This window comes from Nelusetta ayraudi, unplaced genomic scaffold, assembly GCF_046127955.1.
Source record: "Nelusetta ayraudi isolate G7.1 ecotype Tasmania unplaced genomic scaffold, CSIRO-AGI_Nayr_v1 ptg000109l, whole genome shotgun sequence".
Lineage (NCBI taxonomy): Eukaryota > Metazoa > Chordata > Actinopteri > Tetraodontiformes > Monacanthidae > Nelusetta > Nelusetta ayraudi.
Genome location: NW_027466159.1, coordinates 1110367 through 1247203, shown reverse-complemented (window position 1 = coordinate 1247203; position 136837 = coordinate 1110367). Strand labels below are relative to the sequence as shown.

The 136837-nt window shown below is 47.9% G+C and overlaps 12 protein-coding genes and 2 long non-coding RNA genes across 18 annotated transcripts in view; 7 read left to right on the top strand and 7 right to left on the bottom strand.

Annotated features, from left to right (window-relative positions):
• Window positions 1–12823, bottom strand: part of LOC142903251 (protein jagged-1a-like) — a 13948-nt gene extending 1125 nt beyond the window's left edge. The window contains exons 1-24 of one of the 2 annotated variants that reach the window (XM_076048791.1): window positions 12600–12823; window positions 10382–10675; window positions 8899–8953; window positions 7828–8091; window positions 7638–7698; window positions 6975–7105; window positions 6754–6873; window positions 5794–5907; window positions 5595–5708; window positions 5448–5494; window positions 4542–4601; window positions 4063–4213; window positions 3761–3934; window positions 3159–3272; window positions 2912–3025; window positions 2711–2824; window positions 2421–2537; window positions 2301–2328; window positions 2108–2193; window positions 1603–1716; window positions 1411–1523; window positions 1103–1333; window positions 338–466; window positions 73–205 (exon numbers count right to left, since the gene is read on the bottom strand). In XM_076048791.1, coding sequence (XP_075904906.1) covers window positions 73–205; window positions 338–466; window positions 1103–1333; window positions 1411–1523; window positions 1603–1716; window positions 2108–2193; window positions 2301–2328; window positions 2421–2537; window positions 2711–2824; window positions 2912–3025; window positions 3159–3272; window positions 3761–3934; window positions 4063–4213; window positions 4542–4601; window positions 5448–5494; window positions 5595–5708; window positions 5794–5907; window positions 6754–6873; window positions 6975–7105; window positions 7638–7698; window positions 7828–8091; window positions 8899–8953; window positions 10382–10675; window positions 12600–12671 — 2950 coding nt within the window. In that variant the 5' untranslated portion in view covers window positions 12672–12823. The remainder of the gene's footprint in view (window positions 1–72; window positions 206–337; window positions 467–1102; window positions 1334–1410; window positions 1524–1602; window positions 1717–2107; window positions 2194–2300; window positions 2329–2420; window positions 2538–2710; window positions 2825–2911; window positions 3026–3158; window positions 3273–3760; window positions 3935–4062; window positions 4214–4541; window positions 4602–5447; window positions 5495–5594; window positions 5709–5793; window positions 5908–6753; window positions 6874–6974; window positions 7106–7637; window positions 7699–7827; window positions 8092–8898; window positions 8954–10381; window positions 10676–12599) is intronic. The other variant, XM_076048792.1, reaches the window with a different exon arrangement.
• Window positions 12824–18446: 5623 nt separating this feature from the next.
• rrp36 (ribosomal RNA processing 36) lies at window positions 18447–20955 on the bottom strand. 2 transcript variants are annotated; one of them, XM_076048818.1, is made up of 8 exons: window positions 20866–20955; window positions 20050–20436; window positions 19825–19969; window positions 19654–19720; window positions 19448–19552; window positions 19286–19363; window positions 19022–19139; window positions 18447–18879 (listed from the first exon to the last, which is right to left on the bottom strand). In XM_076048818.1, exons 2-8 carry the CDS (start codon window positions 20402–20404, stop codon window positions 18734–18736), a joined length of 1014 nt encoding a protein of 337 aa, XP_075904933.1. In that variant the 5' UTR covers window positions 20405–20436; window positions 20866–20955; the 3' UTR covers window positions 18447–18733. The 2 variants fall into 2 exon arrangements, with proteins under 2 accessions (XP_075904933.1, XP_075904932.1); XM_076048817.1 differs by having other exon boundaries at window positions 20650–20948.
• Window positions 20956–22129: 1174 nt separating this feature from the next.
• On the bottom strand, window positions 22130–23725 carry LOC142903264 (transcription factor IIIA-like). Its single transcript, XM_076048815.1, has one exon. The coding sequence runs from the start codon at window positions 23557–23559 to the stop codon at window positions 22459–22461; it is 1101 nt and encodes a 366-aa protein (XP_075904930.1). The 5' UTR covers window positions 23560–23725; the 3' UTR covers window positions 22130–22458.
• Window positions 23726–25085: 1360 nt separating this feature from the next.
• LOC142903252 (apoptosis-stimulating of p53 protein 2-like) lies at window positions 25086–37407 on the top strand. 2 transcript variants are annotated; one of them, XM_076048794.1, is made up of 18 exons: window positions 25086–25464; window positions 29688–29835; window positions 29930–30046; window positions 30556–30632; window positions 30805–30906; window positions 31023–31215; window positions 32118–32317; window positions 32391–32555; window positions 32863–33067; window positions 33158–33259; window positions 33351–33427; window positions 33516–33912; window positions 33994–34736; window positions 34831–34968; window positions 35307–35440; window positions 35582–35748; window positions 35842–36061; window positions 36463–37407. In XM_076048794.1, the coding sequence occupies exons 1-18, from the start codon at window positions 25456–25458 to the stop codon at window positions 36470–36472; spliced, it is 3204 nt and encodes a 1067-aa protein (XP_075904909.1). In that variant the 5' UTR covers window positions 25086–25455; the 3' UTR covers window positions 36473–37407. The 2 variants fall into 2 exon arrangements, with proteins under 2 accessions (XP_075904909.1, XP_075904908.1); XM_076048793.1 differs by having other exon boundaries at window positions 25088–25464; window positions 35842–36041.
• Window positions 37408–37412: 5 nt separating this feature from the next.
• Window positions 37413–44199, bottom strand: gtpbp2b (GTP binding protein 2b). The gene is made up of 12 exons (XM_076048798.1): window positions 43508–44199; window positions 42728–42754; window positions 42333–42517; window positions 42132–42243; window positions 41714–41911; window positions 41434–41608; window positions 40887–41106; window positions 40627–40762; window positions 40427–40485; window positions 40036–40207; window positions 39375–39539; window positions 37413–39295 (listed from the first exon to the last, which is right to left on the bottom strand). Exons 1-12 carry the CDS (start codon window positions 43703–43705, stop codon window positions 39083–39085), a joined length of 1860 nt encoding a protein of 619 aa, XP_075904913.1. The 5' UTR covers window positions 43706–44199; the 3' UTR covers window positions 37413–39082.
• A 157-nt stretch (window positions 44200–44356) lies between these two features.
• On the top strand, window positions 44357–55295 carry ero1b (endoplasmic reticulum oxidoreductase 1 beta). The gene is made up of 17 exons (XM_076048839.1): window positions 44357–44883; window positions 47536–47655; window positions 48487–48570; window positions 48662–48703; window positions 49227–49300; window positions 50162–50235; window positions 50337–50457; window positions 50743–50810; window positions 50915–50941; window positions 51083–51109; window positions 51536–51628; window positions 52316–52562; window positions 52642–52711; window positions 52838–52924; window positions 53538–53671; window positions 53766–54520; window positions 54565–55295. The coding sequence occupies exons 1-16, from the start codon at window positions 44716–44718 to the stop codon at window positions 53827–53829; spliced, it is 1500 nt and encodes a 499-aa protein (XP_075904954.1). The 5' UTR covers window positions 44357–44715; the 3' UTR covers window positions 53830–54520; window positions 54565–55295.
• Window positions 55296–56483: 1188 nt separating this feature from the next.
• gpr137bb (G protein-coupled receptor 137Bb) lies at window positions 56484–59776 on the bottom strand. 2 transcript variants are annotated; one of them, XM_076048936.1, is made up of 7 exons: window positions 59138–59774; window positions 58264–58313; window positions 57957–58179; window positions 57723–57872; window positions 57501–57629; window positions 57170–57291; window positions 56484–56621 (listed from the first exon to the last, which is right to left on the bottom strand). In XM_076048936.1, exons 1-7 carry the CDS (start codon window positions 59552–59554, stop codon window positions 56516–56518), a joined length of 1197 nt encoding a protein of 398 aa, XP_075905051.1. In that variant the 5' UTR covers window positions 59555–59774; the 3' UTR covers window positions 56484–56515. The 2 variants fall into 2 exon arrangements, with proteins under 2 accessions (XP_075905051.1, XP_075905050.1); XM_076048935.1 differs by having other exon boundaries at window positions 57723–58179; window positions 59138–59776.
• Window positions 56500–59220, top strand: LOC142903364 (uncharacterized). The gene is made up of 3 exons (XR_012929229.1): window positions 56500–56632; window positions 57177–57300; window positions 57388–59220. It is a non-coding gene; the product is annotated as an uncharacterized LOC142903364 (long non-coding RNA).
• A 2002-nt stretch (window positions 59777–61778) lies between the features above and the next one.
• Window positions 61779–83240, top strand: LOC142903228 (nidogen-1-like). Its single transcript, XM_076048750.1, has 20 exons — window positions 61779–62091; window positions 68439–68744; window positions 70321–70547; window positions 70761–71452; window positions 71553–71693; window positions 71769–72020; window positions 72111–72311; window positions 72411–72644; window positions 74395–74532; window positions 75056–75178; window positions 76127–76270; window positions 76387–76509; window positions 78573–78818; window positions 78910–79082; window positions 79769–79895; window positions 79984–80155; window positions 80467–80624; window positions 80714–80837; window positions 81511–81623; window positions 83101–83240. Exons 1-20 carry the CDS (start codon window positions 61855–61857, stop codon window positions 83220–83222), a joined length of 4053 nt encoding a protein of 1350 aa, XP_075904865.1. The 5' UTR covers window positions 61779–61854; the 3' UTR covers window positions 83223–83240.
• A 749-nt stretch (window positions 83241–83989) lies between these two features.
• tbce (tubulin folding cofactor E) lies at window positions 83990–90034 on the bottom strand. The gene is made up of 18 exons (XM_076048747.1): window positions 89894–90034; window positions 89634–89759; window positions 89055–89220; window positions 88547–88631; window positions 88309–88461; window positions 88080–88165; window positions 87856–87955; window positions 87641–87743; window positions 87434–87510; window positions 87215–87307; window positions 87049–87113; window positions 86869–86933; window positions 86558–86710; window positions 86317–86455; window positions 86176–86244; window positions 86000–86059; window positions 85823–85914; window positions 83990–85398 (listed from the first exon to the last, which is right to left on the bottom strand). Exons 3-18 carry the CDS (start codon window positions 89164–89166, stop codon window positions 85303–85305), a joined length of 1548 nt encoding a protein of 515 aa, XP_075904862.1. The 5' UTR covers window positions 89167–89220; window positions 89634–89759; window positions 89894–90034; the 3' UTR covers window positions 83990–85302.
• Window positions 90031–93684, top strand: rbm34 (RNA binding motif protein 34). Its single transcript, XM_076048748.1, has 11 exons — window positions 90031–90171; window positions 90470–90626; window positions 90716–90825; window positions 90907–91144; window positions 91958–92017; window positions 92195–92238; window positions 92341–92424; window positions 92498–92561; window positions 92641–92683; window positions 92850–92968; window positions 93067–93684. The coding sequence occupies exons 1-11, from the start codon at window positions 90149–90151 to the stop codon at window positions 93436–93438; spliced, it is 1314 nt and encodes a 437-aa protein (XP_075904863.1). The 5' UTR covers window positions 90031–90148; the 3' UTR covers window positions 93439–93684.
• Window positions 93685–93940: 256 nt separating this feature from the next.
• tomm20b (translocase of outer mitochondrial membrane 20b) lies at window positions 93941–97777 on the bottom strand. The gene is made up of 5 exons (XM_076048889.1): window positions 97524–97777; window positions 96308–96354; window positions 95369–95450; window positions 95025–95167; window positions 93941–94519 (listed from the first exon to the last, which is right to left on the bottom strand). The coding sequence occupies exons 1-5, from the start codon at window positions 97645–97647 to the stop codon at window positions 94475–94477; spliced, it is 441 nt and encodes a 146-aa protein (XP_075905004.1). The 5' UTR covers window positions 97648–97777; the 3' UTR covers window positions 93941–94474.
• LOC142903323 (uncharacterized) lies at window positions 95173–95475 on the top strand. The gene is made up of 2 exons (XR_012929223.1): window positions 95173–95258; window positions 95307–95475. It is a non-coding gene; the product is annotated as an uncharacterized LOC142903323 (long non-coding RNA).
• Window positions 97778–110746: 12969 nt separating the features above from the next.
• Window positions 110747–113816, top strand: irf2bp2b (interferon regulatory factor 2 binding protein 2b). Its single transcript, XM_076048840.1, has 2 exons — window positions 110747–112078; window positions 112580–113816. Exons 1-2 carry the CDS (start codon window positions 111244–111246, stop codon window positions 113416–113418), a joined length of 1674 nt encoding a protein of 557 aa, XP_075904955.1. The 5' UTR covers window positions 110747–111243; the 3' UTR covers window positions 113419–113816.
• Window positions 113817–136837: the final 23021 nt, after the last annotated feature.

The following is a 136837-nucleotide window of genomic DNA, read 5'->3' as shown; positions in this document are numbered from 1 at the left end:
TTGTTTGGTCTTTTTTTTCACCTAGCGGCCGTTAGCAAATGATGGCTACTTTGTGAGAAAAAGGCTGCTAACCTTTAGCCCTGCGGCTCAGCAGTCTCTGCACTCGGACACCTGTGATTGCCCTGACGATGGCGCTCTCGGCATGCTGCCTGCTGACCACATCCGTCAGATTATCCGTGACTTCCTGCGTGGAGGCCACACCTCTCTGCAAAACAAACAAACAAGAACAAAAAAGAAAAGTCCTGTCATATTTCTTACGAACCTCCTGCTGCTGTTCCAGACATCCATTTTTTTTCTGTTCTACTTTGGACATAAACAGCCTTTTGTCTCAACTTACAATCGTCACGTGGATCTCGTTGGTGCCAAGGGACGGGTCGCAGGTCAGAGAGATGGACGAGTCGGAGGAGAGGTTCCTGACCACCTGGAGGCTGCGCAGCTCGCGGCACACCTGCTCCACAGTCACGCCCTAAAACACAAATTAAAATAATTAGCTAACAGCTCCTGCTGAGTTACCCCATGATGTTATATCTTATATATTAGAAACAATCGCTAAGTGCTAACAGACGGAGCTTTAAGCTACATGTTCCAGGTATCAGGTTAGCAGATTAGTCATGTTTTCAGTACATGGTATTATGCTAGCAGGCCTAAGATGGAGATTGCGGTACCAGACTGACCTGGTTGTCATGGCAGGGGTTATAAGCAGCTAATGCTAAAGGTAAAAGTCCTAAATCATGACGCTGTTACGCTGACATTAGAATCCCTGTGGAAATAACCATTATGCTGTGAGACTAGCTTGGTGAAGATAGTGTTGGTATTAATGGTTACGTACAGCTATGTAAAGCTGTTTATACTGTTTTACTGTCTAATATCACGCTTAAGGCTTGAAGCTAACAAGTCTCAGGTAATGATATCATGCTAGCAAGCTGGCCAACAGGTCTTTAACAAGCTAAGTGTACTGTTGGGTCCATGGTCTTTACATTACGCTGAATGGTGGCTACACTAAGCTAGCTCTTTCACAGCAGATCATCACGTGCTTTAACTTTAGCTTAATTCATTTGTGTTTGCTTTCGCCTTAGCTTCGGACAACAGCAGCCAAACTCACCTGTGCCATCGCGTCTTTGTTGAAGGTGAAGGTGACGTTAACACAGCTGCCATCCGCGAGACACCTGGCTGTGGGCGGGGCCTGATGGGCGGAGCTCCGGCACTCCCCCTGGCCAGAGCAGGGCTTGGTGAAGCAGCGTGCGTCTGGGACGGTGACGCACAAGTGACCTGCCGGACATGGAGCGGCGAGAGCATTTCCATGGAGGCTGCAGGCCGCAGGTCCGCAGTCGAGCTGAAGGGGGCAGAGCCACTTTGATTAAATGTGACTCTGAAGAAGAACAGGAGGCAGCTTGGTCTGGCTTGTCGTACCAGGCTGCAGGTGATCCTCCCGTCATGACACCGGCAGGTGTTGCAATCGTCGTCCCACCTGCTTCCGTCCTCCGCCACCAGGCCTCCAACCAGGCACCGCCCCCCTGACACTGCTGACCAACCAGAGCTCGTCAACTTTCCGCTAAAGCTTGATATTTTGCGCTCGCCGCTGTGTTTGTGTTTTTGTTTTACCTTCCTGGCAGAGGCGGCCGCTCCTTCCTGCTGGGCAGACGCAGCGATAGCCGTTGATTTGGTCGAGGCAGGTGGCGCCGTAGGAGCAGGGCGACGACTGGCACTCGTCCACGTCTGAGGAACGAAGAGTCGTGGTTTTAAAAATTCTCAGGCGCGTCATCAAACTACGTGGCGACACGTTCAGACTTTGCTAAGATGCTAGTTAGTTAGTTAGTGCTGAAAAAATTTACTAAATTGGGCTCAGTCCCATTTTAACTTCTTGCCCCACCCACATTCCCCTGATATATATATATATACATATACATACATATATATGTATGTATATGTATATATATATCGCTAGCTAGCCAATGGTAGCTAATATCAACGCCAGCTGACTTCAGCGGTGCATTTTTTAAAATCTATTTCCATTCGGACCAAACAGTCAAGCACTTATTTTTTGCCTCATGTTGATTTTGTTCTCTAGCCTCGTATGATGTCATGTGACCAAAAGAAAAGCCCTCACTGATCCTGCAGTCCGGCCCGGCGAACCCTGGAGCGCACTCACACCGATACCAGTTCTCTCCATCCACACAGGTGGCGCTGTTGTAACTGCAAAAGGATAGCAAGGTTAGAAGTACAGGGAGACCAGACATAAATATCCAGGATTGTGTGTGTGTGTGTGTGTGTGTGTGTGTGTGTGTGTGTGTGTTACGTACCAGGGCTGAGAACTGCAGTCGTTGGTGTCTAATGGGGGGGCGGAGGGAAAAAAGGTGTTTCATTAAAATTTGCGTCATTATTTTTGCAACGTTTTCCTCCCAGTGGCTGCAGTGACTCACTGTGGCTGCAGGTGGCGCCCTCCCACCCCTCCTTGCAGACGCAGCGGAAGGAGTCGCCATGCACCGTGCATGTGCCGCCGTTCTCACAGGGGCTTGGCAGGCAGCTGCTGTTCCGGGCTGCAATACACAAACACCACAGAAGAAGAAGAAGAAGAAGAAGAAGAAGAAGAAGAAGAAGAAGAAGAAGAAGAAGAATTACCACTATATTCAACGGGGCTAGGTGTTAGCAGTCGTTGCTAACAGCATCACGTCAATGCTCGGCGAAACAGAAAAGAGGGAGAGAAACTGACCCACTGCGCAGGTGTTTCCCCCCCAGCCGGCGCCGCACTCGCACAGGAAGCCGTCGCCACGGTCATGGCAGGTGCCTCCATTCTGACAGGTGGCGCCATCACACTGGCTCTCTTCTGACAATCAACAACAACAACAATCACTTCATCAAAACACGTCGAGAGGAAGGCCGAACTCTTTCTTACACACACACGCACACTTACTGGAGTGGCAGGTTTTGCCCTTCCAGTCGTCCAAACACTGGCAGTGAAAGTCGTTGATCAGGTCTCGACACGCTCCTCCGTTCCGACAGGGAGACGAGCCGCACTCGTCCACGTCTACAGGAAGTCCAAAAAAAACAACCAACAACAACATCCTAGTGTGATGAGGATGGACGAGCAGGAAGAGGAAGAAGAACGGGGGGGGGGGGGGGGGGGAGGGAAGAGGAAGAGGAAGAGGAAGGGGGCTCACTGTTCTGGCAGGTGGCGCCGTCCCAGCCAGCGGCGCAGATGCACTGGAACTGACGGACTTCATCGATGCAGGTTCCTCCATTCAGGCAGGGGGCGCTCTGACAGTCGTTTACATCTGAGATGGAGAAAACAAAGGCAGCCAATCAGCAAGCTGACGTCTGGTCCATCCATCATCCTCATCATCATCATCCATCCATCATCCTCATCATCATCCATCCATCCATCCACCATCATCATCCATAATCACATCATCTATCCATTACCATCATCATCATCATCATCATCATCATCATCATCATCATCATCATTATCATCATCATCATTATCATCATCATCCATAATCACATCATCCATCCATTACCATCATCATCATCATCATCATCATCATCCTCATCATCATCATCATCATCATCATCCATAATCACATCATCCATCCATTACCATCATCATCATCATCATCATCATCATCATCATCATCATTATCATCATCATCCATAATCACATCATCCATCCATTACCATCATCATCATCATCATCATCATCATCATCATCATCATCATCATCATCTATCCATCCAGGACCTCCTCAGGCTGGGACACTCACTCTGGTGACAGTACGTTCCAGTGAATCCCTCCTGGCACTCGCAGCTGAAGCGTCCTGCAGCCAGGGGGGCGTGGCTCCGGCAGCGGCCGTGTGGACCACACACGCTAGACGAAATCAAGCGCACCCCTGCCGGCGTGCTGTTGGAGGCCACTGCCACCGTGCAGCTGTCAATCACTGCAGGAGGAGAAGAAGAAGGAGAAGAGGAAGAAGAAGGAGAAGAAGAAGAAGAAGAAGAAGCGGTTTGAGGACAGGAAGTTGGAGACGCTGCGTGACTCCGGTGTGACGGACAGGTGAGTGGGAACCTTTGCAGGGCGCTGTGCGGCAGTGGTCCCTGAGTCGCGAGCAGTTCCGGCCCTCAAAGTCGTCGGGGCAGCGGCAGACGTAGTCGGACGCCACGTTGAAGCAGTGGCCGTCATTCTGGCACGGAGCGCCCAGACAGTAGTCCACGGCCAGCTGAGTGGGCGGAGACACGGCCGTGATGTCACTCATTGGTTTCATTTAATTTTGTTTTTTTTGTTATGGAGGAGGTAACCAGCTAGTTAGGAACCTCCAATTAGCCACATTAGCATCGTGTGGCTACAGCCCGTTGCAATCATACCATTATTGCTGGCAGGTGAGAGGTGTGGCTCTGCAATTAGCCTACGCTAACTGCCAAGAATTCTGGGAGTAAGAGGAGAATTATGCCAATTTGAAACTCAAAATGATGCTAGCAAGGGTTGATGCAAGTGGGCACGGTCTGAGGGGTGGAGTCTGAGGGGCGGAGTCTGAGGGGCGGGCTCACCTGACAGTGCTCGCCACTGAAGCCTGGAGGACACACACACCTGTGGCCGTCCGCCAGGTCCTGGGAGAGGGAGAGACAGAGAGTGAGAGAGAGAGGGAGAGAGAGGTTAACCTCAATAGAGGTGGAGCCGGCAGGGATGGTAACAGGCTAAAAACACTTCTACGACAGTTAGTTATCAAAACCTCTTTGATAATTAACATTCACAAGTGTTTGTTATTAGACTGTACTTATATACATTTATTAAACATTAAAAACAATATTATGTATTATACGTAATTATATGAACATCAAAATATTACATTAAAATAAACATGCTTTATTTATTTTGAGGTAAAAAGATATTAGATATATAATATTAGGAATATAAAATTATGAGGTAAAAATAATACTATATTAAAGTATTTATAAAATAATAATTTTGAGGTGGTTTTTGTGTCTGGGAAAGAAACTGGCTGAAATGAGCATTAGCTCAATTTAGGCTAAGCTGCATCTTTAGGCCAAGAAGTTAAAAAAAAAGCTTCACCCTTGGCACGAGAAGGGAAAAAGAAAAGGTCAACTCAGCGTGAAGCTGTCATGTGACTTTTTAGAAGAAGTAAAAAAGAGTAGGGGCTGAGGGTTCCTTGGCTTCTTTATCCAACCTCTTCTCTCATCAACACTGGCGTTCAAAATGAAAACAGCAGGATAGACTTTTAAAAAACCATTCAAATATTAAAAAATCAAGAACTTTGTTCCTCAGAATTTATTTCCAATTTAGCTTCAAAAGCACGAGATCAAGCAAAGGTCAAGGAATTTGTTGTGACCGCTAGCCTCAGTTAGCCTCCGTTTGCTAGCGGCTAGCCGGCAGCTCACCTTCTGGGATTTTTAAAAAAGAGGGGGAAAAAGATGTGAAACAGGAAGTGGACTCACCAGACACTTGGCTCCGTTCAGACATTGGCCTCCACAGTCGTTCACATCTGCAGGAGGTAAAGACGAACAAATCTGTAGTATTGTGCTTTTCTTTGCATGTGTGTATGTGTGTGTATGCTCAATTCAGTCGAAGCAACCCTCACTCACTGTGGTCGCAGTTTTGGCCCGTCCAGCCCGGCAGGCACTCGCAGAAGTATCCACCAATCAGGTTGCGGCAGGCCCTGGCGTTGACGCAGGGGCTGTCGGCGCACTCGTCGGCATCTGAGAAAGGAGACGGACAGAGGTCCAGAGGAGAGTAAATGGCTGACCGTCGGCCGATGAAGAAAGGGGGCGTCGGCCCACTGACCTATGAGGCAGGTCTTCCCCTTCCACTGGGGGGGGCAGGAGCACCTGAAGTCGCTGACCAGGTCCTGGCAGGTTCCTCCGTTCTCACAGGGACTGGACAGACACGCCCGCTCCACTGGGGAGACAAAACACCGGGTTTTTTCCTCTTCTTCCTTGAAATGCACCTTTGTACGATGTACAACGCCCCCTACAGGCCGAGCCTCCATCCTGTCTCAGTTAGCCATATTAGCATCGCATTGCCACAGCCTGACTGGCGCGAAAGGCCACGCCATTACCATGTTAGTCCTAGTATATTAGCATGTTCTCTGTACGCTAATGTGCTATTAGCACATAGAGGGGGGTTCACCAACAAGCTGCCCGCGGACACCAGCTAGCCCCTCAATGCCCCCCCAAGAGCCACATGAGTCGCCCGCAGGCCTGTTCTAAAATCAGCACAACTCGTTGAGCTGCGTCTAATTTTCAGTTTTATCCAACGGTGTAAAGTCATTATCGGTAATTATTGAGAACTCATTAAGGTGAATATTGCCTTCGCTTGGGTCAGTATCACTGATAATAATCGATAGCTAAAGGCTAACTGAGAAAATGTGTTATTTCAGGTGTGTAGCAAACTAGTTGCCCTTCATATGACTCAGGACCCGTGAAGTAACTCTCAGTTTCCAAAAGTTCGATGACCCCTGATATAGAGCACAACTGCAAAGAATTCTGGGACTAAGAGGAGATTCAAGGCAAAGGCGATGTGATGCTAAACTGTGATGCAAAATGATTTTCCGCCCTTCGAAAATATTAACAGCATATTCATATGAACACTTCATATGAATCAATGTAACAATGTAGCAATTTTTGTTTTTTTTTCCTATTTACGTTGCACGAAGGCAGCACTACTGCTGCTAAGCTAAACGAGCTCAGTGTGTTAGCTTCAGGCTCCGAGGCCCCGCCCCACCACCTCCTCTCTTCTCCTCACCCCTCCCACAGTCGACTCCGGAGAAGCCGTCGGGACACGAGCACTGGAACTTGTCGGGTCCCGTGTTGCTGCAGGTGGCGCCGTTGAGACACGGCTGCAGCGTCGCACACGTGTTTAGATCTGCACACAAACACACACAGTCACACAGTCAGGCCCCGGTGTGTGTGTGTGTGTGTGTGTGTGTGTGTGTGTGTGTGGTGTGTGTGTGCGCGCGTGCCCACCCTTGTCACACAGCTGTCCTCCGTAGTTGGTGTCACACAGACACTGCCAGGGCTCCACACAACTGCCGTGCACACACCCGGGGTGAGGGATACACTGGTCACAGTAGTCGCCCTGCCAGCCGTACAGACATCTGGCACGCACACACAAAAACACACACACACACACACACACACACACACACACACATTATTACAACACAATCAACCACAGCGTTGTTAAAAAATAAACCACACAATCAGTAAAAGCGCAGTGATGATGATTGATTCCATCACTAATACTGCTTCTACAATCCTACCACTACCACTACCACTACTACTACTACTACTACTACTACCACTACTACTACTACTACTACTACTACTACTACTACTACCACTACCACTACCACTACTACTACTACTACTACAACTACTACTACTACTACTACTACTACTACTACCACTACCACTACCACTACTACTACTACTACTACTACTACTACTACCACTACTACTACTACTACTACTACTACTACTACTACTACTACTACTACTACCACTACCACTACTACCACTACCACTACCACTACCACTACCACTACTAGTGTAGTGTGTACTGTGTGTGTGTGTGTGTGTGTGTGTGTGTGTGTGTGTGTGTGTGTGTGTGTGTGTGTGTGTTCTTACTTGCACTCTCCAGGGAGTTTGCAGGTGCCGTGCTCTTGGCTGCAGGCCTGCCTGCAGATGGCTGCAGAGGTGTAGGACAAACAAAGTCGGTCATGTTTCATGACAGTGAACGCACCACTGACCACTGAGTCAGTTGAAGAAGAAGAAGAAGAAGAAGAAGAAGAAGAAGAAGAAGAAGAAGAAGACTGACCGGTGTTGCAGTCTGGCCCCGCCCAGCCCTCCAGACACGTCTTGTTGCCGTCGTAGTCGCACTCGTAGTGGCCGAAGAAGTCGTCGCGCGGGCGACAGAACTTGTTGCAGCCGGCGCCGAAGTAGCGCTCATGGCAGAGCAGCCGCACGCGCACGCGGAAGCGGACACCAGCGGCGCCCTCGTGCTCCAGCATCTGCCAATCACGACCCGGGTCGATCATCCCGGAGTGGACCGCGCGCTCGATCAGCGACGAGCCGCCGACACCTGCAGCACGCGTACACACACACACACACACACACACACACACACAGGTGGAAAAGTTCAGCAGGTGAAAAACTGGAGGCAAACTGTGAAACGCTGAGGAGGAAAAAAAAAGGTGATAAAAGTTGCACGTGACTTCAAGTCCAACCCTTGCCGGTGGTCGGGTTCAACGTTTGGTTCAAGACATTTGAGCAAATATTCAAAGTTGGCACCTGACGGAGAGGAAACATTTCACATCTTCACCGACTGTCCACCTTCAACTTCTTCCCCACCACTTCAGTGGCTTCACACACCCTTTGTGATGTCACGGAGGGATACAGATTCCATCCCACCATTTTCAATACCCGCTTCATCCTGCATTTAGGGTTGAATGGATCTGCTGGGGCCCCTCCCAGCTGTAATAGGGCAAAGGACCTCTGGACAAGTCACCAGTTCATTGACTTGCATGGCCACCATTGAAAGTCACATTGAAACAACCATTCACACTCACACCTACGGACAATTTAGAGTTTCCAGTTCACCTCACATGCATGTTTTCAGATTGTGGGAGGAATCTGGAGAACCAGAAGAGAACCCACGCAGGCACAGGGAGAACATGCAAACTCCACAGAGAAATCAGACCCACGACCGTCTTGCTGTGAGGCGACAGTGGTTAGCACTGTCGCCTCACAGCAAGACGGCCCAGGTACAGACTCCTCCCTCTTTTAATTAAATACAATAGCCTACTACCTATTGTCGAAGAGCATTAAAGCAAAAAGAGGAGAAAGTTGCAATCGTGTTGACCCTGATGATGATGATGATGGTACTCACTGCCAGAGGAGCGGTTGTTGAAGTCCAAAGCCTCCACGATCAGCGTGTACGAGCGCTGGAAGAGCAAAAAAAACAATAAATGTATAAATAAATAAAAAATTAAAACAATTTGAAAAATAAAAATTACTGTAATTTATGGAAACAATTATATTTGAGTATTTGGAGAGAATTTTTTTTTTTTGGTAGTCTAGGGAAAAAACAAAACGTCTCAAAGTGGGTGGAGTCAGAGGGCTACAACCTTTAGTAGCTGTAGCTAGCATACAGAGGCTAACTAACGCGTCACATCGACTGGATCGTTGGGACTAAACAACGATGAGAGGAGTGACAGCAGGGCGCAGGTGTTAACACGCAGTTTAGCATGTAGCTGCTGGAAGCTAACACCCAGCAGGAGGCTGTAAACACAGGGCTAAAACCCCACTGTTCTCTGGAGATTTTAGACCAGGCAGGGGCAAACTACAGCCCAGGGCCGTATGCGCCCCGTTAAGCTTTTTAATCCGGCCCACCAAACTAGAGGAAATGATCTTAAAAATAAATAAGTAATAAAATAACTGCACGTCATCCATTTTTTCCCCTGTAAATTCAATAAAGAGCTAAATAGGGTGCGGTTTCAAAGGCATATTTTGTTGTAACGCTTTTGTTTATTTTCATTAGACATTTTTTTTTTTTTCTCCTGTGAAGTGGGTCACCAAAACACTCCATCTATCTGCGCCTGCTTCGGCCCCTCTGTCAAAATTTACAACCCATTGTGGACCACAAGTCAAATGTTTTAGAACTTTAGAGCCACCTGATCTTTCTGCTGCTGCTCCGGAATGCAACGAAAAAAAAAAAAAAAAACTGCAGCCAAGAGTGCCGACTAGTGGTTGTCTTTGGCAAAGGCGAGATTAATTTATCTGTTTAATGTCTGTGCGCCCCGAGGCTCCGCCCCCTTCCTCATGGGTTCTGCATCATAAACCCGCTGCAGCCGACGCTCTTTGTTCCCAAAGGTCACCTCAGCAAAGGGGTGGGGTCACATTCAAAAACCAGCACACACAAACACACAAACACCACGCGACAGAGACAACAACTGACACCCTATCCTGCCTGACGACCGGAACACGTCCGTTTGACACGGTGCTTAGCACGGCTAGCAGCAGGAATGTCCTGCACCTTATGTTGCACCACGCTGAAAGTTCAGCAGGACAGAAACAACAGAAGTGAAAGAGGAGGAGGAGGAGGAGAAGGAGGAGGAAGAGGAGAGGGGGAGGTGTGGGAGGATGAGGAAGTGGTGAGGAGGAGTAGAAGGAGGAGGAGCCGTGTGTAGGAGGATAGGGGCAGGTGGGGGAAGAGGAGGCAGAGGAGCGGGACTAGGATGAGGTGGAGCAGGAGCAGGAGGAGGAGTATGAGGAGGGGGAGGAAGAGGAGGACGAAGAGGTGGGGGAGCAGGAGGAGGCGGGAGTGTGGAAGTAGGAGGTGGGGGAGGAGGTTGGTGTTCTGCAGGACTCACTGGCCAGGCGAAGCTGAACGGCAGGACCACTCGGGCCTCGGCACCGGTCAGGGAGAAGCTGTTGCCGCCCAGCACCGGCGTGGAGGCGGCGCCGAAACTGCAGGCGCCGGCGGCCGAGGCCTTGAGCTGGAACTCCTTCAGACAGACCCGGAAGTGGGTGTCACACTGGTCTGCCGTGCAGTGGCCGTCGTCCGGGTCCCGCCGCCCGTCGCAGCAGGCGCCGCTCCTCAGCTGACCCCTGGAGTTCTGCATGGACATCACCTGCAACTCAAAGTGACCCGAGGCCGAAGACACCTGGGGGTTGGGGGTGGGGGGGCAGGTGAGCTCAGCTGGCAACCTTTGCTTTTTTCTTGAAATGTGATTAAAATGTTGTTGTTTTTTTAAATAAAAACTGTTCTTGACACATCAGCGTTTATTTGCGTTTCTCATCAACTTCACACAAAATAAAATGGGGTAAATGGGGCGGAAATGCTTCCATTCATGTTTTTTTCCCCCCGCCTAAGAAAAAAAAAGTAATAATAATAAAAAAGAAGGTGCCAAGTTTACCAAAGCTGCATTAGCGGTGGTTCGACTGAACAGCCGGATTTTTAGCGAACATGCACCTGAGTCCAGCAGGAAGAATGATGAGTCCGACTCTGACAGACACGGCTGAGCAAGGAACTGAGACCAGTGGATCCAGTGACAGAATGATGGTAAGTTATGATTGGAACTTGATGATGCTTCAGGCGAAAATGCTCATTTGGCTAAACGTTAGTTAATGCCGCAAAGTGTATGGGTTGGAGTTAGGATTAAAGTTTAAGGTTAGGCCTTGCAGAGAGAACTAGGTAACTAAAGGTAAATTTATTCTTGTTGTTGTTGTTGTGCTCAGGCTGATGACAATAATGCTTGTTTGCCTTGTTTGCTTTTTAGCCATACACACTAAAATCGTGCACTAACACCATACACTGCTATCCTTATATTTTGTTGATAGCGCAATTTTAATGGTTTACTAGCATAATTATCAATGTTAATATTCTTGTAGTCTGAAGATGATCCTGCTGCTGACTGAGAAAGCCAAGGCCTATACTAGAAGTCAGTGCCCCCATGCAGCAGCATGATTTCACCCAAACAAAGCCAGAGACATTAGACCACGTTTTACCCAAGGCTTCAGGATGTTTTAACTTGTATTTTGGCGTGTACTCTCACCTCATGACTTATATTGTAACTGTAACTGTATTGTATATTGTAACTTCAGCAATATTTTTTGTCTCTCACCCACATAAATATACAGCGTGTTCCAGGGGGGACCCCAGGGAGCACTGTGTACAAAAAGGCAAAGACAGGAAAGATTCTTCTTCACATTTCAAATGTCAGTTTACTATTTCCAGTTTAGTTCTCATGTTCATACATGTTCTGGGTTAAGTTTTTAGATACTATATTAGTGTATATATAATATATAGATTACTTTATAGCTTTGTTTTTAAATGACATTTTTTATTGAAACGGGCTCATTGTTGTAATTATGTTGCACTCTAGTGGTTTACTCATGTTATAGTTATTTAGTTCTAACAGCCTGGCAAATTGGTCTGCCAAATGTTATTGTATCAATGACTTGCTTGCATTAAAATAACTACACTGCTGTAATTGTTTTACTCTAGGCTACTTAAGGGTTCAGGTTAATGTTTACTATATGATTGTTGTCCAAAACACCATTAACTGCTGTTTTTTTCATCACACACCGCACATGAAGTGGGCCAGTCTATCGATAATTCCCGGGCCACTCCCCCCCAGTCCGCCCCTGCCTATGTGGCATATTTAATTCACATATTTTGTATGGTAAGGGGGTTAAAATGTGTGTGTGTGGGGGGGGGGGGGGGGGGGGGGGGGGGAAGCAGCGGGAATTTGTGAATAATAACAATAAGAATAAGAAGAAACGGAGCAAAAACAATCTTCGCTGAGGCTCAGTCCCGAATGAATCGTTGATTTTTAAAAAAAAAAAAAAAAAAAAAAATTTAAACCCCCCCGCCCCGGTCATGGCTTGTCTTAAAGAACTCCAGAAGTTCCAAAAAGTGGGGCTGTCACCACGAAAGTTCGTTTTTTGCGTACACTCTCAAAAATCGAGGGACTTTCCCTCCGTTTCGGCAGTTCAGGACAGACAGACGGACTGACAGGCAGGCAGACAGACAGACAGACAGACGGAGCCGAGGCAGGGAGACAGGGGGAGGAACGGTGTTTTTACCTGCAGGCCGAAGCAGAGCATCAGCAGCAGCGGCGGCAGAAGCTGGCTGAGGGTGGCGGGCTGGAGGCTCATGCCGGCGGAGGGCAGCTCTCAGGCGGCTGCAGGTGCTCAGTCGGTGCGACCCTCCAGGCCGCTCCTGTATCCCGAATAAAAATAAATAAATAAAAACTTCTTCCACCGGTGTCTAGTTCTTTTCTCTCTTCTATTTTGTCCTTCTCTCCTGATTTTCGTCTTTCTTCTCTCTCTCTCTCTCTCTCCTCATCCACAGCCGAACCGCTGCTCTTCAGACGGAGGCTGCCTGCCCGGGTGATATCCATCGGCCAGGGGGCGTGGTCTGAGGCCTGCGCCCCGCCCCCCGCTGGGTACTAATGAGCAGCGGTTTGTTTGCGGGCGGTTTTCACACGCAGGTGCCGTCGTGCCTTCGCACATGGCGGCTAAAGAAGGTCCGAGTTGACTGAAGACCCCGTGACGTCCATCAGAATTCACCTTATGGCCGAAAGAAAGAAGAAAAGTCCACTGTTTCTTTGTTGTTGTTGCCATTTCTGTTCATTAATGATTTTATTCAGTGTGTTTGTGCTTGTTGTAGTGCATCTCTGTGTGTGTTGAGGTGTGTTTTCTCCTCTTACATGAAGGATTAATTATATTTTTTATTATTTTTTATTTAATTTGTACCATGTGGCCTATTTGCGAATGGCTATTTAAAAAAAAAAAAAGTAGATCAATGCATAGTCTTTCTTTCTTAATAAAAAAAAAAAAACTAATTCATGTCACTGAAGAGGAAAACAAATATTCTATTTAAGTGTTTAATGTTAATATAATGTGGAAATTGTGTAAAACTTAAGAACTGAAGAAACAATGTGACAAGTTGTGTCAAAAAGTGTTGTGAAAATATGCTACTCTAAAGTAAATTGAATTTATACAGCATGTATTTTAAAAATGGGCCTTTTCATGTGTGGCTCAACGTTGTTGATTCTCTGCGGTCGGAAGTATTTGTCAGGTGGAACTGAAATTGTGCGGGTCTCTGTGTAAACACAACGTCTTTCATAATAAAATCCTTGGCTGTAGCACAACGTCCCCACATTCCAGCAGCGGCTGTCAAAGCCCGCATTCTGATTTCAAGAGTAAAAAAATACACAAAATAAATTAAATTAAATATTGTTAATGTTCACAAGTCAAGAAGGCTGAATCAGGAAAATTCAAATGAAGATGACTGTGTGTGTGTGTGTGTGTGTGTGTGTGTGTGTGTGTGTGTGTGTGTGTGTGTGTGTGTGTGGAAATGCAGGAGAGTAGAGGAATGAAGGGGTGCAGCGAAGTGGCTGATGGGGGTGGGGACGGGGCGGGGCATGATGTTCATGAAAACAGTGCGGAGCGGCGGAACAAAGGTAGCCGCCTCTTTATTCTCAAATTAGAGCAGCTGGGCTCTTTTTTTCCCCTTGAGGAGCCCCATGAATAGATTATTGGACCTGGATTGCTGAAAGAGAAACAAAACAGCCCCGCCCCCACCCATCCCTGTCCACTGCCCCGCCCCCTGCCGCCACCGCTGCTGCTATTGCTATTGCGACTGCATTGTAACCAGACCTTAGATTCGGATGGTCCTTGGTAGTATTGGTTTCTGTTCAGTTCATTAAAGAATTGATCCAGTATTGAAGTGATTCGGTTAGTAAAGCACTGATTCAGTCAATGTCAGTAAATGACTCATCCACAACTGATTCAGTGCAAAAATGATTTAGCAAAGGCAAACCCAAGCGGTTTAAAAGAGAGCTGATCCAGTACAAATGGTACTGACTTAAAGACTTGATACGGCTGGGAACTGATTCGGCGAAATGTGTGCAGAACTGATTGGACAAAATATTGGACCAAAATGAAAATCCCTCTTCTGTCTTTGCTGGTTATTAAAACCTAAAACCACATTGTGACCTTTGACCCCAAACCTTTTTTTTTTATCACCAGTTGTCACACCCAGTTAGAGAAACCTTAGTCTCTGGATGGTACAGTTGTTTTAGAGTCAGTGGAGTATCGCGGCTCTGAGTCAGATCCTGAAACAACTTGTCTTTTCATATATTGCAATATATTTTATCTACTTTTCTTCAGATGCCTGGACTGGATCTCAGTTTTCACTGGTGGGTCACAACGTGATGCATTTGAACGATTGACCCAAGAATTGTCAACTTTAAGAAAATTAAAAGGAAAACAACGGCAGCAGAGAGTTTGTTGGTTTTTTATTCCTCCTCAGTGTCTCTGTTTGCCAACAGATGCCAGACTGACCTGAGTGTGTTTGGAGGGGCGAAGCTGCTCTTTGCTTTGTGAAATGAAGCAGCTTCAGCAAATAGCTGCGACTCTAATGTCAGTGAGGGAGGGGGGAGTTAAAAAAAAAAAAACAAACAAAATACAAAAATATTAAAACAACACTGCGAAGAGCAAAGGAAGTGCTCCAGTGCAGTTTGAAGAGTCTTTGAGCTGAACCTGCTGGAACAGACTCTTGATTCTGAAGGTCCAGTTTCCTGTCATGTGACTCCTGGATCTCCATTCAGGAGAGACGCCATCACTCGTCATCCTCAGGGGGGATCGGTAACCTTTTCACAATGCAGCTTAATTCTGACGTGTGAATTAGACCAAAATGTAAATCAGAGTCCTGCCGGTAGAACCCAGAGAATGACCCAATACCTTCCTTCAAAAACCGGGTCTTCTTGATCTCTTGGGGTTCCTGGAAGGAGACGACCAGGCTGAGGACCAGGTTTCACAGCGTAGCCACTCACACGTGGAAAGATTCACTTCCACAGACAATGGCTGATTTTGGTTAAGATATTCCCATAAAAAAATAACCCTTGTATGGACTCGAGGGCCAAGACGTGATTTGAGTGGCTTTCTGCTGTAAACCTGTCTGGCGGCTGTGGTCAAAACATCAGTCCTGGCCCTCACACATCGCTAGCACACCACCGTGCTAGCTTCATTGTTGTACAGAGTGACACTTACAGACGGTGTACAAAGGTTTTAGCCTCGGCGTCAGGCCAGGAGGAAACAACAACCGGCCCATGGCACTCGGAGGTCCCGGACCGAAGAGCAGGAACTTCTGGAGCCGTAATGTGTTTCTGTGTTCGGCTGTCATTTAGAAATCTTGTTATTATTACTCCTTTTTCCTTAGCTTCAAACAAGAAGTTTGAGAAGCTCACTTAAGATTCACTAGACGGCGGTGCTGCTGGGCTGCTCTTACTGAGGCTCTCCAGATGGAAGAGGGGAGGAAAGTTTCCCAACGCCCGGAGGGAGACCAGGGGTTTCCCAGCACTCTATCAGAGGCCAGTAACATTTTTACGAATCCCCGACGCTGCCAAAACATTGAATTAGTCGGTCAGACGTTTCAGACTTAGCCTGGGCTGTGGTGGGACGAGTCTGGTCAGTTCGGAGGCTTCAGACCAGACCAGGTTTGAGTACACAGATCCTGCTGTCCAACTCCAGTCCAGGACCCCTGATAGCTCTCCTGGGCAAGAACCATTCCGGACCTGAGACCATCTGGTTTGTTTGGACCCCTTTCCAAACATTGCTGATGGTCCCATAGGGGGTCAGTTTTAGGAGAAAGCTATAACCAGAGGGCCAAACATGGCGTCCACTGGAGATCGATGGAGTTTTGTGCACCATGAGGCACTATGAGGAGAGATGTGGGACTTTCGCGGCGTGTCATGTTGAATGCTCGTCTTTTTTAATTCTTCATTTTTTGTGTTTCCTTTGTCATCCTAACCGCTCAAAGCAGATGGCCCCGCCCTCTGGAGTCTTGGTCCGTTCTAGGTTTCTACCTACAGGGTAGTTTTTCTCTGGTTTACTTTTGATTGTGCAAAGGAGCTTAGAGACACCTCTGGGTGTGATTCTGTAATTTACAAATCAAAGTTGATTGATTGATTGATTGATTGATTGATTGATTGATTGATTGATTGATTGATTCCCCTCCGTTCACACTTTGAGGGCTCCATCTTGTCCAACGTGGTCGTTGGATAAAACTGCTTAAAAATTCATACCAGTCTCTGCTGTGTACGAGGCACCAACGGGGATTAACTTCATCCCGCAGACCCCTCCCCAATCAATGTCACTCCTTGGCCTTCGAGGTTGTTGAGGAGAAAAGAGCCACTAAAGTCTCATTTGTTGCCACTTCTCGGTTGGCGTGTGGATAAAGGGTTTAGGAGGAGCTTAATTGAGTGTGCTAAGTGACGGACAGTGAATGCAGCTGAATGGAGCTGAGGGGCAGATGTGCTGTGAAACCCCTGGGCCGTTCTAAAGAATACAAATCAGCGGCAGAGATCCATTCTCTGCTCTCTGTATGACACTCAATTATCCCCCTTTCACACAGCGGGGGCGGGGCTAAACAGATGGTGTCCACGCCACTGCCGTCACCTCTTCAGGAACTCGATAGGCTTTTCATGGGCCATTCATGACGCTCGGGTGCAATGGCGTCTGTGAAGTCACAACACAAACCGTGGCACCCATGGCGGCGCCCATTATGCCCCCAAGCTGAGGAGAAAGGGAGAGTGGGACGACAGTGGGTTCACCTCAACATGTTTGTGGGATCCTGTGGACCAGTTCAATGGTAGGAGAAGAACCTGTGGAGATGGTGAGCACCAATATAGTGGCAGCAACAGGTTTCCAAAAGGCCACACACACACACAGAGACATAGGAGGTCAGGACTTCCGTAAAGCCAATCCTTCCTCTCCAATGGCATATTTTGGAAGTTGTCTCTGTTAAACCTGAAAGTCGGAAGGATAGTGAAGTTAGGAAAAGATGGAGTTGGGTCGGGTGAGGACGGAGCAGGGATGGGGTTGTGGTAATGAGGGTTGGACGAGAGATAAAGGTAAGGTTTGCAGTGAGGGTGAGTGTTGGGACTACCTGAGTGTGGTCACCTTGGAGGATGGACTACAGTCCCACACTGCTTGGAGTAAACTATTTTATTACTGGTTGCAGAATCATCTCCACACCTTCTCTACGTTCAACCAGGCGCCTGATTGGGAGCACCAGATTTACTGCCATAATGAACTCACCGCTCACAAAAAAGGTGAGGGACCTTTTCTGTCAAGAGTCTGACAAGGAACATAGAGAGATTCAATTTGAATTACGAAGAAACACACGATGGCAATCGCTTCTGTTCACCTTGGAGAGAAGAAAGCTGTTGAGATGTTGAATTAGATTGTTGTATTAAATCTTTAGTGTTTCATAACAATCTAATCAAGAAGTTCAGTTCACCACTTTTGCCCCTAATTGAAATTCCCAGTGGTGAGCTAACTCTTCACAACTCCAGGACACTTTCAGAGAATTCAGACTAAGATCACTGATCACTCTTATCATCTTCTGGGTTTCTTCTGCGGTGCCACACGCTGCCCAACCCGGCATGCATGAAACCAACTTTGACAGGAAGCTCTTCCCACTGCTGCTGCAGCACCATAAAAACCACATCACGCACGGTTGAAGTCCTTTCAAACCACAGCCAACAGCACAGCCACAATGGAGATGATTGACAGGTTCGGGGGGATGGGGGGGGGGGGGGCTTTAAAGGGTGGCTGAATGGGCCAGACTGGCACATGAATATAAGACCCTGAATTAAAATCACAACCCCAACCTCCTCCTGCTTCTCCTCCTCCTCTCCTTCTATTGTGACTGTGGATTGTTGTTGTGTGACATGAACGAATGACACTGGCAAGAGAAACCAGGACCATGGATGGACCAGGTCGACATGGATGCAGTGCCCCCTGCGGTGGGAGGAGGTACTTCCATAAAACAAAACACAGAGGGACACTGTGGTACTTCCTGTTGTCACAACAGGTTGTGGGTGAAAATTGTAAAGCGCAAAGTATAAAAACAGCGTTGACTGCTAGCAAATATGATTTTATTTAAAGACACAAAGGAACTTTTAAAGCAACAGCATGACATTTATGGGAACTAGGTCAACAAAAAACAAAGCACCACTTTTCTAAAACTCTTCATTAAGGGCCGACGTTATGTTCGAACCTGCCCCCGTTTCCAGTCCAGATGGGTGAAGGAGGCTCTGCCCCTCCAACAAGTCTCTTAAAAGTCACTGAACCCACCAACGATTGCAATCTGAGAGACTAAAGTGCCCCCCGCAGGACGAGGGCACATATTACAGCAGTCCCAGGCCTCAAGCAGCCATCTTGTCGGGACGAGGCATCTTCCTGCGGTCTTTGCCAGCATTCCTCTTCCTCTTCTTGCTCAGGAAGTTGTCCAGCTTGCCGCTTTTCTTCAGCTCCTCGTACTTCTGGGCCAGCTGCAGCTTCCGCTTGTCCGCTGCAGAAGAAGACAAAAAAGAAGAAGAAAAAGAGCTAGGTTACACTGCGATCTAATTAGTCGGGATGTTTGATGGACGGGGAAGGGAGCGAGTCTTAGGGTTCTGAACATCTCACATTCTGCATTATTCTGACAAACTCACATTTCTTCAGGAAGAACGGCGCCGCCCCCTGATTGGCTCGCTCTCTCTGCTGCCTCTTGAACTGCAGCTCCCTCTCACGCTGCTCCTCACGGTTCTTCTTGGCTCGCTCCTGGTTCTCCTGCACACGCACACATAAACACACACGCACTATCAGCATCTGAAGAGCTTCTGCTGTGAAGGCTGAACAGGAAGTGGGTCTCCTGCAGCCAGCCAATCGCAGGGCAGGGGGACGAGAGCTTCTGACCACGATGTGCTCGAACTCACCATCCTCTTCAGCAGGAAGCTGAGCTCCTCCCTCCTCTGGCCGTTGGTCTTTAGCTTCTTCAACTTCTTCTGGACCAGCTGGTGGAGCAGACAGACAGCAGACATCAGAGTCTCTCTCTCACCCTCTTTACCCCCCTGGTCCCTTCTCTCTCTGTTCCTCACATGCTTCTCTCGGCTCCTGATGTCGTCGATGAACTTGTAGGTCTTCTCGAAGATCTCCGGCTTGTATTCCCCGGATAGGTCGTCAAAGCGCGGATCACGGAACATCTGGGGGCGAGAAGGGGCGGAGAAAGAGAGAGAGAGAGAGGTTTGTTTTTAATGGTGAATTTGGAGCAGGCAGAGAGCCACCTGCTGGTTCCTCCACTCACCGGCTTCCTGGCGGTGACCACCTGCCTCAGAACAGGCACCGGCCTCTTGGCAGATATCTCCATCGGCCTGGAAGACACAAGGCGCTGTAAGGGGGGAGTGGCGGTTTCTGGGAGGGGGCGTGGCCATAGAAAAAGGTAGAGCATCCCATCCTATCCCGTCCCGTCTGTTACCTGTTCTTGTTCTGACGCGGCTTCCTGCGCTTGCCGTGGCTGATGCTACCACCGCCACTCCCGCCGTAAGCCACCTGGTTGTAGACTTTGGTTCCGACTCTGTTCTGCAGCTTCAGGACGTCCTCAAAGGACATGTTGGAGAGTTCTGATGGAGCAGGAGGAGAAGCTGACACCTCCTCCAACCTGCTAGACTCAGGTTTTCACAGCTGAGAGCCTCCAACTCACCTTTCTTCACGTCCTCCCTGGTCTGGATCTCACTGCTGCCCCCTGCTGCCTCCTCCTCCTCATCATCATCATCATCACCTTCATCTTCATCAGAGTCCTCATCCTCTTCAGAAGCAGCGGCCTCAGCGTCTCCTTCTCCCTCAGCCTCCTGCTCCTCCTCCTCCTCCTCCTCACCTCCAGTTTCCGATCCGTCCACATCTTCACAGTCCTCCCCATTAGCTCCTTCCCTTTTAGCCAGAAGAGCAAAGTTCCTCTCGGCGTCAGAGTCCTCATCTTCATCGCTGCTGCTTTCAGCAGCCCGTCTCTTCTTGGACGTGTCCAGCTTCTGTCGCTGCTTCTCTTTGGCCTTCATCATGTCAGCTTTATTTTTTTTGACCAGTGAACCTGCTGAAAACCACAAATAGATAATTCAGCCGAGAACTAAGCACAATAAATATATACTCGCTTAATGACGCAACCAGTGATTCTCCTGCTCCTGCAGAGGCAACGACAAGCACATCGGAAGTGACAAAACTGCTGAGAAACTATAAACGCACTGATTTAAGCGTTGTAGCTTCACGTGTAACGTTTAGGGGTCAGTTTATTCCCAGCCGAATGAACGACTGTACCTAAATCCACCACGCAAGGCGCTGATCTGGGTCCAGTAAACAACGATCTCGCCCTGGCGGCGAACACGATATCAAACGCGTTGTTTTGACAACACAATCTGTTGCTTTCTGATCGGAATAGACTCGCAAGAAACGACTCGGGAGCTGCATCGCCAGGGGCGGGACTTCTGTCACCGATCAGACCTTCACAGAGTGTCGGAGCCTGTACCTGCTATGTGAAGAAATCCTCTTTATTTCGCTCCGAATCGTCCACGTGTGTTCGTCAGCACAACATAAGGTACTAACAAGACTTGCGACAGGCACGCCTACTTCCGGATACGTCATTGCTTCTATCTAAGGATACCGACTTTGGACAAATGTCATTATGCGTGTCGCTGAGGTTCTATTTCTCTGCGAGAAGTCGTATACTAATGTAGTAAAAGACTATTCATAACATTTGTCAGTACAAATATCAGTACAGGGATTTTCAATTTGAATAAAATTTTTAAATATAACGCTAGAACAAAAATATATTGTTGCTTTAAAGTGCTCTCAGTAGTTAAAACTAGATAATGAAAAACATTTAACTTTTTTTTTTTTTTTTTTTTTTACATCATATCTTTGCATGAAAACACATCAAAATTTCCACATTACTTTAAAGTACATTAATTCTACCCAGTTGACGTTAAAAATTTCTATCTTTCACATTGTCGTGCATGGGGTGACCGGGCTGTCCAGAGAATAAAGCAGTTGTCACGAGTTCCACCCATAGCATCTCAGAAATTGAGCATTCCACAGAAGTAAATGGCCAATCTCTTCTTCTTCTTCTTCAGGCTCCTGCGAGGAGTGCGGTATCCTTTGCCTGTGCGCAAAGCTGACCAGGTGAAGCGGTTTCCTTCAATACTGGATACTGTACTGAATACAATACTGTCTCGTGCCAGCAGCTCTGCATCCTTCAGGGAGGATCCAGACAAAACCACAGCGTGTTGGAACGCTGCAAGGTGGCAGCCCCAACATTCGACTGTTCAACTCACTCAGGAGAAACACTTCTGTTACAAATTGAAAATGGCCAATAGAGATATAAAAACAATAAAGACTTTAGAAAAAACAATTAAAAAAAAAACTTGATGGTTGCTGGTCCTGTACATAGATTTGCAAGTCATTGCATTCAATCGTGACTAGTGGATACTGTTGGACACTGTCATTACAGACAAAAGCAATTTTAACTGATCAATCAATGATTTTTTTTTTCAGAAAAAAAAAAAAACAGTGTACATGATCATTTTGTATAATTGTGATCATAGAAAAATCCTATTTTCCCTAAACTTATGTATACAGTTTTTTCTACTTTGCAAAAAATGTTTAAATTATTGAAATAGAAAAAGTTACTTATTCTTAAACACAAATCAAGCAGGAAGAATCTGCAGTTAGAAGGAAGTGATGTACTCAAGAAGAAGGCAGGAGATGTTTTTTGTTGTTCCTTCATGTTTAATACATGTATGATAATAAGATAATTCCACAATTTTCTTTGACACAACTCAAAAAAATCTGAACATTGTACTTGATACAAAGAACACGTGTACAAGACTTCTGAGTGGAATTGAGCCATAGCTTAAAATCCTTCTGTCCCAAAATCACAACAACCAGAGGCTGAAGTTTAGGTGGTTGGTCGGACCTCCACATCGTTCATGCTGCTCCAGTCTCTTCATACAGTAACCGGGTCACTGTTCTGTACTGGAGCAGAGTTCAGTCTTCGAGCCTACAGTGGTCAGAGGGACTCTGGGACACCTCGTCTCTTGGTGTGGATCTCCTCCACAGCTGCTCAGCAGGCACAGTCCTGCAGCAGCGGCACCAGGACCACCGGGTCACCCAACTCAATAGTCTGGTCAAACCCTCTGGACGGTTCGTCCTCAAAAACAGCACCACTTTTGTCTTTATAACCACTCAACTTGGACATCAGAGATCTTTTGAGTCTTTGCGTCCTGGACTTCTTCTGGACTGGGTTGTGGACCACCGAGTGGCGCTGCAGGCTCTGCTTCATGGCGAAGGTCTTCCCGCAGGCTGGCTGGTCGCAGCGGAACGGCCGCAACTCCTGGTGGAAGGCCCGGATGTGGCTCTCCAGGTTGAAGTCCTTGGTGAAGGACCTGCTGCAGCCCTCCCACGGACACAGCAGGCACATGCGGGTCTCGGAGTGCACGCGCTGGTGCTGCTTCAGGAACCACGAGTCTCGGAAGACTTTGTCGCAACGGTCGCAGCGCACCTCGAGCCGGTGTCGCTCCTTCCGGTGCTCCAGGTGCTCCGTCCAGGTCTTGGCGACGAAGTCGCAGTCCGGCTCATTGCACGGGTAGCCTCGGTGCACCTTCTCGTGGCGCTTCAGGCCGCTGGGGAAGGCGAAGCGCCGGGAGCAGCCTGGCTGCGGGCACTGGTAGGGTGGCAGGGAGTCGTGTTGCTCGCACATGTGCGATCGCAGCTGCTTGTGTTTGCGAAATTCCAGCCGACAGCCTTCCACTTGGCACGCGTAGCTACTCCGCTTGTCCGCGCAGTGCACGCGGCCCTCGTGCCTGACGCGGTTGGCGTTGGTGGTGAACGCCTCGCCGCAGCCGTCCACGGCGCACCGGAAGGGCCTGTGGCCACTGTGACTGAGCTCGTGCCGCGCCAGGTGATAGGCGGAGGCAAACGACCTGCCGCAGTCCGCGCGCTCGCACGCGAACGGCCGAGGGCCGCCGGTGTGCGTGGCCAGGTGCGCGTCCAGCTTCCGCTGTTTGACGAAAGCCGCCGAACAGCCCGGAAGTGCGCAGAAGTAGCGTTTGTATGTTTCTGGTTTGGTTTCCATCTCTCGAAGGACCGGGTAGGGTTTCGTGAGGGCTTCACAACAACATGCTGCCGGCGCGACCATGTGACGAGTCGGCGGCGGCGTCTCCATATGCTACTACTTTTTCTGCTTCCTGGGTCGTGACAAGCTACTTCCAGTTTCACAATAAACCTTCACATTTTCTTCCTCGGTGGTCCATATTCGATTCAAAATTAACAAACATAAACATCAAAAAAGGAGCTTCTTCAGTGTTTTTAAATCATCATTATTCATCTTTATTCCCACTTCTGGTTAAAAGGCTGACATTACTTCACTAGGGTTTATAAACGCTCAACGTTGGTAAGTATTTAGCTCGACTTCCTGTTTTTACCGGAACTATTCTGGTTACTTTCTTGTGCCTGCCTCCTTGTCCCGAGTGGTGCTGCCCTCTTCTGGTTAAATAAATTGCTGCCGCTGCATGTCATCTAAATAGATATTCATTATTATTAGCCGGAATGTTTGAATGTACTGCGGTGTCTTTCCATGAATGAGGAGGAAAAGATGACTCAGTTATCAAGATTAATCAAATGATTACCTTGAATATCTCGTGAGACGTGATTCAATGACTTTATTGATAACGACTCTCTAAAAATAAGCAAGTAATATAACCAGGCAACTTCATGAATAATAATGAAACAGATGGTAGCTTAAAAAAATAGAGATATGTGGCGATGCAAACGAACACACACACACACACACACACACACACACACACACACACACACACACACATTACAGCAGCGGGAGGAGGGGTACGTTCGCCGTTGCCAGGAGAGCCAGGTAATGATTTGAGTCAAGTTATGGATGTATAGCCGGAAGTGGGTAGGTTTGCCTTCAGAATAAATAAATACCACCCTTTATAGGATATGACCGTCCATAGTTCTACTGTTGCACCAGACCACTGTCTGTTTGAAGAAATTTTGCGAAATTACTGTAAACGAATTACTGTATAAATTGACAAGATATATATGTGTGTGTGTGTGTGTGTGTGTGTGTGTGTGTGTGTGTGTGTGTGTACATATGACAACTGATGCAACATGCTTTGGCATTCTGTGTTGCTGGATGTCAGAGGGGAAGAAATAAAATCACGCTACTTGATTAACTTACAAACATCACAACAAGACATCTGCTGCATTCAGTTTTTTATGTAATGCGTATTTTCATAATTTGTTTCGCTACAAATGATGATTGTTAATCTTTCCCTGCACTGAAATAATGATCCTAATTCTGTCCAATGCGTACACTGGCAAACATTCTGTTGTGTTCCATTCCCCACATGCTAACATGGCCTCCACATACCGCAGACACCCAGCAGGGCGTCCTCACAGATATACCATGGAAGTAAATTTTACCTTTACACTTAGTTATATAACAAGTTATATATAAGGCGATACATTTTTCTTAAATAGCGGACAGTAATGTTAATTATGACATAGTATAGTTATGACAGTTGATGGTCGGTGGCTGTCAAACCAGTCAGCTTTTGTTTTTTTTTTTTTTGTTTTTTTTTGCCACATTATATATAGAGGAAATGGAGAAAGGTGTGTCGCGAGTTCCCGTTAAGTTAGCCATCTTGTCCAGTGTGCAGATATGACGATCCTCGAGTGCCGCTCTTATTACGAAAAGTCTCGCCGGAAGTGCCGTTGCCCTGGGTGACGGCTGCTAGGGGCGGTGCTCTCGCTTCTCAACCGCCGCTCCATACGGATCGCCGCTCGGCAGGTGGAAGGAGCCTCGGTCGCCGCTGCGCCACTCGGCCCCTCCGCTGCCGCAGATCGGATGCGGGAGAATCTCCTGCTCTTCCATCCTCCGCAACAGGTCAAGGAAGAGCCGAACCAACCCCACGGTCCAGAGATTTCCTACCCCCAGCACCCCCAAAGAGCTGCTGGATGAGTGAGGGTCGGCTGAAGGAAGGAGGAGAGCCGGAGGATCTGATTGGCTGACGCTGAAACGAGCGAGAAAAGTAGCAACATGATGCCGGTGAGTGCAATAATAAGCAACGCCCCCATCACCTGTTAGCACGTCCGGATTTTTAAGAACCATTTAGGAATAATATATTCAGATTTTTTAAAATTCATTTATTTTTGTTTGAGTATAATTTAAGATTCAGTTGTGAAATTCAATTTAAAAACCAAACGTGACGAAAAGTCAAACCTTCAGGCAGCAGCAGAAGAAGATGAAGAACATGAAGTTTCAGTTTCAGCCTCCAGTCAGTCAGTCAGTCAGTCTGAGATCAGCGGTTGGATAGAGGTTCTCCAGAAGACTGGAGGTCTGAGGTCTGACTGGAGGCCTGACTGGAGCTTCTTCTTCTTCTTTATTTGGGTGCCAGAAAAGACACAATGCAGAGTCAACAAACACCATCATTATGATGTATGACGTATGATGGATGGGTGTAGGTTCTGCTGGACTGTGAGAAGCTCCTACGTGGCTGAAGGTCCCTGGTCCTCTCAAAAATCTTGGAGAACTGCAGTTCTCTTTTGGTTCCAGGATCTTGGTCACATGGTTTGAAGCCCTGGATGAAGAAGTATAGACGATTTTTAAGGCAGAAAGCTCACTGTGTGTGTGTGTGTGTGTGCGTGTACGTGTGCGTGTGCGTGTGTGAACTGCAGTGATTATTTATTTCAAACATCCATCTGGGTTAGAAAATAGTGCAGGAAAAAATTAGAGATGTGGAGGAGCGACTTTCACCACCTTGGATGACAACCAATCAGAATTATCTATCTATCTAACTATCTATCTAATCTCTTACACACTACTACTATACTTTTTCTGTGAATGAATCCGTTTTTTTCAGGAAGTCCATGTAAACACATCATAAATCCCACATGCGAACCCAGTTTTCCGTTCCTTCATCTCTCGATCCAATTCAGACAGTCAGTCATGACGTGTCACTTCCTCCTCCAGCATATTAAACAGGAAGCTGACGGTAGGAAGAGGAGGAAGAGGAGGCCCAACGGGACCCAAACTTGTGCCTTTTGCACCTCGTTGTTATTCAGTGTGTAGCGTCCACACACCCTGACTCACTCACTCACACGCTCACTGACGGACATCCTGCTGCTGCTGTTGCTGCAGGAAGCAGCAGAAACACAATCCGGTGAATTAGCGGCTTCTGAGACAGTGAAATGTTGCCTCAGTTGTACCTTTGAACACACACACACACACACGCACACAAGCTCAGCATCATGTCTTCAGTATTTGCAGGCAGAGCGCCGGTCGCTCGCTCGCTCGCTCGCTGGTTCGCGCTCGGCGCTGCTTGGCAACCGTTGCCACGGCGGCAGCAGCAGCAGTAGCGGTGACACGCGCTCGCGCAGCCGCTCAAGGTCACGTGTGCGCCGCCGCGGCTGCTGTTCCGCCGCCTGAACTTCTCTGTGTTGTTGCCGCGTGAGGAACTTCCGGTCGGCACGAGGGAAGCTAGAACTTCTGCGTTTCCACCGCGGCTCCGTGCCTCCGTTATAGTCTTTGTTTTGTTTTTGTTTTTTGGGTTTTTCCATTTTGATTGGTCTGATTACAGTTGCAGCGTGACTGGCTCTGAGGGGGGAGGCGGGTTGTCACAGAAGGCATGTTTTAAAAGTCACGTTTGTGTTTCTGTGCCATAATTTCTTCCTCATGTCAGACAAGTGGCGACGCGGTGAACTAATAATAATCATCATCATTCATTATCATTATCATCATCATAGTAAGGTAGATGTTGTTACGTGAAGGCTAGAGCTGGCATGGATGGTGAGATCAGCAAATGTTTGTTAAGTTTAATTAATTATTCCAGGCTTTTTGTAACTCAAGAGCCAATCACAGTGTGTGTATACAAAGAGGCAGCGAGGCCTCAGTGTGTTGTTGATGTTTTTGACCAGGACAGTTTCCTTAACAGCAGGCGGGGGTCGGAGGTGTGTGTGTGTGTGTGTGTGTGTGTGTGTGTGTGTGTGTGTGTGTGTGTGTGTGTGTGTGTGTGTGTGTGTGTGTGGTAATCCAGCACCGGTCGGTGGTCACGTGATCGGTGGGCCATATGGCTCCGGCCGCCCGCTGTAACATTTGGGATGTGACCTGCAGAGCGACAGCTGCCACCGTGATTCCTCTGAACAACAGTTCTGAGCAGGAAGTGAAGAGTGTTCACTTCCTGTCGACCCACTTCCAACTTTGAGCTATTAAAAAAAAAAATAATAATAATTATCAGTAGATACTTAGTGAGACATGAATGATTTACAGCAGCTTTTAATCATTGATTATTTTATTTGTTTTATTATTTTTTTTGCTTTTTCATTTTCACTTTGAATTGAAGACATTGTTTTAAATTCATCATTTTATTTCATTTTTGTTTATTTGTTTACTTGTTTGGTTATTTACGTTTTTCGCATTTACTTAAGTTTCTTTTCTTCTGTTATTTTTTTCTTCTGTTTATTTTGCACTTTGCTCTATGCCGCTCCTGTGCGTCTCTTTTATTTCTAAAACTTTTTATTTTAAGTTTTATTTTAAACCTACTGTTGTGGATCCTCGTCAGTCCCTCAGAGATGCTTCATTTCTAATTTAATTTTCCTCCTTTTGTTGTTTTTTTCTTCTTCTTCTAACCACCTAAGGATCCTAATTGGTCCCAGCAGTGGGCGGGGATTAGATCACACTTTGTTTGGACGCCTGTCAGACGGTGGACGGCCGGCTGGCTGTTGGGGGCGGGGCTACTGGAATTAACGAGCGTGACGCTTCGCTAATTCCTGTCTGGATTAAAGGGACTCGCTAGTCTGATGAAGCCTCGACAGACAGTCAGACAGGAAGGTCCAGAAATTTTTATAGGACCCCTAGTGTGCCTCTGTTCACATATTTGTTTTCCACCCTGAATCTGTGGTCCAGCAACCTCTCATTATTAATTATTTCCCCCAATAAAACAGCATGTTTAGCCCCGTGTTTGCAGCCTCCTTCTAAAAGCAGACATCTGTGACACCGCAAAGGGTCATATGACACATTGACTGTTTTTTTGTTTTTTTTACTTTCTAATGTTCTCCTCTGTATTTCATCTTCTGGAAGTCTAAACAGCAAGTCACCACAAGATTGGCACACCTGTCATGCTAACTGCAGTATTCTCCCTCTGTACAGCAGCAGTAAGCAGTAAACGGTGTGGACAGTCGTGTAGTAGTACAGGGTACCAGTGGCCAGTTGGTTGTTGTTCAGCAGGTTTCTGGTCTTCTGATCCAGCCTGAAGCCAACAGGAGGAGTGCAGAAACTAATTGGCTAACTAGCGGCTAGCGAGCCCAACGACTAGCATTAGCTGGCATGATGAGAAGCATCCATATACAGTAAATGTCGAGTTGTTTGAGGGAAAGCAAAGAGTGGAAGTTATTCCCCCTGCACGAAGGAGGAAGGACAAAGAGAGGGGGAGAGACGGTCTATCTGTCTCTCTCTCCCTCTCTCTCTGCACTTCCTGTTGGGCGGGGCCTTGTTGACAGACGGCCGTGACCCACTTCAGGTGAACCTTCAGGACGGCGGCACCGCTCCAGTTTCCACCTCGGAGCTGAAAGTAGGACAGCTGGCCGGCGGCTGAGACTCTTTAATCTCCGTCGTTAGCATCAATGTTAATTAGCCGTTCTGGCCACAGACACATCGGCGGCTGAACCAATCACAGCACTAGTCCGCCCATTAGGGGGTGGAGTTCCAGCTTCAAGGTCATTAAAATTCTGAACAAATTAACCAAATTTTGGTAGAAAGTCCGTCCTTGACTTTTTCTTCTTCTGCTGCTGCTGCTCCTGCTGCTGCTCAGCCCAGGGTCAGGGCTTGAGGTTGTCCCTCTGTGATGTCACAAAGGGGCCCAGATGCCCCCACTGACACACGCACACACACCCATGTTAGTGACTATAAACACAGACTCAGTCCTCCTCAGTTCTGGTCCCGGAACAGCTCCTGGCTCAGTGACTCAGAGTTCTGAGATTGCGAGATTGTGCCAACTGGCACTGGGCCTGATGGCACACGCCCCCTGCTGGAGCAGTAGCAGATGGCCTGATATCCGTGGGATTCTGTACACCACGTCGGCAAAAAATAAACATTCCCTTCCTAAAATAGTGCAGGGAGGTCGAAGGGGAGGGGCCGCAGACATTCACACAGAAGACAAAAAAACACACAAAACAGTTTCAGTCAGAGGGGCGGACCTAGAGCCAACTGATTTGGGGTGGGCGGGGCCTCCATTGGATCATTTTCACTGTTCCTCATGTCCTCCGCACCTGCAGATGTTCCTCACCGTCTACCTCGGCGGCAGCGAGCAGCACGTCAGCGAGGTTCCTGTCACGCCGGAGACGCTGTGCAGGGACGTGGTGGAGCTCTGCAAGGAGCCCGGCGAGGCTGACTGCTACCTGGCCGAGTTGTGGAGGGGCTCAGGTCGGTTCCCCAGAGATGCCATCAGCGCCTGCAGCACCACCTCTTGTCGGTCTCTGTACCTTCTGACTCATCTTCACCGTCTTTCCTTGTACAGAGCGAGTGGTTGGAGACGGCGAGCGCATGTTTGAGGTGCTGCAGCGGTGGGGCCACCAGGGGGCGGAGGTGCGCTACCTCCTGCACCACCAGAGGGCGCCGGGGAGAGGAGACTCAGGTAGGTCACGCTTCCAATCCAGTTTCCAGTCAGCTCTAATGTGCTGCGTTTTTTTTGGACTGTGGGCAGAGCCAGAGGCTTTGGCAGAACCCAGAACGCAGAAACACTCCTCCCGCCCCCAGGGCCTTGGGAATTGAACCCACAACCAACGAGTTGATCCGTGTGCCACTGCAGAGAGACAACAGTTTGTTGGCAGCGTGCTAATCCAGGGTGTCGAATTTACCAAAGGATTTTGTTTGTTTTTTTAGCCACACCCTGCAAACCATTAGATCTCAGAGAGGTCGAGAACCATGTGTTGATCCACATCATTAGCTCAAACACTTTAGTATCTTGCTACTTTTCTACTTTTGCAGTGAGTTTGACTGACTGAGTGAACCACTGCTAGCTAGCTGTGCAAGTAGCACGAGCCAGCTGGCCAGCCTGTTCTGTGCTGTAATACCACCACTTACCTATAGAGGCACTGCCACTGTAAATTCTTTAACATGTCTGTTTGTCTCTTCTGGGCTCAGGACCTCGAGCTGCAGACCAGTCACTGAGGAGGAACCAGGGGAAGTCCTCAGTGGAGTCCTGGTGCCTGGAGAACGGGGTGAGGAACCTCAGTGCAGAGTCGAAACTTGTTTATGCTATTGTGGAGAACACGGATATTGGTTGGCGTGATGGTAGCTAGCTAGCTGGCGGACTGTTGGCTGTAGTCCCAGCTGTCCTCATCGCAGCTAGCCTGCCTCCCATCAGGCTTTGACATAATAACGTGGTCACAGGTCACGGCCCCACGCCTGGACATGACGCTGAGCGACCTGCAGGATCTGGCAACCCGGCAGCAGCAGCAGATTGACTCACAGCAGCAGCTACTGGCCTCAAAGGTAACCACGCACACTGCCAAGCAGGCAGTCAGTCGTGCAGGTTCTGGAAGACGGGTATGTCATCGTGACCCCGCGGTGACCCCATGGCTAAGCTAACAGACCCCACCTGTCTGCAGGAGCAGCGTCTGCGCTACCTGAAGATGCAGGAGCAGCGGCAGCAGCAGCAACAGCAGCAGCCGCAGGAAGTGTCCGACCAGGAGCGACTGCTGCAGCTCCGGGAGAACGCTCACAACCAGGAGGCCAAACTGCGGCGGGTACGGGCACTCCGGGGCCAAGTGGAACAGAAACGGCTCAGCAACAGCAAACTGGGTTAGTGTGCTAGTGGCAACTAGGCCTCTCTTTTAGCACCCCCAGGTCTCCTGGGGGAAGTTGTGTGCACTACTTGTACGGTTTGAGTTTCCTCAGCATGAGCTTCTTCACTGTTTAAATCTGTGACAGGGTCGACAGAAACAGTTGGATGTCAGTGTGGTGGTACAACAGAAACTAAAAAAGAACCACCTTCAGGGAAACTCCCACTTGATTTTACCGACTGGGATCGAAGTACCACATCCAGCCAGTAGCCCCCTCTCCCTCCCCCCCGCCTCTCCCCTCCGGTGCTATATAGCTTCTTGTTTGTTGTTTGGTGTGCAGTCCAGTTCGCACGCTAAGCTGTCGTGACAACAAATCAAAAGAGATCACAACAGATCTGAGGCTCGCACGGCGTCTTTCGTGTGGAAATGACGGGATTTACTTTAAGATGCTTGTCGTGTCAAATGTGACTGGCAGCTTTAATCCCCCCACACCCTCCCCAGACGGACATCTGGACGTCTTCAGCAGCAACTAACCAGCACTGCTGTAGCTTTGAGTGGTTTCTCGTCCTGGATTGTGAGGTTTTCGTTACTTTCACTCCACTGAGTTTGGAACTAGCCGACTTTAACGTTACACTTTTATTGCCGATTTTGAGAAATTTTGGAAACAGGAACCAAGAGTTCATGCGTCGCATGAGAGTTTTTGGCGTTCTCTGAAAAAGCAAGTTGAACTCTAACGAGCATTGTCAGCGGCTCCCTAACGATAACAGTAACAACATGCTATGAGACAATTTGCTCAAGCAGTTAGAGCACAACTAGAATTTAACAAACATCTGCATTTCATGGAAGGTCACATTTGATGACCCCATCCGACTCGGGAACTCTATTAATCTCCGTCCTGTTCCTGTTCCTACTCTTCTTCAGTGGAGGAGATTGAGCAGATGACCAGCCTGTTCCAGCAGAAGCAGCGCGAGCTGCTTCTGGCTGCATCCAGGGTGGAGGAGCTGAGCGACCAGCTGGAGGCGCTGAGGAGCGGAAGGGTGGAACCTCCTCACCTCCCGCCGTCCCACCACCACCAGCACACTGCCACCGTGGAGCTGGAGTGCCTCTACAAGGAGCTGCAGGTGAGACAGAAATCAGCTGAGCTAGCTCGGCTAACTGGACTCTGCCGCTAATACCTACCTGATGATTCTGCAGCTGAGGAACAAGCTGAACCAGGACCAGAGTGGCAGACTGCAGCTGCAGAGGGATAGCCTGAACAAGAGGAATCTGGAGGTGGCAGCGATGGACAGGCGGCTCGCCGAGCTGCGGCAGCGGCTCTGGAAGAAGAAGGCAGCCCTTCAGCAGAAGGAGAACCTGCCTGTGAGTGTGTGTTGGATATCTGGTTGAGCCCCTGAGAGACAGCTGTGCGATTTAGGAACTCTGGGAGGTGATGCAGAAATGGCTAAAGGGTTAGCATGCTGACCAGTAATCAATATCTTTAAACTGAGTCAAACCGTCCTCTAGACAAGTGCGGTGTTCCACTCCATCTGGTTTCAATGGGATCCTCCCGGAACTCTTAGCCTATCATGGTAAACCGAGCTTTAGCTGCAGCTTAACTACAGCTAACAGACGTCATACTTCTTGAAGCAAACCCCAAAGTGACACACCTCACTTTGCTTCCCCTCAGGTGGCCTCAGATGTAGGCTCCTCTCAGCACAGCGGCGTCTCCAGAGTGGCCGCAGTGGGTCCGTACATCCAGAGTAACCAGGTGCCACCCATTCCGGCCCGCCTGGAGGTCCTGGTGAAACCCGCCTACCCGGATGGTACAACCACCATGCCAGCGCCCGAGTCAACTCTGAAACCACCTCCCAGGCCAGTCAAACCAGCTTCAGGTAAGGATGGTCCAATAGATGTTAGCCGGCGGGACTTTGGGCCAGAGCGTCCACCTTGTCCTTAAACCAACATCTTGTTGCTCCTCAAAGGTTTTGCCTCATCGAAAACAACTGTAGGCTCTGACTGGAGCAGCTCTGGTTATGGCCACTCCTCCACGTTGCCACGCATGTCCAGCAGCAGTTTCAGCTCAGGTCAGTCCCACTTTTGAAAGCTTTAGCCTCACAAACGTACCGCAGACACAAGCACTGTAGCTTGAAGGATTGTCTTGGTATCGTGACATAGGTGGAAAGACCACAACTGACCAGAAGAGCCTCTCTGGGTCTGATGTTCCGCCCCCAGTCCCTGCAAGGGACAAACAGGTAACAGTGGAGTTGAATGTAGTGTTTGGCATCCATCCACACACACAAAAAAAAAAAACGCTCCTAAGTTCCACGTTCCTTTCAATAGTTCCTGGGTAAAGGTTCGTCACAGATGGTGGTGCCACCTCCACTCCCCAGCAAGCCCAAACCGTTCTCCTCGTCCAGCACTTCGACCTTCTCCAAGTCAGCCTACAGCACTGGGACCTTCCCGGGAAAGGTGCGTCCAGTTGGTGGCCACCTGAGGGCGCCAGGAGTCCTGTCCAGCCACTGCAGCACCCTCCCGTTGCCCAACAAGCAGGAGAGCCCGCCGGCTGCCGCCATACGACCATACACCCCCGACCTCTCTGAGGCTCCGCCCGCGACACTGCAGAAGCCTCAGACTCTGGCAGCTTCGTCCATCTACTCCATGTACACGCAACAGGCCACGCCAGGGAAGACCTACCAGGTCGGCGGCCACGGCACACTGCCTCGCACTCAACCCCGAGGTGACACTACACAACCGTTAGTGCCATCTACAACAGACATTGCTGCTTTGTACTGTCTAACTCATGTCTCTTTCCGTGCAGTGTATGGGAAACCGGTCCTCCCAAACACGGGGGGGCAGCAGTCTGCCGGCCCTGAAAGCACCACCCTTCACTTGGGCTCGTCCGCCTCTGACATCAGCGAGACCAACCACCCGGGCGTTGTCGAAGTGGGCGGGGGAGAGACCATGGAACGTGCCACCCCACGGCCGCTCAGCCCCACCAAGCTCCTCCCCTTCCTGTCCAACACTCACAGAAATCCAAGTGACGCCGACTTGGAGGCCCTGCGCCGTCGCCTGCATCACGCACCGCGGCCCCTGAAGAAACGCAGTTCCATCACGGAGCCCGAGGGCCCAGCTGGACCCAACATCCAGAAGCTGTTGTACCAGAAAACCACGCTGGCTGCTATGGAGACCATCCCCATGGAGACGGTCCTGGTGGGTTCATATGACCGGGCTCTGGAGGGCGGGCCGGTTGGTGGGGACGACAACCAGCAACTGGCCGAGACCCCCCCTGAGGAGAGCCTGACACCGCCCCCTCTGCCACCACGGTCACCCATCCCTGACCCCACCTCCTACCGTCCACTCCCACCCCCTCTGGAGGACAAGGAGGAGGAGGAGGACGAGGAGCCGTGCTCTTCGTCCTCGGCACCTCTGCAGTACTTTACCGATGAATTCCCCCCGTACCCACCGCCGCCGTATCCCATTGGTGGCGACGGCGGTGAACAAGGAGAGGACGCCATCAATCTGCAGCCGCCAGAAGTCACAGGACAGGTTGCGCTGCCCCCTGTGAGTGTAACTTTGCAGTGGCGCTACCATACGTCTTCGTTTTGAAAGCTTGGAAAACCCCTAAATTTTTTTTTCCATCTGCCATGTTTCTCAGGGCAAAAAGTCAATCCTCCGCAAACCCAGCTCACAGAGAGCTGACCCCAGCGTGCGGGTCAAGTTCAACCCTCTGGCTCTGCTGCTGGATGCGTCTTTGGAGGGCGAGTACGACCTCGTCCAGAGGGTCATCTACGAAGTGAGTCCTGCCGCGTTGTGTCAATCCGTCGCGCCTGTCGCTGTTCTGTGCTTCTTGTCCCACTGGTTTTGGTTGGTACTACAACATTTTGTTCTCACCATCATGCAATGTGTACGCAAGGAATAAAAGCAGAGGCGCAAAGAGAGGGCGGCCGTATGTCCTTCGCTTCTGTGAAACGTAGAAGAACTGTTCATCTTCAGGGTTTAAATTCATCTGAGGGTACTGGACTAAGCTTCGCTGTGAGCTAGCGGACGATGAGCAAGTAGAATTTTGCTGGACCTACCGACCACTGATATCAACCCTGGCTGACTTAAGAAATAACGTTGGTTTGTTCGCAGGTGGACGACCCCAGCATGCCGAACGACGAGGGCATCACTGCACTACACAACTCCGTCTGTGCCGGTCACATGGAGATCGTCAAGTTCCTGGTTCAGTTCGGGGTCAACGCTAACGCGGCGGACAGTGACGGCTGGTGAGCATCAACCAGGAAGTTGCCAAACACACACAAAATGTCACTTCCTCCTCACTCTGGGGTGGTCTTTTTCCACCGTGGCCATCAAACCTTGCCGATTGGTTGCTTTCTGTTTCTCTCCTGCTTCACCTGTGCCCTTAGGACTCCGCTGCACTGTGCCGCGTCCTGCAACAACGTTTCAATCTGTAAGTTCCTGGTGGAGTCAGGGGCGGCGGTCTTCGCATCCACATACAGCGACATGCAGACGGCTGCCGACAAATGCGAGGAGATGGAGGAAGGTTACGCCCAGTGCTCCCAGTTCCTCTATGGTACAGCCAAAAACCCTAAACTCCCTCCAGGAAACCAGTGCTGCTTGATGCCGGCGTGACTCTAAAGGGCTCTTCTTAATTGCTTCCCGTCAGGCGTCCAGGAGAAGATGGGCGTGATGAACCGCGGCGTGGTTTACGCCCTGTGGGACTATGAGCCCCGGAATGAGGATGAGCTCGGCTTCAGCGAGGGCGACTGCATGACGGTGTTGGGGCGGGAGAACGACATAGAGACGGAGTGGTGGTGGGCCCGGTGTGGCGACCGCGAGGGCTACATCCCTCGCAACCTGCTTGGGGTGAGTCAACGCGCCATGGGGTTAGTGCATCAGCACAACTAGCATAGACTGTCGGCAAATGTTTAAGCATCCTTGATTAGGAAGCTTGAATTTCTCTGGAAAGTTGCCATTACTGAGCCAGCAAATTGAGTCTGAGTTAATTGTTTTCCTTCTTCTTTTTTTTTAAAATGTAACCCTGAATGACTTTGATTGGTACTCAGTCTTCTGACCTTAAGTCCTTTTTTTTAGTAAAAAGTCGAAACTCTTGGTTCCGAATGAAGCAAACGTCAGGATTTCCCTCCCCCTTGAATCTTGCGCCTACTAATGCGAGTCGACTTACATAAACTGGTTCAGCGCCTCGACCTTAATGATGTTTTTAATGAGAAACCCTCCCTCCTTTCTCCTTCCCTGCACTCTCCACCCTCTATCTCGCCGCCACCAGCTCTATCTGAGGATCAAGCGCCGCCAGCGGAGCCTAGCCTAGCTCGCTGCTAATGCCATTGCTGTCGATCCTGGAATTTTGGGAACTGGTTGAAGGATCGCAGTGGTTGCCAGGTTTGACCTGAATCCCACCACCAGATGCCACAAAGACCTGAATCTCTCGGCTGGAGACACCTGAGATGCCTCATCCACGTCTTTCTTTTCCCTTTCTTCTCCTTTTTTATTTATGTTTTGCTTTTTTTGTGCAACGTCGACACCAACAACAATGGAAATGTGCAGGAGAAGAAGCAGCACAAGAGCCTCAACTCAACCGTTGAGGGAAATCTCCCCTAGATTTTTTTTGTGTGTGTTATTAAGAAAATGAATTTTGTTCAGTAATGATTTTTATTTTTAATTAATTTATTCCGCTGCACATTGTCTCATTTTCTTTGTTGTTGTACGAAAGCATTTTCTGGAAGCTAGTTTTGGATGAGGCAACCACAGAATTGTATGTCGCTGTTGTGTCACTCACAGAGCGCGTGTCGCATTTTGTCATTTCTTTCTCTCAAAGATGAAAATAATTTTGCATAAAGCAATAAACATACAAAGCGTTTGACATGTAACGTGACGCAGGTTTTCTTTTCTTTCTTTTTTTTTTTTACCATCGCTGGTGCACACACGTTTCCGTCACATTCTACAGGTCGTTTCCATCCATTACAAGTTTTTGTAACGTTGAAGATTATGAAGACGAAGCAACGGTGATGATGTGCGACGTTTTTTTTTTCCCCAATGTTTTGATTTTTTTTTGAGTCAACGTAAAAGATTTAACTAGTAAGCTTTTTTTGTAATAGGAATACTTTTGTAATAACATCAACAGTATCAAAAGCAACATTGTTTCCCAATGAAGGAATCCAAACATCGAGACATGACAGCTAAATTGCTACTCCAGTGGCTGGCTGCCGACACATGAAATTTTCAATAGGAGCAGTTTATTGTTGAGCTGCAAGGACAGTCAGCAAAAAGAAAAATAAACGAAACAAAACCAGCTTATATATTCACTCTGTCAAAGTTGAGCTGTATTCAGTCTTCATCTCTCCCCCCCCCCCATCCTCTCCCTCACTGGCATGCAAAGGCAGAACACAAAGTGCAAAGTCAACGGGAGGAAAATTCCAAAGCTACACCAGAGAATACATTCAATATATATATTTATATATATATTTTTATAAGGTTTACAACTGCACAGATTTTACTGTTTCTGTCATGCAGGTTCACCACGTTCCGCAACGACAAGCTGCCTCATGAGTCCAACTGCAAAAATGTAGAATTATTTCACCACGTCACAGGAACAAAGAGACGAGCCGAGAGTGAGTGTAGAAGAGTCTCGGCAGACAGAGAGAAAGGTTCAGGGTTCTAATCCACCTGAAGTTTCCGTGGACGTTTACATGGATTGAATTTATACAGCAAATAAAGGGGGAGCCCAGTTAAAAACATGGCAAAAGAAAGAAACTTTCAAAACCCTGTTAGAAGAAACTGGCCTGAGCTCGGCCTGAGGCTCAGACAGGTGAGTGTCAAAGTTCCTGTTGGAACCTTTCGGTTCCAAACAGCAGAACCGAAACATCCTGAAAACCATTTAAGTTTTTAAAACTTAATATTCTACTGAGAATTTATTTTTTTTACTTGCAAAATTAGCTCACGTATGGAAACCGACTTAAAAGCAAACCAGCGTGCTAGCTAGCCCGCTTCAATAACCTGTTAGCAGAAGAGCCAGCCTTATATTTTCTGCTTTTTACCCACATCTTTCTGGTTAATAGTGCAGTTTATTCTTATTGAGCAGGGCTGTGCAGTCACACCTGGACACTCTGAACAGTGCTAACAGGATAGCATTGGCTAGCCTGCTACGTTACAGACCAACCAGGCAGCACATTGAAATTAAAACACTTGTGTCGCTGTTGTGCTGGAACTCGTCTCAAAATCATTAAAACCTCAATCATCTGAACCCAAATCTCAGATTAGAGCCTGTCAATCACTCTGTGGTCGATTTAGGCTGTGTCGATTTATTTCCACACTTCCTGTTTGTCCACCACCTAAAACCTCCATGATTTTTCTCCATTCCTCTCCTTCTTCCCGTTCCTCTTTGTCTTGGAGCGACTTGAAGTCCCAACCCCCTGCTTCCTCCCAACCTCCTCCAGAAATAATCCCCGCTGCCTTCTCACAATTGAGAAGGAGGAGCTTCATAAATCCAACAGTGTCATCACATCAGATTAGTGAGCCGGTAAATTAGTCTGCTGAAGACACCGAGGTCTGCTGGGAGGGCGAAGACCAAGAACGATGAAGATGATGATGATGGTGGTGATGGTGGTGGTGGTGGTGATGGTGGATGATGATGATGATGATGATGATGATGATGATGATGATGATGATGATGGTGGTGGTGGTGGTGATGGTGATGGTGGAGATGATGATGTTGATGATGGTGATGTGATGATGATGATGATGATGATGATGATGATGATGATGATGTCACCACTGTGGATCCAGGATAGAGGATTAGAAAGTCTACACCGAGGAGGAGGTGGGAGGGGCTGTGGGCGGGGCTAGTCTCAGGTTCAGGTTCATGGAGCTCAGAGAGTCAGACCTCCTCCCTAGTGGCCCTGCAAGTTCTGGTTCTGGTCGGCGTTCTGGTCTTGGTGGCAGGGGGAGGGGCAGGGCGAGGGGTGGGGCAGGAGGCGGGCCACGTGGCCGATGCCCTTGGTCACGCCCTCCCTGAAGAGCAACTTGGCACCCAGCCGCAGGTACTCGGGGTGTTTGATGAAGCGGAAGCGGACCACGGCACGCTCACCGGTCCGGAGCTCCTCCTGCAAAACACAAAGGCAGCAGTTACCACAGGTGGACACAAGGCGGCGAAGCTGCCGGTCAGGGGCGGGGGTGACCCACCTTCCCGTGGAGACCCTCCACGGTGGCCGTCTGCCGCACGTTGCCCACGTGCACGGTGACCTGGGAGCCGCGGCGGAAGGTCTTGGCGTGGAAGAGCAGTACAATGGCGGCTTCAAACTGGCAGCAGATGGTCGGGTTCATCCTGGGACTGACCAGCACCATCCCCTGCAGCAGCCAATCAGACGCCAGGACATGGCCACGTCACTCCAGAGTCCCCACGGAAACACACGGTGGTCTGAGAGGGCGGAGCCAAGACCGGCCCCGGGGGGAGTGGTCACTAACCCGAGAGAGAGGCATCACCGCCCTTTGTGACATCACAAAAGGGGCGATTTTACAGATGTGTGTGTCTAGCACACACACTGTGTAGAATAATAAATAATAATAATAATAATAATAATAATAAATATATATACATATATATATATATATATATATATATATATATATGTATATATATATATATATATATATATATATATATATATATATATATATATATATACATATATATATATGTATACATATAATAATGATAATAATGGGACCTTTAAATTTCTTTTAGATAACCTGCTGAGGACTCGGCTCTGTGTGAGCAAGAAAGAAAAAGAAAAAGGAAAGTTCTCCTCCTCTCCCTCTGCTTCCAAGCTGTGTGACCTCTGACCTTCCGTAGCAGCGAGCGGTCGAAGTTGCCCAGCGCCAGCGTGGCGGCCTGTCCGGCCCTCAGTACCCTGCAGGCCGAGCGGTTCCTCTGGATGCTGCCTACTTTCAGCCGCAGGAAGTGGCCGTCATCGGTGGGGCCGACCACCAGCCGCTCGCCCTCCCGACACACTCCGCTAAAACACACACACACACACACACACACACACACACACACACACACACGAGACCAATTAACAGCTGTGCAACGCTGTGTTAGCTTTCCTTAATGCATTTCTTAGAAGGTCAGCTGAAACCTGGGGAAGCTAACGGACACTGTAACACACACACATGCACCAATGTGTGTAGTGTTAGTGCGCATATTAAGCCGTGGGCAGGTACATCTTGTCACTCACCTGTACAAAGTCCCGCCCACCACTGTGCCAACGTCAGGAACGGAGTAGATTTCATCCACCTGCACGCACACACACACACACACACACACACACACACACACACACACGCGCACACACACAGAAAACTATTACATTTTAGGCTTTCTGTGTGTGTGTGTGTGTGTGTGTGTGTGTGTGTGTGTGTGTGTGTGTGTGCCTGCCTGGAACTCGGTCAGCTGCTGCATTAGCTCCTCCTGCTCCTTGCTGTTGCTCAGTGGTGGCAGGATGTTCAGGAAGACCTTCAGGAGGTCCAGACTCTTTCCAGAGACGCTGGACAGGGTGAAGATGGGCGTGATGCTGTGGACAACACACACACACGCAGGAAAAAACAAAACAGAACAGACATTAATCTTCAAGGCGCCATCACAATGGCTCGCTGGGTGCCCATTGGGGGGTGCTGTGACTGGTGTGTCGCCCCCACCAGGCAGACTGGGCGAACTGCTGCGCGGCCGTCACGGCATCGTCCGGACTGGCCACCAGCAGGGGGACCTTGTTGCAGCCCGGCTGCGTCAGGAGCCGCTCCAGCTGCCGCACGGTGCGGTCCACGGTGCCTCCGGAGCACAGGTCCACTTTACTGACCGCGATGAAGATGGGAACTTTGAGCGCCATAGCCAGGCCCAGGTGCTCACGGGTGGTGCCGGCTGAAGAGAGGAGACAAGGTGGGAGCGGAGTGGGGGATGCACGCAGAGGATGGTAATTTAATCATCAGCCAAAACTGGGGTGAAGTCATGCTTGGTGTTTTATGCCCTCTAGCGGTGGCTTCATTAATTACACCTGACTTCATGACTGATTAATAAGTGTGAAAAAAATGTGATTTATTTTAAGGAAAGTTGGACAAATAATTACATCAATAAATATCAGCAAATATTATAATAATATACTAATTTGTTCATTATTGTTAATAATAAACAACTTATTACAAATTATTATTATATACATATACATTGTTAGAAGAAGTTCCAGCTTACCGATGCCAGTGTTGGCGCTCACCACTAGCATGGCAAAGTCGGGGCAGTAGCTGGTGAGGCCAAAGATGGTTGTCTTCAGGTACTTGTGGTGGCCGGCCAGGTCGATGAAGGTGATCATCTTGGAGGAGCTCTCGCAGATCTCCTCCGCCGTGCGGGACTCGCTGTAGTTCACCACCTACAGGCCAGAAAAAACAGAACTGGACTGTTTAGATCCTGAACAGGGACTATTTTTTCTCTAATTCCACCTGATGGACCAACTGAAGAGACTTCAGCGGCTCACCTCTCCCTTGCTGTTGAAGCCCAGGATTTCGAAGCTGATGCTGGACGTTCGCCCCGTCTGAATCTCATGAAGATGCCTGAAGAGGTTGAGCCTCGCCCGGCCTCGCCCGTTGTCCAGCTCGCCCTGCGTCAGGACCCCTAGCAGGGTGGACTTGCCCGAGTCCACGTTCCCCAGGACGGCCACCCGTAGGTCTAGGAACTGTAAGCGGAGGAGGAACAGAAAGAGGTGGAGGAGGAAGAGGAGTAGGTGGAGGATGGGGAGGATGTGAAGGAGGAGGAGGAAGAGTGGTCACAGGGTGGGCAATCAACAACCTCCTGGTTACTGCTAGAAGACAAATGGAAGGTTCAATCACAGAAAACCGAATCAGAAGGAAACTGGCTGACAGGAAGTGGAACGAAGGCTCCAGTCTGACTCTGACCTGCTGATCATCGGGAACCTTTCGGACCAGGACCTCGGCGATCTTGCGGGTGTTTCTGTCTGAGTCGTAGTCCACCTCCCGCTCCCTGAGGAGGGTGATGTCCGCTCCGACTCTGAGCACACAAACAGGAAGTGGCAAGAGGCTACAGGAAGCTGCGGCCTGTGATCACACGTTTCTCTACCTAGAATGACCTCTCCTCACCTCTCTGCCATCCTCCTCAGGGTCTTGAGCGAGGCCTTCATGTCAGCCTCGGCGAGGCCCACCAGTAGGCCGTTGTCTTCCACGCCGATCTGGTAGACTGCCTCGCCGCGGCCCTCCTGCAACCGCCACTTGAGCTGTGTGGCCAGGTGCTCGAAGCGATACTGGGTGGGATTTACTAGCTTCAACTGCCACGGCATGAACGGCGCAAAACAGACAGCAAAATAATGACAAAATGAATTTACTAATGCAAATGGCAGATATTTCACAAAAAGCAATAATGGGGGCTTAAATTCCGGTAGTTCAGCTAAAAGATAAAGCTAATTAAGATGAACGATCTTGTGTTTCTGAAGTGGTGTTATTGTGCATTAAACCTGCAAGGAGAAGGAGGAGGTTACCTTGTATTCAATGTTTCCTTCTTCAGCCTGAAGAATAAAATGCAGAAACACACATTGTTGTTGTTAATAGAACAGGGCAAAAGAAAACACACCACGACCTTTAGCCACCACTCTGTCATGCTATGTGCTTGTTTCAGATGTTAGCCAAAAATCAACAGATGGACCTTGTTGAGCAAGCAATATTGAAAATTAAAGTTTCTATAATAATAAAACATAAGACAGAGGTCAAGTACGTAACCAGATTGAAACGATCTGGATTGAATTAAGAATTAAAAAATAAAAAAATAAAAAAATCAAGTAATAATCTATTTGTTTGCGCCACTTTCGTTAATTTCCTCAACTCATTTCAACGATTTTCAATTTGCTGATTAAAACTGTTGTTTATGGGGCAAAACAAAATAAAGAAAAAAAGAAAAAAAATAGTTGTACCGAATTGTCAGATCAGCCCTTTTATACAAAGAAAAAACAGGATTCTCTCATGAAAAGGTTACGATCTTGTTTTTAGACAGAATTGTGTTTATTTGATGGATATTTGAGGGAAGGTTGGTGCCGCGGTTTTCGGCGGAACAGAGGAGAGCAGGAACCGGAAGGAGGGGGGGCTTCAAAGTATTTTCACACCATGTTATGAATATTTTATTAATGTGCTGTTCACTAAATGTTTTTTGTGGTAAACCTGGAAGTAGATATCTGTTGGTTTGTTTTTCCCCGGCAAAGCTATTAGCTAGCTTGCTAGTTTAGCGGGTCTGGCGTCCCAAATAATCCAGGGACAGGAGCTGCTACCTCCGGTGGAAAATACGGCGGCGGCGTTCTGTTGTTCCGGTTGTGCTTTTTGTTCCGTTTCCTTCGTCCCCGTTTGCCTCTCCTGTTCCGGGGCTTTTTGGACGCCTTCTTGCCGCCGCCGCCGCTGCTGCTGCCGGAGCCCTGGCCGTGTCGAGCCAATCCGGACGACACCGCATCATTCCCGGACAGATCCACCATCGCAGGGTCGTCACCGGCGGACTGGAGTTTAAGATCACCGGAAGTCACCTAAATCTGTGACCGTGTAACAGAGTCACATATTAATAAACTATCTGTTTACATCTTATCACGGGGCCTAACAGGCTCGCGGACGCACAGCAGAGGATGCTCTCTCTCCCTCTCCTCAGCATCATCACCACCGACGCAGGCAAGTGCGTGAGCTAATACAACTTCCGGTTGCAACTTTCAAAATAATTTTGCCGACCAGGTTTTCTGTGTGGGAATCATGTTTCCAATTCAAAGTAAAAGTCCAAGTGACATAATAATAATAATAATAATAATAATAATAATAATAATAATAATAATAATAATAATAATACATTAATTAATTCATCTTCTATACCCGCTTATTCCTATTCAGGGTCACGGGGGTCTGCTGGAGCCTATTCCAGCTGTCTTAGGGCGAAGGCAGGGTACACCCTGGACAAGTCGCCAGTTCATCGCAGGGACGTAATAATAATAATAATAATAATAATAATAATAATAATAATAATAATAATAATAAAAAAGAAACACGTTGTAATGACGCCAACATTGAATCCGATTTCCATCACAGCTGGCGAATTAATTCTTATTGTGAAAACAATTCATTCAGGAGGTTATAGCCGGAAATGAGATATATTTCCGACACGCTACCTTGACAGAGCAGTGTGTAGAAAGTGTTTTGGCTATGAGATGTGTGTGTACCGTGTGTCAACGACGAGCCCTGTGTTTTTCTGTGTGGGGACTCGGATGTCTACGGGCCCGTCTCAGGCACTTTGAACAGGCGACCCGTCAGGTCACAGACCTGGTCCGCCCTCCTCATCGCCACCATTAGCCTGCGGATGCTAACTTGGGCTAGCCTGAAGCTGCCTTAGCTACCGCACAGCAACCGTGTGAGGGTCTAGCCTACACAAGTTTCCTGTTTTGTTTTGTTTTTTTCGTATTATTATTCTTCCAACCTCCGGAGGGCCCCGGCAACACTTCGAGGGATGTGGAAAACAACTTTGCAAGGGTTCTGCGTTTTGCTGTTGGCCCTGATCCTCGGCAACTTTGTCCTGGGCTGGTTTCAGCACGACGACGCCAAAAAACCCCAAACACAGCACAGCGAAAGTCCGAACCGAGCCTCGGACAACCAGGACCAGAGCTGCTTCTGCCAGGTGAGACACGTCAGTGTCCCGCCAACCGTGCAACCACACTCGCGAAGGCTGTGTGGCTGTTTATTTTTTATTTTTTATTGAATGGATAAAAAACGCTACGCTACTGTCCAGGAAGTCTTCTAGCATTTTCTACTTTGATCCTAAGTTGACGTCACCGGCTATGCGTGTGTGCTGCTAGCTCGCTGTACTGCCAGCCCCAATTTAGCAGCAGTTAGCGGCTTGTTGTTTGTTCGTTTGTCTTGCATTCGTTCTGGATCGTAGGTGTTTAAAAATAAAGACACCAGCTGAGCTCAGACGAACAAAGAAAAATACTTCGGTTGTCAACCTCCAACATTTTGTGTAACCACCCCAGGAAAAATGATGTGTGTTTCTGGTCGTTGTCAAGGTGTCTGCGGAGGATGTTTTCTGCACTGGCCGATCGCTCTGCGACATCACATGACCGCCAGCTTCCTGCGGTGTGTTTCCTGTTCCCCTATTTTCAGTTCATTTCTGGTCCCCGGGTGACTTCTTGTTGACACACCGGGGAGGTTTCACAACAATAACAACAGACAGCGGTGACGACGCAGAGTAAACATGACTGTTGATGAAACTTTTTTTTCAGCTGTGCTGTAGAAGAGCGTGGTGTGCTATGATTGGCTGTTTGAGTCCGACGTTTGGTGGGACTTGTAGTCTTTTAGGCGCTGTTGCTAACAAGCGCCTTATGTGACCGCCTCAGCGGCGAGGACTACAAACCGGAAGGAGACCAAACCGCCCCGGGGGCGTGGCTTGTTTTGTCAGCCGCTTGTGTTTTGAGGGGTCCGGAATGGAGGGGCGGGGCTTTGGCCCTGGCCCTGGCTCTGGTCTAGTGACGGCTCAGCCCACGCGTACAACCACCGCCACTGCTGCTACTGCTGTGACATATGGGCTCTAAGTTCACCGGCAGGAATTTTTTAGTTTTTTTGCTATTATAATTTTTTTCATCTAACTTAAAGTGAAGAGGAGCAGAGCGACAGCGGCGGCATGCAGAGACAAGTGGGTCTCCTCCTGGCCGTCCTCGCTCTGGGGGCACCGCTGCTGTCAGAGATCAACCACAGTTTGCGCCAGGTGATATTTATCGGCGTCGTCGTCGTCGTCGTTGTTGGCGTTGTTGCTGTGCGATGTCGTTGGGAGAAGAGGGAAGTAGGATTACCGCGGGGAAAAAACAAAAAAAAACAATGAGGAAAGAGTTGTGAACTCTGAGACGATCCAGCAGTCGCAGCGGTTCAGACAGTCAGGAGTTATTGCAGCACCTTCACACTTCTGTGACTGGATCATTTCAGCAAAAGATAAAGAAAAGGAGGTTGAACGCAGCATCAGTGTTCAAAAGATGTATGATTGTTCATCATTATGGTGCTTAACATTGACTTTTACTTGATTTTTTTAATGGTTTGTGGTTGAGCTGTTGTCTTTTGGAACCATATGGTGTTTGTTTGAATTTATTTTATTTTTGGAAGAAACTATAAAATTGCATGTCGACGGGCTGAAGACTTTGCTGGTCAGCTTTCGGTAAAATAGGGTTTTATGTTGATGAGAAAGAACTCCATGTTGAGCCAAACTTCCCCTAAAACTGCCGTTCAGGTGTCACTGAAGGTGTCGTTCCCGCTGGCCAGTTGACTGAACCTTTTTTACAGTCGGCTTCTAATTTTATTTTTAAATTTCAAATATTGAATTAATTTCTTTGACGTTGACACATTTTCTTTTGACGATATTTATTATTTTATTTATTGATATTTTTATTTCTTTGTTACTTTTATTTCATTCACTTCATTATTTTATATTTCTAATATTATTTATAACTCTGAACTGTCATGGCTGAAGATTAACCAGGAATCTCAGTGTCTCGGTGCTTCACTCTGAGCTCATTTTCTCTTTGCTACCTGCATGTGATGCAAATTTAACCAAATGAGTTGCTGCCACTAAACTCTGTAATAGAGGAAGAGCTGCTGCTGCTGCTGCTGCTGCTGCAGCTCCACTTTTGGATTTTTCACAGTGCAAATTAAGAACTCGGTTTGTTTCACACAAAGACCCCTGACTTTTTTTCACTTTGGACAGTTGTTATTTTTTTTGTGGAAGACTCGTCTACAGTGTCTCTCCCCCTGTTTGTGGACCTCCTGCGTCCTCTCAGGTTTCTCTCTCTCTCTCTCTCTCTCTCCCTCTCTCTCTCTATCTATCTCTCTCTCTATCTATCTCTCTCTCTCTCTCTCTCTCTCTCTCTCTCTCTCTCTCTCTCTCGTCCCGCTGACTAAACGCTTTAATCTCGGCCGAGCAGGTGCAGCTTTGTTTTCTACGTGCACAGGTAACCGACCCGTGCAGGTGGAGGCTGCCGGTAAGAGCGAGAAAAACTCATCAAGGTTTCCGACCACTGTCACAGTTTGCTGATGGGACCTCTGCCTTTTTATAATTATCTATTAGTTTGTTCGCTGGCTGTCAAGCAGCAGGTAATAATCTATTTGATGAGTGAACACTGTGTGGGCTCCGCCTCTTTTTTTCTTCATTCATGTAAAATGTTTAAAAAAATATATTAATAATACAGGTTTAAAACAAATACAGGTCTGCACATGTGATAATTTTACACAAAGCAATTTTTTTTTAATTTTTTGTAATGAATTCAATTTCTGTCTCCACCCCACACAGCTGACTGGAGTCCTGGACGACTGCTTCTGCGACGTGGAGAGCATTGACGTCTTCAACAACTTCCAGATCTTCCCGCTGCTCCAGAAGCTGGCGGAGAAGGACTACTTCCGATACTACCGGGTGAGAGCCGCGCTCTGCGCCGCACTTCCTCCTCAGCGGCTCCGCTTCGATACGTCTGTAGCTGTAGAGAACAGGGTTGCTTCTAGCAGACTCTCGACGGCGGCCTGTGAAGAGGCACCTCAGGAAGCCCAGTGCAGGAAAACACCACAGCCGTCTCTGTGCAACTGACGGTTGCACAACATGGGTTGTCATGTAGGTTTCCTGTGTTGTAAGCCGACAGCGCGCACACACACACACACACACACACACACACACACACTGACTGAACACCAGAACATTCAGTCATGACCACGTTAAACTGTAGTGGAAGTGTTTTTTGTGTTATCAGGATTTGATCGTATCAGATCGGGTACCTGATATCATGATTATCAGCTAAACAGCCCCTCCCCGTTCCACCCCCCTAAAAAGAACCTCCAGAAAACAGCCTGTTTAGCCCTCTGTTTACAGCCTGCTGCAAAAACTGACCCTCTGTCAGACCTCCCGCGTGTTTGGAAGGAGACAAAAACGAGGCAGTGTCCGAGGGCGGAGCCAACACCGAGCCAATCACCTTTCAAATGTGTCGCCTCCCTCTGCCACGCCCCGCCCTGCCCCTTTGTGACATCACCAGGAGTGGATTTCCTAGATCCAAGTGTTTTCAGAGCGGCTTCCTGTGGTGCCAGCGATTGGAAGGACGGCAGGGAATTTTCTCATTGCTGAGGGGAAATTTCTGGGCAAACTGAGTTGTAGTGAAATATTTCACCCTCACCCACAAACACCCAGTGGAGAAAAAAGTTCAGCCTGTCCTGGATGTGGACGGAACTCCTTCTTCAGTCTCCGTCTTCCCTCCTGCAGGTCAACCTCAAGCGGCCGTGTCCTTTCTGGCCCGACGACGGTCACTGTGCCATCAAAGACTGCCATGTGGAGCCCTGTCCAGAGGTCAGAGGTCACCCGGAGGTCACCCCACCTGATGTCGCTCAGCTGTATTTCAGCAGTTGAACAGGTTTTTTTTCTTTCTTTCTTACTGCAGAGTAAAATCCCGGTGGGCATCAAGTCTGGCAACTACAACAAGGTGAGTATCAGCTGCTCCTATTCTGGCACTTCCTGCCTCGTCAGCTGACGCGCGCGCACACACACACACACACACACACACACACACACACACACACACACACACACACACACACACACACACACACACACACACACACGTTCTGTTTGCTGTCCACTTCCCTGGCAGCCAGCTGTTTGTCTTTCTGATCAGTCTGGACCTCTGGCCCTCCGTCAGGGGGGTCAAGTTACGGAATCACACTAAACATGAATTTATGCCAAACAGCCTTGTGGGAGCATTTTTATGACCTCACAGACTCTAAGCTAACCAGCTGACTGATATTTTGTTATGACTTTCCAGTGGTGCGTGTGTGTTTGTTCCTGTTAAGGTCTGATGTCATTGTGGATTTTGTTTAAAAGTTTCTAAACTTGCATTCTGATTTGAGGACAATAAAAAAAACACCATGAGAGTGCAAATGTTCAGTTTGAGGGATTTATTGGGTGAAAACTGGCCCTTTAAAAGCTCTCTGTCCCCCCCCCTGCAGTATTCCCAGGCAGCCAACGTCGTGTCAGAGTGTGAGCAGGCTGAAGATCTGGGAGCCATCAACAGCACCCTGAGGTGACGCCACCCCATCCTCTACCCACAGTGCAACGCTGTGCCAATAGACAGATAGCAGACTGCTCAAACATTTACCACCCGGCTGCAGCTGCTGGTTTCCCAGCAGTCATGGGAAGCATGGGAGGGGGCGGAGCCAGTCGGACGGCGTGACGCAGCGAAAATAGATAACCGAATGTATATTAGTGGCACTGATATCCTGAGTTTTAATGAAATAATATCCTGGCTTTGATTCATCAATATCCTGTGTTTGATCAGCTCTGGTTGAATGCATCAGGAGGAGGGGTCGGGGCAAAGGTCAACAGTTGGCAAATATTTCCACTTCCTGTTGGGGCTCGTCAGCCCTGATTCCTCATGGAAAAGTTTGACCGTCGTCAGAACGATGGCAACTGATGAAAGAGTTCAAGACTGAACCAGCAGCCACTTGGTCTGGTCATCCGTCCGGCCCGCCCGCCCTCTGGTGGCGGGCTGCAGTTACTGCAAGCCGAACTTGAAGTCTCGATACGTCCGATAAAAATAAAAAAAAATTGTCCCAGGTTGAACTGCTGGACATCTGCTACTGTTTGTTCAGCTTCTCACAACTTGATTCCTTTAAAACAGTCCATTTGTTTTGGATCCTGCAGAGGGTTTGTTTGAAAAAATAATTTGCTTAGCAAATGCCGCCGCAAGCTAGCTAGTTGAGTTTGCATCGCTGCCGAACAGACTTCTTCTTTTTATTCTATTTATCTTCTGTGACACTTATTGCTTTAGATACATCGTACGTGCAAAACCTGTCTTTTGTGTTTTGTGTTATTGACCCTTTTTTTTTTTGCCAAACTTCCATAAAATAATCTTATTGAATCTTTGCACTGCTTCCTGTTTCAGTAATCAGAGTAAAGAGGCGTTCGCTGACTGGGCGAGGCACGACGACGCCCAGGACCACTTCTGCGAGCTGGACGGTGAGACTCTGGGTTCGGGACCTGCGGTTGCTGGGATGGTGGAGGGACGGTGACTTAACGCCCGCTGTGTTTTCTTGTTTCTTTTCTCTTCCTTCTGCCAGATGAAACGTCTCCAGACGCTGAGTACGTTGACCTGCTGCTGAACCAGGAGCGCTTCACCGGCTACAAGGGTCCTTCAGCCTGGAGGGTCTGGAACAGCATCTACGAGGAGAACTGCTTCAAGTGAGAGAGAGAGAGAGAAGGACACGCATGCACACACACACACACACACACACAGTCTGACTTGTGAGACTTCAATTCCCTCACTGCCTTTCTGTCCGTCACATGAAAAGCAGTGTGAACAATCTGTGTTTGGCTCCTGTTTACTGACGTGTGTGTGTGTGTGTGTGTGTGTGTGTGTGTGTGTGTGTGTGTGTGTGTGTGTGTGTGTGTGTGTGTGTGTGTGTGTGTGTGTGTGTGTGTGTGTGTGTGTGTGTGTGTGTGTGTGTGTGTGTGTGTGTGTGACAGACCCAGATCAGTGTACCGGCCTCTGAACCCTCTGGCACTGAGCCGAGGTGAGTCCCTGCCCACCTCTCGCTGAAACCTCATCAGTTGCCATCATTGTCGTTATTGCTTAATTGTGCGTGTGTGTGTTTAAACTGATCAATCAACACAAAGCTTTCTTCTCCCTCTTTGTGTGTGTGTGTGTGTCCAGGAGACGACGATGGTGAGTAAAACTGACCTGCCGTCTGGGAGTTTTATTTATTTGTTAGTTTTTTGTTATGAAATTGATTTATTAGTTATTGATTTATTAACTTTAATTTATTCAATTCATTTACCCTGACTCTGTTTGGCATCACTTTCGCAGGAGAAGGTTTCTACAATTGGCTGGAAGGTAAGACGCGTGGAAAATGCTCCGTACCCTCTCATACAGGACACGTTGTCCTGAAGCATCGATGTGTGTAAAAAAAGAAAAATAATAATAAACCGAACTGCTGGTATCATACAAAATGCAGGTATTTAAAGTATACATGCATTTTGTCAATCATAGTTTCAGATTGAAAGTGTGATCTGCTTTATTGTTTGACGGCCCAACTGAACAGTGTTGAAGCCGTTGCGTAACGTTGACGTTTCACAGTAAAATACAGCGCGTAGAAAAACAAAATCCAGCACGTTGCATTGCATTTTGAAAATCAACTGTTTTTTTTCTGTTTTTAATTTGATTACAGTTTAACTGAGAAACAGCGAAGGGAAGATACACGTTTTTCCTCTTGTATAGCGTCGATGTTTTTGCAGATTTATGAAGTTTGTTTGTTTGCAGGTTTGTGTCTGGAGAAGCGAGTCTTCTACCGCCTGATCTCCGGCCTCCACAGCAGCATCAACATCCACCTGTGTGCCCAGTACCTGCTTGATGGTATGACATCATCATCATCACCACTATTATCATCACTATCACTATTACTATCATCATCGTCACTCTCACCATCATCATCACTATAACATCACCACTCATCACTATCACTATCACTGTCATCACTCATCATCTTCATCACTCATCACTATCACTATCATCACTATAACATCACCACTCATCACTATCACTATCACTCATCATCACTATCATCACTATCATCACTATCATCACTCATCACTATCACTATCATCACTATCACTATCACTGTCATCACTCATCATCACTATCATCACTATATCACTATCGTCACTATCACTGTCATCACTCATCATCACTCATCATCACTATCATCACTATCACTATCATCACTATCACTATCACTGTCATCACTCATCATCACTATCATCACTATCACTATCGTCACTATCACTCATCATCACTCATCATCACTATCATCACTCATCATCACTATCACTATCATCACTATCACTGTCATCACTCATCATCACTATCATCACTATCATCACTATCATCACTATCATCACTATCACTATCATCACTCATCATCACTATCACTGTCATCACTCATCATCACTATCATCACTATCACTGTCATCACTCATCATCACTATCGCTACCATCACTGCTAAAATCTCCTCCGTCTCTTCTTCTTCCTCTCCTCCTCAGAGGGTTGGGGTCGCTCCATCTGGGGCCCCAACGTGCAGGAGTTCCGCCGGCGGTTTGACACGGCCGAGACGAAGGGTGAGGGCACGCGGCGGCTGAAGAACCTCTACTTCCTGTACCTGTTGGAGCTGCGCGCGCTCTCCAAGGTGGCGCCCTACTTCGAGCGGGCCTCCGTCTACCTGTACACGGGCAACCAGCAGGAGGACAGCGCCACCAAGGACCTGCTGCTGCGCTTCTTCGACCAAATCAAGTGAGACGAGGCTCCGCCCCCTTCCCAACTAGGCAGGGAACGATGTTTCCTTGACCTCTGACCTTGTTCTGTCTCTCAGGGCGTTCCCGATGCACTTTGACGAGAAGTCCATGTTCGCCGGGCGCAAGCTGGAGGCGGCAACGCTGAAGGTGAGAACAGAAACTTCCGGAGGGTCGCGGCAGTGGGTGGAGTAAGGGGTGCTGGGTGGGGGCGGGGTCAGTTGGCGGAGCATGTGATGACGGTGGCCTGTCTCTATCTCTCTCTCTGTCTCTCAGGAGGAGTTCCGCCTCCACTTCAAAAACATTTCCAGGATCATGGACTGTGTCGGCTGCAGCAAGTGCCGCCTGTGGGGGAAGCTGCAGGTGAGGCTCCGCCCACTCCGTCCTCTCACATGCCCTCCTGTAGTATTGCTGGGATTGGCTGCCTGTTTTTTGTTTTTGTTTATTTTGTTTTTAACGCGGACATTTCTTTCCCTCCTTTTATGGTATGAAAGTGTGACATCATAGTCAGATGGAGAGGGATTTTTTTTCATCAGAATGAGTAACACGAGAGCCCCAGGAAAAAAAAACACAAACTCAGGCCTTGTTTGATTTGCACAGTTCCAAACTTGGAGTCAGCCATTAGCTTCAGCTAATGTAGCTTCGAGCCAATGTAGCTTCGAGCCAATGTAGCTTTGAGCCAATGTAGCTTTCAGTCAATGTAGCTTCGAGCTAATGTAGCTTTCAGTCAACGTAGCTTTGAGCCAATCTAGCTTTGAGCCAATCTAGCTTTGAGGTAATATTTGAGCTAATGCTCCTGTATCTGTATGAACCTGCCAACGTGTGTGTGTGTGTGTGTGTGTGTGTGTGTGTGTGTGTGTGTGTGTGTGTGTGTGTGTGTGTGTGTGTGTGTGTGTGTGTTTGTGTGTTTGTGTTTTTGTGTTTTTGTGTGTGTGTGTGTGTGTGTGTGTGTGTGTGTGTGTCCCTGCCCCTGCAGACTCAGGGCCTGGGCACGGCGCTGAAGATCCTCTTCTCGGAGAAGGAGATCCGGAACCTTCCCGAACATTCTCCCTCCAAAGGCTTCCAGCTGACGCGGCACGAGATCGTTGCCTTGCTCAACGGCTTCAGCAGGTGCGTTTGCTCGCCATTGTCACGGCAACCAGCTGGCCAACCAGACGTTGCGATGCTGCAGGTGTCACTCAGGTCTCTCTGACTCCCCCTCCAGGTTGTCCACCAGTATTCACCAGCTGCACAACTTCCGCCTGCTGCTTAAGGACAACCCCAGGTAACAGGAGGCGGAGCTTCAGCTGGCCCAGTGGAGGGGGGCGGGACCAGAACTGTGAGAACCGCAGCAATAAGGACCTGGTGGGGAAGGGGTGGGGCCGGCAGGCCAAGCAGCTCCCTGCTCAGGAGGAAGAAGGGGAGGGGCCTCACCCTCTCGAGCGCCCATTGGCCCGTGAAGAACTCTTTGGGGTTTTTGTTTTCCTTTTTTCTCGCTCTCTCATCTTTTCTCGTCTGCTCTGGAGATGCTTTGTTTTTTCGTAAAAATCTAAAACTTTCCTGGGAGGAAGCGATGTCACAGGTCCACTGAACCCTCCGGCCCCGCCTGCTCGCTTAGCCCCGCCCCCCTCTTGTGAAGTCACATCCTGCTGGATTTGTGCGGACGGACGGACGGATAGACGCTGTTGCCTCTCTATTGCCCCCTGCAGGACACTCCTCCTTAGGTGTTAGCCTCGAGCCGTGTGTGTGTGTGTGTGTGTGTGTGTGTGTGTGAGACAGCAACACTTGCAGCTACAAAATGACAGATCACGACTCCATAGATTAAAAACCGTAAACTTGATACAGTAGCAAGTTTGTCTAACGATTGTGTGTGTGTGTGTGTGTGTGTGTGTGTGTGTGTGTGTGTGTGTGTGTGTGTGTGTGTGTGTGTGTGTGTGTGTGTGTGTGTGTGTGTGTGTGTGTGTGTGTCAGTCATCATTTGTTTGTTTCAGCCGTTTGCCTCAAAGCACAACAACTGCAATGAGTTTCACCTCTTTTTTTCACTTTTAAACTCATACAAACCTAGAAAGGAAGCAAAGTTTAATGAGTTATTGTTGTTGTCACACAGGCCATTATATTTTCCCCCCATCATCTTGAAATGATAATGTCACCATCACTTGTTAACAACGTCAAACAAGCAACAGAGGCTAAAGAAAAAACAAGCAACACAGTGTGGGTGAACGTCGCCGCCCTGCTGGACTGTGATTGGCTTATGGAAGCTGTCAATCACAGGCAAACTGGACCTGAAAATCATTCTGGGTCATCAGTCCAGGTGTTAAAGATGCTTAAATCAGATTATATCAGATAATTTTATTCCTTGTTTTGTTATTGTTTGTTTGTTCACTTGTTTGCACCAAAGCGTTTTCAGTTGCCTGTTTTTCTTCTTTTCATGGAGTTTTGTTTCCCCTTTAGAGTAAATGTCGCTCATCAGCCTCACTTTTGCAAAAATACTGTGTGTTGCCCCAACTGGCACAACTTACAAAACATCACATTTAAGTTGGACTTGAGGAAAGGTTGAACTAAAATGAAATAGATCAATGTCCATAAGTGATAATAGGAGCTTGCTGGTTTGTTGGACATGAGCAAAAGTTGCAATGTTAAATTCATCTCTATCTCTTTTTTTGTCACACAAACACACATAATGTGTCTCTGTGTGAGTGTGTGTAGCTGCTGAGTCTATTTATTTGACAGGAGAAATAAATGTTTCTGAACATTACTCAAGAATTTTTTTTCTTTTAAACCTGCAAAGTGTTGGAAGAGAATCTTACAAAAAAGACAAATGTTGTATGCAGGCAAAGTTTTGACGTTTGACCAAAACTCAACTAAAGTCTCCGGTAACTAAAGTCTTTATGGTGATAGCAGGCTCTTGACCCAACCATGAAAAATGAACACAGACATAATTGCAGCTTAATGTTTCTTGTGGTCAAAACCAAAACTTGTGTTTTATTAGTTTTTTTTGACGGGGTACATTTTGTGTGTCGGCACATCACAAATGCACAGATAATTGGGGGGGGGGGGGGGGAGAATAACCATCAAGCACACATGCGTGATCTGGGTGAGCAGTACAAATAACTTAGAAAACCTGCGTCTGTTAGAAATATAGAATTTCATCAGTGCTGCAAAATAAATGAACGGCAACAACATAAATAACAAAAACAACCAGCGACGACAAACTCTGGCTCAACATCTTATTTTGTTCTGCTCTTGTTACTATTTGCGTAGACAAATTTTTCATTCCTTTTTTTCCTCTGAGGTGAATAAATCAAAAATTCAAATTTCACAGTCTTTTTTAACATAATTTCTCTCTCTCTGAAAAAATCCTATTGACGTAAAACCAAAGTTGTCCAATCACTGCAGCTGACCATGTTAAATTGATAAACTTCGCTATGATTTGGTGATGCTCAAAAATACGCTTGAATATTTTTGTAAATCTTAGCGATTTGGGCAGAAATTGAAAAAACAAAAACAAAAAAAACAACCCAAATGCGAACAAATTCTGCCCTTGGTTTTGGTTTCCTCTGGTCGACAGTGGTCGACGGTTCCCGGCGCCCTTGTGAAAAAGTTCAGAAAAAGCTCAGCAGACATTCTTCAAAACATTCGTAACGACATCGTTGTCTTGGTGCTCGCAGTGAATATCAACAAAGAGTCTCAAACATTCTGGCGTCACACTTCACATGAAACTGGGTGGTTGAGTCGTAATCAGTTAATCGATCGTGACTTTGTGTGTCTATGGTTTCTCAGGGATCAGTTTCTTTGTTAACATTTGGCAACACTTTCTTTCATAGAAACTATTTAGTCCTAGTATTTGTAGAAACTACACCTGGATCTACGTCAGACTCCACAAGCTGACATGTGAGCGACGAGAACAGATGTGACCGAGGGCCGGAGGAATCGCAGAGCAGCAGCAGCAGCAGCAGCAGCAGCAGCAGCGAAGGATCATGGGTAATGGTGGAGCTCCCCGGTGGTGGCCGTCAGCCGCTGCTCGTCGCCACTGGCATGCACGGTGAAGCTGCTGTGGCGGCTGCCCCAGTCGGAGGAGAGGCTGAGGGCATGGTGAGAGATGTGTGGAGACGATTGAAAAAAAAAAAGCAAAATTATTTAAACTCCTCCCCATTCTCATTTTGTAGCCAAATATGAAGTGATTGCTGAAAAGCTTTCCAGCTAATTGACAAGAAAATTGGCAAAAAAATAAATAATTAAAATGTATACATATATATCTATATATATATCTATCTATATATATATATATATATATATATATATATATATATATATATATATATATATATACATATATATATATATATATATATATATATACATATATATATATACATATCTATATGAATGTGTATATATATTATATATACATACATATATACACATATATCAACACATATATATACATATATATGGATATACACATATACATATGTGTGTATACATATGTATATCTGAACATATTGGCAACTTGGGAACTCCTACATTCCGTTGAGTTGACTTTGTCAAAGTTGCTCACAAAGTTGCTAACTTCTTCTTTGATTGTTGCTCTATTTTCACCGGCAACCCCACGCAGCAATTGGTCTGTACCTTGCAGATGTGTTCTGGGGCGGGATGCTCCATGCCAGGTCGTCGTCGCTGTCGTACCGGCGGGGGTTGTCAAAGAAGTACCCTCTGGAGGACAGGACGTGGTTGGGTATGCCCGCGACACTCTGTGGATGGTCAGTTCCTTGGAGTTAGCGCACAGCTCCTGAAGCTAATTAAGAGTTACTGTAGCTAAGCTAGCTGAATGTCATTGTGTAATTCAGTTGTGTGTGGATTTAAGAGATCATGGGATGTTGAGACAAATTTGGAAACCAACAGGTTCACGGGTCCAGGTTGTGGCCAAAGTCATGTGACCCAGGCGGGCGGGCAGACTCACCCTCTCCTGGGGCGGCCGTCGGACCCGGAAGAAGAATACGACCAGTGAGGTGGGCAGCAGCTCCCAGACAAAAAGAATCACCCCGAACACGACATAACCACCGTCTCCCAGGGACGACCGCAGGTCCGCCTGGAGGGGGTCAGAGGTCAATAGTTCAACGATGAACCAAGATCATGTTTTAAAACTTGTAACATTAACATGGACAAACAACAAAAGACCCACCTGGTCCGAGACGTTGTACCAGTCATAGTCGAAGGAGTTGATGTTCTCGATGTCGGCGAGGGCGAGAACAACAAGGTTGTAACAGGCCCGCGAGGCATACAACAAAACCACGGTGATGCCAATCAGGGTCACCTGACACACCGACGTCCCCTGCACAAAGAGGTGGTACTCATGGTCACGTGGAACAATGTCAGGGTTTTCTTGACTGTCCTTTTCAGAAGCGGGGAACGATACCTTGGACTCCAGGTAGATGTTAGCCAGCGACATCTTGGCCACCTTGTAGAGGCAGACGGACAGCGAGACGGCGCAGAGGACGAAGAGGCTGTCATTTATGGTGACCCTCACCAGGACGATGGTCTTGACATCAGCCGCAGTCATTTTGACCAGCAGGGCACAAACCAGGTTGACCACTAGGAAGAGAAGACTGACTGCCAGGAAGATCAGGTACAGGGGAAGTCTGGAGGAGGATGGGGAGACTTTGGTTAACTTTGGAAGCAGCCTGGAAATACCTTGACTTTGTTGAGTTGTGCAGGGAAGTTACCTGTACTTGAGCAGTGCAGGTGAGTACTTTGACTTTGCCTTGAAATAAACCTGTGGATGAAAAAGGAGAGAAACTTCTTATGTACATGTATTTTCAGTCATACGTGTCAAAGCTGCAAATCAAACTGATTTGACCTGACAAAAATAAAACATCCTGTAAAGCTGATACTGTTACCAGTATCTCAGCACCAGTGCCAGTCCTGCCAGTGCCAGTGTGCAGTTCCAGTTCCAGGTCCACAAGAGCCAGTGCCTGTTTTAGCAGTGCCAGTCCCACCAGAACCAGCTGTAGTCCCACCAGAAAAGCCTCCAGTCCCACCAGAACCAGCGCCCTTCCCAACAGTCCCAGTCTAACTCGTACTACTACCATCTCCAGTCCACTGGTCTTAATTGTCATAGTTCCAACAGAACTAGTTTGACCAGCGTCAATCCTACCATTACCTGCTCCAGTTCCATCATTGACAATCTAACCGCGTACATGCTGGCACCTTAGTGCCAGCCTCCGTCCAAGCAGTGGTGATCCCACAGGGGCAGGTGCCACCAGTACCAGTTCCAGTCCCTATACAGTCCTGCCAGTGCCACCTATTCCACCATCCCCACCCGAACCACCACTTGCTTCATCCCCTCCACCACCAGCCCTCACCAGCCCCCTGACCACTATCTCCACCACCTGCTCCACCCTTACCTTCCCCCAGCTCCATCCCAACCACCCCCAATATCCCCACAACCACCTCCCAGTACACCAACCACCACCAACCCCACACCACAACCTATTCCACCCCTCCAAAACCTGCTCCACTCTCACCACCACCCCAGCTCCACCCTCCCAGAACATCCCCCTCCCCCAGCTCCCTCTCCACCCCTGGCGGCCCACCCACCTGTGCACAGTAGAGGTTCATGAGGCTGAGGGTGAAGAACTGCAGGCAGACGGGGAAGCAGTAGAGCAGCCAGAAGGCGAAGGGTCCCAGCGCGTTGGCAGTCACGCAGTCCCTGAAGTAGAAGGAGAAGAGGAGGGCGCGCAGGGCTGCCCACAGCAGACACAGGAAGAGGAAGGCTGTTTGGTAGCTAAAGCGCTTGTGGCGGTAGCGCAGCACCAGCCACAGCTGGGCGTAGACGAAGGCGAAGAGCAGCGAGTAGAAGGAGGTGTAGGCCACCGTCAGGCCCAGCTTCACATAGGGGGGCACGGCTGGCGCGATGGTGGGAGGGGGGGGCAGGGAGGAGGAGGCGTGGCCGGCGTGCTGCTGCTCCTGCTCCTGCTGCTGCTGCTGCTGCTCCTCCATCACCTCCTCACTCATCACCCAGGAGGAGGGGATGGAGCAGGTTATAGGAGGTAGGAAGAGGAGGGGGAGGAGAAGGAGGAGGAGGAGGAGGAGAGGAGCTTCAGGAGACGAGTCTCTCCGACATCAGTCGTCCTTCAGCGCCGCCCTGCAGACACACGACTGACTCACGGGAGGAGAGGGGAGGAGGAGGCACCGCCCCTCTTTTTGCCGGTGCCTGCCACCACGCCATTGGTTGCTGGCCGGTCACGTGATCAGGGCTGATTGGTCGGGAGGAGAGATGAGGGGAGGCTGCAGAGAGAGGAGAGAGAGGAGAAGGAGAGATGGATCTAGAGGGAGAGAGAGAGGGGAGACTGGCGCACGTGTCTACTCACACACACACACACACACACACACACACACACCGGCAGCTCTTGCGGGCGGTTGAGGGTGGAGGGATTTAATTGGCCAGCTTTGGGGGCTTTATGCTGGATGAAAAATGAAATGATCATAATCACACTGAATGCGTATTGACAGTTTTCCATTTTATTTTTTTATTTTTTTAAGAATTGGAATATTAAAATAAAAAATGCAGAATGATTCATTGAAGAAATAAAACAACCTTTATGAAAGAAAAAGAGATTAAATAGATAAATGAATGAATGAGTGTGACTGAATGAATAACTCAGCATTACTTCATATGTATTCATGTCAAACATGCTCTTTGTTTACGGTCACACCAACCCCATCAGGAATGGATCTTTTTGACCTCATCATTTTTATATGGCATATTCTTTAAATTTGTAACGGACCTGACGGTATTATTTTTCTTTTTTTAAAAAAAATGTATTTAATACTGTTTTCTTTCTTCAAATTGATGGAGGAGGAGTCGTCGTCCAATCATCGGGGAAGCTTCTTGTTTTGTTTTGTTTTGTTTTGTTTTATGGTGCCCTTTCTTGGTTTGTCTCCCAAGATGGACATCCATCCATCAGATCTGGGAAACATTCCATTCAGAAAGCAGAATCTCTTTTTCTCCATTTAATTTTGGTGTCTCTCTCTCTCTGTCGTTAGGATCATGCTAGTATTAGCTCGCAGCAGCGCACTGGCCTGCCGTAGAAGACTCCAATCTTGTGACGTAGAAACCATCAGAAGGTTCCTTTGCAGAAGCAACCTTCTGATGGGTCCTCCACTTCTTCCTCCTTCACCTCCTCTTACTCCTACTCCTCCTGCAGTTCTTCTTCTGTGCCCTTACGTAACAAGGCAGATGGTTAGATAACGGTGGATGCTGACGACAGCGATCGTCCGTCTCCACTCGCCGCTCTGCTCACACTGCCGAGTGACGACCGTCTCCCTGCTGATGACGGGGGGGGGGGGGGGGGGGGGGGGAATCATCATCAGCGGCTGATTTTTCGATTTTATTATTTTTTTCTTTTTCTTAGCAGTCTTTGATTTGGACACATCGGTTATTTGAAATAATCCTTAAAAAAAATTAAATGTCCCTGCCTGGGGAACAGAAACCTCAACGTGACGTGGTTGTCATTTTAAAATTATTTAAATCATTTTAATTATAATAAAATAAAAAATAATGGTGACCGTTGAATTTCAGGTCCTCTTTGACATCATCATTAAATGATGATGTTGACATATTTTCAATGAAAAGGACACTGTTATTATTATTATTATTATTATTATTATTATTATTATTATTATTATTATTATTATTATTATTATACATTTTCTTTTTCTTTTTTACACAAATACGTAGGAGTACCGTGTGAGTCCCTGCTGCGTCCACTAGATGGGGGCAGCCTCCCAAATTCAGAGCGCAAACGAACGCAGCGAAAGTTCCTGCACGATGTTTCACTACAGTCAGACGTCGAAGTTGCCGGTGTGATACTTTGATATAGATATATAATTTAAATGGCATAAATAAATAATGATTTGGAATATTACTAGTCAGAAGTATCTATCTATCTATCTATCTATCTATCTATCTATCTATCTATCTCGCAGCGGTGGAAACTTGATTCTCAGCCTCCATTTATAATTACATTAATATGAATTCATTAATTAGTAAAAGGTGAAAAAGAATCTGACGAACTACTGGTGATACGTGACTGGCGTGTGTGTGTGTGTGCGTGTGTGTGTGTGTGTGTGTGTGTGTGTGTGTGTGTGAGAGAGAGAGAGAGAGAGAGAGAGAGAGAGAGACCCCCCACCCTTGCCTCCACCCACCGCCACTACCCCCTCCCTCCCTCCTCCGGCCGACCCCGCTCATTCAGTCCACCTCAGCGCTCCTCCGGACCGGCTGCTCCTCACCTCCTGCCGATTCAGAAGATAAGATGACCCGGTTCCGGTTCTTGTGTCTCCGCTGCGCCTCCCGCTCCTCCTGCATGCTGCTGCTGCTGCTGCTGCTCCTTACCACAGTGCCCTCCTGCGGGGCCCTGGAGCCGGAGGAGCTGCTCCGGTTCGGGGAGGCAGCCGGAGACCAGCGGCTGGTCCCGGGCTCGGACTCCACGGCCGAGCTGCAGCTCCGTAAGCCGGTCTTCTTCTTCGAGGAGACCTTCAACAAAGTTCATGTGAGTCTCAGTGCGCCGCCGCCGCCGCCGCCGCCGTCCGTCACAAGTGATTTAATGTCGATGTTCATTCATCAGGTCCGAGCCGGAGTCACCTGAAAGACTCACTGGGGCGATTCATAACTAAAGTTCATTCAATTCAGTATACAACAAAAAAAAACAACAACAACTAAACTCAAGTCAAAGTCTTGAACGCCGAATGAATGTTGGTGTCGTTGAAACAAGTCATCATCCAAAATAAACCAAATAATATCATACAAATAAAAACAAGTTGAATTCAAAAACTCCTCAAATTCAAACACTTTCTTTAAACAAATTGTCCGTTTCTACACCCTGCTGTGTGAAATCTTCGAAACTTTGCAAAACATTGAAACAATTTTCAACATACAATTATTTAAAACTTTGTTTTATTTTTAATTGAGCTGCGATGATACATTTATGAAAAATACTCCGCTGCTTTATCAGGGACTCTTTGCTGTTGAAAAAAGAAAAGAGTTTTTTCCTCAAAAGGAGTTGAGCGACTCTGGACCTTCACACCTTCTGTTCTCCTGCTGCACTTCCTGCTGAACCTCCTGCTGAACCTCCTGCTGAACCTCCTGGACTCCAGACTGTCTCCTCTAACAAGTTCACCTCCACCTCTCACTTGTTTGACTCCCACAGCTTAATTTCAGATGCAGCTTTGCAACTTCAGTCGTGTCTCCTCTGCTCCTGCAGACTTCCTCCTCCTCCTCCTCCTTCTCCTGTTCCTTTTCCACCTTGTCCTCCTCCTCCTCCCCCTTGTCCCTCTCCACCTTCACCTCCACCACCTCCTCTTTTTTCTTCACCTTGATCTCCTATTCCTCCTTCTCCACCTCCACCACTTCTCCCTCCTTCTTCTCCGCTCCTCCTTCCCCTCCTCCTCTAATCAGCTGATGGACTTGATAGCCTGCGTCTCTGTTTGTTGACACCTGAGAAGGTTTTTTTTTTTTGCCTTAAGCTGCTAATTGTCTCTGACACGTCTTGTGGCCGTTGACTCAGAAGAACCTCCTCAGCTCCTTACTGAGTCTGTGAGTGTTTTTGCTCCATGTTAATCCCGACTGGTTGTTTGATTTTCACGGCAACATGTCAGGATGTTTGGAGGGGGAGGGGGGCATCTGTTGGCACCTTCTGCTGAAGAAGAACAATAGTTTAGTTTTTTTTCCTGGATGGATCTGCAGGTTGTTTCCTCCTCACTCTGCTGCTGGTGTAAGTGCTCAGTAGTGTCATGAGAGGTTTTGTCATGACAACATACTGTAGATAGTAATTTTGTTTGTTCTGAATAATCAGCCATTTAAAACCCCAAAAAAGCAAGTTATGAACCAGTAAAGCTTTTTTTTTTTTTTTTTTTTAAATAAAAGATCTTCTATTCAGTAAAAAAAAAACAGAACAACAAAAAAAAGCCTACGTTAGCTCATTAGTGCCAGATCATGACTTCATGCTAATACTAAACATATATCCACCAAGCTAACAAGTGAGAAGGTCAGAAGGTCAGAAGAAAAAACACAGGCAAATCATATTTCTGGCGTAAATACTTCATATTTTGGTTGTCATAAAAAGTACAGAACTTTTCAAAGCAGCGTTTCACATAAAGAACACTGTTGTTTAAAATGAGTGTCCCAAGTAGCAAAAGTGGCGTTAGTGTGCAAGCTAGCATTCCTTGCAGATGGAGGCCCATTCTAAACTGTCTTTGCCTTCCATTTGAAATAGAAAATTGATATTAAAGGAAAAAAACACGGCTCGCCAAGCCAGCCTGAGCGGTTTATTAGCATGCAGCACCTGGCTCAGGTGTGACTCTGCGCTAAAGTTTTTTTTTACTTCCTACAGTTTGTGCAAAAAAAAAACATATTTTAAATAATTTAATCGAATATTTAAAAACAAAAATCGATCTTGGAGTAAAAATCCTCAGTTCAGGCAACAAGCAGGTGAAGGTCAGTGTGTGTGTGTATGTGTGTGTGTGTGTGTGTGTGTGTGTGTGTGTGTGTGTGTGTGAACAGAGGTTGGAATGTGAAGTCAATTAAAAGCCGGTACAGATAAGCCTTTCATCATGCCGACACACACACACACACACACACACACACACACACACACACACACACACACACACTGGGTGACGGCATTCCTCAGGTCATGTGACAGTTAATCCAGGAACACATTGGCTCTTGTTTCACTCTGACGACCCAGTTTTGTGTAAATTTTCTGCAGGTTTTATTGTTTTTTATTCACTGCTGGAGGAGCAGACAGGTAGAGAGGAGGAGGAGGAGGAGCCTCAGGGCCTCCGTGGGGCCTCTGGAGGAGGGGCCAAACATCCCCAGTTGTTGTTGCTTCTTGCACGCAGCAGATGAATGAATGAATGAATCAGTGAATCAGTGACTCCACCCTGATTCCTAGCGTCTATCATGGGGGGTTTCATCCTAAAAAGCTGGAGAGTCTCAGTGGGCTGCACCTGGAAGGGAGGGAGGATAGGGGGCAGCGGGGGGTTGATGCAGGCGCACAGTGGGGGCCCTGAAACAAAGATTTGTGGCCCCTGGAGGGATCATTTGCTGCTGCTGCTGCTGCTGCTCTAAAGAAAACATTTGGAAAGTACAGACGAAATCTCTCACTTGAGTTCCAGCCAATCAGATCTTTCCCGAGCAGTGGCTTCCTATTGGTCGTTGCTGTTCTTTCAAGCTGGAAATGTTGACTTTAAGTTATTGTTTGGAGACTTTGTCCTTCACGTTTTGATGAATTGAAATTCAATATACATATATATTATATGTATATATATTTATTTATATGTACACATATTTAGCTCATTGTTTCACCCAGTGGTGGAACGATGAGCTGCTTTTTACTGATTGGCTCAATTTGTGCCGGCCTGAAAGCGTTCCCATTGGCCGATCCAGAACAGTGAGTGCCCTCGTCGTCTTCCTTCGATCCTCTCTCATTCTCTCCATCTTCTGCTCCTTCCTGTAGCCACTTCACTGATACTTGCGTAAATTTTAAAATCTTTCAAAAGCTTGCTTAAAAATTCACAATTGACATTTCACGATGACCCTACCACAGGCCACTGCCAGACCTCCTTCGTCATGGCTCCAACTTGGCCGTTGCTCTGCCTCTTCTCTTCCTCCTTGTCCTCTGATTGGCCCTGGCTGTCGGTTTAGATTTTTCTGACTCTTCTGGTTCAGGAGAGATCGGGATTAAAATGCAGAGTCGAGCAAATTAAATGAAAACAGATAAGATGAGGGGTGGTGGGGGGGGGGGGGTGTTACTCTTCTGCTCTTCCTGTCACATGACTGTTTGTTTTTCCTCCCCCCTCTTGTTAAAACATGGCCTGTGTCTCTGCAGGAAGTTCACTGGACGGCCGGCTGGCTGACTTCTTTTAATTTGACCCACTGACACTTGATGCAGGACCAAGAAACCGGGACAGGAAGTGAGCGTCTGCTCAGCTTCCTGTCTTGGTGTATACCCCTGCGGGCATCATGGCCTCACTGCGCTTTCTCAGTTTGTCCAAAAAAAAAAAAAAAATCAGCATCAGCATCGTTAGTTATTAGGCGTCAGCCAGCAGGAGTTTTATTTCTAAGGCCTAAATTGCGCCATGACCTCTCATATAACAAAACAATCAACAAATCTTGAATAATTATAAAAAAAGAACCAAAAAAAACCTCATTGGTAAAGAATGTCAGGTCTGGTCAGTCTTAGAATTCCTTGACCTCCATGACCTCTGTGACCTTCTGTGACCTTTTGTGACCACCTATGTGTGCCCAGTCAGACCCTGGTCGGCTGATGTGCACGCAGGAAGTCTGGAACCAGTTCCTCAAGTTCTCCTGCAGAGAATGGTTCCCGAGGGTTAGCTTAGCTTAGCACCAGAACACAGACTGCCTGCCACTGTCGCTTCCTGGTGCACCAGGTGGAAAGTATTTTTTTTTTTCTTTTTCCATTTTCTTTTTTAAGTGAGCCAAGCTGCAGTTTGTATCGAGGATTTTCAAAATAAAAGTCAGCTTGTCAGTTTTCCCATAGCAGCAGCAACAAACCAGTGTCAGTCAGTCCATTACGAACCCACCCCCACTTCACAGTAGCACTCCCACCACACACACACACACACACACACACATCCTGTAGTTACCCCCAACAATTACCCAGGAGGCACCACTCTGCTTTTCTTTTCTTTTTTTGACTCTACCCAGCAGAAAAAATAAAATTCTGACTCAATTCCATCAGATGTTCTTCTCCAAAGATAGTAGACCCCCGACACTCCCCTCCTCCCTAACTCTTCCCACTGCTTAACATCTGGAAGGTATATAAAGTCCATACATCTGTCATCAGGAAGCAGATGTCCGGGAGGAAACACTGCAAGCGTTTCTCACACTGATGATGATGATCTCAGGGGTCAGACATGTGTGATGTCACGGCGGCGGCGGCGGCTCTTCCGACGCAACACAACACGACACGAAACAACACGCATTATTATATGTTGTGTCGTGATTTATGGACTGTGGGAAGTAAGGCGATGATATCACGGAAGCTCAGGAAACTCTTGGTCTTCACCCCAACAAGGAAAAGAAAGAAAAGAACCCAGCTCATTGTTTTTGTTTTTTGTTGTAGATTTATAAGAAATCAACATCTAATCGACATTTAATGACTTGTCATGGCTTTACGAAAGACGGAAATTCAGGTCACAAAATGGCAAAAACAAGTCGAAAAATATTAAATCTTCAAAAGTGAGAAGTAATTTTAGGGGTCTTCGCTCCCTCTGGTAGAAGTGTATGCTGTCGCACAAAGAAGAAAATTAGTGCTGCATGTGGTGTTTTGCCTGGATTGGACGTTTTTGTGTTTTCTTCAGGGGTTTAGTCTGGAGATAGTATTGTAATAGTCAAAATAAAATCCTATTTTTAGTCAAAACAAAAATACAAACTAAAATAGAACTGAATAAAAAGATTTAATTGTCATTTCCGTTTTGATATAAATTGAGGACATCTGGTTACGTCCGTCCTGGTGGTGGACGTTTTATGCAGGCTTCATGTTAGACACACCAGTAGAACTGTGTAGAACAGTAGATCTGGCTCTGAGAGGAACCTAGGTGTCGCCCCATGCTGGTATCGCTCCTGCTATAGCCACCAACCCTCTGTCGGCTCACGTCTTCCCTCTCTGAGAGGAAGTTTTAGGGGCCGTTTATATGGAGACAGATTTTATTTTATTTAAAAAACAAAACAAAAAAAATGTTGTGAGTCATGCCAGTAAAAGTTCACTAACATTTTTGTCATTTAGGTTTCCTACTTCAATATCCCAGTCCACCAACCCAAAAGAAAATAAATAAAAAAGTAAAACAGGAGGTTTGCACATCGTTTTCATTGTGTTTATTTTCACTTTGCACACAATCCACGATGGATCCACGAGCACCGTGTGTTATTGTTCACAATTGTTTGTGGTTTGTTGTAGTGGAGGTTAATGGGAAGACTGCAGGCTGGTCATTAGTAACAGTAACAAGTCCATTGCCCGACGTGGTTGTTGTTGTTATGAGAGGTTGTCTGCACCTCACGGTCACTCAGGTTGCAGGGCCGGGGGAGGGGTTTAGAGCCGTGACATCAGCGTTTCCAAAAATGATCGGTTTCTGCGTTTACATGAATCCAGGCAAGGCAGCGTTTTCAAACTTACCCATCCTGAGGAGCTTTTTCGAAAAAAGTGCGGTTTCTGTGAAAAAGTCAGCTTCGTGTAAAGGCGCGGCCAAACCGCATAAATATTTGTGCATTTTAAGAGAAACCCGTCTTCGTGTAAATGGGGGCTTAGACATCCAACGTCTTCCAGAGTCGGTGGCCGACGGCTCTCGTGTAAAAGTCACTTAAGTCTTTTTCCTCCACAAGGTTCTGAACTTTGAACTCTTTGCTGCCGTGGCTTTGTGTCTTACCGTTGTCCTCAGGAGCATCGCCAGCGTCTTTCTGGTCAAGGACGTTTATCATCGTTTTGGGGATTATTTTGGCGTCTTTTTTTTTTGTTATTTCACAGCGATAACATATTTTTCTTATTCTTGTTTTTTGTTTAATAGTTCTTTTCTGCGGTGAAGTGTTTAGACTGGAAATAAAAGTTTGTTTTCCATCACTGAAGGACAAAATTTGGCATTTGACTCTTTATATCTCAGTGGCTTCGACTGTTTTTCAAAAATATGACTTCAAATGGAGAAGTTCCTCGTCAGACCCAGGAAGAAAACACGCTGCGGCTTAAACTATCTTGACATTTAAATATCTTGTTTTTTTCCTGTTTCCTATTTAATGAACCATTTGAAAAGAAACACCGGTCAAAAATATTGTATTTAATTTATCTTTAATCTTATTTAGCATTTTTGATTTGTTCTGTTCCAGATCAACACCAATGGGTTTGTGTCCTTCGCCAAGCCGCCGGCCGAAGAGGTGTACCTGGGGAAGATGCCCGCTGAGTTCCAAATGATTGCCGCCCTGCTGGGGGACCTGGACAACAGTGCCGGACAGGGAGCCGTGTATTTCCGCCAAGACAATGGCTCAGACGTTCTGAGTCGAGTCGGCGAGCTCGTCAAGCAGGCTTTCCCCAGAGAGACAGTAGATGAGCCCCAGGACACGACTGTGGTCACCTGGGAGAACATGTCTGCCAGGGGCGGGGCCTCGGGACGAGGGGATGGACTTGACGCAAAGGTATCAAGACTGTGTGCATTTTTCTTTGTAAAGGAACACGTTTAGGAAATTAAAAACTAAAGTGATTTTTTTCAAGGTTCTGTTTTGTAGGTTTGGGGAAATGGTGCCCTCTTTGGCAAAAATCAATCCTAAACATCAAAGATGAACATTTGAAACACGGGTTCAGAACGTCAGCTAATGTTCACCTCAAAGAAGTAACAACGAAACCTTCACGTTCCAAAGAAGTAGTAATAATCAGATTTTTTTTACAATTAACCATGTGAGCTTGTGTGAGGTGAACTAAAGATTTGTTTTAATTCAATTCGGTTGACGCTTTTATCCCGAGTTTAAGATTAAAATAGTTGTTGGACGTCCGACCATTTACAATGATGTGAAAATCACCAACGTTCTGAGATGTGTCCCACCTTATCTTAGAGTGCAGTTACCATGTTAACCTTCAGTAGCCTGATGGTTATGTTCCATTTAGGTTACCGTAGCTAAAAGGTTGGAAGTGTGCTAACCTTCCAAAGTTCCAACTACCTTTGGTTGTTGTTATTAGCACTATTAGCTCGTACGAGCAGCTATCAACAAACTGGTCAAATTCTAAACCACCTCCACCCTCTCCTCACTCTACTCCCACCCGGCCCACCGACACTTCACTACTGAGGGTCACTCCAAATCAGTGTGAGGGGTGTGTTTCCGTTGAAGCTCTTGAAGTAAAGAGAGTATGAAACGATTGAGGGGCCCTCTCACGTTCTTCTGGAACTAAAAGGTATCTGTCACCGTGGCAACGGATAAGACACCCTCCCCCAAGCAGAGGATAGTGGACGATAGTTTTGTGACTTGATTGGGTTCTTAATGGTCACCAGGGACAGTCTCTGTGTTGAGGGACATGGTAGTGAATGAGTGAAACGAGTGAAACTGATATATATATTCTGTAATATGAACTGCTGTGTCTATATTATGTCCCCCTGCCTGCACTTTGAACTGCCTCTGTTCACGCTCCAGTGCTTGTCACGGTGCCTCGCAAAAACACTTTGCCACCTCCATCAGGTTCCTTCAAAGGTTTTGCTGCCGTTCAGGGGTCCTTGTCTCTCTGCCTCGCCCCTATGTCTTTGTGATCAGTTTTCACGGGGCCCCGCTCGTTTCAGAATGTGCTCAACACAATTGACACAACCACCAGACAAAATTTCTGGATTCAGTCTAACTTTGAGGGTTTTTTTACATTTAACAAAACTTGCCAACAGTAACCCCACAGGTTTTTTGTTTTTCAGAATCAGAAAGTAGGTTTTTCACTTACAAGGAATTTACTTTGGTGTAGTTGGCGCTTGAAAAACAACAACAATACAAAATTATAATAATTATAATTATTTCATACTGGTTGTCACACTTGTGACAGTGACTAAAGTTGGACCACAGTTAGACATGATGGCTAAAGCTAGCCTAGCCGTTCTTTGTGGCAAATATTTTCAATAGCAATACTTTAACCAACAGAAGAAAAATTTGCTCTTCTCAGAGGTAAAAAATTAAAAATTAAAAATAAAATATTATCAGGTGTTGCTTTCTGGCCAACAAAGCTTTCTTGTTTTATTTTCAGGGAAACACCTTCCAGCTGATTGTGGCGGCCATGAAGTCATCATCCTATGCCATCTTCTTGTACCCTAAAGGCCTGAAGTTTGTCCACACATCAGTGGGAGGCAAGGAGAAGATCCTGGAGAGCGGCTTTAATCAGGGCCTTGTGCAGGGGTGGTTTTGGAAAACCGAACAGGGGACATACTACCGCATCACCACAGATGAAGACACATCCATCTGGGATCTCACTGAGTATGATTCTGATGTCACTGGGAGACATTGGTTGGGGTGGAGGGTTTTTGCTTAGAAGGTTAAAACTTTATAGTTCAAAATAGCAGGTTGGCCGTGAAATGTGATTGGTAGAAGCTTGAAAATTTGTGTGTGATCTTTTGGCCTTTTGGAATTTGAAATTATGCATATGCTGCTTCTCTGAGACTAATTTACTGTCTTTGTGTCTGCATTTAGGAAAACAACCACAGGGATGAAAGGAGTGTGGGTGTACGAAATCGGCACTTCGCCATTTTTCTCTTCCATTATGTCAGGAACCGTGACTGAAGTACCTGAAGAAAAGGAGGATGCAACAAAGCTTCCTGTGACAATGTTGCCAAGACAAACTGATAAAGAAGACGCAGTGTTCACAACGTACGGACCTCAGGAAGAAACAACAGAAGAGGACAAATTCACAACAGAAACTACCTCCAAAATTCCAACAGACTACACAACCAGTTCCCCGGTAGGGAAGACCACCACTATTGTGTTTACTGAAATGAAGACTAGGGAACAGGATTTGGGCGAATCAGTCCAAGTTGAGACTGAGTACCCTGAATCTACGTCTGCTCCTACGCTGACCTACACACACCCTGAATTGGGTCAAACAAGCAAACCTACCCCATCTGAGCCGCAATACCTCGATGGAATTAAGACTACATACCCTGTTTTCCAGCCCTCCGAATCAATACACACAGTTCCTGAAACCGCTGAGATCCCTGAAACCCCTGAGACTCGGTTCTCTCCAGTTGCACCAAGGTTCCCAGAGTCCGACCCGATTGAACCCCATTATACCAGTCCTGATCAAGTCCAGCAAGTGCCCCCCTACTCCAGGTCCCACCAACCTCAGATCGTTGTTGTGGACGAAGATGAAGATCTTAATGTGGATGGTAAATTACAATATTCTCAAAATACATGGTGCTTAAACATTCTGACCAAGTTATGTTTTGTGATCTCAATCTGTTGTCCTTTTTTATGTTTTGTTAACAGTGTTTGCTTACAATTCTGAGACATGCGCCTACAACAGGCACAGGTGCTCTGCTTTTGCAGACTGCCGGGATTATGCCAACGGCTACTGCTGCCACTGTAGGCCTGGTTTTTACGGAAATGGGAAGGACTGCGTAGCAGAAGGTGAGATTTAACATGATTCTTCTTTCACTTCTATGATAACAGAAATATAGTAAGAAACTCTTCTTTGTGTCCAAGGAAAGCCCCAAAGGATGAATGGCAAGGTGACGGGCCAGGTGTTTGTTGGGAACTCCCCCAAAGCCATGAATCTCACCAACCATGACTTGCATTCGTATGTAGTAGCTAACGATGGACGGGCATATGTGGCCATTAGCAGCATCAACAAAAACCTGGGCCCCTCCCTGCAGCCGCTGTCCTCCCTCGGAGGAGTCATTGGCTGGGCATTTGCATTGGAGCAACCCGGCTACCAGAATGGGTTCAGCATTGTTGGCGAGTACTAAAGTTGTCTTTTGCAAAAATTCAGTCCTGAATTGCAATTTAGCACCCAGACTCACATTTTGGCCGTTGCTTCCTTTGCAGGCGGTGTGTTTCTCCGGCAGGCCGAGGTGATCTTCTACCCTGGTAGCGAGCGACTCAGCATAAAACAGCAGTTTAAAGGAATCGATGAACATGACCACCTGGTGGTGAGCACCGAGTTGGAGGGGCGTGTGCCAGCCATCCCACTGGGATCCTCCGTGCAAATCAACCCATACAAAGAGATCTACCACTACGACAGAAGCCGTAAGCACCTTCTTCCCATTGGGTGGCCAAACCTGGTCAAGAAGACAAATCTCCCAAAAAAACCATTGAGACTTATCTCTTTATTTTCTTTCCGTCCAGTGATCACTTCCTCCTCCAACCGCGACTACACCGTAACCTCACCCGAGGGCATCGTCGAGACCAGGACCTACCAGTGGCGTCAAACCATCACCTTTGAGAGCTGCTCTCATGAGGAGGCCACTAGGGGGGCCCCGGCCACACAGCAGCTGAGCGTCGACCAGATCTTTGTGATGTTTGATGCAGATAATGACCTGATCCGCTTCGCCATGAGCAACAAGATCAGCTCTGTCCACAGTGAGTCGATACAACAAGAAAAAATGATAAAGATTGATGAATTACAAGTTAATAGTTTGGCTCAGCTTGCTACAATCAGCAAAGATTTTCCGTACGTCTAAAGGTACACAATCATGTCAGCCTGCATCAACGACTGCTGGCCTGGCATGCTGATTACAACATCAGAGCAAAGGCAATTACAGCTGAGATTATTTATTGACTCCAAAAAAAAATTTGATTTGAATCAAAGCAGATCAAAGTAAATAACCTATAGTTTAGTTGATCACAAAATAATCCGTAACTGCAAAGATGAAGCTTTAGAAATTTTTTGTTAAGGGGGAAACAATGCAGAGCCTCAGACAGCCGTTTTATCTCCTCATCTTCAGAACACAAATTTCAGCAATGTTTTGGTGAGTGGGGGGCAGGAAACTGCTGGCGGTGGTTGTGGAATGCTGATCCGTGTTCCTGGTCTCCTGTCAGCGAGTATCGCAGCGTCAGGGATGTGTGTTATTACCCCGGAGGAATGCACCGCAACACGCCTCCAGGCAGTTTAGTGTCCCGGTGCTGTTTGCAGTCGGACATCAGAGGAAGATAAACAGTAATCTGAGCAGGGGCCGTATTTCCTCAGCTGCTATCGGACAGGAGGGGGGTGAAGGTCAAGGAGGCCTGAGAGATACCAGCCTCCCCCCACTCTCCCCGTCCCCAGCAGGGGGAGGGGCGTCCGGAGGCTCTTCTTGGATGTTAATTCTTAAAAAGTTGCAGGTGGAGGCTGTTGACGGGGCACTCAGGGGCTTCGCAGCTCCGCAAACAAACCACCGACACAGTCGGGGGCCGTTGGTTGGACTCCAAATCAGAACATCTGGCTGAGACACGGGGCTGCTGCAGAGCTGCAGCTGCATGATGGGAACAGGAAGACTCGGAGTGATGAGCGTCCCAGCCGTGGAAATCAGGGTTCCTCTGCTCTTCAGGCGCCTATACTATTTGTGTTTTAATTGCCCAATGAGAAGGTTGTTAGGGAGACCTCCTAGAAGATGTCTGAACTTAGAGGGTTTCACTCTAAAGACTGGCTATCCAGCATAGGTGCTTTACGCTACTGAGTTTAGTAGCTCAGCAAAAAATAACTTGTACCGTTCTAAATGAATAAAGGTGGGGGGCGGAGTCTTGGTGATGTCACCGACTGGCTCTAGAGCCTCAAGGTTAGTTTCAGGCTCAGCGGTGCCACCTGGAGTTTACGGTCCAATTGAAATTGGGTGAGTCCATATTTGGAAGTGTGGTGGGCAGTACCGGAGGGTTAGAAGTGAGTGGAGCATGTGTGAATGTGTCACCAACTCCAAGACCTGCCAAATCTCCGGTAACTACGAAACTTCAGCCACGGCCACAACTTCATGTCCAATTTTATTTGGACTTACACCAAATCAGGCAAAAATAGACATTAATTGCGATTCAGACCAATAGAAACATTGTAACGGTATTTGTAATTTTGTGAATTTAGGTCTCCTCCCTGTTATTTACAAACCAGTAAGTTTAGCCTTTTTGCAACAAACTTAGGCAGACCCCAGTTGGCCAAACGATGTGATTCCACATTGGCCGTCTTTTTGAACCCAGAAGCTCCAACCCAATCTTTTTATACTTTCAATGGGTCTATATATCCCCGTGACGCTGAGCTCAGGAATAAGCGGGTATCGAAAATGGATGGATGGATGGGTCTATATATGGATTTGAACTTCCTCTCTCCTCTCTTTTTTGTTTATTTTCTGTTTTTTTCCTACAGGCACTCTTCCCGAGCAGAACCCGTGTTTCACCGGCAGACACAGCTGTGACATTAACGCTGTGTGCCGAGCGGGCGAAGGCCTTCAGTTTGCCTGCGAATGCGCCAACGGCTTTGCCGGCGACGGACGCTACTGCTATGGTACGAAACCTGCAGCCTAAGTTTGTTGGACTAGTGCAGTAAGACTTGCGGGGCTCCGGCAAGAAGCTTCACTCCAATCTAGCCCCACGGTACAGAACAAGTGGCCTGAGAAGTGTCAAACTATAAAGAGTCAGCAGTTAAAATGGAAAAGAGCAAAGAAAATTGTTCAAAAAGAGAGGAAAATAAAAAAAATCAAAAAATAAAAATAAAGTTGAAGATGCCAACTTCATTTTTTTTTATTATTATTGGTGGATATTGGTGGTGGTTGTTTTTGGTTGCGCTTCGATGGACAATGTCATACCTTCACCACAATTTGAAGTAAAAAAAAATGCAAAAACTGCTTGCCCGGTTTATCATCACTGGTCTGCCTTTTTGTTGACACAGTTGAGTTTTTGGTATTTTATTTTTGACTGCTTGTTGTGTATTAATACTTTGGTTGAAACCAGATTTTCTCCGAGGCTATAAAGAGAGTTCCTTAAAGCAAGATTTTTTTGTTTCCATCTTTTTTATGTCTCTCTGCCAGATATCGACGAGTGTCAGGAAAACGTTTGCGGAGTCAACGCCGTCTGCAGTAACCAGCCCGGAACTTTCCGCTGTGAGTGTCTGAGCGGCCACGTGTTTGCTAGCGACGGCAAGACCTGCATCGGTGAGGCCAAGAACGTCTGTGTGTGTGTGTGTGTGTGTGTGTGTGTGTGTGTGTGTGTGAGATTGTGTGCACTTGCACTCTCAGATGCTTTGCCAACAGACATTAACACTGATGGTTTTGACTGGACACGGATCTCAATCCAAACACACGGAGTGCTGACATTCACCTGACCGCCACCAGGGAGCCAGACCAGGCTTGCGTGCCATTCAGAATGTTTTGGTTCAATACTAATTTTGATCCCTTGGTTTCGATATCACTTCTAGAATTATACTTTTTTTGATACCAGATGTTTTCAAACGAATTTGCACATCAACAAAAATACATTGTTGCCATTACAGCACTAAACCTTTATTTTCCATTTTACTGCTGATTCAAATCAGGATTTTCCTACAAATTCACTTTGTTGTATTGCCGTCCTTTATTCTGATCTACTTCTGCCTCTTTGGCGCTAATGACGCTAATTTTCAATCTGATGTCAACAAAAGTTTGCCAACGTCTTTAGTTTCCGCTTCTATAATGTGAGAGCCTATCAGCCACCACTTTAGATCCTGATGCCAAATGATTATTGGCTGGAATTGGGCAGCGAAAGATGATAATTTTTCAATATTTGATAGGGTCGGATTGTTTGGGTTGCTGCTACAAATGTATAAAAGTTTGGTACTCAGTCCTAGACCTGGTCCTGCAACATCCAACTTTATGCGGTTTTACATTTTCGTGAAAGACTCCCATTCGTCTTTCGTCAAAACCCAGTCAGTGCCCTGCTCTTTGTCTATGTCACCATTATGGTCCCTGCTAAGCCCAAAGAAGCCGGGACCAAAATGACAACGGTTGGAACCGTGTTGGCGCCACTGGAAACGGCTACAAACCGAGCCGAGCCGATGTTCTCCCATAGAAACATGACCTAACTATTTAGCTAACTAATAAACTACCTGGGGTCCGGTCCTGCAGAGGAGAGCCGCCCGGTGGATCACTGCCAAGCCGGAAGCCATGACTGTGACATTCCCCAGCGAGCCTACTGCAGCTACAGCGGCGGCTCGGCTTTCGTCTGCTCCTGCCTGCCAGGATTTGTGGGCGACGGCCGAGTGTGTCAAGGCGAGTCTCACAGTTGGTCTTAAAAAGTGATTGAAGAACCGATGAATTCTCAATTCTTGTGCAGACTACCTCTTCAAATCTGACCCCCAACCTGCAAATCCTTTCCTTTTTCCCAGATGTGGATGAGTGTATGCAGGACCCATGTCATGGCCATGCCCACTGCTCCAACACGGCTGGATCCTACTCCTGTCAGTGTCGTCCCGGTTTCCAAGGCGATGGGTTCCACTGCACCGTCTCAGGTAGTGTGCGCAAACACGCACGTTTCTGTTCTGCTTTTCGGGATAGTGAACAACAACAACAACATGACATCATCATCATCATCATCATCATCATCATCATCATCATCATCTCAGTAATTACGTATGTCCTGCTTCTCCGTTTTGAAAATCCCTCTCTGTTGCGCGTTAAGTAGTTTTTTTCCGACACAGATGAGCTTCATAATGACGATGAAGGTTGTTTTTTTTAGTTCTAAAGCTTCATGTCGCGTTGCAGGAATATCTGATATGATTTCAAGACTGCAATACTTATAACAATACACTGAGTCCAACGCGGAGCTACTCTAAAATAATCTCCCTCTAAAATATTAGCTGCTTTTATATTCATCTACACAACAGCAGAGTTCAATTGGTTCCACTTCAAGCAACAACAACTAGAATAAATAATAAGTGAGTGACATTGAACAGAATTTCTATCTTTCAAGAACTTTTAAACAAAAAGGCAACCATTGTGTTTTTCCGGTGCAAGCAGTATCAAGTACAGATATTCAAAGTCATTATAAAAACAAATACCGGTACTCAGGTAAAGTACAGATTCCTGAAAAATCTACTAACAAAGTATTTGTACTTCGTTACTTCATACCTCTGACTGTAAATAAGGTTTCAGCTTCTTTTTGTAGTTGTAGCTCCTTTTAACTGGCCTTTAAGACCTGAACAGCTTGTTGAGTCCCCTCACTATGCTGACACCTTTGTTGCTGCTGCTGCTGCTGTTGTTGTTGCTGCTGTCGTTGTGTTTCTAATTTGTGTTGTTATGTTGGTAATTTCTGTTGTTGTTAGCAATTTGGTCTTTTTTTCCAAACGTCAGACTCCAGCTGGAGCTAAATTACAGCTCGCTGGTGCAGTTTTGTCATATTTTGTCGTGTTTTTTACGAGCCTCCTCGTCCTGAAAGTCGTAATTTCTCCGTCTCTCTCTGTCAAAACTTGTCACGGCGTCTTGTTGCAAGTGTCTCCGCCCCTTTTGATCACCGCCGTCCTTGCCGGCCCTGGCTTGGTGGCTGTTGTGGCTGGTGGTCTGCTGGCTGAGGCCACCGGCGCCCCCCCGGGGGGAAATAGGAGGAGTGCGCCAAGATGTCGGCGTGACCGCAGAGACGACGCGCTTATCTGCCGTCGCTTGCCCGTAGCTGCCGTGCGCAGACAAAGGGAACAGACTAAACCGGCGAGGGGTTGAGGCTTCCGGAACGACCCGCTCAAGGACCCCAAATAAAAACAAAACAAACAAAAAAAATAAAAATCAGGCCAGACCACAGCAGCTCACGTCTCTTCACACTGTTTTGTCTCCATCAGTGCCCAAGATTTGTATCTTTGCTGCCTTTTCAAGAAAAACTTTGTCTTGTCTTTGATTCTTCAAAGGTGAAATTTTTCCTTTTGCTAGTCGACAAAAGCCTTCAAAGTGTTGATAAAAAAAAACTGGAGAATCGTCTCCTAAAAACATTCAAGGATCAGCAAAGCGATGCTGTCTTGTGTCTCAGTGTCTGATGTTGTCAGGTCACCTAGAGGGTCACTCACAACGAGCAAACAGAGGAGAACAGATCAGGAAAAGTCATTTTTAAAACAGAGATGTAATATGGATGAAAGCATTTTTATAAGGGCAAATGTAAATAAATATACACATAATTTGAAGTACGTTCCGTGAAAATTCATAAATAAAACAAATTACCTTTTTTTAATGAAGCTCGCTTGGTGGCCCACCCATAGCTTCGCCCCTGACCAGAGGTCAATGGAGGTCAGTCCCCTCCTACAACCTCACTCCACATTCCATATAATACATTTAATTTTGGGTGGAGTTGCTTTTTGATGTACAAAAGAAATATAGTGGCATTTGTTGTTTTGTTTGTTTCCGTTTGTAGCGAAATAACTAAACTAGTCTAAAATTTTGGCGTCGCGCACAGCATCACCCAAAAATACTTTATCCGATTTCATCTTAGCACTTCTCGCTAAGCTAGGCTAGTCACGACTAATCACGGCTTCTGTCCTGTCTCCCTGGGTTTCTGTCTCACGCAAACCTCCAACCCCGACAACCCCTGCAGAGCGGGAGAAGACAGCTTGTGAACAGCACAAGGAGCGCGCCCAGGCCGCCGCCTCCTCCTCCAGCTCCGGAATCTTCTCCTTCTTCCGACCCCGGCCGGCTGGCGGCCACTACGTCCCTCAGTGCGACCAGCATGGAGCCTACGAGTCCACGCAGTGCCACGCCAGCATCAGCCAGTGCTGGTGCGTGGATGCTGAGGGCCAGGAGGTCCCCAACACCCGAACAGGACCAGGCAGTGTGCCTCTCTGTGAGTCACCTGACTCCTCCTACCTCACCTTACTTTCTCTCTCTGTCTTCACCCACCACACATTGAAAACAATCTCCGCTCTTCCTCACAGGTATTGACCAGGCGGTGACACCCTCGCCAGTGGGTCCGACTCCGCGGCCCGACCTCCATCCCGTGCCTCCGGGAACCCACCTGCTGTTTGCTCAGAGCGGGAGGATTGAGCACATCCCCTTGGACGGCTACACCATGAGGAAGGATGAGGCCAAACCTCTGCTGCACGTCCCAGTGAGTCCAGATTGGATTTTCTGAATTTCAGAGAACTTGCACTGTGGTAGTCCAATCAATTTTGGTTCGTGGTGCATTCAAATGTAAACCAGATTGGATTTCTGCACTACCAGTGGAGCCAGTGGGTAACGGTGTTGCCAACTTAACGATTAGCTTATAGTTAACAAGTATTCACAGACTTCTAGCCATTTTTTGGGGAAAAAATGCCTCACTCCCCCATGAAGTCCAGTCTTCCTTCATTCCCTCCCTTCCTCCTTCCCTCAAAGACAGTCCAAGCAGAATACTTGGAATCTCAGCAATCTTAGCAGCTTTGCTGGGTTGGTCAAGGACATGAGTACCGGTGGTCTTAAAACAGCTCCAGAGTGCATCTGAATGGTTCAGAACCTTGTGCTCCCCTTTCTCTGAAACCCTGAATTACCTCCTTGTTAGGTGTCAGCCGCCCATCTTCGTCAGTGTCTCAACAGTCGAGAGATCACTCACACAGTCAGCGTTTGTCACAAATGGACTTGTGGGTGCTCGTAAACGGTCCTAGTGGGTGTGGAACAGTTCTCCTATTGTTCCACTGCATATCTTGGGGCGTCTTTTCCTCTTTGCCTAAGCATTTCTTGGTGGCTTCACAGAGGAGGCTCTTTGAGAGACACTACAGATGAACAAAAGCTTTTGCTGTCTTCTTCCACCCTCGCCAGGACCGTGTGGTAATTGCCATGGCCTATGACTGTGTGGACAAGATGGTCTACTGGAGCGACATCACCGGGCCGGCAATCAGCAGGGCCAGTCTGAGCGGCGGAGACATCAGCCACATCATCACCAAAGGTTTGAGTGGTTCACGGAGCAGCAAAGGGGGTTTGGTTATCAGGTGGGGTCCCAATCCCAAAGGCCATCTCTCATCTCCCGTACTCAGATCTGGAAAGTCCTGAAGGCATTGCCATTGACCACGTGTCCCGGCTCCTCTTCTGGACCGACTCCATGCGTGACACAGTGGAGGTGTCCAAACTGGATGGCAGCCACCGCAGGGTCCTGTTTGACACAGACCTGGTCAACCCTCGAGCCATCGTAGCCAATCCGGTGTATGGGTGAGTCTCGCACAGAGGAGCTTGCATACCACAAATGGAGACCAATGTCAACTTGGACGGAAGGATGGATCTGAATGTGTTTGTTGCAGTTGAATAATATCACCAACAGAGAGAGCAGCTCTTTACTGCAGTTCAACTTCGGTTCAGTTACCCGCCAGTTTTCCTCTTGTATCTTCCCAAAGTGCCACTATATCTTCTACACAGTAGTTCCTCAAAACATTGTCTTTCTAAGTCCATCTTTAAGTCTGTCTAAGTCACTTTGGTTTGAGTGTCCAATGGTTGGTCTCACTGGTTTCCTCCTGTCCTTTAAGCCGGATATACTGGGCGGATTGGAACAGGGACGGGCCTAAAATTGAGATGTCCAACATGGACGGGACAGATCGGGTTGTCCTGGTCAAAGACGATCTGGGTCTCCCCAATGGCCTGTCCTTCGACCAGAACAGCCAGCAGTTGTGCTGGGCTGACGCAGGTGAGCTGGATCACAGTTTTACAGCAAGAATTAATATGACGGTGGGTTTTCACTGACTTGTCATCTGCGGGTTTACGACACATCTGCAGGTACTCGGAAAGTGGAGTGCATGGATCCCCACCGTATGGTCAGGAGGACCATCGTTGATGGGATACACTACCCGTTTGGTCTGGTGTCCTTTGGTAGGAACCTGTACTACACCGACTGGAGGAGGTAAGATACACACACGCAGGTACGCACGCACACACACACACACTGAGTCTAAAGTAACTTCTTGGGGTTAGGGTTTAGATTGGGGTTGGAATTCGGTGTGTGTGTGTGTGTGTGTGTGTGTGTGTGTGTGTGTGTGCGTGCGTGTGTTTCTTTCTTTAACCTCTCTTTTCTGTTTAGTTTCTATAAAATGTAGTCAGTCGGCCACTGGCTCGTATTTTCATCAAACTGAAACTTGATTCTTATCCAAAGTTTTCTTCCTCTTCATTGCAACAAACAGCTTTTCCTTGGGCTACAGTTAGCGTGGACGGCCATTAGCAGATGTACCAGCATATGGTCATGAATCTCTCAAAATCAACCACAATAGATTTGGCCAGAGACACAGAAGTCCTTGTTGTATTGACCTGCAAGACCAAAACTCCTTCCCTTCTGTCCTGAATTCTGGCCATATTTGACTCTCTTGGTGACGCCTTGAGCTGACGTGGGTTGAGGGAAACCTCTGGACCACCAGGTTCCTCTTCAGCATCTCTGAGTGCCTCCAGTCTAAACAGTGCTAGGGTGTTTGAAAGGAAGCTGTCACATAAAGACATTACTCTAGTGTTAAACGGCGCCGCTAATGCGATTCAATCGTGTGGTCTTACGTTGTTTTACGTTGGTTTCTGGTTCCTCTCTGCAGGGAGGCCGTGGTGGCCGTGGACCTTGAGTCCCAGCTTGAGACCGAGGACTTCCTGCCGCAGAAACGCTCTCGTCTGTACGGTATCACCACCACCGACACCCAGTGTCCACAAGGTACAACTCACAGGCTTGTTCTCCGTGAGCTGCGTCTAAAATTTGATTTTATCCAACCTTGTTTAGTCATTGTTGATAATTATTGTGAGAACTCGTTACCGTGGTCAGTGTCTTCACATAAGTATCATTAATAATAATATATAACAAAAGGTTAAGTAAAGCCCCAATTCCAATGGCCAAAAAACGTGGTGATGTCCCGCTACTAATCGGCATTTGGTGGCGGTGGAATCTGCTCACCGAGCCATGCTGTTCCGCGACAAAACGGGTCAAAGAACCCGGCAAGCGACCCGGGTAATAATCGGCTCCGATCGGCTCTGCACCGATCGGCTTGCGATGGAACTGGGACATCCGGAACATCACCACCTTTTTTTCCTGCCGCACCGGATGATGTTGAGCGTGACGTGTGCTAAATCATAATGTCGTGCCAGTCGTACTGGCTTGAAATGTTTTCGATCACGTTCCATCAGCGCTGGATAATTGTTCATTGTCCTCTGGCTGTTTCGCCCGCTGCGCGCACAAAATGGACCAGACGCCGAAACAATCGCTGCACTGCGGGAAGCGGCTGCGAAGGTGCGCGCCGCTTTGAGTCTGGCGGCAACGACGTCATCGTTCCACTACAGCAGCCAAAAGTGGCCAACAACTAAGAACACTGGCCACCGCCGGACTCTTGAATTCTGTAGAACTTCATCATGCGATCTCAGCGCGATGACGTCAGCAGACATGCAGCGGCGAAAGCGCGGCTTGGGGGGGGGCGCGGCCCGCTGGGTTTGATGCGTGGAGACGGAAAATGTGTTATTTCAGAAGAGTGGAGCAAACTAGTTGCCCTTTGTACGATTCAGTACCCATGAAGTAGCTCTCACGTTTAAAAAGGTTGGTGACCCTTGCAGTGTCTCCTCGCTGCAGCGTAGCGCTAACGGCTCTTAGGAAATGTGGTGGAATGTGAGCGTGGGAACCGTGCAGTCAAGTGGCCCCTGGGAAGCGGGGAACTGAGCCAGCTGTCTGAGTCCACCTGCTGCGTCCAGAGGGTTTGAGTGATGATGGCGCGTTGCTCCAACTTCCTGGAAAGCTGCCCGCAGATCCGAGACTGGCCGGGAAGTGGAGGGGAGGGGCTAGAGCTTGCAGGGGGCGGGGACTCTGTTCAATTGGCCCCACACATTTTAAAAGACGTGGTTGAGTTCTTTTTAAAGTCAAACAACTCAGTTGTTAGAGTTGTTCAGTTTTTTATACAAATATTAGCATACTTAGCCTTCTGTTTACAGCCTCCTGCTAAAACGGACGCCTTGCTGGAACTTCTTCATAATTGGAAGGGGGGCACGTCTGTTATAAAAAAAAATTCTAGAATATATATCTTTCATCCATCCATAATGTAGAAAAATTTAAATTATATAAAAATACACCAAGTAAATTCAATGATTTGTAAGCATTGTAAGGTGTCTTCCTAACCACCAGGTGTCTCTCTATTTCTCCTCCCACTCAGCCTATAACTACTGCGCTGAAAACGGCGGCTGCTCCCACCTGTGCCTGCCACGGCTCGGCGGCGCCACCTGCCGCTGCCCAGACGGTGCCAATGACTGGTGTGAGGAGGGGAGGAGCCAGTGAGGCGAGGAGGAGGAGCCACCCAATCACACGTCGCCTCCTGTTTCCTCATTCTTTTTACACGTCTCCTACTTGAATCAAGCATTTACCACAGCATTTTTTCAGGTTTTTCTGTTTGTTTTTTTGGTTGCGTTTGTGGGTTGTTGTTGTTTTGTTTGTTCGGTCGTCTTTTTTTTTCTGACGTCATACTTCAGGTCCACAGGTGAGGAGAAGCTCCTCCTCCTTCTTTTCTTCCTCTTTGGTGAAGTCAGATGTAGTGACCTCAATATTCAGCGAGCTGATTGGATGAAAGGTTTTTTTCCAGCGTTCAGCAATCAACAAAAAAAAAAGATCACTTTTGTGTTTTACTAGTGACTTCATAGACAAAAATTAATGAAGCTTAAAAAGGGCTGACAAAATAGATAAAGGGTTTGATTTCATTTTTTGGGACATTGCTGAAGTTTCTCCTTTGATATTTAATCGTATGATAGATTTAAAAATATTTTATAATAATGATAATTACCTTTATTTTGTGAACAAACCTAAACTCAGTATTTGGACCAATAACACCTCAAAGTTTTCCGGTGATTTATTTTGTTGTTTGTGTATAAACTCAGTTTTTTTATTTTTTTTATTTTATTGTTTTGTAAATAATGACCTGATATGCAGATATTGTTTTCTACATGTTTGTATTTGTTGTTGTTATTGTGAACGGTGCCTGAGGTCAACCCAACGACGCTGACTGTGAAGGTTGAAGACCCACTTTCAGTTTAACAACCTTTTTTTAAAAAAAAATATATATATATATTTCTGACTGCTGATGTGCTGCAGCTCCTGTTCCTGAATGACGTCGATGTTTTTTTCCCCGATGTCCACAGAAACTCGGCTCCTTCTTCTTCGAGACATTGCTGCACGTTCAAGTCTGTAACTGCCAATATTCAAAATAAAAGGATCGTTTCTGATGAAAAAACTCAGAGCTGCTGTGTTTCTTGAAACTGAGGCGCTTTAATTTTGATCAAACATGAGGAACTCTTGTACTTTTTGGAGGTAAAAATAAATATCTATACTAATAATAAACGCTGCATGCAACAGTGAAGGGACTGAGCCCGCGGTGGCCTGTTCATTGATGCCACTGCCGCTGATATCTTGCGCATTCTACCACTCCATCTCATGCTTAACTATCATGGAACTGTAATTTCATTGAGTTTCAGGCTGTTAACAATATTTTCTTTTTTTTTGGCGCCCTCAAAGAAAATGACACACTATACAGTATAATATGTTGATTTTTCAATTTTCAGACATGTTGAGATTTTGCATTCTGCCATTCAGTCTCGTGCTAAACTTTTTTTTTCTTTCCGATTTTTAACAGATGAGATTTTAAAAGTAAAAGGTCCTGCCTTGACACTGTCAATGGATAAAATGTTTACTGAAATAAAGAAACAGGTTTTGAAAATCACTTTTAAATGATTCCATCATTTTAATGGTTTCACTGATGTGTTTATTTTTTTGTTTGCCATTTTAATGCAGTGTTTAGAGTTTGAGCCTCACAAGACACGAGTCCATCAGGACGAACGGCTCAGTGAGTCAGTGGCTGTCCTGTCAATCAAGAGGTTGTGGATTCGACTCTTATTATAGTCATAGTAGCCAAAATACACATAAAATGAACTGCGTGGTCAAAAAAGGCCAGTGAAGACTAAAGTCCTGCGCCATAGTAAGTTAAATAAAAAAAACAGTCACACGCTGCCCCCTTCTGGCTGAAGCAGTCAAACGCAAATCACAGGCCAGAGGCAGACCTACAGGGTCTGGTGGACAGCAGGTGGGAGGGACAGACAGGTAGACAGACGTCTCCATAGCAGGTTATCAACCACCGTGAAAACCAACCTCAGGAAGAACCTCAGAGCCCCAGGAAGGGCCTGGAAGGCCTGTCTGAGGTGTTTTCACTGATGATATCACCATCAACCAAGTCCAGTCCAGAACAACCTGCCGGCTCCAGGTCCAGGAGATCCAGGAGCTCCAACATATTCAAGAAGGCCAAGAGATCCAAGACATCCAGGAGGAACAGGAAGTCCAGGAGAACCAGGGGGTCCTGGCCGGCTGATCCCGCTCAGCTCCAGCGGACCAGGATCTGGTCTCCATCCTCCACGGCGTAAAAACTAAGAGTTTTCTGGTCGTTGTTGATGTCGAACTCCCTCCCCACCATCTGTCAAGACAGGAAGTGGCTGTAAGGTATACCTGCGTGACCTTAAAGTCACTTTGAGGATGTTTTCTGATAAATAATCAGGGTCTCTTTTCAGTCAGTCCTTGACTTTTGTCTGTCGACTCCACCTCGTGTAGAGTGTTTGCTAATACTTTCTGTAAAATCTATGATGTCACAAAGGGCACTGATACCTCTCCTAGCTAAGTAATAGCCCCTGTCCAATGTTGGCTCCGCTCTCTAAGGACCATTTGCTTTCCAAACACGCAAAGGGTCCATCAAAATGGTGATTTACCAGGAAGCTGCTAACACCGGGCTAAAAGTGCTGCTCTGTGGAGATCTACAGAGGGTTTGGTTTATTTTAAAAGATACAAAACCTCAAAAGTCTCATTTCATGGAGGAAAAGGTGGCAGAGGTCCTGAGGTCTCACCTTGGGGCTGCTGTAAGTGAGCTTCAGGTCCGCAGCAGGAACCTTCAGCAGCCGGTGCAGGAGGCCTCTCACCTTCTGCAGCTCCATGAAAACTGCAGAGTGGAAAAACGCACGACAGACACTTGAAGTCAATGCCACTACGGTTTCAGTGGCGGCGGCGGCGGCGGCAGTGTTTACCTGAGAGTTTCTTTTGTATGGGCTGGCGGTCTGGGTGGTCGGGGAACACGAAGGTAATCTCTGGTCAGGAGGAAAGAAAACCAGAGGAGAGAAGTAGAGAAGATAAAAAAAAAACCATCAGACCTGAACTGTGTTAGCCAATCAGAGAGTGAACGGCCGAATGGGGCGGGACTAACTGATCAGATTTTTCGTCAGTGGGAGTGGCTTCTGCTTCTTCATCTCGCCTTCCTCCGGAGCGCCATACTCTGGGAACACAGCAGTCGTTTAAAACAACAGTTTGGCCACCAGGGGGCAGCACCCAGCCTGGTCCTGCTTACTCTCCACCAGTTCGAGGTAACGCGGGTGCTTGCGGAGGAACTCGTCGCTGACCGGACCAGGACCGCCAGCCTTCAGCCACTCCTCTCCAAACAGCTTGAGGTAGTCGAGCTCCGCCCCTCGACGCTCCTCATGCAGGATCTGAGGGGGAAACCCAGCCAGGGAGGGAGGCGTCAACACACACATATGCAGAACTCTGCTGGTGTGTTCCATTCTAACCCCAACCAGAACCCTAACTCTCACATCGCAGCGGTTGAGGACGAGCACTCGGCCCAGTTTGGCAATTAGCAGCTGGGTCACTGTCTTGGGGTTCCCGTCGCTGCTGCTCAGCCGGTTCCCGCTGCAGGAGAACTTGACCAGGCGGGGCAACTTGGACAGCTCGCTGACCACGTCCCACTAGGAGGGAGGGATGGAGAGAGAGAGAGCAAAAGAAGGAGGGAGAAGGAGAGAGTGAGAGCGAGGGAGAGAGAGAGAGTGAGAGAAAGAGTGAGAGAACTTGAGACAGCAGCAGATGATGATGAAACCAGAACCAGGAGCCTGTCTGTCCCACCAACCTCACTGATGTTGTTGTTGTCCAGGTTCAGCTCTGTCAGAGCAGGAAACAGGGAGGTCTGACTTCCTGTGGAGGAGCGAGAGAGAGAGAGAGGAGGAGAGAGAGCTAGGAGACCCGAGTTGGTTTGCGGAAAACCAGAACCGAACCAAAGATTTAGAATGTCAGGTGGTTTGGTCTTTACCAGGAGCAGCGTCCTGGAAGCAGAGCTCCGACAGTCCAGTCTCACTCAGCCTCAAGTTCTCCAGCCTGCAGACAAGCCAGCAGTGACTGTGTGTGTGTGTGTGTGTGTGTGTGTGTGTGTGTGTGTGTGTGTGCACGTGCGTGTGTGTGTGTGTGTGTTCACCTACCTGGGCAAGGATCCCAGACACAACACCGTCTCCTGAACCAGCTGATTGCCACACAGACTGAGCGTCTCCAACAGCTGCAGTACGCCGTCTGGCCTGCGGGGGGCAGCAGGAACACATGGCGGTTCAGCAGGAATTCTGGGAGAGCTTCAACGCTGACGGTGCTGCCATAGCACAGTCCACTGCGGCCAGCGGGTGGCACCAAAACACGTCTTGTGTTACCTCTGCAGCTCCGTGATGGCGTTCCTCTGCGCAGACAGCACCTTCAGCTGCGGCCACATGGGGGCGCACTGCAGGATCTGACACCCAGGGAGAAAATCAAGAGTTCTTACTTGGAACAGAAAAAAATGAATGAATAAAAAGGAACGAGAACAATGTTGTCATCTGTAGGCGTTGTTGTGCTGTGCCGTGTTGTGTTGAGTTGTGTACCTGTGGCCAGGTGAGGTGGCAGTCGTTGATGGCGAGGACTGTGAGGCGGCTGAACGCCTGGGAGAGAGAGGCCGGCTCGGCAGGAAGACGTAGGCGGTTGGAGCTGGGCGTGGGCGGAGCAAAGTGCAGGTCAGGGCTCAGCACGGAGGGTGGACACACACACACACACACACACACACACACACACACACACACACACACACACACACACACACCTGAGCTGCAGGCTCTGCAGCAGCTCCAGCTGCAGGCAGATGGAGGCCACGTCCTCCCAGCAGCACAGCAGCGTCCCACACAGGTCCAGGTGCTGCACGTCTGAAGTGGGCGGGGTCAAGGCATCACTGAGCGCGCTCGGGAAGACTCTCCAACACACTGAATTTAAAACCTAGATTGAGCGCCGTATGGGAAACGCTGGCACTTCACAGCCAGAAAAGGATACTTGGCGCCACCTGGTGGACTTGACCATCCTCTCCGGGTCCATTGACCTGCGAGCGGGACAGCAGCATGGACCACAGCTGCTCATTGCTGTGGGAGGATGATGTCATCAGTCAGTCTTAAGGAAAACACAACCTCCCGCAAAGACAATACAGAGATGACGCAAATCTGGAGCTCCCTCTGGTGGCCAAACAACGAGGACAAGGACAACGACCACGACCACGACCACGTACCGGAGCTCCTTGAGCCTCAGGTCCACGTTGTTGGACGAGGCCTCGCTCACGGCATCCTGCACGTCCGAGCCGTACGCCTCCTGCACAGCGCTCAGGTAGTCCACGCCGAAGCTCACCTTGGACGGCCGGACAAAGGAGGCGCCCCTCGGGTGTCTGGCAGCAGGGAGACGTCAGGTTGAACCACGACAGCGACAACAACAGCAATGACGACTACGACGACGGGAAGTGAGAGGCTCACCTGCACGTGAAGTACTGGACTCCACTGTGGCTGCCGTTGTGTTTGCCTCTGTCCGGCTGATCCCACTCCACACCGAGCCACAAACCTGCAAACAAACACACACACAGTCAGTCAGCGGTGGTTTGTTTTGGACTGAGGAAAAAATTATTTGTATTGTGTTTGTTTGACGCTTTGTTTTCTTCTTCTTCTCCTTCTTGTAATTATGCCTAAAAACACCCTCACAGGCCACTTTATTAGGTCCACCACTTGATAACACAAATATCTACTCAGCCAATCACACGGTGGCAGCAACTCAAGCCGGGACAGAGTCAAAATGAGCGGCTGATGTTCCAGATGAGAAAGGCGTGGCCCATCCCTTTATGACCTCATAATGTGCATGCACACACCGCTCCCACGGGTGTTCAGCTGTGTGATGATGATGATGATGATGATGATGATGATGATGTGTCGTCACTATGAAACAACACTCGATGGACACAATGGATATGGAAGGTCACTCAGACGGTACCTTCCGTGGGCGGTACCGGACCGATGTACCGCACCGTGGCCCGCTCCGCGCCGCAAGCCACCCGCCTGCCCACCGCATCAGCCGGCACCTCGTCCGCCTCACAGACCCCCATCGGCGCTTCCTGCCGACGGCGGCTGTCGACCAATGAATCACGGAGGTCAACTCACTTTATAAAGCACATGAAGAAGAATAAAGAAGAAACATTTATCTGGCTTTCCTGCTACAAAAAACAAATATAGACATGATATCAGAAGAGCTACGTGTTGTCAGGTGCTTGTGTGGTGAGAAGTGCCTGGTCATTGTTTTGATATGATTGTTGTGTCAGTGACTCTACACACAAACTGCACACGGACTGATTTAAACCCTTTCTCAAGCGTGTCACATTATATTAAAGCCTGTTAATAAGTGCATAATTCCCTTGAATGTTTCACGAAGCTAGTGGTCCATTTTAAAAATCCCACCAACCGATAACTTTAGTCGTTGTAGCAGTGTCTTCAAAAGGTCAGAAATGTACGTGAAATGTTGTGAAATAAATAATAAAAAAAAAAGAGGTGGATATAAAACCTTTGCTTTATTTACCTTTGAAGTTTTACGACGTCGCTTTTGATGTTTCACAGCTAAAACACAAGACGTCAGCTAGCTTCAGCTACAACACACCCAACTGGTCGGTGTGGTTAACGGGAACGGACACATTTCCCAGTTGCACTCGGTACGTAAAGTTTTTTTTGTTTTTGTTTTTTTTGTCTTCCTCGAAATAAAAGTGGCACAAACAAATAAAACATTAGGTGTTTTATATAAATTCAAAAATACAATTAAACGCACTCTGACTTCCCCACCACTCCGCGGGGTTTAAATCGACGTCACATGAGGAGCAGAAACAGCGGAACCCTTGTGCGCCCGCACGTTGTTGTCCGAGGGAAACGATTCCCGACTGGACAGCGGCTGTCTGGAAGGAAAGCGTGTGGATGTTGAGCCTCAAAGTGCGATGATTTTAACAAATTAACCCGCACTTACGTTACAGAACGACCATAAAATTGCGTAACCTACTGATATACAGCAAATTGGGAGTCGGCCTCGGAGCGACGACAGGAAACATGAAGAAGAAACGAGATCAGAGGTTTGTTTACACCCCCCCCCCCCCCACACACACACACACACACACACACTTAAAAAAAAAAAGTTATTAAAAACGTTCTTGTCGTATTTCGCAGTAATGTCCATAGTTTGAAGATCAGTTATCTTGTTTTTATAACTGCCACCGTTACTTATACGGAAGTCATATTAAGGTCGCTTGTTTTTCTATGTGCACGTTGCGTTGTGATTCCAAATTAAATGCTGGATTAAGTTCACGTTACACAGGAAGTAAAACAAAGACCTCAACAAATCTAAAAGCTAAAAGGATTTTTCTCCTCCAGTGGAGCTTCTTCGTCGTCGGGACAGGAGGACTACGTGGTGGGTCAGGTGTCCGGGAGTCTCTTTGAGAACCAGCCGGCGGCCTCCACTTCGTCTCTGTCGGCTCTGTTCAGCACGGTGGCTCCTGCGGAACCGGTCCGGTTCCAGCCTCCTCCCAAGGTAGCGCGCGCGCGCGCACACACACACACACACACGCACACGCACGCAGGATTACTCAGATGTTTAGTGTGGGTTTGTCTTAATCTCAGCCCGTCCAGAGGAGCCCTGAACTGAAGGAGAAAGAAAAATCCAACCAGGACAAGAAAAGCAGCAAACCACAGAAAAAGAAATCAGGAGCCCAGCTGAAACTGGAGAGCAGGTGAGGAGATTTACAGAAATCTCAACATCCTCTTTCATGTTTCCTCACCTTTCCCCTGCTCCTCTGCTCTCTTGTCTTCAGGGAACTCAGCCTGCAGGCAGCCGATGAGGACGAGTGCGGAGGGGGTGGGGCGCCGCCGCACAAGAAGAAGAAGAAGAAGAATACAGGGGATGAAGAAGGGGTTGAGGCAGGTGGCAGGCTGGACGCCGAGCACTGGGTGATGAAGAGGCAGCAGCTGAAAGCCAGGAAGGCCGAGGATGCTGTGAAGAACAACAGGACGGTGTTTGTGGGCAACCTGCCCGCAACCTGCACCAAGAAGGTGTGTCAGGGTTCTCTATCTATCTATCTATCTATCTATCTATCTATCTATCTATCTATCTCCCGTAATTTTGGACTATAAAGCGCACCTGAATATAAGCCGCACCAGCTAAATTTAGGGGAAAAAACAAATGTGTACATATACAAGTCGCACTGGACTATAAGCCGCAGGTGTTTCGTCAGGAAACGGGTCGGGTCGGTTCGGCGGCTGCGAGCCTGCGACTCTGGACTCGCACCGCGGATCCTGTTTGCGGGGTCCCGCTGCGAGCGCGCCGTGCTCAGAAACATTATTTGATTGACTTGTTCTGTGTTCACCCTTTTCTTGTGATATAGAAATGATCTGTCTTTCTCCATTTCCTTCTTTGACCGCCAGATCGACTGCCTTTAACTTAAAAGTTGCATCATATGCAATTCTTCGTTTGTTTTCCACAATGAGGGTTTGTGCATGAAAACTTCCTTTGTGCAAACTGTCTTGCTCTCGTTCTGTATTTGGTTCCACTTTTGCTTTCGTTGTTCGCGTAAACTGCCTGTCTCACTCTTTCCGGAGCCCACCCAAAAATCCATAGTGGAGAAGGTCCCCTAGTGGCCGTTAGCTGTAAAAAACAAACAAAAAAAAAAACAGATTAGCCGCACCGTTGTATAAACTGCAGGGTTCAAAGCATGGGAAAAAAGTAGCTGCTTATAGTCCGGAAACTACGGTATCTATCGATCTACCTACCAACCTACCTACCAACCTACCTACCTATCTAATCATCACACAGCCTCCAACCATCAGCTGACAGGAGTCTAATTATTTTGTTTGTTTATCCTCCAGATGCTGATGAGCGTCTTCAGGGATAAAGGGCCCATAGAGTCCATCCGCTTCCGCTCTGTGGTAAATAAAAACAACATGACAAATGTCTCAAACATCTACTGGTCTCAGGTGGAGATCTGACCAGTTGTGGGATTACTTCTGTCTGTTTTTGTTTCACTAAACAAAGTCAGAATTGCACCACAAGCTTATAGAGGATTCAAGAAGTTTCTAAGCTTGTTTTTTCTTCCCCCCCTGCAGGTCAGAGAAGATCCATCCGTATCGCAGAAAGTGGCGGTTATTCAGTATGTATGACCACTCCACACAGAAGCTCCTCCTCTCTGAGAGACTCTGAGACTCTCTCCTTCACTCACTGACTGACTGTTGTTACTTTTCCATCCCAACAGACGCAAAGTTCATCCTAAGAAGCAGAGCTTGAACGCCTATGTGGTGTTTAAAGACGAGGAGGGAGTTGAGAGGGCGCTGGAGAGGTCAGTCAGACACACACACACGCACGCACGCACTTTACACACAGGTCTCTGAGCGCTCTGTCTGGGCCCACAGGAACGGGATGGAAATCCAGACAGACTACCACATCCGAGTGGACCGTGTGGCCAGCGGCTCTGCAGTAAGTCTCAGTCCAGCTCATCCCAACCCGCTGGAGGTTCCTGGAACCTTCTGAACCTGACCTTGTTGTCGTTTTGCAGCACGACCACAAGCGCTCCATCTTCGTGGGCAATCTGTCGTTCGGTGAGTTTCTGCACAGGAGCCGGAGGTTTTGCCTGGAAAGTGAAACTGACGTGTGTGTGTGTGTGTGTGTGTGTGTGTGTGTGTGTGTGTGTGTGTGTGTGTGTGTGTGTGTGTGTGTGTGTGTGTGTGTGTGTGTGTGTGTGTGTGTGTGTGTGTGTGTGTTCAGAGATCAACGAGCTGGCCCTGCGACGCCACTTTGAGGAGTGTGGCTCTGTGGAGGCAGTGCGGCTGATCCGGGACCAGAGCTCAGGGATGGGGAAGGGCTTCGGCTACGTCCTGTTCCAGGTTTGTAGTACTGTTCGACCTGGAACCCACAAGTCTTCGTTTTTTACTGTCACGGTTGAAGGTTCTAACCAATCAGTGTCCTTCTTTCCTTCCTGCAGAGCGCAGACTCGGTGCAGCTGGCACTGAAACTGGATGGCACAAAACTGGAGGGCCGGGCGGTCCGGGTCAAGAGGTCCGTGAGGAAGGAGAAGCAGAAGAATAAAGCTGAAAGCAAGGCAGTCAACAGAAGGCCTGGCAAGGGTCCTCGGAAGATCCCTGGCAAGGGTCCTCGGAAGATCCCTGGCAAGGGTCCTCAGCAGATCCCTGGCAAGGGTCCTGGGCAGGTCAGAGGGTTCAAGCCTCCAAAGAAATTTTCAGGAAGACAGAAGACGTCGACCGGCAGCTCCAAGTCCTTCAGAGGTGAGATGGTGGACCCCAGCAAAAAGGCCAAAAAGAAAGGAGTGAAGCCCAGGAAGGCCGTTCACATCTGATCCGGGTGCTTTGTGGGACTTAACCCGAAGCGATCCTGGTGTTTGGGACGGCGAGTTTGTTCGTTTGACTTCCTGTGTAAGAAATGTGTGAGACTCTGAGAAGATTCCTGGTTCTGAGGTCCAACATGAGAACATCTGATCCAGTTTCACACCGCTGACTTTTGGAAAAGCCGGAAACGGTCTTCGATCATGTTGTTGTACAAATTGTTGTTTTTGAAGAATAAAAAATACAATTTTCTCAGATTATTTGGACAAAATCATTTTTTTAACCTTTTTTGAATGCTGTTTTGAATTCAGTTTGCCGTTTATGGATTTAGAATTACTCCACTAGTTTAATTTTAGCTAAGCCAACCAAGCTAAGTCACTGGTTCTTATTTAAACCAGTGTGCAAGTCTCCAGGTCAGCGCTTTGTTTTTTCAAAGGGAACCATGAAAAAAAAAAAGCCTCTTTAATCCGACAGATGGCAGTTCACATTTAAAAACAAAAAACAACTCTGGACAACTTTTGTCTCTTCACGTTTTCTTTATTCACTTGGGTCTTTTTTTCCTCTCTCTCTTAAAGAGGTGTTGCCCCCTCTTTTAAAACAAAACGTTTTTTTCCTTTTTAAAGAGAATAGTATTTTTGCAAACACAATGACGGCTGATAAGAAAACAATAAATAGAGGAGCCTCCAATCAGACGCACCTGGATTTCTTACGTCTGATACCAGAACAGGTGACTGCACCTCCATGACAGAGACATGAAGAATGTAATTATCATTATTATATTATTAATATCACTATTATTAATAAGAGGGACGGGCTCCATCAGTTTCACAGGGCTACAAGATCAGGTGACTGAATACCCCAAAACGGGTAATAAAAGTACAAAATAAAGATCATCAGGAAAAATAATACTTAAAAAAAAAACACAGATTTTTCCCTTTAAGACGCCTTGATGTAGTGATGGATGCTGGCCAGAGGGGGGAGGGGCCGAGGCGTTTCTGAGGGTTGCGATGGAAGTCGACCTGTGGAGGAGGGTGAGGGGGGAAGGGCCTCTCATTCTATATCGTCCTCGGTCAGACTCTGTGCACTCACAATACGCTGAGGAGGAAAGAAAAACAACACAAACACGATCACAACACTGCATGAAGTGTGAATTCGGCCGGACACGCAGATATCTAATCGGCCAATCAGACAGCAGCGACAGGAGACAGGAAGACAGCGGGAACTCAACAACCCAGTGGAGCGCTGCGGGAGAGGAATGCCTCTGTCCTGCTGTGACATCACTGGCTTGTGGTGCTTGCGAGGTGTTGAAATAAGTCTGCAGCGGGGAGCGGTTTGCTCTTGATCCGAAACCTGGAGGCTGTACCAATTCCACACGACTGACTTGTTTTTTTTGCCCTTTTTAGCAACAAAATTCGCTTTCTTTAGCAAACGCTAACATGCTTACAGAGGGGTGTCGGTGTAGCAGCTTCTCGAGGGCGGAGGACGACTACGGTAGCCTAGAGGCACCGACCCAGAAGCATGCGAGAGGAAAATCGTTCGATTAATCGCACGATTAATCGCTGTGCGATTAATCGAACTATATTTATTTACACACACACACCTGGCTGATGGTGGGCAGTTTGGTGAGCAGCATCTGGAAGACGGGCGGTGGCAGGGTCTGCTGCAGCACTTGCAGCAGCTGCTGCGGCTGGCCGCACACGGCAATGGCATTGGTCAGGTGGTCCACGCCCCTCTCGTAGTCTCCTGCAGGTCAGGGAGGAGTGTTAACAATCTGGGGCCAGAGGGCAGGGGGGGTGAACCCTGGCCAGCCAGGTCAAATAGGTGAGTGGAGGTGGTGAAGGATGAGGAGGAGAAGCAGGAGAAGGAGGAAAAGGAAGAGAAGGAGAAGGAAAAGGAGAAGGAGAAGGAGGAAGAGGAAGAGGAAGAGGAGGAGGAGGAGGTCACCCTGAGCCAGCAGCTCCTCGCCGTGCTGGATCTCCTCCAGGAAGAACTTCTGCACCGCCTCGGCGTCCTTCAGATCCGGGAGCTGCAGGAAGTGAAAAAGAAAAACAGACCAAAACATCAGATCTGACTCAGCAGGACGGACCAGCGGCTGGAGGCACCAGGTGGATTGTGGGAAGTTTCCACAATCCACTTGACTGCCTGAGGTGGAGATTATCGTTAGGGATTCACAGATACCACTTTTTTACAGAGTGAGTAGAGTAGGAGTACTTTTCAGTACTCACGATACTAATCGTGAGTACTTGATAAAGCCGTAAACATGATCAAATTACTTCTGTTATGTGAACAACATTCCTCAGCATATTTTTCTGGAACACGTGGTGGCTGTCACAAGTTTCACTGAATTTAACTAAATTGTCATATGCATGGATATACAACTGGTATCGGTGTTGTGGTATCGGCACGTGCTTTACGAATACTCAACCCGTATCAAGCAGTATCGGGTATTGGTACCGATACCCGATACTGGTATCCCTAATTGTTATCATTATTATTTTTGGGCGGGGTGGCATCACATGTTTAAAATATGTAGCCAACTCAACAGCTCGCCAGGAAACAGTGTGTTTAGTTAGCCCCATGTTTGCAGCCTGCTGCTGTTTTAACTGATGGACCTGTGGTTGGAAGGGGACTAAAGATGTGGCAGTGGTCTCAATGGGCAGAGCCGACACCTGGCTGGGGGTGGAGGGCATGGTCGCAAACTTCAGAGGAGGATCAGAGCTCTTTGTGACATCACAAGGGGCCCCTCCTTATTTTATAATTTTATCACAAACAAGAGCAGAGGGAGACTGACGACCGTTGGGGAAACAGGCACAGGTGACTGAATGAGGTGACCCAGCCCTTAGACTTGCGGCTGTGCGGGAGGAGCACGTGGGCGGAGCTTACCTTGGCTAGCCCTGCCCTCTCCTTGGCCACCTTCTGCTTTCTCCGCCCTGCAAACACAACACAAGACAAAACGTTGTAGTCACTATTTGAACTGATTGACCCTTTGCCCGCTGACGACCAGGACAGGGCATCGCAGCCCCTTGTGACATCATAATCCCTCGGGCTGGCATGGCGAGGTCTGGTGTTGTGCAACAGCTTTCTAAGACACAGTCGCAGACAGAGACAAGGGCTTAAAATAGGAATGCCACGTCTGAAATTAGCTCAACAACCACCAAACCATCCCCAGAATCTCCTGTGAGAGAATCTTCAATCCAGTGAATGGCCTTGAGAAAATGAATCAGTTCATCACAGAAAGACTTGTTTCCCTGGAAACACAGCAGTTTAAAACAAACGGCATGAAGCGCTTTCCATTTTAACTGCTGAACAAAATCCTGCTTTATCTAATTAAGTGTGTAGCACAAGATGTTACCCAGTTGTATGCATGTATTTATTGCTTCGATCGTGTCATTAGAAAGTCAAACACTGACTGATAGATGCGCAAAATAAGTGTTTTGTGGTGATTTTGTTTTGTTTCTATTTGCCTGTTTTACTGTGACAAATGTACCGCTTACCCTCTTAAATACCCTTTTATTGTCTGCAATTGTACGGCAGTTGACGTCAATTAAGCATGAATCGTCTACACGTTTAAAGCCACGTTTATTACAAATGAAACACATAAATGAAACAGATAATATTGTGATATTTCGGTGCAGCAGGAATTTGTCCATAATGGTGTTTAAAAAGGAAAACGCATTTGAAAGTTCTGAACGGACTCGGATGGTGAATAGTTCAACACTGGATCGGGTCTCCCTCAACTCATCCATCGTCTTCAATCTTCGCGGTAAAAATCGAGGTCAAACTCGCTGAACCGGCGCCGCGAAGTTGGCCGAGCGGGAGGCGAATTAACCCGAAGATCTTTGGTGATGCAAGTGAAGACGTGAAGGACAAGCAGCTGATTGGGCAACTTGACGACCACTGATTGGATTCACGCGACCCTGTGGACGGGGTTCGTTCATGACTAACCGGTGATGGCACGATTCACGGCGGGTAGTCCCGACACCGGCTCGAGGGGTGGCGGTGTGGGTTCGGGGTGAAAGGCCAAACCGGGTCGAACCGGAAGATACTGGAGGTGAGGGGGAAGGGTGAGGGTGAGGGGAAGGAGGAGGTCAACACTCACGTTCCCGCAGCTTGTTCTTGAAGTTCGGGTCACTCCGTCTCTTCCGGTCGAAGTAGATGCAGTAGCCGACGAACAGAGCCCCGCACACCCCCGCAGCGATCGCGCTGGTCTTCCCGCTCATCATAACTGTTGGGACTCGGTCGGTTGGAGGAGGATTCGCGGCTCAAGTTAGGCGATTTAAGTCGCGCTCGGTCGGCCGTTTCTGTCTGCAGGACTGGACTGGCGCAGCGGATCGGGGAAAAGAAAGGACCCCGGAAGGACCCCGCCGCGTGACGTACGGCAGTCGTCCGAAGAGCGCCTGACGGAAATTCAACGAATATAAAACGCTTTTCTTTTTCTTTTTTTGTTTGGCCATCCTGAAAACACATGAAGTGACACATTTCTACTGTGATGGGTTTAGTTGCATATTTACTCTTGGAATAATGCATTATTCACTGTACTTACCTCCTCTGACAAGCAGTATAATCTCAGTCGACTTACTTTTTTTTTTTCCAAACGTGTGTTGTAAAAAGTTGAAAAACAAAAATGTGATGCTGTTTCATTTCTTCAGCTGTTGGTCTTCCAAATTTTACGGAGAGAAGACCAGGTGAAATACATCGGTTTAAAAAAAAAAAAAATCCTCAACCTTTGACCCTCAAATGACCTTGTTTGCAATTTTTGAAGGTGGATTGAGTCCACAGTCTGATTATTGTTGGTTTCCCTGGACAATGTTTTACTGTGTTTTCTAAAGTAACACCAGGTTAGATAAGAGTGAGGAGGCAACACGTGGTTGGGAAGAGGTATCAGTGCCCTTTGTGGCATCACCAATGTCTGGTTTCCAGACCTGTGTATTTTAGCACGCACTTTCTAGTTATAAAGAAAAATCTAAATCGGCCTGAAACATAATGATGGACCCCCTCACCTCCAATCTGCTGGGGAATTACTGAAAGGCCAGACACACTGATCATTGGTTTAAAAAAAACAAAAAAAAACATTGGTAAAGTGAATTTTGTGATATATCTCATGGGGATTTTGGATGCATTAACGATTAGATTCAATCAGTTTAAGTTTAAATCTAAAAACAAAAAAGGAAACATTTTTTGACTTCGCACGTGTCCAGTGCTTTGTGAAACCAGCGGTAGCAGTTCTCCTGTCTGTCAATAGGGGTAGCTGTTCATCCACCACTGGATGCGCGCGCGCACACACACACATACACACAGATTGCAGTCTGTGTCCCATCAGGGTGTGTGATATCTTGATATTTGCAGCTCTGATGTTGTGCAGCATGCAGCATGAATGTGCACATAATGCTGAAGTGTGTGTGTGTGTGCGCACGCGCGTGTGTGTATGTGTGTGTATGTGTGCCTTTGCGGTCTGTCAGTTGTGACAGTTTGTGGCTACCAGCAGATAAAAACCTGTTTTACACGGCGGGTGTAAACAGAGCAACCGGGCTCTCTGACCCACTTTAACTGGGAACTGCTGGCTGGAGAAGGAGGCCAGTCCGTCCCTCGGCTTCCTGTTCAAAAAAAAGAAAACTTCAGACACGCCACCTTCCTGACTCCACATCAGCCTCTGGTGGGAAACTGGTGAGCTCCTCGGAGGCCTGGTGCTGACGGCCAGCTAACACGTAGCCAACGACGAGCAACCAGGAGAAGTTGTTGTCTTTTAAGCAAATGTTGTTGAACGTGTCTGTATGTGTGTGTGTGTGTGTGTGTGTGTGTACGAGAGAGAGAGAGTGAGGACTGTGACATCATCATTCTTTATTTACACAGGGAGGAAGTGACCGCTGAAGATCAACACACGCTTCCTCTTTTTGTGTGTCTGTATTTTTCATCATTATTGTTTTTATTACCACAGTTGAGGAATAACTTCTCTCTAAATGAGAGCGTCACTTAGAGGACACACTGTCTTCCGGTCGCTGGATGGCTGCAGATCCAATGCAGCTCGTGGTTTCGTTTTGTAGACTGAAGAATTTAATTGATTTATTTTCCATGTTTTGGTTCTTCAGTTGGAATTTTCACAAACTTATTGAATCTTTTACAACAGCAGCAACGTTACAGCAGGTTTACTTCTTGTTTCCTTTCTCAAGCTTCTCTCAAACCAAAGTCGATTATTTGTGTCGTCCGTCACGAGGCCTGACCGATAAAGTTTTCATTCCACTTCCTGTCTCTAGCCCCACTTCCTGTTTACAACGACCAGCAGCAGCGCCGAGTCGAGGCGGTGATGCAATCTGACCTCCATCTCTCTCTCTCTTGTTCTCTCTCTTTCTCTCCTTCTGTCTGACATCTGCTCGCTCACTCACTCTCGCCGTGCCACACCCTCCTCTTCCCTCCTCCCCGCTGCCACTTCCTGTTTATGTTAAGCAGCAGCAGCAGATACAGAACCAAACAGGGAGGTCTCGTGTTTTATTCTTTCTCTTTCATTGCCTTGGCTTGCAGTCACACACACACACACACACACACACACACACACACAGCCTGCTGCTGTGCTTGTCCATGTGATGTGGGTGTCGTAGGAATGTGGGAGTCTGCTCCAGACCTCTGTCATGTCTACACCAAGCAACCCCCCCAAACCCACCCCCCAACCCCAACCCTGCCCCCTCCTTATTGGTCGACCGAACATGTGTCATCGTCCATGTCACCCCCTCGGCTTTCGGGAGGCTACAACGAGGGCGGGGAATTCCCTCTGCGGTAGCGGTTGGCTTTGGTTTCTCCTGAGCACAAATCTATTTCGTAGTTGAAACGAAGTTGAGCTGGGTTTAGCCTGTGTGTTCCACTGCTAACACTGCGGCTAAAACTGTCGAAAACATTGGTGCTAACAACACAACCACTGCGTCTTGTTTGCACTTTGTTGTTGTCGTTGTTGTGTTTGTTTGTTGTGTTAATTGAGCTGCATGACGACGGTTGCGAGGACCTGCACCTCAGTCACATCCCCTCCTCCTTGTTTCTCACTGTAACAACTTTTTATTACATCGAAAAAAAATACGCTATTTATTTATCAACAGTGGCCTCATCTTGTAATGACCCTGCAGCCTCCAGGGGGCGCCACTACTGATGCTTTACCACCATCTTGTGATCAATTGCTTTGACGTTTTTTTGCACGTCAGGGAAGAATGTTGTTGCTGTTGCTGAGTTCCACTGGAAATCAGTCGAGCGAGGCAGCTAGCTAGCTAACTAGCCTCGGGGCTAAGCCTCTAGGTAGCACCAGCGTCAGGCTGCATTCAGGTTACATTGGACGTTCTGACACAACAGAGAGACTTCAGTCTGGACTCAGCGGCAGTTTACAGACTGAGAACATATTTTTGTTAAAAAACAAAAAGAAAAAGAAAAAACCTTTGTTTTTCTGTTAAAACATCATAATTTAAACATATTGTACAAATCACTTGGGAGTCTTTGAAACTCTGTCTGCTTGCTTCTTTATGTTTGCTCTGTTACTTCAAAAATCAAATAATAGTTTGAGGTGCTAAACAACTTCTGGACTTGATTGTCCAGAATTGAAATTTTTAAAAGAAAAATTGTTACAACAATCACTTCCAGTTAAAAGCAACAATAAAAAGGCTGATTCCAATACTTTGATTCCTTGATCCTTGAAAAATGTTTCTCCCAAAAAACGGGTTGCTGTTGAGCAAAGAGGCCACGCTGGTTTAAAATGGTATACATATTTTTTTTACAGAAACGCCCCCAAACTTGCTTTGAGGCAGCTGTATGCTAACTTTAGCTAGGATACTTGTCAAAATGGAAGTATCAACTTATAAATTTCTCGGTGCCGCTCACAATGATGTCACACTCTTTATAGACGGCGTACAGGAAGTGGCTGTGTGTGTGTGTTTGTGTGTGTGTGTGTGTGTGTGTGTGTGTGTGTGTGTGTGTGTGTGTGTGTGTGTGTGTGTGTTTTTCAGACTGAAGCGGCATCTGCAGTTTTCACACGCGGTGGTTAAGTGGCTGTTGACCCTTTGCAGGAGGTACCACGGCACAACTTCCTGTCGCCCCCTCGGCTGCCTCACTGACTTCATATTTTTTTCTACGGTGCACCAAAAAACCTCCAACCTTTTACCCACGTTTTTTTCTACTTGCTGTCTGATGAGTGGCTAACAAGCTAACTGTGCTAACTCGTACCGGCAGTTTTCCAAACTGCAAAAAGGAGAATCCCAGTTTACTGCCCACGTAGCCTTTAAATGCCCCGAAGAGTTTCTGTTTTTCATGCAGCTGGTCGTCGCAGTCACACACACACACACACACACACAGACACACACACTGTGTGAGAAGAGCACGGATGTAATTCCAGGCACGGCGTCCTGCGTGCTGGATGAATGGTTGGCCTTGTTGAGGATGCAGGGGTAGGATAATGGTGTGTGTGTGTGTGTGTGTGTGTGTGTGTGTGTGTGTGTGTGTGTGTGTGTAAAACTTGTATGTGTGTGCTGGGGGCTGTGACTTGCATACATTTGCAAGTTTAGTGTTCCAATAAATCAGTGTGTGTGTGTGTGTGTGTGTGTGTGTGTGCAGGCAGATCATACCTCTTCTGCTCCAACACTGACCAACACACATGTGTTTGGGGATCGATACCCTGTGTGTTTGTGTCGGGTGTTTTGTTGCTGATTGTCAAAAGTGCAACAGTCGAAGGTCGATAAAATGGACCAAGCTGGAGGTCATGTAACAATTGGCCCGAGAGGAAAATCAAAGGTGACAGAGAGATCGGCCGCTGCCAGAATAAGACAGGAAGTCTGAGCAAGTGAAATACAGCCCTGTGTGTGTGTGTGTGTGTGTGTGTGTGTGTGTGTGAGAGAGAGAGAGAGAGAGAGGGAGAGACAGACAGACAGACAGATAGAGACAGACAGACCATAGCGAGGACAAAAGGCACGGACACACACTCATTGGAATGCGCGGACACACCTCACTCTGTCACTCTCAGTGAGTCTGACCCTCCCTGCAACACACACACACACACACAAAGAAACAGCTATGCTGCTACAAGTTGTTCTCAAGGACGTCAGCCAGCCCCTTCCCTTGATGATGTCACTTCCTCTCGACAGCTGTTTGTTATGATGTTGAACGAGCAGCTTGTCGGAGGAGTCATAGCCACACACACTTCCAGGAGTAATGCATGTGATTGGACGGTAACAGTGGTAACAGTGCAACAGTATTAATTCACATTAGCGTTATTACTGTTAGCAACCTTTAGCTGAAATTTTCCACTATTAACTGACATTGGCCACTATTAGCCCACATTAGCCTAATGAGAGAAATCTTGATACCTCAGAGACATCCTCCAGGTTTCCCCAAACTCTGTCAGCATCTAGAAATTTATCGCCACCTTGGCTCAGTGGTGGTAGTTCCTCCAGCTCCTCCACGTGTCGGCCGATTGGCCAAACACTTCCTGCAGGACGTGGCAGCCTGAAAGTCACTTAAAGCCTCTGGAACTTGTTTTTTTACACTCTTTCATTCCACGGAAAAGTCGACGGGACGATGTGAGGCAACATTTTCCCGGCGTTCCTCCAGAGTTCAGCTAGCCAGTCAGCAGGACTCAGTGGAAAACCGCGACTTGGTTTCCCCTCCACATTGGCCAAGTGGGTCACACGTGGGGTCTCCATATACTTTGCAAGCTTTTTTATTTGAGTCGGCCAAAGTCCAGCGGAAAACTCCTTCCATCAGCAGGAGGCGTCACGTGGACAGGAAAGTACAGGGTCGATCCAGCAGAACCTAGTCCAAGGGAACCTGGTCCAAGTGAACCTCGTCCAGGAAGACCTGGTCCATGGGAGGCTGAGGTCACTTCCTGTCTGTCTTTAATCCCTCCTCTACAATTTTTAAACATTTAAACTTCAGCTTTGTTTGATGAGAGATCAGATAGCAGTGAGTGCTCGCGTTAGTGAAGGGGGCGGAGCCTGATGAAGAGACCATTCAGAAGTAGTCGGAAGTCTCCAGTTCCAGCCTTCAGTTCTTGGCTCTTGAACCAGGAGGTAGCATTGTAATGAAGACCGCACCAACCGAGCCCAAGGCCTTCTCGAGACCAGAGAGTATCGAGATCGAGACAAGACCGAGAGTGTAAATATCAAAGAAAAATAACAAAACAGAACAAATGACCACTATCTTTTGTTTTCAATTCAAGTTTGTGTCTACATAAATGGAAAGGCAACGTTTCCTTTCTTTAATTTTCTTTCTTCTAATTCTCTTCTTCTGGATTCTGATTGGCTGATTAGGGTCAACTGTCGATCAAAAGTGAGAAGGAGCAAAATGTTTTTGAATGTGGTTCCCCAATGCTCCACCACCTCGTCCAACAAAACACAAAAGTTTGCAAAAACAAAACAAAACAAAAAAAGTCTGGGAGCGTCTCCCAGTTTTTCTCCAGCTGTTTTAATGTCGGAAAACAGTTTTTGGAACATTGGCCTGAAGGTATCACACGTCAGCAGACGGCACCACCGAGTGGAAACAAAGTCCTCGCCGTCGTCTCTCTACAGCTTCTGACGCACCTTCGACCTTTTCTGTCTCGGCCACTGGATCCGTCTGAGAGAAGCCGAGCCACCGCTTCACATGGTGTCAAGTCTCGGCTGCATTGAGATCCGGTGGGAACAGCGGTGTTGGCTTACGGGGACAATGGGACGTGGGACAAGGCGGAGGGGCCCCGGACCCCGGCCGGGCCAGACAGGGGCCAGCATTGAGGAGGATCCACCAGAGAGGCCAAGGGGCTGAGGGGCCAGCTGGGGGAGAGTCTCAGGTTCTGGAGAAGGAGGAGGCTTGGTAACCATAGACGGGAAGCTTTGTGGATGGACCACTGGACCGACTTCTAGGACCAGGAATCGGGAAAAAAAAAACCTCAGACTGGATGAGATCAGACCAGCGGTTCGACTGTGTCCCCCCATTATCACCCAGTTGGTCAGCCAGTCAGCCAGTCGTTCCATCGGCAACGCCAGCAAGAACAGGTTTCTCTGTGAAGCCAGAAAGAGAGTCATTTGGATCTAAGCTGACTGAACCAGTTTGGTTCCACTAGCAGGGCCAGCGTTAGCTCCACCTCTGTGTTTCTCATTGGCTGGGGGGACGACATTAGCCACCATTAGTCAATATCAGCCCACGATAACCACCGTTAGGCAGCATTAGCCCACATTTGCCACCGTCAGCCAATGTTAGCAATCATTTACTCCCGTTTGCCAGTATTAGTCCACGTTAGCCATGTTAGCCAGCATTAATTAACATTTGCCACCGTTAGCCAGTATTAGACATCATTTGCATCGTTAGCCAGCATTAGCTAACACTGGCCTCTGCGAGCCAGTTTTACAAACAAAACAAAACAAGCTGGAGGCTGAGAGGAGGCGGAGCTTCCTATCATTGTCCGCCAGTGTATCTGGAGGTGCAGCCGCTCACCTGCTGTCAGACAGCCAATGACAGGAAGTCTGCTGCTGACAGGCTCCGCCCCCCAATGCTCTCTCTCTCTCTCTGTCTCTCTCTCTCTCCCTGCCCCCAGAGGACGTCCGGCTGGTTGGAAAACCACAATGAAGTCATCCGGCGTTCCGCCGCTCAAAAGAGGAATCCCACCGCAGCGTGTGTGTTTGTGTGTGTGTGTGTGTGTGTGTGTGTGTGTGTGTGTGTGTGTGTGTGTGAGAGAGAGAGAGATAGGGCCGAGGACATGTCCCCTGAGGAGCTCCGCGTCTCCAGCCCACCACAGACGACATCATGCAGCAGCAGAAAAAGCTGCATCAACACACTTCCTGTCTGAGGTCACATGACCTCTCCTCCCTCCCTTCTAGCCAACAACAGCAGTTAAACTTTGACTCATCTTGATCAACCAGCTGCTGACGTGTCTTTGAGAGTCGGCCTCGTCGAACCTCGAACCTCGGACCCGTCTGGCAATGATGTCACATCAGGGGACGGGTCCAAGTAGGTCCAAGTGGGTCCCAGCCCTGAGAGGACAGACAAAAAAACCCTCCTTAACCTGCAGCTGCTGGAGCCTCTCACAGTGGGCCGTGTTGTGTTGTGTTGTGTTGCTACGACCTGTGTTTATAAATGTATTTGTATCATCCGCTGACCTCAGGGTGCAAACTCCATGCTGACAGTCCTGGGAATTGAACACACAACCGCTGCAGAAGTGTGTTTTTGTGCAGTTGCTAAGTAACTGAGTCACTGAATTTTAGAGCCGCTGAGTTGCTTGTTTTGGAGAATCACAGATAAAATGTTGCTAATTTTGCTAGTGTTACTAAATACCATAACATCTCCTCCATTCTTTCTATGAAATATGCTATCAGACCTTTCTTTTTAAAATTTTCAATCATTGTCACGTTCTCTCAATACAAGACATTTTACATTTTGTTGTTCTTCTTCACCAATGGTTGGCCCGGTCGGTTAGCACTAGGAGGGACTGGGTCATGACCCCAGCCAGCCAGCCAACTGGCTGGGGTCATGATCGTCCCTGATGGTCATGTTGGTCCCCCACCCCAATGGCAGCAGACCAACAGCTGACATGCCCTCTAGCGTTAACTCGATGCTAAAGATTTCAAGAAGGAAATCACAATCTGTTAGTTTGCAAGCGATCAGTGAGTTTAAAAATCCCTCCTCTATTCGGGGGAAAGACCCGCTGATCTGTGTGAGTGCGGTGATGTGGAGGAGGCGCGGGTACACACTAGTTACACACTCGCTTTGCCGCTGAGCTTTATTTTGGCGAGCGTCACTGCTCACTGCCCTCTTTAATTAGAGTACTGAGTCACAGGGGTTGCACAACGGCAGAGCTGCGTAATCACATAAAGCCGGCTTATCTGTCTGGCCAAGGGCACCCAGTGTACTCTGACCCAGTGTGTGTGTGTTTGTGTGTGTGTGCGTGCGTGTGTGCAGAGATAAGTGCTCTGAGTGCAGATCCGTGATGACGAAGTGAAATGAAGCGTGGAAACGGGTAGTAGGAACAGCAACGCAGGTGGACGATCCCAAGTGTTCCCGTCTTTTGGCGCTAGCTAAACACCGCTAAATGCTTTTTAAAAAATACAATTTTATCAACAAGATGATTTTAGAACATCTCATTAGAAAATAAACAAAGCTAACATCATTAGCGGGATGCTAGGAAATGTTAGTTTTATATTTCTGTGGTATTTACCAAAAGTTGAGCTCTGCAAAATTGTGTCTCTGTAGTACCACTTCCTGTCTGTAGAGGTCACCTTTAGAGGAAATTCACCCATGATAGCATGAATTGTGTTGCATTGGTTGACCTGAGACACGACTCGACTTTAACGCATTGTCCAACATCGTTGCAAACTGTTGATGGCCCAAAAGCACAAAACTGAAGAAAACTAAACAGGAAGTTGGTTCATTGAAAGGAAACAGGAAGTTGGTGTGGAAGTTGTGCTGGCTTCCTGTTTAATGTTCAGCTACCTGGACCGGGTTCTGGGTCCTGGAACCTCACATGTCCCAGTTGCCAGCTACATAGCAACAGGCTAGCACTGAGCTAGCATCGCTAACAAGCAAAGGTCTTTTTCTCATTTGACTACACACACATACACACACACACACACAGGCTGCTTCCTCTGCCGCTGCTCTGGCAGCTGATGGCTGGTTGACAGAAAGGTTATTGGCACGATGTCGATCCTCCTACCATGTAAAGTCAGACACATGGTTGTTGTTTCTTTGGTGACAATAATTTCATGTCCAACTTTGTGTTTTCATTAGGTAAAAATTCATGACAGGGAAAAAAAAGCTTTTGTCCTTTTTTTTCTCGACCCCTCCTTTCTATTACCGTCCTGGACTCATTGATTCAAATCAGCAGATCAGCAGAATCACTGAGTCATTTCCTGAATGCGTATCCTAGCAGGTGGGCGTGCTGTCTATCTGATGGGCCACCGCTCGCCGTGCGAAAGAGGCTCCAGCATGTAAATGAGATGCGAATGTGCAGCCGGGCCCTGGTTGGAGGCGGGCCAGGAAGAGGCGGAGGAGAAGGAGGAAGAGAAAGAGGGGTAGGGTGAGGAGGAGGAGCGTTCAGTAAACAGGAAGCAGTGGGGTGTTTTTTTTTATTGCAAAATGTCATAAGTTTGTAATGTCGTAAGTAAGTGAGTTCATCAACCAACTCGTCTGAACTACTAGTGGTAGCAGTACTCCTACCTCTACCTTCTTCCACAGCAGTAGTTGTTGGAAGGTCTGTGGCATCAACTCATAGATGTTTGTGTGAAGAATCAGAAGTCAAAAGTTGTGTAGTGTTGATTGTGTTGAGACGAGCTGACCAAACCGAAATTCACCGACTTGATGAATGGTGAAAGTGTTCAGACATGTATGCTAGCGGAGCCGTTCCGCCTGGCGGGTTTGATGGCGACAGCGGCTGCAGCCGGATGGGTTCCGGTTCTCCAGATGTGGAACCTGGAAGGCAGAACTCGTTCCGACTCTGTATGAGGTTGTGTGTCTGGTTTTCACTTCAAGACTGCTTCACATTTTCCACTGCGCGACCTGGGAAAACCCTTTTCAACCTCCCTGGGCCGGGAACGTGTTGCAACATGCGACTAGGCTCCAAGCAGTGCCCCCCGCTGGTGGAGACGTGTAAATCCAGCATTTTGACGGAAAGAAAAACAGACGGTTAACGATCCGGTTCGACCTCGGCCTCACCTCCGGGGGAGTGATCTCAACTACGTGTGCACTCTTCCTTCCCTGTGTGAGATGAGAACAGGCCGAGCTGAACTGACTGAGCGGGTCGCCCCCTGCAGACTGGCCGAGGTTGGAACGCCACCCCCCCGCTGAGTGGAGGGAGGCTATTTAAAGAACTTCACGCCACTCTGCAGTCTTTCAATCCGACTCTTGACTGTAAGCCGGTCCAGTTTTTACACAATCCCAGGAAGTATGAGAGTAAGTCAGAGGAAAAAAATACCATGGACTGTACCACATTCCTGTACATGTAACCCTACTGAAAGTTATATTTGTATTTTTAATTGCCTGCCTTTTTTTTTTTTTTTAAATGGCCCATTTTCAAATGTGTGGCTACTAATGGTTAAAAGTGCATTCAGCACATGGGTGATACATAAAGTATCCATCTAGCTACTTACCAAGCTACTACTGCATTAATGAAAGTTTTTGGTATGTAGTAATCATTAAAAACTGAAAGAAATACTGTATTACCAATACTAATATCCACTAGCTAACTGTATTAACACCAATGTACACAGCACTTTTTTAGCGCTTTAACGTGTCTTTCTGCCAGGTTCCAGAACGGGACGAGTTTGGGCTGCCTTGGTCCGTGTCACTGCGGCGCTGAGTGACTGATGTGGGAAGTGTCATCGGCGCGGTTGGCTCATGTTTGTGTTTCTGTGGGGAAGTCAGATCACATGACGGATTCCCCACCCTCCCTTCTGCCCTGCTCTCCCTCCCCCTCTGAAACGTGGGAGGCGGTGGACGTAGGATGATCCATCGGCTGGGATTTAGTGGAAGGTCGACTTGGGTCGTTTGAAACAGCTTCCGCGCTAGCCATGCAGAAGAGGGCTAAAAATACAGCAAACTCTTTGCGGGTTGTGTGGCAGTGGCGGCCTGCTCTGAAAGACGTCGTGCAGATCCTGTTAGCTAGCTGTGGCCACGCCCCCCCTGCCACGTCACGGACCTGAAACAAACTACAAACTACCCAGTTCCTGTTTTTCTATGTCTAAATGTAGACAAAGGTCACTGATAACTTTTCAAAATTGTTAAATAGTCCTCCTACGCTTCTCATTGGCTAGCCTTCCAAAAGTGGAATCATTGCGCTGGTCGAGAAGTCTTTCAAGCAGGTCATGTGACTGGCGGGTCCGCTTGCTGCCACTGTGAGAACAACTGCTCTGTGGCTAAAATTGAACTTCTGTTGTCTTCCTTCATACATAAGAAAAAGAAAAACTCCAAACAACTCAGTATTTAGTATAGACATTACAATGTAAACACCAAAGCATCAGGTTCACCCCCTGGTGGATGGTTGCCGCAAGCTAAGACAGGATGAGTATCAAATGTGTCAATAAAGTTCTGTCATGTTTTTTTTTTCTTGCCACGACCTATTGCCACAAAGTATTTCAGGAAGTGGTTAGAAAGCAGTGGAAGGACTTACAGCCTGGGGTTTCGGAGGCTCGTTGGATTTGGGTCATGTGATTGGAATTAGAGGCGGGGACGCAGTGAGTTCAGCAGCACTTTTACACTTTGTCTGGCAACAGCAAGAGAATTCTGTGATTGGCTGGAGAGCTGTGACGTTAGGTGTGGAATTTAACTTTACACTGGCTTCTTCTGCCACACTACAGAACTTGAGTTCCATCCAAAATTGCAATCAGTAATTTGTACAATTAGATTTGTGCGACATTAGGTTGTGCTCCAGTTTCCCCTTCGTGAATTATTATTATTATTATTATTATTATTATTATTTATTTATTTATTCTTGTCATTGTTAACAAGGAACTGTGTTCATGCAGAGAGTGAAAAACTCTGCTGTGATCATTGCAGACTGTGGTTGCAGCCAGCGCTCAGCTCCAAGTCTCTGCAGGCCACAGGCTGAACTCTCTGCTCCTGGTTTTGGTATTTATAAAAAACTCTGTGGCCGCCTGAGGACTGAGGGCCACGCAGTGAGCTCTCACTCTGGCCCAAATTCCAAGGATTCCCTCTCACTATGACACACAACCTCTCCAGGAGGAGCATGAAAGACATACTTACTACAGTCATTTCATTAATTAAAACACAACACACGTTGGTAAACATTAAATAAATGCGTTTTAAAAATTTTATTTTGCGGTTTAGCTTGTTCCACTTGTCGCTAGCTAGCAGCTAATGCAGATCTTGTGGTTTTCCCAATCCACAATTAACGGAGTGATGTAACTGGCCGTTGATTTGCATTGCACTAATAGACCTGTACAGCAACTTTTATGTATTAGCCACGCAAATGTTTCATCCTATTTCACTAGCAGCATGGGCGCTAACTCCATGGGGTCTGAGCGGCCACAGGGACATTTATCATGACTGGAGCAACAAATGCGTAGATGTGTCAAAAGAGTCACGCCAGAGCAACTGGTCAGCTAGCTAGCGACCTAGCTGGCTGAGAAAATTAGTTCACGTGTTACACTTAAAGAGATACACTTAAGTTGATGGCTACTTGGAAGATGTGTTGTGGTGAATTTTACCGGGGGCAGAGGGAAAGAAATCGTGTGTGTGTGTGTGTGTGTGTGTGTGTGTGTGTGTGTGTGTGTGTGTGTGTGTGTGTGTGTGTGTGTGGAACAGGCTCCAGAGTGACGCCTCATCTCCTACCACAGACGATCTCCGCACGCGTTTTAAGCTGCTGCTGCTGGTGGTGCGCGAAGGATAAAGATAGTGAGTGAGGGAACAAGACAGACAGTCAAGGACCGTGCGCATGCGCCGCCGGCGAGGGGTCGTCGAAGAATCCAGTAAATAGAAGCCCGGAGCACGAGCCGAGTGGCGCTGACGTCACGAGCCTACGCCGAGCAGCTCGAGCTGAATTGTGGGTTCGAGCTCAGACGGAGGCGCGCCGAGGGATCGAGCAGCAGAGCGGGAGCGAGCTCCGGTCGGACCCGCCGCGGCTCCTTCTGACGGGAACCAGCAGCAACGCGTCCGTTTGGCCTTGTTTGTTTTCCCCTTTACAACCACAAGTGGCTTCACTTCTTCCGCCGCCGACGGGACCTTTTTCTTCTTTTTTCTTCTTCTTTTTTTTTTTTATAATAATTTTGTGTGTGTGTGTGGATACATTGGCTGACTCGCTCCGGAGCAACAACAACAACAACAACAACAACAGCAACAACAACAACAACAACAACAACAACAACAACAACAACAACATGTCCTCCGCGGCGGCGGTGGCCGCCTCCCGGCGACAGTCGTGCTACCTGTGCGACCTGCCTCGCATGCCCTGGGCTATGATCTGGGACTTCACCGAGGCCGTCTGCCGCGGATGTGTCAACTACGAGGGCGCCGATCGGGTGGAGTTTGTTATCGAGACGGCGCGGCAGTTGAAGCGGACTCACGGCTTCCAGGACGGCCGCTCGCCGGGGCCCGGGAAGCCGCCGCCGCAGCAGCAGCACCACCACCACCATCACCACCACGCCGGGAAGGAGCTCAACCACTCGTCCGGGGAGCCCGGCTCACGTCCGCCGCCACCACAGCCGCTGGACCGCTACCCGCTGTCCGACCGGCCTCCCCGTCTCGGCCCGGAGTACCAGGGGCACCGGCAGGCCAACGGCCTCCCTGTGCCTAACGGATTCCCCAAACCCGACGAACCCCCGGAGCTGAACCGCCAGAGCCCAAACCCCCGCAGGACTAACGCGGTGCCCCCCAGCCTGGTGCCGCTGGTGGGCGGCGTCATCCCGGCCATACACCCGCTCAACGGCCGGCCGCTCCAGATGGCTCTGCCCGGGGTGCTGGCCGCGCCTGGAGCCGCCCTGGAGCACGGCAAGCACCGGGCGGAGGAACTGAAGGACAAGCACCGGGGGGCCGGGGACGCGCTGGACGGGCTGGCAGAGGGCGGCCACAAGGACTGGATGTCCAGGGGCAGGACGGTGCGCGACCTGATGGCGCTGCACACCTTCGACGGCGGGCGCTTCAAGAAGGAGACCGGAGCCATGCAGCGGGTCCTGGCGACGTTCGAGGCCATCGGAGCCACTTCCTCAAAGCCGGGTAGGAGAGTCGCCGCCGCCCGGTTGGTTTTAAACCGCCACGCCGCGTGAAAACAGGAACTGAAATTATGCGTCAGCGGGGTTTTTTTTTTCTCTGTTTTTGGGGTGCTGTGTGTGTGTGTGTGTGTGTGTGTGTGTGTGTGTGTGTGTGTGTGTGTGTGTGTGTTCTCGCTTGGCGCTGACGTGTTGCCACACAGCAGACACGCGCCGTCGCTGCCACGCTGCTGCCCGCCAAGACAGTGCGCACGCGGACAGCAGCCAATAATAATAATAGTAATAATAATAATAATATGTATTATTCATCGTGCATACCTGCACTTTATTGCAAGTTATTTTTTCATTTGCACTACATAATCTAATGTAATGATATACTATATACTACTATAATCATAATAACTTATCATTATTAACTTAGTGTTTTCACAATTACATTATTCACTGTTTCCTGTGCTGTGGTTGTGGTTGCACTGACCCTTGTCCCTGTCCTTCCCCCTCCCGGCAGACAGGGGGAAGCAGCAGCAGTCTCGGGCCCTGAAGCGGAGGACATCCCCGGAGCCTGACGGCGAGGCCTCGGCCCCCAAGCTGAACGGCGGCGCGGCGGCCGAGCCCTGGCTGCCGTCGCCCTTCGAAGTGATGAAGCCGGGCTTCTCCATGGTGGCACCCCACCCCGCCACCTCCACCCCCACCTCCTCCTCCTCCTCCTCCTCGTCCTCCTCCACCGCCGCCGTCGTCTCGCCTACGCACCACTCCCGCACCACGCCACCGGAGGGAGCCACCGCCCATCACGGCGGCCAGTCGCCCATGGCAGCGCTCATCCTGGCAGCCGACAACGCCGGCTCGCCCGCCAAGGACGCCAGCCTGGTGCACTCCACCACCATGATGATGGGAGTGGGTCCGGGGGGGCCGGGCGGGGGGTCACGGCGGAACAGCGGAAGCCCCCTCTCGCCCTCCTCGGCCCTGTCGAGGAGGCCGGCGGACTCGTCAGTGGCCGTAGCCGCACCGCTCACCCCTGGCGTCCCGGGGGTGGGTGGAGGGGCTCCGGGACCCCCGGCCCCCGCGCCGGCGCTCTGCTGCACACTGTGCCACGAGCGGCTGGAGGACACGCACTTTGTGCAGTGCCCGTCGGCGCCGTCGCACAAGTTCTGCTTCCCGTGCTCGCGCCACAGCATCAAGCAGCAGCAGGGAACCACCGGCACCACCGGTGGTGGCGGAGAGGTGTACTGCCCCAGTGGCGAGCGCTGCCCCCTGGTGGGCTCCAGCGTGCCCTGGGCCTTCATGCAGGGCGAGATCGCCACCATCCTGGCTGGGGACGTCAAGGTCAAGAAGGAACGCGACCCCTGAGATCGCTGTGTTTTTCTTTGGAGACTTCTAAAGCGGACTGGAACAGCAGACTGGGAACCCACGGACCAATCAGAGCCCTGACTGTAAAATACCAGGAGAACCCAGCAGGGTGCGCTAAACAAGGCTGTAACGCAATCTTCTTCTTTTTTTTCTTTTTTTTTTCAAAGCTTTTTGTGTTTCTATGGTTTTTTTTTTTTTTTGCAGATGAAAGGGTTTGTCGTCCTTTCTAACGACCCCCGGTACCCTGCCAACCCCCCCCCCAACTCTATAGCCTTTTTTGTTTTGTTTTTTTTGTTTTTTTTTCAGCAGGCGTCAGGTCGGACTCGGTTCCGTCCCAGCCGTCTGAACATTTGAATGTGACAACAACAATCTAAGCACTTGGAGGAAAAGAAGAAGAAAGAAGGAGGAAAAAAAACTTTTAAAAACAAACAAACAAACAACAAAAAAAAAAAAAACCTAAACTGAACTTTGCTTCTAGTTGTTCGTGTCTGCACTTGTTTCGGAGAAAAAGAGGAAAAGTTGCCAAATACAGTTTCAGACCTTGTGATAAAAAAAAAAAAACATCGGCTGTCTGCTGTGTTTGTTTTCTGTGGAGGGGGGGGGGGGCAGCAAGGTGGTGGTGTGTGTGTGTGTGGGGGGGGGGCGCATGATGCAACACCTTCCGGCAGGAACCAACCAGCTGCCAGCAGCAGCAGGGAGGGGAGGGAGGGGGTGTTGCGTAAAGGTTTGGTCCAGTTAACGGCTGGGGGGGCGGGGGGTGGAGGGGTCGTCGGAGATAACCAGTTAAAAATAGCCATGCCCCCCTACCCCCCCAACCCCCCGGTCTGCTGCTGCGTCATGTGACTGCCGTCTCTGAATGTTTTTGGCTTTCTGCAGCCTCGTTTCCTTGTTGATAAATATGGATTTGAGCCGCTGGAGGAGGAGGTGGGGGGGGGGGACTCCTGTCAGACAAGATGGCTGCTGTCAGTAGTGGCGTCGACGCTCGTCACAGTTTTCACTTGTGGATTCTCTCTCTCTCTCTCTCTCTCTCTCTCTCTCTCTCCCTCTCTCTCTCTAGGGTGGCCTTCAGGGGAAATAACTGGTCCCTGTCTGTCTGTCGTGTGTGTGTGTGTGTGAGGGAGAGGGGAGGGGGGGGGGGGTTAAGTGCCTTTCTCAGAGGTCACGTGATCCTCGGTGGAATTCCTGATTCACCATCCTCCTCCTCCTCTCTTCTCTCTCCTGCTCGTTAGCTCTCTGTTAACCCCTCCCTTCCTTCCATCCTTCCTTTCTTTCCTTCCTTCCTCTTCTTCTCTTCCTTCCTTCCTTCCTAGCCCTTCATACTCATATCAGAAACACAATAACTTGTGTAGCTGCAGGCAGTAGTGTCAGTCTGCGGCCTTTGACAACACACGCGACTGTGGCGGTCGACCCTCTTGGATCTATAAAAGTCCCGAAACCATTTCAACTACGGCAGTTTTACTTGTAGTTTTTTTTTCTTCTCCTTTCTTGTCTTGTAGTTTGTAGTTTTCCGCTCCTCCTCCATGTTTCCTCCTGCTCTGTTGACTGTGGCGGTGAGGAGGCGCAACAGCTGAGTGCGTTTGCAGACCCTCGGGGTTGAGACGGTGGGGGCGGAGCTACGGCGTGGAGGGTCTCTCGTCCACTCTCTCTCTCTCTCTCTCTCTCTCTCGCTCAACCCGACTTTGATCTCCGCCAGCCAATCTGCAGCCCCCTCTTATCCCCTCCTGCCCCTCCCAATAAACCTCCTCGCTCCTGTTACGTGGCACCGTCGCAGCAGCAGAAGAAGAAGAAGAAGGGCAACGCAGGACTCCCCCCCCTCCCTGCCCCCTCTATCTCTCTGTTCTCTGTGATGTTTGTTCAGCTGTCATCCCCCCCTCCCCGGCTCCGCCCCCTCCCCCTCTCCCTCCTTCCTGCCTCTGAAGTGCAGGATGAGGCCGGAGGAGGAAAACCGAGTCTTGAACTCGTTCACTCCCGGTGTCAACAAAGCTCAGCTGTTCTCGCCTGCAGCTGCGCTCACCGCCGCCGTCCCGGAGATTAAACAACCCTCCCTCCCAGCCTCCCGGGGCGGTGGTGGTGGGTGGTGGGGGTAGTTCCCTCCTCTCAGAGCGGCTGGGTGACAACGGGGAATATTTTCTGGTTTGAACTGTTTTTCAAAGTCAAGATGATTGCCGCCATGCCTCACCTTCCTTCTTTTTAACCGTTTGGCTAATAGCATCACACAAACGCTGTGAGCTACACTGTAGCGTTTCCATCTTGTGACTTTAGGTCCATTTAGGAGAAGGGCAAAACTGGCAAAATCCGCAAGACCGCGTTTCTAAAAAAAAATAAATCAGTATTTCAGTATTATTTTGTAATTTTAGTATTAGTATTAGCAATGATGAATAATAAATACTATAATAAATATAAATACTATAATTAGACGGGAAAAAAATGGTAAATAGAAATAAAACAAATAAATAAATAAAAAAGGAAGGAAGCAATTTAAAGAAAAGGGTGGAGCATTTTTCCATCTGGAGCGACTTCCAGTCTATCCCTGTGGATGCCCCCGCCCCCCGACACACACACCACCACCGCTCTCACACATACACACTCTAATCAACTCACACTCTCTAAAACTGGGCCCCCTCGGCCATGTTGGGTGTAAACCAACCCGGGCTGCTGTGACCTGGCAGGTTGGCATGGCCTCCGCTGCTGCGTCAGCGCCTTCATAGATCTGCCCTGAGGCGCTCTGAAGCCCCTCCCCCCGGCTGACCTCTGACTGGTTACAAGTGTCATCACAAGGTTTCAGTCAATGTTTACATCAGCTAACTCGCGCATCCAGGCCACTTTGACCACAGCCAAGTGACTCCTGCTTCCTCTTTTCTATTGGCTCAATTGAACTTTTGCTCCCAGTTTCGGGTCGGACTGGACGCTGGTCCCAGTCACGGCGTTTCGATGGGAGTGAAGTTAGCTCGGCTGGGGACAAAAAAAAGGTGCAGTTCACACAAACCCCCCCCTGAAAAACTGGATGATTCCCCGTTTCCCTCAATGTTTAATCCAGACAGGAACCTTCAGGTCTCCAGGATCATGTGACCAGAGGGAATTTGTACCTGTTGCAATAATGATAATAAAAAAATCACACACACACGGGCACAGCGACGTCACAGGGACTCTTGACCTCTGTGCCGCTGCTGAAGGTCAGCCACTAGGCTGGCCGCATTTCTGCGTCGGTGTGCAGAGGAGGGAAAAAACACACAGGTGAAACTCTGCACCTTTTAGCTCGGTGGTTTCTTTCAGAACTTGAACGGAATTTTTTTTTCTCTCTTATCATTTTCTCTCCATTGGCCCCTCCGAAGACCTTCTAGGAAACACAGTGAGATCAAATATAAATAAACACTGGTTCTTGGCCTGTTGGAACCACTCAGCAGCAGCAGTGCTGCTAGGCTATAATTAGCCATGGAGGTGGGCGGAAGGAGGGGTTGGGGGGGGCTGCACGCCATTAATCAGCGATCTCCCAGAAGCACAGCACCAAGAAAGGAACGCAGCACAGCCACTGCTTCTCTTTATCAGGAGCTCAGGGAACCAAATATAGCACTGGCTGCTGCTGCTGCTGCTGTTGCTGCTGCTGCTGCTGCTGCCTGGATCCTCCTACAGGGAGGTAAACAAAAGGAGGGAGACGCTGGATTTGCCACGTCAGTGATTTGGCAGGAAGTAACGGCGAGGGGGAGGAGGGGAGGTGATCCTGTTTGATCCCGGCTGGCTGGCTGGCTGGCTGGTGAGGCAGTTTTTACAGTACAGGACTGTCCTGGAGCTGGAGCAACTTCCTGATCACATGGTTGCAGCCCAGATCCAATAGACAGGAAGTGGCGCCTGGTTGGTGGGGTCATGAGGAAAAAAGAGCAGCAGCGTCTCAGAAAGTGTAAAAATGGGAGCGATGAGCATCTCACTTTTCCTGCTGAAGCCAATCAGAAAAAACAGCAGATTTTATTTTATATTATTTTCTTTTTTTTAGTTGAAGCAGCCTTCACCGCGATATATCAGCTACATGCGTTCACCACTGATGATCTAAACACTGATGAAATGAAAGGCTTATGGTTTACATATTTCTTTTATCGTGTGATGGCACCTTTATGACAATGTGTGTGCAGTCGATAGCGCCGATTACGTTTGCAAATTGTTGCGCGCATGCTTTGGTATTGAGCGATATACATGAATGTGTTGATCGGCAAAGCCTATTTGAAACTGCTATAGTAATTGTTTCCCGACATAACAAGTGAGTGTCGCCAACAGACCAACAAAGTGCAGAAATGTACGTACGCCAGTCAGGGATTTGCCGTGAAGCACCTTGGAGACAGGTTTTCTTTTGAAACCGACGATTTTCAAAAACGCTCGAGAAAAACAAAAACGTTTACAAAAAGAATATCTTCAAACATTTGTAAAACGACCGAAAAATGTAGCACCTATGCCAGGCCTGTTGTGGCGCCGCGACTTTACTCCCCGAAGGGGGAAGAAGAACAACAACACCTGAAGCACGCCGTGTTTAAAGAAGCACGAGCTCGCTAACAGCATTAGCATTACTAAGAACAGAAAGAAAGATCGCTCGTGTGAAGACGCTGAACTTTACTGTAGAACACAAAGCCTTAAAAGGTCCATGTTATGGTTGACTGTGAGTCATGCCAGTAAAAGTTCACTAACATTTTTGTCATTTAGGTTTCTTACTTCAATATCCCAGTCCACCAACCCCCCCAAAAATAAATGAAAATCAAAACAGGAGGTTTGCACATCGTTTTCATTGTGTTTATTTTCACTTTGCACACAATCCATGATGGATTCACGAGCACCGTGTGTTATTGTTCACCATTGTTTGCAGTTTGTTGTAGTGGAGGTTAATGGGAAGACTGCAGGCTGGTCATTGGTAGCAGTAACAAGTCCGTTGCCCGACGTGGTTGTTGTTGTTATGAGAGGTTGTCTGCACCTCAGGGCCGCTCAGGTTGCAAATCGGGGGAGGGGCGGGGTTTAGAGCCGTGACATCAGCGTTTCCAAAAATGATGGGTTTCGGCATTTACACAAAGCCAAGTAAGGAGGCATTTTTTTTTAACTTACCCTGGAGATCGTTTTCGAAAATGTGCAGTTTCTGTCTGTGAGGTCACAGTGAAACAGTGTAAACGCAAGGCCGAACTGACTAAATATTTTAGTATTTTCAGAGAAACCTGTCTTCATGTAAATGAGCCCTAAATATGTTGTGTGACAGATCGCAGCTTCGTCTTAAAACCTTTTTATTCCATCTTCCCTCCCTAAATTAAAGAGCTCTCGGAGTCACTTTTTTCTTTTTCTTTTTTCTTACTTCCTCTTTTTTTCCATCTGCTTTTTTTTTTTTTGGCAAAAACTCTCTCAGTTGGTCTCTTTCAAGACAGCCGCTCCCGGCTTTTTCCAGCCCAGTTTGTCATCTGTTTGAAAGTCGGCTTTGAGCATTTGGCTTTTCAAACAAGAGTGCGGTTTTTGGCGCTGCACAAGTGGGCGGAGCTGATGGATGATTGGCCCGTCGACTGATGTGCTCTGTAATTAAATATTTGCAGCAGCAGCAGCAGCAGCAGCAGCAGGAAGAGACACTTCCACTCCTGGTAAATGTGTAACATCTGTTTGGTGAAACGTTTGGCTTGTTTTTCCAAAACCGACAGCCGACCTTTAAACCCCTCCCCCCCCCACCCCCTTCCTTCCTCTTTCCCCATCACTCCCTTTTACTACCTCCCGCCAATCATCTTGGTTCAAGTCTATCATTTTGCTCCGTGTGCTGACGTCAGCGACGCTTCCCTCTTATCTGAAAACTCTCACCGGCCGCGAGATAAAATGTGTTTATGTCACTGGCGTTGGCACGGAGTAAAAAGCTGTACAATCACAAGTATAGAGGAAGAGAAGTGTACAGTACAGTAAGGTAAAACATTTATGCATTGGCACTTGCTTTTTACACTGCACTGTCACTATACTGTTTTTTTATGTATGTAATTAACCTGATCAATATGGTTGCTATCATTACCATTATTATTATTATATTTTCTTGTAATGGAAATGTTGAAAAGAAAGGGGGACAGAAAAGAGAGGTCCTGAGTTTAAAGAACAGATTTTGTTTTTACATAATGTTTGTCTTTATTTTGATGAGAAATCTCAAGCAATGTCATGATTGTAAGCTGTACCTCTCACAATAAAAATAAAATTGAAAAAAAAGCTGTACAAAATAATACTAAAAAAAAACGCAAAAAAAAAACAGGAACAAAATTAAACAAAATTAATTAAAAAATTAAAGGGGAACTACAGTTTGTTTACAATACCCCACAAAGAAACATAATCGGTATATTTATATTGTGTCCAGAAGCAGTGAACTGCCTGTCATCCTTAACCGGACCAAGTGGGATCCGTCGAGGTAGAAGGAGGTGGAGTCACCACGGCTAGAACAGAACTTGAGCCGCAACACCAACTGTGAATTAGCTAACTGTGTGAGTGTGAGAGGAATGCGGAGTTGAGCAATTTAGTAGTTTAGTCATTTATAGTGAGTAGCTGCGTAATTCGGACAAACTTTTCTCCAGTTTGCAAAAAAGTTTTTTGGGATGTAGAGTCGATGGACGTCAGATGGAAACTGGTTGGTGAAAATAAACTGTGAGCGAGCGAGCGAGCTAACAAGCTTGCTAGCTAGCTTGTCTCGGTCTGGGAGCGAGCAGCGCCCCTTGCTGACTCAAACAGAAACAACTACAAAAGCAACTCCCGAAACCTTCTGCTGCTTCTGCCTGGAGACACAGAGAAGCTCCGGGTCATGTGACTCCAGGTTGCTGCCGAGAAGCTTCGGGTCATGTGACTCCTGGTTCCTATGTCGCCTCCTCCTGCAGAAAGTGGTTTTCTGCCAACCATCGGACTTCAAACTGTGAAATAAACACAAAGTCTTATCTGGGAGTTACAACATCCTCTGTGTGGCAATAGCTGTGGTCTAGTGTGTGTGTGTGTGTGTGTGTGTGTGTGTGTGTGCAGACTATTATGGAGACCAGAGTCCAGTGAGTGTCCAGTCGGGCCTCAGTCAGTTGTACAAACAGCTGCGATCCGTTTCGTCCTGCTATCGTCATCACTATGTGATGTGTATGAACATGTGTGTGTGTGTGTGTGTGTGTGTGTGTGTGTGTGTGTGTGTGTGTGTGTGTGTGTGTATGCGCGTATGTGTGACTTTGGACTTGTATTAACGCAAGCAAATAGAACAGTTCCGTGACGCTTCAGAACATCGGAAAACTAGATTTGAGTTCCTGGAATCAAAGACCACCGCATCTCCAGCCGCAGCTTCCCCCACCCCAACCTAAAGAAAAAATAACAAAAAGGAAGTAGTGGATTAGGATTCAGATTAGTTTGGCTGCATGGAAGAGTGTAGGTCAGCTGATCACTGCCAGAGAAGCAGGTCACTGCTGCTGCTGCCAAACAAGGACGGATTTTCATTTCCTTTGCGCTCCTAAAAAAAAAGGAAAGAAAAAAAGAAAGCAAGATTTATAGTCGAGTTATTTTTCCTCTGAGTCTCGAGGTTTTCCAGTGGCAGTAAGTCACCGACTGACTGCAGGGCCCCCAGAACCTCCCAACGGCTGTAAATCAGCCGGAGGAAACGATTAAAACGGTTTTAAAGACTTGACTTCTTCTTCTGCATCTTTTGACTCAGCCGTGTTTTTCCTCCGTCACGTTTTTCTACATCCGATTCCTGCTGAAGCTTGGACAACTGGCAATTCAACGGCTGAGTCATTTGAGTGGTCGTAGTAATAATGGTAGAAGTTTTATTTTAGTAGTATTGGTAGTAGTAGTAGGAGTAGTAGTTGTAGTAGTAGTAGTGGTGGTGGTGGTGGTAGTGATCGTAGTAGTAATGCTACTCGTAGTAATAGTATTAGTCGTATTTGTACAAGTAACAATAGTTGTGTGGTAGTATTGGTGGTCCTGGTAGTAGCACTAGTAGTAGCAGTAATAGTTGTAGTAGTAGTAATAGTAGGTGTAGTATCCTGAAGTCCTGGTCTGGAGACTCAGAGGACTCTGGGTGTAGCGCCCTCTTAAGCAGAAGTAAGGCAAGTGGCTAGCTAACCAGCTAACTTGCTAGCTGGCTAACTTGGCTAAAGACAACCAACAGACCCCTACTAGCGGAGGACTTCAGCCAGGCTAACAGACAGTTGTTTTACCACCGTGTCTCTTTGGCGGACAGGGGCAACAACAACAACAACAACAACACACTGAGATGAAGCCTCCTCCTCCTTCTCCACCTCCTCCTTGTCCGCCCCCTGCTGCTTCCTGCACAGACGCTCCGCTGTGGGACCTTCTGCCTTTCCTGCAGAAAGAACCTCCAGCCATGCAGAGAGCCCTGTGTGTGTGTGTGTGTGTGTGTGTGTGTGTGTGTGTGTGTGTGTGTGTGTGTGGGTGTGTGTGTGTCATCATTACAGCATTTCAGTGCAAACTGGCACGTCTGCGTTACACACACTGACCCCGAGCCGTGTGTTGCATAACTTCTTGTGTGTCATGAACTCTGTGTGTGTGTGTGTGTGTGTGTGTGTGTGTGTGTGTGTGTGTGTGTGTGTCTGTGTGTCTGTGTGTCTGTGTGTCTGTGTGTGTGTTCGTGTGTTTGTGTGTGTGACATGCATGTGTGACATGAAGGTACAGACGCTGGCTCCAACTGCAGTAAAACACACACCGACATGCTCAGCTGTGCACTTGCTGTATGGAAACCATTGATCCGTCCTCGTGGGAATTTGCTGCTCTCCGGTTGGTAACTCAGGCAAACATCGTCACCTGACCCCGTCCAGTAGGGGTGGCGGTGGAATCTCCGCTGCACCAGGCCGAGCCACCGTTTAAAAATGTTACTTTCAAATTTTAAATCTCCTTCTAGTCTTGGAGGCGGAGCCAGACAGAGCAGGAGCCAATCGGGAGCCAGCTCCATAAGAAGGTAATAACGTTATGCCTGAGCGCCTCTGATGGACTGACAGATGGACGGACGTACAGGGCCAACCCCGTATTTGTGCGTTATGTAACCGCAGAGGAGGGGGAAAAAAAACCTTCCCGTTGCACTTTGATCAGCCGCCACAGATCAAAGAGTTTTTCTTGCAACGTCGCTGCAGATTGTGACTTTACTGCTCCTCCTCCCACACACTCACACACACACACACACACACACACACACACACACACACACACACAAACACACCATCCATACATGCCAATCTGACTGAAGTGTGTGTGTTTGTGTGTGTGCGAGGCCCTCCCGCTGAGGCAGTGTGAAACTGCACTTGCCCGTCTTTCTAAACTTCTACTGCCTCCTACTTCCTGTCTGTCTGTCTGTCTGTCTGTCTGTCTGTCTGTCTGCCTATCTGCCTGCTGTTGAGTAAGAGCCTCAGCCCACAGAGGTCCTGGGATTCTTCTAGAAAAAGACATCTGCCAAAAAAAAACTTTAAATTTGGCCTTGGTTGGCTCACTTCCTGTTACGAATTTAGCATCAACAATGTCATTTTTAATGGGTTTTTTTTTGTAGCAGTTACAGCTAAATCCTTGTCTGTACTTCATCCAGTCTCAGGATTGGCTGGAACTGTGCTTGGATCCGTCCCTTGATGGTAATTGGACCGGTTTCAAATGACATCACTGGTGTGAGATGTGTGGTCATACGGAGCAGTGGACTGTGTAGGTGGAGGAGAAGGAGGAGGCGGGCTGGGAAGGAAACGATGGCTCAAGGAAACGAGGACTCTCGCGACGACTTTAGCGCTGCGCTAAAAGGCTGTGTGAGTTGTGATGCTAAAGCAACGGCTGACGTGAGAGGAGGTGAAGTTTGTGCAAACTGGACTCACTCAGCAGGGGGCATAGACGGAAGAAATACACAAACTCACTCACTCACAAAAGCACACAACAGACACAGTCCTAAAATGAAATTACAGCGACGATGCTACCCTGTGTAGCAGCGCTAGCAGCTAGCAGACCCAGTCATGGATGTCCTTTCTGACCTCCTGACCCCTACTGCATCACATGCTCACTTAGCTCACCATGCTCCTTTTTTTGAATGCTAAAAAGAAAATAAAACTCAAAAGGAAGAAAACATGAGCTAAACCAGCTAAGCTAGCTAAACTCCCCCTGCTTCGATAACAGCCTGCGATGGCAGCAGAAATCCCAGCAGAGCCGCAGAGACGTCTGCTGCCAAACATCTGGTACCCAGCCATGATTCCCCGCATGTCCCTCTACCGCCGCAAACCCCCGCGCCCCACCCATTCCCTCCACCTCATCCCCAACTCCGGCTCTGGGAGGGGATCAAGTTCTCTCTCTCTCTCTCGCTCTCTCTCTCTCTCTCTCAATCCTCCGTGTCAGTCTGGATCTCATGGAAAGTTCTCCGACAGGCCAGAAGCAGGATATGTTTAGACGGTGGCGGCGGCGGGTGCAGCGGTTTTGGGGCCGAGGTGGTGGGGAGGGTGTGGGGGGGCGGGATCAGTCCAGGAGTTCAGCCAAGAGAAAAGAAGGAGAGAGCTTGAGGGAGGTGGAGGAGGGGTATTTTGGGAAACTTGGAAATCTGATGATTATTCGTGGGAAATATCAATAAATATATAAATATATATACATTTGTGAACGTTTAGAGTGTCCCCTGAAGGTCGACTAAAGGTCTCTACTGGAGGTCGACTGAAAGTCGAATTAAGGTGTCGACTTGAGGTCAACTGAAGGTCAACTGAAGGTCTTCTACCAGGTCTGTGATCTCCATTTAGCCAAGCGTGGTATGGCTCTGTCTTCGGTGTCTGGGGAGATGAAGGGGGCTGTGAGGGGGCAGGGAAGGGAGGGGGGGTGAGGGAAGGGTGCGGGGTGGAGGGAGAAGGGGTGGAGAGGGGGTGTGTGTGAAGGGGCGGGGCTTACAGCGATCATTGCTGGAATGCTTCTGCAGGACGACCAGGACATGCAGAGTCCAAACGTTCAAACACCCTGAAATAGCCTCTGACTGCAGCCCCCTGGACCTGCAACAGCCTGGTGCTGGCACACAAACAGCTCGGCTGACCTTTACCTGACCTTCTGCACACACACACACACACACACACACACACACACACACAGACGGACGTGCAGTTCTTCGACTTGACTGAAGTGTGAGAATCGGCCTGCAGGATCCTCGCAGCTGCCAGACCTCTGGGCCAGAAATACACTTGACGGTGAACACACACACACACACACACACACACACACATGCGTGCACATACACACACACAAACACACACACACACACACACACACACACGGCTGACGATGTAAGCTACCATTCTGGATTTTGGCCATCACCAGCAGCTGCCACGAGGCCAGAGGTCAAAGGTCAATGAGGGCGGGTCAGGTGTCAGCACAGTAGTGGGTCCCTCTCCTCTCCGGCCAATAATCTGCGGCCAATCCGAATTGGCTCCGTCCCCCAAACCGACCTGCCGCTGCTCCTGATTGGTAAGACAAGCTGGCGGAGGAACTTAAAGGGTTGCTAATGAGCTAGCTACCCTGCAGCCTGCTAAAATGGTAGAAAAACGAAATCAAGAGCGCCCTATTCTGGTTGTCAATATTCAGGGATTCGGTTCATATAGTCGTCCACAGAACGAGTCCCATTCAGAGCTGAAGCGATTCACTGATTCACCGACATGAATCGATGGATCAAATCTTCGCACCGTGATTTTTGCAGAACTGAAACTTTCGTTTCCATCGTTCAGCTGCCGACGCTGAGCTTTGATAGTGTGGGTCCTACGAGTCCATGTTGTGTGACCAGTTGTCTTGTTTGCGTTTGTTCCATAATCGACAGCTGGAGTTCCGTCGCGGCCTGCGGGGAGCCGCTTTGTTTCACTGGACAATTTCAATTTCTTTTCTTTGAAGGTGCCAAAATAAAGAGAAGGAAAAACAGATTGGAGGGAAACTTTCCAGCAGGTTTCAAATGAAAAAAAATGAAGAAATGAAAAGAAACATATTGCAGATTAAAAAAAAGAAGCATTTCAGTCTCTCTGCCAGCGTTTCTCCCCGACAGCACCGACAGTTTTCAGTCTGCACGAGGAAGATGCTTCCCCCCTCATCCTCTCTCACACCATCCCCACCCTCTCCCCTTCTCTTCCCCATTACCCTCCCCCCCCTCCCTCCAAACTTTGTGTCCTACTTTTCTCGCCGCTTTGAAAAATTGTCCCTGGCGACGGGGGTGAGAGTGGGGGCGGGGAGGGGAGCGAGTGAAGCTTTGCCCCCTTTATCTTCCTGCCCAGACCTCCATCATGGCTGACTCTCCCTACCCACCCCCCCACTGTTCTCTGAGCCCCCCCTTCCACCACCTCCTCCTCTTCTTCCTCTTCTTCCTCCTCCTCATTGCTGCAAAATCTCACATCTACAAATAAAACAGAAATAAAGAATATTTTTCGTGGTGGGCAACGGCCCTGAAAACGCAATGAAACAGTGTGAGTTTATTTCAAGCAGTTTCAGATTTCAGGGTCGAGTGTCTTGGGGTTTGTTTGTTGTTTTCTTCATCGTTGTTGAAGAAGTGTCGAAGGTTTTGCAGAGAGCTGGACGTCCTCTGCAGGTGAGAGGAGCCGACTGACTAATTTTTCATCTTCAGATCCATAAAAGCAGCCACAGAGACGAGCGGAATGTTCGGACACAGACAGAGAAAGACACTACGACAGGTTAGCTGGTGGTAGCTAATGTTAGCTAACGCTCCTCCGGCTCCTCTGCCCCTATCTTGCAGTACCGCTTTGGGCCTCTGGGAGAGGTGCGTTCACTGAGGAGGAAGTGGGCTGAGCTTAAGTGCAAACGTGTCAATCAAATCCTTCATTTGGCGTCGAGAGGTGAACTGCGTGGTATTCCACACCGAACCAAAAAAGGTGCAGCAGCTTCAATCGGAACTTTCAGCTCTTCTCATCTTCCCTCGAAATATTATTGAAGAATGTTTTGAAAAAGGCTTGATCCTTTAATTCAAATGAAATGCGCACACAGGGCCTCAAATACGGACAATAAACGATTCGATTCCAGCTGAGCTTGTCTCACACTGAAACTCCACCCACCTCGTCTTGGCTCCGCCAACTTCCTGTTGTGGTCGTGGCCTCTCTGCCGTGCAGAGAAACCTTCTACAGTATTACAGGAGGTGAGACAGAAGTCGCTGCTGCTGCTGTCAAACCACAGCAGCGAGTCACAGCGGAGTTTACGAGGAGGAAGCAACCGCTGGCTTTTGGTTTCACCGCTTGGTGTCGGATCACGTGATCACATGATCGCCTCCTGATCGTCTGAAAGTGAAAAAAAAACACTGAACAATAAAAGACGTCAGAGAAATGGGGGGATTTTTTTCCTTCTTCCCGCACTTTCAGGTGTTTCACCTCCTGCCAAGGTCACCGCAGGATCGCAAGCTCTCGCTAAACCTGCAGGACGGCCATGTGGGGGAGCTACTCACCCCCATTGTCTCACATTTCCCCTGACATTTCCCTTGAAATGGTGACTTGTCACCCTGCCTGGTTCCAAATGATTGTGTAATTCACGTCAAACACTGATTTCTTTTGGTTATTTTTTCTTTTTCCCTCCTCAGCTGTAACGTTGCAGTTTCACATCGCTGCGCCAGACGCGGCGGTTGACTTTTTTAGTTGTTTTTTTTTTCACTTCCTGCTTGCCGCTTGTCAGCAGGAAGTGAAAGTTGCGGCCGAGAAGTGAGAGTGACGCCGACTCAAATCACACAAACTTTGCTTCAGCTTTGAGTCACTGCAGGGTTTTCCCGCATTCTGCTGCGCCACCCCCACTCCAACCCCTCTGCCCCCCCCCACCTCACCCCTCCCCACCCCTCCCAGGACACTGCAGCTGCGGCTTCATTCAGGAGATGAAACAGGAAGTGGAGCTGCGGCCACGGTGGTGGTAAAAAAAATGGAATCAGGACAAAATTTAAACGCTGTGCACTTGACTCATATTATCGCGTTTCCTCCTGAATTTATTTGGATTTTTTTTAGGGATTTAACATGACAAAAATATTTCATTCTCGAAGGAAAAAGCTGGTAAAGATCTGCTGGATAGCAAAAACACAGAAATTACGGCTAAAAAAGCATTTAAAGGTCGTAAATTCACAAGTTCCTCCTCGGGACGGACGATAAATCAGTCACCACCAGGAAGTTCCGCTCGTAAATGTGATCCAACCAGGAGTGTTTTATGTTCATCTTCTCCTTTTTCTTCTCGCCCTGCGTTTCCTTCAGGGCGGCCACGGCGGCCAATCACCTGCCTCGGTTCTCAGAGCCTGCCCACCTTCAACTCCAAGAGATGTTTCTTCTCCACCCATACTGTTCTCAGTCACTCGAGTTGAAACCTGATCACTGGCCATGAAACGCCTCAACCCTCCTGAGAGGGCACCACCTTCTGGCTGGAGGGCCAAGATGGCAATGGGTCAAACGTGGACACAACGAGTTGGATAGAAGGAAGATTGATTTTTTTTTAAATTATTATTATTCATTAAATGCTTCAGTAAAATGTTTTGACCCATTAAAAACTTTTGATTCCATAAATAAATGGATGAATCAAAAAAACCTTTCAATTCGTTAAAAAACTTTTGCAAGCATTGATTGAGGATGACTGACTTCTAACGAAAACAGCACGAAAAAAAGTGTGCAAAACGCAGAAGTTATCCCTAAGGCCCTGTCCACACGGGAACGTTGCCGTTTTTTTTCTTTCCCGGGGTTGAAAAAAGTTGCGTCCACACGCTGACAGATGGAAACGGGACGGTGGGTGAAAACGATGTAACGCGTATGCCACACCGAAAGGTGGCGCTGTTAACAGACGCTGACACAGCCACCGGACCCACGATTTAGAAAAGAGGGCGTTTCCGCTACGCACCAAACACACAGAAAACAAAAATGGCGAGTAGCGGGAAAAAAAGTGAGTCTGAGGTTTCGTGAGGTTTTGCAGTAATATTGCCAACAAATCTTGAAGCGCAACTCCGAAAGAGAAATCCGCTGGCCGCTATCGTCGTTGTTTGTGCCGCTGCATGCCGTGTTTTTTCCGGTCACCTCGTTTTACGAGGAAAAGCCGTTTTCACTGTCCACACGGCAACGATGTGACAACGGCGAAACGGCGTTGTCAGATTTTCCCACTCTGGGACCCGTTTTCAAAAAATAGCGTTTCGGGGGACCCAAAACGCCGTAACGGTTAAATACTTTATCGTTTCCACCAAAAAACGTTCCCGTGTGGACAGGACCTAAGTACGGTGCTAGCGCATCATTCTGCACCTTCTCCCTGCAACCACCTGGAGGCTTTACCATGTGAAACCAAATCAAACAATCTGGATGTGTTTTTTGATCACAAATATTCAAAAAGAACCTGGTACGGACGGCTGAAGGTGCTGCAGCGAGTTGCAGGAGTCAATGCAGGCGGAGACGATTTAACGAGGTTGTTAAGAGAATTTAACGGTCGACCTTCACTCGCACTTGAACGAGAGTGAGACCCTGAGACCATCAGAACCCCCCCCCCCCCAACCCCCTACTCCGTCCCCCAGCGATAAAAAAAAAAAAACTAGCCGCACTGCAGCTGCAGGTGTGTCTGGGAGAGAGAGCGAGAGAGGGCACTACTGTGGTGCACTGTCGTGCACAAAATGAGTTCAACTGATCGTCACCTTTCAAAATTATAAGAAGAACAAAAAGTCCGTAGAACTATTCCCTGTGTAATTTTTTAGTTTTTTTAGTTTTTTTACCTATGAGATAAAATCAGCTGACTGGAAGCTCTGCTCGCTGTGAGCCAGATGGGATGGCCAGCTGATGCTAGCACTAGATAGATAGATAGATAGATAGATAGATAGATAGATAGATAGATAGATAGATAGATAGCATGTGATGACGTCATCATGGCGAGGTTTTGATTTCTAGCTTCCATCTGCCTTGTTGTTGTTGGGTGTGAATTGGAAACAGTGGATGATGAAACGCTGATGCAAGCAGAGGCTGGAAGCTCCACTACCCCCCCAGCAGCGACTCGTCCCAACAGCTTTGACTAGACGGCCGTTTGATGCTGACATGCTTGATGAGGACCAATTTTTGCTGTTTTGATTTTTTTTCCTTTCTGCTGTTGCGACCGTTGCACCAGGAGCTAACACACACACACACACACACACACATACACACACAAACATAATGAGAGAAGAGTTTGCGTTGGACAAGATGTTAGCCGCTTAGCTTGAAATCTCTGTTTAAAGCTGACGGGCAAAAACAACATATATAATGTGTGTGTGTGTGTGTGTGTGTGTGTGTGTGTGTGTGTGTGTGTGAGTGTGTAGCGGCGGTGATCGTGGCGGCTGCAGCCTGGAAACGCCACCCTTCCTCTTGACCCCACCCCCTTTTTCACCCTTCAGTCTCTCTCTCTCCTTCCTAACTCGCACTTCTATGTGCTGAGCGCCGTGTTTGTCCAGATGCACTGGCAGGACATGGAAGGGGGGGGGGACCAGCCGGCGCCCCCTTTTAACCCCTGGAGGGAGGCCTGTTTTTTTTGTTTTTTTTGTATTTTGAAAACTGCAGCGGTGCCCCCAGGGTCCCACCGGACACCAGAGCGTCCAACTGGCTGTTTTAATTAGCAGGAGCGCTCATCGTCTGTTGTTCATTGGTAGACAGGAAGTGGAACCCCCCCCCAAAAAAAAAAAAAAAAAAAAAAACAGGAAGAGGCAAGAGCCAGGTGAAGTGCACCGAGAGTTGCTGGGAATGGAACCCACAATCTTTCACTGATCGGGTTTCAATCAGGGTTCCTCAGGATTCAGTTCCATTTTTTAAATCTAGTCATGTTAGTTTTAGTTTTACTTACAACTTGGGCTTGGGTTAGGGGGCGGAGTCAAACCTCCAAAAGGTCAACAACTCGTCAGCTTCACTCGTTACCGCCAACTGATAGGCGACCTCGTCGGATCGGGCAGCCGTAAAAATGAAAGATGCTACACGCTGGAGGACAACGGTTGAAGGTGAGGAGGAGTAGGAGGAGGAGGAGGAGGAGAATAGAGAAAAGAAGGAGGAGGAGGCGGACGAGCAGAATGAGGAAGAAGAAAGAAACGAGGATTGCTCTTAGCAAACACTTGGAGTCACTGTCTTTAAAGACCAAAGACCAAGTCCAAAACCTTGGCATGTTGTTGGACTCAGATCTGACCTTCAGCAGTCACATCAAAACAGTCACCAAAACAGCCAACTGAAGAACATATTCAGAGTGAGAGGTCTCGTGCCCCAAGCAGACCAGGAAAAGCTCATCCATGCTTTTATCTCCAGTAGACTAGACTACTGTAACGGTCTTCTGATAGGACTGCCCCAAAAGAGCATTGATAGCAGCTCCTTCAGAATTCTGCAGCTGGGATTCTTACTTACTCCAGTTCTGAAGACTTTATCTCAGGCAGCCACAGAATAGACTTTAAAGTTCTACTACTGGTCTGTAAGTCAATGAATGGTTTAGGTCCAGAATACATAAATTAAACGCTAATGGAATATAAACCCAGTAGGACTCTGAGATCTGTAGACACAGGTCAGATAGTGGACCCCAGAGTTCAACCTCGGCATGGTGAAGCAGCATTTAGCTGCTGTTTCTCTTATGCCTATAATTGAGTGCTTTTGTTCATCTTATTTTTTACTATATTTTTATTTTTGTTCTCCTTTACTACTGCTCTATTTGATCTTTTTTTTGTCTTTTTTTCTCTGCATTTTGTCTTTGAATACTGTGTTCTTTGTTTTTTTTTAATGCTTTGAAATGTTTGAACTTTTAATCATGTCAAGCACATTGAGTTGCCTTGTGTATGAAATGTGCTATATAAATAAAGTTGCCTTGCCTTTTAGTTCACCGGCTATTTTTTTGAGTTGGAAAATTTCAACTGCTGGCCGGCATCACGTTTTATTTGCTCCCCACAGCAACGTGAAACAGAAGGGAGCTTTTATTTTCATTTATTGTATTTCATTTTTTACTTTTTGTTCTTTTTTCATTATGAATTACCTCAATATGAAACACACACAAATAATGTTACGTGACATATTTTTTTTGTCTTGGTTACGATGAAAATTTCATGTAAAAAAAAAATAAAGGAGAGTGGAGACGCTGTCTGCCTGCCTTCCTGCCTCGGACTGATTTAATCTTTCCGTCGCTCATGTTCTGACTGTGCGTGTGTGTGTGGGTGTGCGTGTGTGTGTGTGTGTGTGTGTGTGTGTGTGTGTGTGTGTGAGACAGCAGCCGAGTCGGGAGGCAGCAGGATTTTGCTCGGTAACCCGTCGTCATGGAAAAAAAAAAGACACCTGTGACGTGATTGGTGGAGAACTGCTGCTGTGTGTGCGCGCGCGTGTGTGTGTGTGTGTGTGTGAGGCGGTCAGCGGTGTCGCAGCAGCTGGCTGAGGTGAAATCGACGCTGACGTTCACACAAACGGGGTCGCTGCGATTTAAATAAATTTTTTATCAACACCGCAGGACAACAGCCGCCACTGCAGCTTCACTGGAAAGAATAGCTGTCTTCAAATCTTTTTTTCTTGACATAAAAGATGAAGCAATTTAAACAAAAGTGGTCAAACTAATGAAACTTTGGCTTTCATTAATGAGTGTGACACTAAAGGAGAAACGCAGGAGAAATATCATTATAATACTTGTTGTATAACTCGGTAGTTTAAAGTACTGTGTGGAGACGTCACTGCAGCGTACCCATTTGCTTAAAATATGCGTCATCAGGCCTCGTGCAGTCGTTCCTTCGTTGCTCCGGTGTTTCATCAGACGAGACACTCGCCGCCCGCTGGCACTTTGTTCGACTCTGACAGTGGCGCCGCTACACAACAGCTACACAACTGCTACACAACTGCTATTGAACCGTTACACAACCGGCTCCAACGACAGCAGTGTGAAAAAGTGATGGTGGTGACCGTTCTGAATTGGAACGTGTCGAGGGAAAACCTGGTGAAGGTTCTGTACCTGCATCTGAGAGTGGGGGGAATATCCCATAATATATTTTTTCCTCCTATGGGGTGGGTCACCAAAGCACTCCATCTATCTGCTGTTCAATCATCAACAACAACAAAAAAAATCGCTCCAAATTCGAAAATCTTTTAAATCCCATAATGTTACGATTTTGGTCAATCTCGGTTGTGGCAGCGGCACAAAAACAGCGTAGCGGTAGCAGCTAGCAAGTCGAGACAAAGTACCACAAGGAGGCGTTTTAGAGCTCTTCATTGTAAAAAGAACACGCACACTGGATTGGATTTTATTTTTCCGCCAGCTGAATCAATTTTCATCATTTTCAGAAGACATTTGAACTCCACCTATCCCACCGCCACACACACACACACACACCAACTCTCTCTCTCTCTCTCTCTCCCTCTCCGTCTCTCTCTCTCTCTCTCTCTCTCTCTCTCACTCTCTCTCTTTCCTGTCCTCCACCCTCGACCGACTGAACCTTTTAATGCGATCACTGCTGGCAGAGGAGCCGTGATTTCATTCCCCCTCAGTGGGAGGAGTCAGGACCAAGGCGCCGCCCACTGTACCTGGAGAATACTGGATAGACCGGAGAGCCGGTGACTAAAAAAAAAACCTGGGAGTTCGACCCGATGGTGAAGATAGAGAGGAGAAAGAGAAAGAGAAAATCATCAAAATGCTGTCAGATATATAAGAAATTGCAAATTTTTAAAAAAGAAAGAAAAACAGAAGAAAACCAAGTGCTCATTGAGGCTTTTATCAAGATGTACGAAGGTCTCCAACGTCTTCAAGGTCTTCATGGTCTTCATGGTCCCCATGGTTTTCATGGTCATCATGGTCATCATGGTCCCCATGGTTTTCATGGTCATCATGGTCATCATGGTCATCATGGTCATCATGGTCCCCATGGTTTCCATGGTCTTCATGGTCTTCAAGGTCCCCATGGTTTCCATCGTCTTCATGGTCTTCATGGTCATCATGGTCCCCATGATCTTCACTGGGTAACTCTGAACCAGGGACCTTGGATTTCTTACCAGTTGTTTAAAACTCAGCGTTTCACACATCCAGTGAGTTTATTTCTGTGAACCGTCTGGTGAAGAGCGGCAAGGAAATCTTTGGTAAAAAGGGGGCAGAGCCAATCAGAACCCTGCAACGTTCATCATCATCATCATCATTGGCTATGTTTACATTCGCAAACTTCTCCAACCCGATCTAAACCTTGGTTGATTGCGAAATTCCAAATCCACTGTAAAAATAGACACTTAATAAAATGATCCAATCTTGCCGTGCGTATACATACACCAAACGTTTAATCAGAATAAATCATTTGGGCATGCGTGGAGTTGTCTAATTTTCCAGAAATAGTAGTGGAAGAAGAAGCTGTGCTTTCGCTTGTGTTGTAAACAAACGCCACGTTGTCTGCACGTCCTCAGCTCGTTCTCTCTTTGTGCCCCTCGCATTTTATTTTCCTCCCCTTTCGCGCAGTGTCTGTTAATGTCTGTTTTTTTTTATTTTTTATATGGAGCAGTTTTGCTTCCCTCCCGCCATGTTTTCTGCTTGCCGAAAAATGACCAGCTGCTGCAAAGGTGGAAATGCATCACGCTGACGTAGCACACATGTGCAGTGGAGATAATTTTACCCCAACCAGGAAGACAGTATCCAAATGGGGGTGTACACTGGCGGCATTCGGTATAATCATTGGCATAAATCACCTCGACTCTGTCTGAAGGTCCAGAGTGAGCAAACGTTTTAAAATGAGGGCGCAAGGCGACTCAGACCAAAGGCCAACAACCACAGTTTGGGTAACATTGGAAAAAAAAAATGAAAGAAAGAATGAAAGAAAGAAAGGGAAACCCTTCAGGTTGGCCGTCTTGAACTGATCCCTCAGAGGTGGAAGCTTCTTACCAGTTTTCCTCGAAGCTCTATTTTAGTCCAGAGATTAGGGAGGAGGACTTGGTGACCTGGGCGCCAGTCAGGTCTTAGCCAGCAGGTGACTCAGTGGCTTGCTGGCAGACTGAGCGCTAAAGCTGATTTGTCAGGTCTGGGCAGACAGTTCCGACGGGTCAGAGGTCACCGTGCCACCAGGAGCAGGTGAGTCTGGAGCAGGAGGAGGATTACCTCAGAGTGGGAGGAAGCCCTACCCCCCTGGCTCTGACTCCCCCTCACCCTCCACCCCCCGCTGGTGTGTTGGGTCAAAAGGGACGGGGAGCAACAGTCGGTTTGAACAGTTGGAAGAAAGAGGAAGTGGTCTTGGCGAGGCTTCCTGCCTTAACTCCTTCAAGGGGGCTGAGTCCTCGGGGCGACTGCTAAGGGGGAAGGAGGAGGAGTCTGAGTCTCCATAAACTTTGACCTCTAAACTCTGGAACACTCCACAAGCCAGCTGGTTGAAAAATGCACAGACGCACACTCACTCACACACACACAATCACATGCCAAGGTGCTTACGCCACTGCGGGTTTGTAGTTGCGACACTCATTCAGACTCTGAGCTGATCCCGATTGACCTTCTGTCGCTGCCGAGGGAAAGGCAAAGACCTTCTTACCGACCCAGAAATAAAACAAGTTCACACATTGCTCTGCTGAAGAGACGTCGCACTTCAGTTCAGTTTAGCTCTGTCCAGCTGTCCAGGGGGGTGGGGGGTGGAGTTGGAATAAAATATAACTCAAACAAGTGGAGACTCGTGATGACCTTGTGGTACTACTTGGGACCAGCAACATTTTTTTTCTGCATCTTTTAATTTTTTTCCAACTTTTGACAGACAGCAATTGAAATATCAAGCTTTTTTTTTTGCCAAAACAAAAAATGAACAAACCACTGTTAAACAGCCTCGTCACTAGCTACACGTGCTAACAATGGCAGGTTGCCTTAGGGCCGGCAGAGATCACGTCGTCACATTGCAGCGACACAACGTGGCCACCAGGGAGAATTCAGACACTATCCGTTTGTCTCAACTCTGGCAGCCGGCCCATCTTTATTTAGGTCAAAGTTCACACACACACTGGTGGGATGTTGGAGAAAACTCTGAGGATTAGTGTCGGATCAGACGTTAGCGCCAATCGAAAGACGTCCTTCAATAACACAACATTACGTTTTATTGAATTCCGATGCTGGTGACTAGACTCCCCCAAAAACCACGAGTCAAACGTACACTCCTGTAATCGCTGCCATGTGCTGCACAGAGGTCAGAGGTCACAGAGGCGCTAGCACGCTATCTTGCTAGGTTCCCATTAGTCACAAAGGATGGCTCAGCCGCGTGGGAGCGAGGGCTCCGTTCCATCCCCAGCAGAGGATTGTGGGTAGAAACAGTGCAGGGAAGGTCCCTTCAATGGAAGCACACACACACACACACACACACCGAGGAGGATGAAGATTACACAAACAGAACTGGGAATCCAAACAACAGCTTGTTTGAACATAAGCCGCCACTTCCTGTTTGCAGAGCTCCGCCTTCCCTCTTCCTCACTCCTCCTCCTACCTCTTCCTCCTTCCTCCCCCACTGTGTCTCATCTTAAGACCCCCCCAAGACCCCCCCCGTCTCTGCTGGAAGCTGAAACTCAACAAATATATCCCTTCATGTGTGTATCTCTGGTGTGTGTGTGTGTGTGTGTGTGTGTGTGTGTGTGTGTGTGTGTGTGTGTGTGAGAGAGAGAGAGTGTGTGTGTGTGAGCGAGTGTGTGCAACTTACACAAAGCTTTGTCAACCCTTCGCTAATCCTGCTACTGCTAAGGGGTGTGTGTGTGTGTGCGTGTATGTGTGTGTGAGAGAGAGAGAGAGAGAGATAGAGTGCGCGCGCGTGAGCCCACCCAGGTCTCTTGCGGTTTTGTTTATGGTAGAAAATCCCCCAACAAACTCACCAACCCTGCAATCAAACGTCAACCGTTTCCCCCCCTCTCTGTTCTGTAGTAACCTACATTTCCCAACATGCACTTGGGCATTAGCAGTTTTAATTAAATAGAAATCACCGTGCAATTATTCAAAGTCTCGCTAAGTTTAAATCTAATTATATTTTACACACATCATAGCGTTTGTGCAACTAAGGTATTTCCGAAGAGCACAAGTGTGTGTGGCCGCCGCCTCCCCCCCTGGTGGCTGGATGCAGTACAGCCGCACACTTGGCCAAACGATCTGTCGTTAACTCATCTAAAAGTTGCCAAGCCAAGCCTGGCCGACCTAATTTTTTCCCCCCCTTTTTATTAAAGTAAACTTTAAGTGTGTCTCAGTCTCTCAGACAGATTTAGTCCATTTTAATTTTCTGCTTTGCTGTTTTTTTTCTTTTCTCTCCGCTCAACCAGATCACACGGCTCCGCTTCTCTTTTGTCCGAGCGGATTCGAGCTAAAAGTGCACAGCTTAGACTTCACGCAGAGAGTGGCCATCTGTGGAGAGCAGGGCTCTGCCAAGGCAAACACACACACACACACACACACACACACACACACACACACACACACACACACCCCACACACTGGTAGGACTGCTGCATTCACAGCGCCCCCTGCAGGAGAACTAAAAGCCCAGGCCGCAAGTCACCTTTATTTTTTGACC

Coding starts and splice junctions, on each gene's coding strand:
- tomm20b (XM_076048889.1), bottom strand. CDS start 97,647: ATGATGAGCGGGAAGACCAGCGCGATCGCTGCGGGGGTGTGCGGGGCT. Junction 96,355..97,523: donor CAAGAACAAGCTGCGGGAAC/GTGAGTGTTGAC, acceptor TTGTGTTTGCAG/GGCGGAGAAAGCAGAAGGTG. Junction 94,520..95,024: donor AACTGCCCACCATCAGCCAG/GTGTGTGTGTGT, acceptor TTTCCTCCTCAG/CGTATTGTGAGTGCACAGAG.
- rrp36 (XM_076048818.1), bottom strand. CDS start 20,404: ATGATGAAGGCCAAAGAGAAGCAGCGACAGAAGCTGGACACGTCCAAG. Junction 19,721..19,824: donor CCGCGTCAGAACAAGAACAG/GTAACAGACGGG, acceptor TGTGTCTTCCAG/GCCGATGGAGATATCTGCCA. Junction 18,880..19,021: donor GCCGTTCTTCCTGAAGAAAT/GTGAGTTTGTCA, acceptor CTTCTTCTGCAG/CGGACAAGCGGAAGCTGCAG.
- gpr137bb (XM_076048935.1), bottom strand. CDS start 59,554: ATGAGTGAGGAGGTGATGGAGGAGCAGCAGCAGCAGCAGCAGGAGCAG. Junction 58,180..58,263: donor CCTGCACTGCTCAAGTACAG/GTAACTTCCCTG, acceptor ATCCTCCTCCAG/ACTTCCCCTGTACCTGATCT. Junction 56,622..57,169: donor CCCCAGAACACATCTGCAAG/GTACAGACCAAT, acceptor CCATGCCCTCAG/CCTCTCCTCCGACTGGGGCA.
- LOC142903228 (XM_076048750.1), top strand. CDS start 61,855: ATGACCCGGTTCCGGTTCTTGTGTCTCCGCTGCGCCTCCCGCTCCTCC. Junction 80,156..80,466: donor GTAGCCAATCCGGTGTATGG/GTGAGTCTCGCA, acceptor CTGTCCTTTAAG/CCGGATATACTGGGCGGATT. Junction 80,625..80,713: donor GTTGTGCTGGGCTGACGCAG/GTGAGCTGGATC, acceptor ACACATCTGCAG/GTACTCGGAAAGTGGAGTGC.
- gtpbp2b (XM_076048798.1), bottom strand. CDS start 43,705: ATGGTGGATCTGTCCGGGAATGATGCGGTGTCGTCCGGATTGGCTCGA. Junction 42,755..43,507: donor CGCCGTATTTTCCACCGGAG/GTAGCAGCTCCT, acceptor TTTATTCTTCAG/GCTGAAGAAGGAAACATTGA. Junction 41,107..41,433: donor GAGCGCCAACACTGGCATCG/GTAAGCTGGAAC, acceptor TCCTCTCTTCAG/CCGGCACCACCCGTGAGCAC.
- irf2bp2b (XM_076048840.1), top strand. CDS start 111,244: ATGTCCTCCGCGGCGGCGGTGGCCGCCTCCCGGCGACAGTCGTGCTAC. Junction 112,079..112,579: donor AGCCACTTCCTCAAAGCCGG/GTAGGAGAGTCG, acceptor CCCTCCCGGCAG/ACAGGGGGAAGCAGCAGCAG.
- LOC142903264 (XM_076048815.1), bottom strand. CDS start 23,559: ATGGAGACGCCGCCGCCGACTCGTCACATGGTCGCGCCGGCAGCATGT.
- tbce (XM_076048747.1), bottom strand. CDS start 89,166: ATGGGGGTCTGTGAGGCGGACGAGGTGCCGGCTGATGCGGTGGGCAGG. Junction 88,166..88,308: donor CTGAGGCTCAAGGAGCTCCG/GTACGTGGTCGT, acceptor ATCCTCCCACAG/CAATGAGCAGCTGTGGTCCA. Junction 85,399..85,822: donor TCACTTACAGCAGCCCCAAG/GTGAGACCTCAG, acceptor CTGTCTTGACAG/ATGGTGGGGAGGGAGTTCGA.
- LOC142903252 (XM_076048793.1), top strand. Junction 34,737..34,830: donor GACAGGTTGCGCTGCCCCCT/GTGAGTGTAACT, acceptor CATGTTTCTCAG/GGCAAAAAGTCAATCCTCCG. Junction 34,969..35,306: donor TCCAGAGGGTCATCTACGAA/GTGAGTCCTGCC, acceptor GTTTGTTCGCAG/GTGGACGACCCCAGCATGCC.
- ero1b (XM_076048839.1), top strand. CDS start 44,716: ATGTGGAAAACAACTTTGCAAGGGTTCTGCGTTTTGCTGTTGGCCCTG. Junction 44,884..47,535: donor ACCAGAGCTGCTTCTGCCAG/GTGAGACACGTC, acceptor CACCCCACACAG/CTGACTGGAGTCCTGGACGA. Junction 49,301..50,161: donor GCCATCAACAGCACCCTGAG/GTGACGCCACCC, acceptor TTCCTGTTTCAG/TAATCAGAGTAAAGAGGCGT.
- rbm34 (XM_076048748.1), top strand. CDS start 90,149: ATGAAGAAGAAACGAGATCAGAG. Junction 92,562..92,640: donor GTGTGGCCAGCGGCTCTGCA/GTAAGTCTCAGT, acceptor GTCGTTTTGCAG/CACGACCACAAGCGCTCCAT. Junction 92,684..92,849: donor CGTGGGCAATCTGTCGTTCG/GTGAGTTTCTGC, acceptor GTGTGTGTTCAG/AGATCAACGAGCTGGCCCTG.